Below are 140,491 nucleotides of genomic sequence, written 5' to 3'. Positions count from 1 at the left end.
TTTGTTACTTGGTGTCAGTGTGTGTCTGTGTTACTTGGTGTCAGTGTCTGTTTTTGTTACTGTTTATCAGTGTTTCTCTGTGTTACTGGGTGTCAGTGTGTGTTTGTTTGTGTTGCTGTGCGTCAGTGTGTATCTGTGACACTAGGTGTCAGTATTTAGTTTCGTTTAGAGATACAGCACTTAAACAGGCCATTCGGCCCACCGAGTCTGTGCCGACCATCAACCACACATTTTTGCTAATCCTCCGCTAATTCCGTATTCCGATCACATTCCCACCTGTCAGTATATATTTCCCCACCACCTACCTAAACTCGGGGCAATTTATGATGGCCAATTAACCTATCAACCTGCAAGTCTTTGGCATGTGGGAGGAAACCGGAGCACCCGGAGGAAACTCACGCAGACAAAGGGAGAACTAGCAAACTCCGCACAGGAAGTACCCAGAATCGAACCCGGGTCCCTGGAGCTGTGAGGCTGCGGTGCTAAACACTGCGCCAATGTCCCCCCCACACCTCCCCCCTCCCCAAGTGTGTGCCTGTGTTACTGGGTATCAGTGTATGTCTTTGTTACTGGGTGTCAGTGTAAGTCGTTGTTACTTGGTATAAGTGTGCGTCTGTGTTACTGGGTATCAGTGTATGTCTTTGTTACTTGGTGTAAGTGTGTGTCTGTGTTACTGGGTATCAGTGCATGTCTTTGTTACTTGGTGTCAGTGGATGTCTGTGTTACTTGGTGTAAGTCTGTGTTTGTGTTACTGGGTATCAGTGTATGTCTTTGTGACTTGGTGTCAGTGTATGTCTTTGTTACTGGGTGTCAGTGTGTGTCTTTGTGACTTGGTGTCAGTGTATGTCTTTGTTACTTGGTGTAAGTGTGTGTCTGTGTTTCTGGGTATCATTGTATGTCTTTGTTACTTGGTGTCAGTGTATGTCAAAATACTTGGTGTCAGTGTATGTCTTTGTTACTTGGTGTAATTGTCTGTTTTTGTTCCTTGGTGTCAGTGTATGTCTGTGTTACTTGGTGTAAGTATGTGTCTTTGTTACTTGGTGTAAGTGTATGTCTTTGTTACTTGGTGTCAGTGTATGTCTTTGTTACTTGGGGTAAGTGTGTGCCTGTTTTACTGGGTATCAGTGTATGTCTTTGTTACTTGGTGTCAGTGTATGTCTGTGTTATTTGGTGTAAGTGTGTGTCTGTGTTACTTGGTGTCAGTGTGTGTCTGTGTTACTTGGTGCAAGTGTGTGTCTTTGTTACTTGGTGTCCGTGTGTGTCTGTGTTACTGGGTGTCAGTGTATGTCTTTGTTACAGGGTGTCAGTGTATGTCTTTGCTACTTGGTGTAAGTTTGTGTCTGTGTTACTGGGTATCAGCGTATGTCTTTGTGACTTGGTGTCAGTGTATGTCTTTGTTACTGGGTGTCAGTGTGTGTCTTTGTTACTTGGTGTAAGTGTGTGTCTGTGTTACTGGGTATCAGTGCATGTCTTTGTTACTTGGTGTCAGTGTATGTCTGTGTTACTTGGTGTAAGTCTGTGTTTGTGTTACTGGGTATCAGTGTATGTCTTTGTGACTTGGTGTCAGTGTATGTCTTTGTTACTGGGTGTCAGTGTGTGTCTTTGTGACTTGGTGTCAGTGTATGTCTTTGTTACTTGGTGTAAGTGTGCGTCTGTGTTTCTGGGTATCAGTGTATGTCTTTGTTACTTGGTGTCAGTGTATGTCAAAATACTTGGTGTCAGTGTATGTCTTTGTTACTTGGTGTAATTGTCTGTCTTTGTTCCTTGGTGTCAGTGTATGTCTGTGTTACTTGGTGTAAGTATGTGTCTTTGTTACTTGGTGTAAGTGTATGTCTTTGTTACTTGGTGTCAGTGTATGTCTTTGTTACTTGGGGTAAGTGTGTGCCTGTTTTACTGGGTATCAGTGTATGTCTTTGTTACTTGGTGTCAGTGTATGTCTGTGTTATTTGGTGTAAGTGTGTGTCTGTGTTACTTGGTGTCAGTGTGTGTCTGTGTTACTTGGTGCAAGTGTGTGTCTTTGTTACTTGGTGTCCGTGTGTGTCTGTGTTACTGGGTGTCAGTGTATGTCTTTGTTACAGGGTGTCAGTGTATGTCTTTGCTACTTGGTGTAAGTTTGTGTCTGTGTTACTGGGTATCAGCGTATGTCTTTGTGACTTGGTGTCAGTGTATGTCTTTGTTATTGGGTGTCAGTGTGTGTCTTTGTGACTTGGTGTCAGTGTATGTCTTTGTTACTTGGTGTAAGTGTGTGTCTGTGTTTCTGGGTATCAGTGTATGTCTTTGTTACTTCGTGTCAGTGTATGTCAAAATACTTGGTGTAAGTGTATGTCTTTGTTACATGGTGTAATTGTTTGTCTTTGTTACTTGGTGTCAGTGTATGTCTTTGTTACTTGGTGTAAGTGTATGTCTTTGTTACTTGGTGTCAGTGTATGTCTTTGTTACTTGGGGTAAGTGTGTGCCTGTTTTACTGGGTATCAGTGTATGTCTTTGTTACTTGGTGTCAGTGTATGTCTGTGTTATTTGGTGTAAGTGTGTGTCTGTGTTACTTGGTGTCAGTGTGTGTCTGTGTTACTTGGTGCAAGTGTGTGTCTTTGTTACTTGGTGTCCGTGTGTGTCTGTGTTACTGGGTGTCAGTGTATGTCTTTGTTACAGGGTGTCAGTGTATGTCTTTGCTACTTGGTGTAAGTTTGTGTCTGTGTTACTGGGTATCAGTGTATGTCTTTGTGACTTGGTGTCAGTGTATGTCTTTGTGACTGGGTGTCAGTATGTGTCTTTGTGACTTGGTGTCAGTGTATGTCTTTGTTACTTGGTGTAAGTGTGTGTCTGTGTTTCTGGGTATCAGTGTATGTCTTTGTTACTTCGTGTCAGTGTATGTCAATATACTTGGTGGAAGTGCATGTCTTTGTTACTTGGTGTCAGTGTATGTCTTTGTTACTTGGTGTCACTGTATGTCTTTGTTACTTGGTGTCAGTGTGTGTGTGTGTTACCGGGTATCAGTGTATGTCTTTGTTACCTGGTGTTAGTGTATGTCAAAATACTTGGTGTAAGTGTATGTCTTTGTTACTTGGTGTCAGTGTATGTCTGTGTTACTTGGTGTAAGTATGTGTTTGTGTTACTGGGTATCAGTGTTTGTCTTTGTGACTTGGTGTCAGTGTATGTCTTTGTTACTGGGTGTCAGTGTGTCTCTTTGAGACATGGTGTCAGTGTATGTCTTTGTTACTTGGTGTAAGTGTGTGTCTGTGTTCCTGGGTATCAGTGTATGTCTTTGTTACTTGGTGTCAGTGTATGTCAAAATACTTGGTGTCAGTGTATGTCTTTGTTACTTGGTGTAATTGTCTGTCTTTGTTACTTGGTGTCAGTGTATGTCTGTGTTACTTGGTGTAAGTGTGTGTCTTTGTTACTTGGTGTAAGTGTATGTCTTTGTTACTTGGTGTCAGTGTATGTCTTTGTTACTTGGGGTAAGTGTGTGCCTGTGTTACTGGGTATCAGTGTATGTCTTTGTTACTTGGTGTCAGTGTATGTCTGTGTTATTTGGTGTAAGTGTGTGTCTGTGTTACTTGGTGCAAGTGTGTGTCTTTGTTACTTGGTGTCCGTGTGTGTCTTTGTTTCTTGGTGTCCGTGTGTGTCTGTGTTACTGGGTGTCAGTGTATGTCTTTGTTACTGGGTGTCAGTGTATGTATTTGTTACTTGGTGTAAGTTTGTGTCTGTGTTACTGGGTATCAGTGTATGTCTTTGTGAATTGGTGTCAGTGTATGTCTTTGTTACTGGGTGTCAGTGTGTGTCTTTGTGACTTGGTGTCAGTGTATGTCTTTGTTACTTGGAATAAGTGTGTGTCTGTGTTTCTGGGTATCAGTGTATGTCTTTGTTACTTCGTGTCAGTGTATGTCAAAATACTTGGTGTAAGTGTATGTCTTTGTCACATGGTGTAATTGTTTGTCTTTGTTACTTGGTGTCAGTGTATGTCTTTGTTACTTGGTGTCAGTGTATGTCTTTGTTACTTGGTGTCAGTGTTACCGGGTATCAGTGTATGTCTTTGTTACTTGGTGTTAGTGTATGTCAAAATACTTGGTGTAAGTGTATGTCTTTGTTACTTGGTGTCAGTGTATGTCTGTGTTACTTGGTGCAAGTGTGTGTCTTTGTTACTTGGTGTAAGTGGATGTCTTTGTGACTTGGTATCAGTGTATGTCTTTGTGACTTTGTGTCAGTGGATGTCTTTGTTCCTGGGTGTCAGTGTGTGTCTGTGTTACTTGGTGTCAGTGTATGTCTTTGTTACTGTTTATCAGTGTTTCTCTGTGTCACTGGGTGTCAGTGTGTGATTGTTTGTGTTACTGGGTGTCAGTGTGTATCTGTGACACTAGGTGTCAGTATTTAGTTTAGTTTCGAGATACAGCACTGAAACAGGCCCTTCGGCGCACCGAGTCTGTGCCGACCATCAACCACCCATTTATACTAATCCTACACTAATCCCGTATTCCTATCATATCCCCACCTATCCCTATATATTTCCCTACCACCTACCGATACAAGGGGCAATTTATGATGGCCAATTAACCTATCAACCTGCAAGTCTTTGGCATGTGGGAGGAAACCGGAGCACCCGGAGGAAACTCACGCAGACACAGGGAGAACTTGCAAACTCCGCACAGGCAGTACCCAGAATCGAACCCGGGTCCCTGGAGCTGTGAGGCTGCGGTGCTAAACACTGCGCCAATGTCCCCCGGCCCCCCCAGTGTGTGCCTGTGTTACTGGGTATCAGTGTATGTCTTTGTTACTTGGTGTCAGTGTATGCCTGTGTTACATGGTGTCAGTGTGTTTGTTTGTGTTACTGGGTGTCAGTGTGTGTCTGTGTTACTTGGTGTAAGTGTGTGTCTTTGTTACTTGGTGTCCGTGTGTGTCTGTGTTACTGGGTGTCAGTGTATTTCTTTGTTACTGGGTGTCAGTGCAAGTCTTTGTTACTTGGTGCAAGTGTGTGTCTGTGTTACTGGGTATCAGTATCTGTCTTTGTTACTTGGTGTAAGTGTGTGTCTGTGTTTCTGGGTATCAGTGTATGTCTTTGTTACTTGGTGTCAGTGTATGTCTGTGTTACTTGTTGTAAGTGTGTGTCTGTGTTACTGGGTATCAGTGTGTTTGTTTGTGTTACTGGGTGTCAGTGTGTGTCTGTGTTACTTGGTGTCAGTGTATGTCTTTGTTACTTGGTGTCAGTGTTTGTCTGTGTTGCCGGATATCAGTGTATGTCTTTGTTACTTGGTGTTAGTGTATGTCAAATTACTTGGTGTAAGTGTATGTCTTTGTTACTTGGTGTCAGTGTATGTCTGTGTTATATGGTGCAAGTGTGTGTCTTTGTTACTTGGTGTAAGTGGATGTCTTTGTGACATGGTATCAGTGTATGTCTTTGTGACTTGGTGTCAGTGGATGTCTTTGTTCCTGGGTGTCAGTGTGTGTCTGTGTTACTTGGTGTCAGTGCATGTCTTTGTTACTGTTTATCAGTGTTTCTCTGTGTCACTGGGTGTCAGTGTGTGATTGTTTGTGTTGCTGGGTGTCAGTGTGTATCTGTGACACTAGGTGTCAGTATTTAGTTTAGTTTCGAGATACAGCACTGAAACAGGCCCTTCGGCGCACCGAGTCTGTGCCGACCATCGACCACCCATTTATGATAATCCTACACTAATTCCACCCACAGCTGTTACAAAAATTTCTAAATTCACTTGTAACAGCCCTTCAAAACACTCCCACAGGGGATGCTGAGACCAAGTGGGCCCACATCAGAGACGCCATCTATGAGTCAGCTTCGACCACCTACGGCAAAAGTGCGAAGAGAAATGCAGACTGGTTTCAATCTCATAATGAAGAGCTGGAACCTGTCGTACCGCTAAGCGCATTGCACTTTTGAACTACAAGAAAGCCCCCAGCGATTTAACATCCGCAGCACTTAAAGCAGCCAGAAGTACTGCACAAAGAACAGCTAGGCGTTGCGCAAACGACTACTGGCAACACCTATGCAGCCATATTCAGCGGGCCTCAGACACCGGAAACATCAGAGGAATGTATGATGGCATGAAGAGAGCTCTTGGGCCAACCATCAAGAAGATCACCCCCCTCAAATCTAAATCGGGGGACATAATCACTGACCAACGCAAACAGATGGACCGCTGGGTTGAGCACTACCTAGAAATGTACTCCAGGGAGAATGCTGTCACTGAGACTGCCCTCAATGCAGCCCAGCCTCTACCAGTCATGGATGAGCTGGACATACAGCCAACCAAATCGGAACTCAGTGATGCCATTGATTCCCTAGCCAGCGGAAAAGCCCCTGGGAAGGACAGCATTACCCCTGAAATAATCAAGAGTGCCAAGCCTGCTATACTCTCAGCACTACATGAACTGCTATGCCTGTGCTGGGACGAGGGAGCAGTACCCCAGGACATGCGCGATGCCAACATCATCACCCTCTATAAAAACAAAGGTGACCGCGGTGACTGCAACAACTACCGTGGAATCTCCCTGCTCAGCATAGTGGGGAAAGTCTTTGCTCGAGTCGCTCTGAACAGGCTCCAGAAGCTGGCCGAGCGTGTCTACCCTGAGGCACAGTGTGGCTTTCGTGCAGAGAGATCGACTATTGACATGCTGTTCTCCCTTCGTCAGATACAGGAGAAATGCCGTGAACAACAGATGCCCCTCTACATTGCTTTCATTGATCTCACCAAAGCCTTTGACCTCGTCAGCAGACGTGGTCTCTTCAGACTACTAGAAAAGATCGGATGTCCACCAAAGCTACTAAGTATCATCACCTCATTCCATGACAATATGAAAGGCACAATTCAACATGGTGGCTCCTCATCAGAGCCCTTTCCTATCCTGAGTGGTGTGAAACAGGGCTGTGTTCTCGCACCCACACTTTTTGGGATTTTCTTCTCCCTGCTGCTTTCACATGCGTTCAAATCCTCTGAAGAAGGAATTTTCCTCCACACAAGATCAGGGGGCAGGTTGTTCAACCTTGCCCGTCTAAGAGCGAAGTCCAAAGTACGGAAAGTCCTCATCAGAGAACTCCTCTTTGCTGACGATGCTGCTTTAACATCTCACACTGAAGAATGCCTGCAGAGTCTCATCGACAGGTTTGCGTCTGCCTGCAATGAATTTGGCCTAACCATCAGCCTCAAGAAAACGAACATCATGGGGCAGGATGTCAGAAATGCTCCATCCATCAATATTGGCGACCACGCTCTGGAAGTGGTTCAAGAGTTCACCTACCTAGGCTCAACTATCACCAGTAACCTGTCTCTAGATGCAGAAATCAACAAGCGCATGGGTAAGGCTTCCACTGCTATGTCCAGACTGGCCAAGAGAGTGTGGGAAAATGGCGCACTGACACGGAACACAAAAGTCCGAGTGTATCAGGCCTGTGTCCTCAGTACCTTGCTCTACGGCAGCGAGGCCTGGACAACGTATGCCAGCCAAGAGCGACGTCTCAATTCATTCCATCTTCGCTGCCTTCGGAGAATACTTGGCATCAGGTGGCAGGACTATATCTCCAACACAGAAGTCCTTGAAGCGGCCAACACCCCCAGCTTATACACACTACTGAGTCAGCGGCGCTTGAGATGGCTTGGCCATGTGAGCCGCATGGAAGATGGCAGGATCCCCAAAGACACATTGTACAGCGAGCTCGCCACTGGTATCAGACCCACCGGCCGTCCATGTCTCCGTTATAAAGACGTCTGCAAACGCGACATGAAATCGTGTGACATTGATCACAAGTCGTGGGAGTCAGTTGCCAGCATTCGCCAGAGCTGGCGGGCAGCCATAAAGACAGGGCTAAATTGTGGCGAGTCGAAGAGACTTAGTAGTTGGCAGGAAAAAAGACAGAGGCGCAAGGGGAGAGCCAACTGTGCAACAGCCCCAACAAACAAATTTCTCTGCAGCACCTGTGGAAGAGCCTGTCACTCCAGAATTGGCCTTTATAGCCACTCCAGGCGCTGCTTCACAAACCACTGACCACCTCCAGGCGCATATCCATTGTCTCTCGAGATAAGGAGGCCCAAAAGAAGAAAGAAAGAAAGAAGACACTAATTCCGTATTCAGATCACATCCCCAAGTGTCCCTATATATTTCCCTACCACCGACCTATACAAGGGGCAATATATGATGGCCAATTAACCTATCAACCTGCAAGTCTTTGGCATGTGGGAGGAAACCGGAGCACCCGGAGGAAACTCACGCAGACACAGGGAGAACTTGCAAACTCCGCACAGACAGTACCCAGAATCGAACCCGGGTCCCTGGAGCTGTGCTGCTGCGGTGCTAAACACTTCGCCAATGTCCCCCGCCCCCCCCCCCCCCCAGTGTGTGCCTGTGTTACTGGGTATCCTTGTATGTCTTTGTTACTTGGTGTAAGTGTGTGTCTGTGATACTGTGTATCAGTGTATGTCTTTGTTACTTGGTGTCAGTGTGTGTCTGTGTATCAGTGTATGTCTTTGTGACTTGGTGTCAGTGTATGTCTTTGTTACTGGGTGTCAGTGTGTGTCTGTGTTCCTGGGTATCAGTGTATGTCTTTGTGACTTTGTGTCAGTGTGTGTCTTTGTGACTTGGTGTCAGTGTATGTCTTTGTTACTTGGTGTAAGTGTGTGTCTGTGATACTGGGTATCAGTGTATGTCTGTGTTACTTGGTGTAAGTGTGTGTCTGTGTATCAGAGTATGTCTTTGTGACTTGGTGTCAGTGTATGTCTTTGTTACTGGGTGCCAGTGTGTGTCTGTGTTCCTGGGTGTCAGTGTATGTCTTTGTGACTTGGTGTCAGTGTATGTCTTTGTTACTGGGTGTCAATGTGTGTCTGTGTTACTGGGTATCAGTGTATATCTTTGTTACTTGGTGTAAATGTATGTCTTTGTTACTGGGTGTCAGTGTATGTCTGTGTTACTCGGTGTTAGTGTATGTCTTTGTGACTTGGTGTCAGTGTGTGTCTGTGTTACTTGGTGTCAGTGTATGTCTGTGTTACTTGGTGTAAGTATGTGTCTTTGTTACTTGGTGTAAGTGTATGTCTATGTTACTGGGTGTCAGTGTGTGTCTGTGTTACTGGGTATCAGTGTCTGTCTTTGTTAGTGTGTATCAGTGCGTGTTACTGGGTGTCAATGACACTAGGTGTCAGTATTTAGTTTAGTTTCGAGATACAGCACTGAAACAGACCCTTCGGCCCACCGAGGCTGTGCCGAACACCAACCAACCATTTATACTAATCCTACACGAATCCCATATCCCCACCGGTCCCTATATATTTCCCTACCACCGAACTATACTAGGGGCAATTTATGATGGCCAATTAACCTATCAAACTGCAAGTCTTTGGCATGTGGGAGGAAACCGCAGCTCCCGGAGGAAACCCACGCAGACACAGGGAGAACTTGCAAACTCCGCACAGGCAGTACCCAGAATCTATCCCGGGTCCCTGGAGCTGTGAGGCTGCAGTGCTAACCAGTGCGCCACTGTGCCGCCCAGAGTGGATCTGTGTTACTGGGTGTCAGTGTATGTCTTTGTTACTTGGTGTCAATGTGTTTGTTTGTCTTACTGGCTGTCAGTGTGTGTCTGTGTTACTTGGTGTAAGTTTGTGTCTTTATTACTTGGTATAAGTGTATGTCTTTGTTCCTGGGTGTCAGTGTGTTTCTGTGTTCCTGGGTATCAGTGCATGTCTTTGTGACTTGGTGTCAGTGTCTGTCTTTGTTACTGGGTGTCCGTGTGTGTCTTTGTGACTTGGTGTAAGTGTGTGTCTGTGATACTGGGTATCAGTGTATGTCTTTGTTACTTTGTGTCAGTGTATGTCTGTGTTACTTGGTGTAAGTGTGATTCTGTGTATCAGTGTATGTCTTTGTGACTTGGTGTCATTGCATGTCTTTGTTACTGGGTGTCAGTGTATGTCTGTGTTACTTGGTGTAAGTGTGTGTCTGTGTTACTGGGAATCATTGTCTGTCTTTTTTACTTGGTGTCAGTGTATGTCTGTGTTACTTGGTGTAAGTGTATGTCTTTGTTACTTGGTGTATGTGTGTGTCTGTGTTCCTGGGTATCATTGTATGTCTTTGTTACTTGGTGTCAGTGTATGTCTGTGTTACTTGGTGTAAGTGTGTGTCTGTGTTACTGGGTGTCAGTGTGTGTCTGTGTTACTTGGTGTAAGTCTGTGTCTTTGTTACTTGGTGTCCGTGTTTGTCTGTGGTACTTGGTGTAAGTGTGTGTCTGTGTTACTGGGTATCAATGTATGTCTTTGTGACTTGGTGTCAGTGTATGTCTTTGTTACTGGGTGTCAATGTGTTTCTTTGTGACTTGGTGTCAGTGTATGTCAAAATACTTGGTGTAAGTGTATGTCTTTGTTACTTGGTGAAATTGTCTGTCTTTGTTACTTGGTTTCAGTGTATGTCTGGGTTACTTGGTGTCAGTGTATGTCTTTGTTACTTGGTGTCAGTGTATGTTAAGTTACTTGGTGTCAGTGTATGTCTGTGTTACTTGGTGTAAGTGTGTGCCTGTGTTACTGGGTATCAGTGTATGTCTTTGTAACTTGGTGTCAGTGTATGTCTGTGTTAAGTGGTGTAACTGTGTGTCTGTGTTAATGGGTGTCAGTGTGTGTCTGTGTTACTTGGTGTAAGTGTGTGTCTTTGTTACTTGGTGTCCGTGTGTGTCTGTGTTACTGGGTGTCAGTGGATGTCTTTGTTACTGGGTATCAGTGTATGTCTTTGTTACTTGGTGTCAGTGTATGTGTGTGTTACTTGGTGTAAGTTTATGTCTTTGTTGCTTTGTGTCAGTCCATGTCTGTGTTACTTGGTGTAAGTGTGTGTCTTTGTTACTTGGTGTCAGTGTATGTCTTTGTTACTTGGTGTAAGTGTGTGTTTGTGTTACTTGGTGTATGTGTGTGTCTGTGTTACTTGGTGTCAGTCTATGTCTTTGTTACAGTGTATCAGTGTTTCTCTGTGTTACTGGGTGTCAGTGTGTGTTGGTTTGTGGTACTGGGTGTCAGTGTGTGTCTGTGACACTAGGTGTCAGTATTTAGTGTGGTTTAGAGATACAGCACTTAAACAGGCCCTTCGGCCCACCGAGTCTGTGCCGACCATCAACAACCCATTTATATGCGCCAATGTGCCCCCCCCCACCCCCCAGTGTGTGCCTGAGTTACTGGGTATCAGTGTGTTTGTTTGTGTTACTGGGTTTCAGTGTGTATCTGTGTTACTTGGTGTAAGTGTCTGCCTTTGTTACTTGGTGTCCGTGTGTGTCTGTATTCCTGGGTGTCAGTGTATGTCTTTGTTACTGGGTGTCAGTGTATTTCTTTGTTACTTGGTGTAAGTGTGTGTCTGTGTTACTGGGTATCAGTGCCTGTCTTTTTTACTTGGTGTAAGTGTGTGTCTGTGTTACTGGGTATCAGTGCATGTCTTTGTTACTTGGTGTCAGTGTATGTCTGTGTTACTTGGTGTAAGTGTGTGTCTGTGTAACTGGGTATCAGTGTATGTCTTTGTTACTTGGTGTAAGTGTGTGTCTGTGTTACTGGGTATCAGTGTCTGTCTTTTTTACTTGGTGTCAGTGTATGTCTGTGTTACTTGGTGTAAGTGTATGTCTTTGTTACTTGGTGTAAGTGTGTGTCTGTGTTCCTGGGTATCATTGCATGTCTTTGTTACTTGGTGTCAGTGTATGTCTGTGTTACTTGGTGTATGTGTGTGTCTGCGTTACTGGGTGTCAGTGTGTGTCTGTGTTACTTGGTGTAAGTGTATGTCTGTGTAACTTGGTGTAAGTGTGTGTCTGTGTTACTGGGTATCAGTGTATGTCTTTGTTACTTGGTGTCAGTGTATGTCTGTGTTACTTGGTGTAAGTGTGTGTCTGTGTTACTGGGTGTCAGTGTATGTCTGTGTTACTTGGTGTAAGTGTGTGTCTGTCTTACTGGGTATCAATGTATGTCTTTGTGAGTTGGTGTCAGTGTATGTCTTTGTTACTGGGTGTCAGTGTGTTTCTTTGTGACTTGGTGTCAGTGTATGTCAAAATACTTGGTGTAAGTGTGTGCCTGTGTTACTGGGTATCAGTGTATGTCTTTGTTTCTTGGTGTCAGTGTATGTCTGTGTTACTTGGTGTAAGTGTGTGTCTGTGTTACTGGGTGTCAGTGTGTGGCTGTGTTACTTGGTGTTAGTGTGTGTCTTTGTTACTTGGTGTCCGTGCGTGTCTGTGTTACTGGGTGTCTGTGTATGTCTTTGTTACTGGGTATCAGTGGATGTCTTTGTTACTTGGTGTCAGTGTATGTCTGTGTTACTTGGTGTAAGTTTATGTCTTTGTTGCTTTGTGTCAATGTATGCCTTTGTTACTTGGTGTAAGTTTGTGTTTGTGTTACTTGGTGTATGTGTGTGTCTGTGTTACTTGCTGTCAGTGTATGTCTTTGTTACTGTGTATCAGTGTTTCTCTGTGTTACTGGGTGTCAGTGTGTGTTTGTTTGTGGTACTGGGTGTCAGTGTGTGTCTGTGACACTAGGTGTTTCTATTTAGTGTAGTTTAGAGATACAGCACTTAAAAAGGCCCTTCGGCCCACCGAGTCTGTGCCGACCATCAACCACCCATTTATATGCGCCAATGTGCCCCCCCCACCCCCCCCCCCCCCCCAGTGTGTGCCTGTGTTACTGGGTATCAGTGTATGTTTTTGTTACTTGGTGTCAGTGTATGTCTGTGTTACTTGGTGTCAGTGTGTTTGTTTGTGTTACTGGGTTTCAGTGTGTGTCTGTGTTACTTGGTGTAAGTGTCTGCCTTTGTTACTTGGTGTCCGTGTGTGTCTGTGGTACTGGGTGTCAGTGTATGTCTTTGTTACTGGGTGTCAGTGTATTTCTTTGTTACTTGGTGGAAGTGTGTGTCTGTGTTACTGGGTATCAGTGTCTGTCTTTTTTACTTGGTGTAAGTGTGTGTCTGTGTTACTGGGTATCAGTGCATGTCTTTGTTACTTGGTGTCAGTGTATGTCTGTTTTACTTGGTTTAAGTGTGTGTCTGTGTTACTGGGTATCAGTGTATGTCTTTGTTACTTGGTGTAAGTGTGTGTCTGTGTTACTGGGTATCAGTGTCTGTCTTTTTTACTTGGTGTCAGTGTTTGCTGTGTTACTTGGTGTAAGTGTCTGTCTTTGTTAATTGGTGTAAGTGTGTGTCTGTGTTCCTGGGTGTCATTGTATGTCTTTGTTACTTGGTGTAAGTGTCTGCCTTTGTTACTTGGTGTCCGTTGTGTCTGTGTTACTGGGTGTCAGTGTATGTCTTTGTTACTGGGTGTCAGTGTGTGTCTGTGTTACTTGGTGTAAGTCTGTGTCTTTGTTACTTGGTGTCCGTGTTTGTCTGTGGTACTTGGTGTAAGTGTGTGTCTGTGTTACTGGGTATCAGTGTATGTCTTTGTGACTTGGTGTCAGTGTATGTCTTTGTTAGTGTCAGTGTATGTCTTTGTTACTGTGTGTCAGTGTGTTTCTTTGTGACTTGGTGTAAGTGTATTTCTTTGTTACTTGGTGTAATTGTCTGTCTTTGTTACTTGGTGTCAGTGTATGTCTTTGTTACTTGGTGTCAGTGTATGTATTTGTTACTTGGTGTCAGTGTGTGTCTGTGTTACTGGGTATCAGTGTATGTCTTTGTGACGTGGTATCAGTGTATGTCTTTGTTACTGGGTGTCAGTGTGTGTCTGTTTTACTTGGTGTCAGTGTATGTATTTGTTACTGTTTATTAGTGTTTCTCTGTGTTGCTGGGTGTTAGTGTGTGTTTCTCTGTGTTACTGGGTGTCAGTGTATGTCTTTGTTACTTGGTGTAAGTGTGTGTCTGTGTTACTGGGTATCAGTGTCTGTCTTTGCTACTTGGTGCAAGTGTGTGTCTTTGTTACTTGGTGTAATTGTATGTCTTTGTTACTTGGTGTCAGTGTATGTCTGTGTTACTTAGTGTAAGTGTATGTCTTTGTTACTTGGTGTGTGTGTGTCTGTGTTCCTGGGTATCATTGTATGTCTTTGTTACTTGGTGTCAGTGTATGTCTGTGTTACTTGGTGTAAGTGTGTGTCTGTGTTACTGGGTATCAGTGTATGTCTTTGTTACTTGGTGTCAGTGTATGTCTGTGTTACTTGGTGTAAGTGTGTGTCTGTTTTAGTGTGTGTCAGTGTGTGTCTGTTTTGCTTGGTGTAAGTGTGTGTCTTTGTTACTTGGTGTCCGTGTGTGTCTGTGTTACTGAGTGTCAGTGCATGTCTTTGTTACTTGGTGTCAGTGTATATCTGTGTTACTTGGAGTAAGTGAGTGTCTTTGTTACTTGGTGTAATTGTATGTTTTTGTTACTTGGTGTCAGTGTATGTCTGTGTTACTTGGTGTAAGTGTATGTCTTTGTTACTTGGTTTAAGTGTGTGTCTGTGTTACTTGGTGGAAGTGTGTGTCTGTATTACTGTCTATCAGAGTATGTCTTTGTTACTTGGTGTCAGTGTATGTCTGTGTTACTTGGTGTAAGTGTGTGTCTGTGTTACTGGGTGTCAGTGTGTGTCTGTGTGACTTGGTGTAAGTGTGTGTCTTTGTTGCTTGTTGTCCGTGTGTGTCTGTGTTCCTGGGGGTCAGTGTATGTCTTTGTTACTGGGTGTCAGTGTATGTCTTTGTTACTTGGTGTAAGTGTGTGTCTGTGTTACTTGGTGTCCGTGTGTGTCTGTGTTACTGGGTGTCAGTGTATGTCTTTGTTACTGGTTGTCAGTGTCTGTCTTTGTAACCTGGTGTCAGTGTATGTCTGTGTTACTTGGTGTCAGTGTGTTTGTTTGTGTTACTGGGTGTCAGTGTGTGTCTGTGTTACTTGGTGTAAGTGTCTGCCTTTGTTACTTGGTTTCCGTGTGTGTCTGTGTTACTGGGTGTCAGTGTATGTCTTTGTTACTGGGTGTCTGTGTATTTCTTTGTTACTTGGTGTAAGTGTGTGTCTGTGTTACTGGGTATCAGTGTCTGTCTTTTTTACTAGTTGTAAGTGTGTGTCTGTGTTACTGGGTATCAGTGCATGTCTTTGTTACTTGGTGTCAGTGTATGTCTGTGTTACTTGGTGTAAGTGTGTGTCTGTGTTACTGGGTATCAGTGTATGTCTTTGTTACTTGGTGTAAGTGTGTGTCTGTGTTGCTGGGTATCAGTGTCTGTCTTTTTTACTTGGTGTCAGTGTATGTCTTTGTTACTTGGTGTCAGTGTATGTCTGTGTTACTTGGTGTAAGTGTGTGTCTGTGTTCCTGGGTGTCAGTGTGTGTCTGTGTTACTTGGTGTAAGTCTGTGTCTTTGTTACTTGGTGTCCGTGTTTGTCTGTGCTACTTGGTGTAATTGTGTGTCTGTGTTACTGGGTATCAGTGTATGTCTTTGTTAATTGGTGTCAGTGTATGTCTGTGTTACTTGGTGTAAGTGTGTGTCTGTGTTACTGGGTGTCAGTGTATGTCTGTGTTACTTGGTGTAAGTGTGTGTCTGTGTTACTGGTTATCAGTGTATGTCTTTGTGACTTGGTGTCAGTGTATGTCTTTGTTACTGGGTGTCAGTGTGTTTCTTTGTGACTTGGTGTCAGTGTATGTCAAAGTACTTGGTGTAAGTGTATGTCTTTGTTACTTGGTGTAATTGTCTGTCTTTGTTACTTGGTGTCAGTGTATGTCAAAATAATTGGTGTAAGTGTATGTCTTTGGTACTTGGTGTAATTGTCTGTCTTTGTTACTTGGTGTCAGTGTATGTCTTTGTTACTTGGTGTCAGTGTAAGTCTTTGTTACTTGGTGTCAGTGTGTGTCTGTGTTACTGGGTATCAGTGTATGTCTTTGTGACTTGGTATCAGTGTATGTCTTTGTTACTGGGTGTCAGTGTGTGTCTGTGTTACTTGGTGTCAGTGTATGTCTTTGTTACTCTTTATTAGTGTTTCTCTGTGTTGCTGGGTGTCAGTGTGTGTTTGTTTGTGTTACTGTTTGTCAGTGTATGTCTTTGTTACTTGGTGTAAGTGTGTGTCTGTGTTACTGGGTATCAGTGTCTGTCTTTGTTACTTGGTGTAAGTGTGTGTCTTTGTTACTTGGTGTAATTGTATGTCTTTGTTACTTGGTGTCAGTGTATGTCTGTGTTACTTGGTGTAAGTGTATGTCTTTGTTACTTGGTGTGTGTGTGTCTGTGTTCCTGGGTATCATTGTATGTCTTTGTTACATGGTGTCAGTGTATGTCTGTGTTACTTGGTGTAAGTGTGTGTCTGTTTTACTGGGTATCAGTGTATGTCTTTGTTACTTGGTGTCAGTGTATGTCTGTGTTACTTGGTGTAAGTGTGTGTCTGTTTTAGTGGGTGTCAGTGTGTGTCTGTTTTGCTTGGTGTAAGTGTGTGTCTTTGTTACTTGGTGTCCGTGTGTGTCTGTGTTACTGGGTGTCAGTGCATGTCTTTGTTACTTGGTGTCAGTGTATATCTGTGTTACTTGGAGTAAGTGTGTGTCTTTGTTACTTGGCGTAATTGTATGTCTTTGTTACTTGGTGTCAGTGTATGTCTGTGTTACTTGGTGTAAGTGTTTGTCTTTGTTACTTGGTGTAAGTGTGTGTCTGTGTTACTTGGTGTAAGTGTGTGTCTGTGTTCCTGGGTATCAGTGTATGTCTTTGTTACTTGGTGTAAGTGTTTGTCTTTGTTACTTGGTGTAAGTGTGTGTCTGTGTTACTTGGTGTAAGTGTGTGTCTGTGTTACTGGGTATCAGTGCATGTCTTTGTTACTTGCTGTAAGTGTGTGTCTTTGTTACTTGGTGTAAGTGCATGTCTTTGTTACTTGGTGTCAGTGTGTGTCTGTGTTACTTGGTGTCAGTGTATATCTGTGTTACTTGGAGTAAGTGTGTGTCTTTGTTACTTGGTGTAATTATATGTCTTTGTTACTTGGTGTCAGTGCATGTCTGTGTTACTTGGTGTAAGTGTATGTCTTTGTTACTTGGTGTAAGTGTGTGTCTGTGTTACTTGGTTTAAGTGCGTGTCTGTGTTCCTGGGTATCAGTGTATGTCTTTGTTACTTGGTGTCAGTGTATGTCTTTGTTACTTGGTGTCAGTGTATGTCTGTGTTACTTGGTGTAAGTGTGTGTCTTTGTTACTTGGTGTAAGTGTATGTCTTTGTTACTTGGTGTCAGTGTGTGTCTGTGTTACTGGTTATCAGTGTATGTCTTTGTTACTTGGTGTAAGTGTGTGTCTGCGTTACTGGGTATCAGTGTGTGTCTTTGTTACTTGGTGTAAGTGTATGTCTTTGTTACTTGGTGTGTGTGTGTCTGTGTTCCTGGGTATCATTGTACGTCTTTGTTACTTGGTGTCAGTGTATGTCTGTGTTACTTGGAGTAAATGTGTATCTTTGTTACTTGGTGTAATTGTATGTCTTTGTTACTTGGTGTCAGTGTATGTCTGTGTTACTTGGTGTAAGTGTATGTCTTTGTTACTTGGTGTAAGTGTGTGTCTGTGTTACTTGGTGTAAGTGTGTGTCTGTGTTCCTGGGTATCAGTGTATGTCTTTGTTACTTGGTGTCAGTGTATGTCTGTGTTACTTGGTGTAAGTGTGTGTCTGTATTACTGCCTATCAGAGTATGTCTTTGTTACTTGGTGTCAGTGTATGTCTGTGTTACTTGGTGTAAGTGTGTGTCTGTGTTACTGGGTGTCAGTGTATATCTGTGTTACTTGGAGTAAGTGTGTGTCTTTGTTACCTGGTGTAATTATATGTCTTTGTTACTTGGTGTCAGTGCATGTCTGTGTTACTTGGTGTAAGTGTATGTCTTTGTTACTTGGTGTAAGTGTGTGTCTGTGTTACTTGGTTTAAGTGTGTGTCTGTGTTCCTGGGTATCAGTGTATGTCTTTGTTACTTGGTGTCAGTGTATGTCTTTGTTACTTGGTGTCAGTGTATGTCTGTGTTACTTGGTGTAAGTGTGTGTCTTTGTTACTTGGTGTTAGTGTATGTCTTTGTTACTTGGTGTCAGTGTGTGTCTGTGTTACTGGGTATCAGTGTATGTCTTTGTTACTTGGTGTAAGTGTGTGTCTGCGTTACTGGGTATCAGTGTGTGTCTTTGTTACTTGGTGTAAGTGTATGTCTTTGTTACTTGGTGTGTGTGTGTCTGTGTTCCTGGGTATCATTGTACGTCTTTGTTACTTGGTGTCAGTGTATGTCTGTGTTACTTGGTGTAAGTGTATGTCTTTGTAACTTGGTGTAAGTGTGTGTCTGTGTTACTTGGTGTAAGTGTGTGTCTGTGTTCCTGGGTATCAGTGTATGTCTTTGTTACTTGGTGTCAGTGTATGTCTGTGTTACTTGGTGTAAGTGTGTGTCTGTATTACTGCCTATCAGAGTATGTCTTTGTTACTTGGTGTCAGTGTATGTCTGTGTTACTTGGTGTAAGTGTGTGTCTGTGTTACTGGGTGTCATTGTGTGTCTGTGTTACTTGGTGTAAGTGTGTGTCTTTGTTACTTGTTGTCCGTGTGTGTCTGTGTCACTGGGTGTCAGTGTATGTCTTTGTTACTGGGCGTCAGTGTATGTCTTTGTTACTTGGTGTAAGTGTGTGTGTGTTACTGGGTATCAGTGTCAGTCTTTGTTACTTGGTGTAAGTGTGTGTCAGTGTTACTGGGTATCAGTGCATGTCTTTGTTACTTGGTGTCAGTGTATGTCTGTGTTTCTTGGTGCAAGTATGTGTCTGCGTTACTGGGTATCAGTGTATGTCTTTGTGACTTGGTGTCAGTGTATGTCTTTGATACTGGGTGTCAGTGTGTGTCTTTGTGACTTGGTGTCAGTGTATGTCTTTGTTACTTGGTGTAAGTGTGTGTCTGCGTTACTGGGTATCAGTGTATGTCTTTGTTACTTGGTGTCAGTGTATGTCAAAATACTTGGTGTAAGTGTATGTCTTTGTTACTTGGTGTAATTGTCTGTCTTTGTTACTTGGTGTAAGTGTATGTCTTTGTTACTTGGTGTCAGTGTATATCAAAATACTTGGTGTAAGTGTATGTCTTTGTTACTTGGTGTAATTGTCTGTCTTTGTTACTTGGTGTAAGTGTATGTCTTTGTTACTTGGTGTCAGTGCATGTCTTTGTTACTTGGTGTCAGTGTATATCTGTGTTACTTGGAGTAAGTGTGTGTCTTTGTTACTTGGTGTAATTATATGTCTTTGTTACTTGGTGTCAGTGCATGTCTGTGTTACTTGGTGTAAGTGTATGTCTTTGTTACTTGGTGTAAGTGTGTGTCTGTGTTACTTGGTTTAAGTGTGTGTCTGTGTTCCTGGGTATCAGTGTATGTCTTTGTTACTGGGTGTCAGTGTATGTCTGTGTTACGTGGTGTAAGTGTGTGTCTGTATTACTGTCTATCAGATTATGTCTTAGTTACTTGGTGTCAGTGTATGTCTGTGTTACTTGGTGTAAGTGTGTGTCTGTGTTACTGGGTGTCAGTGTATGTCTGTGTTACTTGGTGTAAGTGTGTGTCTGTGTTACTGGGTATCAGTGTATGTCTTTGTTACTTGGTGTAAGTGTGTGTCTGTGTTACTGGGTATCAGTGTCTGTCTTTTTTACTTGGTGTCAGTGTATGTCTGTGTTACTTGGTGTAAGTGAATGTCTTTGTTACTTGGTGTAAGTGTGTGTCTGTGTTCCTGGGTATCATTGTATGTCTTTGTAACTTGGTGTAAGTGTCTGCCTTTGTTACTTGGTGTCCGTGTCTGTCTGTCTTACTGGGTGTCAGTGTATGTCTTTGTTACTGGGTGTCAGTGTATGTCTTTGTTACTGGGTGTCAGTGTGTGTCTGTGTTACTTGGTGTAAGTCTGTGTCTTTGTTACTTGGTGTCCGTGTTTGTCTGTGGTACTTGGTGTAAGTGTGTGTCTGTGTTACTGGGTATCAGTTTATGTCTTTGTTACTTGTTGTCAGTGTATGTCTTTGTTACTGGGTGTCAGTGTGTTTCTTTGTGACTTGGTGTCAGTATATGTCTTTGTTACTTGGTGTAAGTGTGTGTCTGTGTTACTGGGTATCAGTGTATGTCTTTGTTACTTGGTGTCAGTGTATGTCAAAATACTTGGTGTAAGTGTATGTCTTTGTTACTTGGTGTAATTGTCTGTCTTTGTTACTTGGTGTAAGTGTATGTCTTTGTTACTTGGTGTCAGTGTGTGTCTGTGTTACTGGGTATCAGTGTATGTCTTTGTGACTTGGTATCAGTGCATGTCTTTGTTACTGGGTGTCAGTGTGTATCTGTGTTACTTGGTGTCAGTGTATGTATTTGTTACTGTTTATTAGTGTTTCTCTGTGTTGCTGGGTGTTAGTGTGTGTTTGCTTGTGTTACTGGGTGTCAGTGTATGTCTTTGTTACTTGGTGTAAGTGTGTGTCTGTGTTACTGGGTATCAGTGTCTGTCTTTGTTACTTGGTGTAAGTGTGTGTCTTTGTTACTTGGTGTAAGTGTATGTCTTTGTTACTTGGTGTAAGTGTGTGTCTGTGTTACTGGGTATCAGTGCATGTCTTTGTTACTTGGTGTCAGTGTATGTCTGTGTTACTTGGTGTAAGTGTATGTCTGTGTTACTGGGTATCAGTGTATGTCTTTGTTACTTGGTGCAAGTGTGTGTCTGTGTTACTGGGTATCAGTGTCTGTCTTTTTTACTTGGTGTCAGTGTATGTCTTTGTTACTTTGTGTAAGTGTGTGTCTGTGTTACTGGGTGTCAGTGTGTGTCTGTGTTACTTGGTGTAAGTCTGTGTCTTTGTTACTTGGTGTCCGTGTTTGTCTGTGCTACTTGGTGGAATTGTTTGTCTGTGTTACTGGGTATCAGTGTATGTCTTTGTTAATTGGTGTCAGTGTATGTCTGTGTTCCTTGGTGTAAGTGTGTGTCTGTGTTACTGGGTGTCAGTGCATGTCTGTGTTACTTGGTGTAAGTGTGTGTCTGTGTTACTGGGTATCAGTGTATGTCTTTGTGACTTGGTTGTAGTGTATGTCTTTGTTACTGGGTGTCAGTGTGTTTCTTTGTGACTTGGTGTCAGTGTATGTCAAAATACTTGGTGTAAGTGCATGTCTTTGTTACTTGGTGTAATTGTCTGTCTTTGTTACTTGGTGTCAGTGTATGTCAGAATACTTGTTGTAAGTATATGTCTTTGTTACTTGGTGTAATTGTCTGTCTTTGTTACTTGGTGTAAGTGTATGTCTTTGTTACTTGGTGTCAGTGTAAGTCTTTGTTACTTGGTGTCAGTGTGTGTCTGTGTTACTGGGTATCAGTGTATGTCTTTGTGACTTGGTATCAGTGTATGTCTTTGTTACTGGGTGTCAGTGTGTGTCTGTGTTACTTGGTGTCAGTGTATGTCTTTGTTACTGTTTATTAGTGTTTCTCTGTGTTGCTGGGTGTCAGTGTGTGTTTGTTTGTGTTACTGTTTGTCAGTGTATGTCTTTGTTACTTGGTGTAAGTGTGTGTCTGTGTTACTGGGTATCAGTGTCTGTCTTTGTTACTTGGTGTAAGTGTGTGTCTTTGTTACTTGGTGTAATTGTATGTCTTTGTTACTTGGTGTCAGTGTATGTCTGTGTTACTTGGTGTAAGTGTATGTCTTTGTTACTTGGTGTGTGTGTGTCTGTGTTCCTGGGTATCATTGTATGTCTTTGTTACATGGTGTCAGTGTATGTCTGTGTTACTTGGTGTAAGTGTGTGTCTGTTTTACTGTGTATCAGTGTATGTCTTTGTTACTTGGTGTCAGTGTATGTCTGTGTTACTTGGTGTAAGTGTGTGTCTGTTTTAGTGGGTGTCAGTGTGTGTCTGTTTTGCTTGGTGTAAGTGTGTGTCTTTGTTACTTGGTGTCCGTGTGTGTCTGTGTTACTGGGTGTCAGTGCATGTCTTTGTTACTTGGTGTCAGTGTATATCTGTGTTACTTGGAGTAAGTGTGTGCCTTTGTTACTTGGCGTAATTGTATGTCTTTGTTACTTGGTGTCAGTGTATGTCTGTGTTACTTGGTGCAAGTGTATGTCTTTGTTACTTGGTGTAAGTGTGTGTCTGTGTTACTTGGTGTAAGTGTGTGTCTGTGTTCCTGGGTATCAGTGTATGTCTTTGCTACTTGGTGTCAGTGTATGTCTGTGTTACTTGGTGTAGGTGTGTGTCTGTATTACTGTCTATCAGAGTATGTCTTTGTTACTTGGTGTCAGTGTATGTCTGTGTTACTTGGTGTAAGTGTGTGTCTGTGTTACTGGGTGTCAGTGTATGTCTTTGTTACTGGGTGTCAGTGTATGTCTTTGTTACTTGGTGCAAGTGTGTGTGTGTTACTGGGTATCAGTGTCAGTCTTTGTTACTTGGTGTAAGTGTGTGTCTGTGTTACTGGGTATCAGTGCATGTCTTTGTTACTTGGTGTCAATGTATGTCTGTGTTACTTGGTGCAAGTATGTGTCTGTGTTACTGGGTATCAGTGTATGTCTTTGTGACTTGGTGTCAGTGTATGTCTTTGTTACTGGGTGTCAGTGTGTGTCTTTGTGACTTGGTGTCAGTGTATGTCTTTGTTACTTGGTGTAAGTGTGTGTCTGCGTTACTGGGTATCAGTGTATGTCTTTGTTACTTGGTGTCATTCTATGTCAAAATACTTGGTGTAAGTGTATGTCTTTGTTACTTGGTGTAATTGTCTGTCTTTGTTACTTGGTGTAAGTGTATGTCTTTGTTACTTGGTGTCAGTGTATGTCTTTGTTACTTGGTGTCAGTGTATGTCTGTGTTACTTGGTGTAAGTGTGTGTCTTTGTTACTTGGTGTAAGTGTATGTCTTTGTTACTTGGTGTCAGTGTGTGTCTGTGTTACTTGGTGTCTGTGTATATCTGTGTTACTTGGAGTAAGTGTGTGTCTTTGTTACTTGGTGTAATTATATGTCTTTGTTACTTGGTGTCAGTGCATGTCTGTGTTACTTGGTGTAAGTGTATGTCTTTGTTACTTGGTGTAAGTGTGTGTCTGTGTTACTTGGTTTAAGTGTGTGTCTGTGTTCCTGGGTATCAGTGTATGTCTTTGTTACTTGGTGTCAGTGTATGTCTTTGTTACTTGGTGTAAGTGTGTGTCTGCGTTACTGGGTATCAGTGTGTGTCTTTGTTACTTGGTGTAAGTGTATGTCTTTGTTACTTGGTGTGTGTGTGTCTGTGTTCCTGGGTATCATTGTACGTCTTTGTTACTTGGTGTCAGTGTATGTCTGTGTTACTTGGAGTAAATGTGTATCTTTGTTACTTGGTGTAATTGTGTGTCTGTGTTACTTGGTGTAAGTGTGTGTCTGTGTTCCTGGGTATCAGTGTATGTCTTTGTTACTTGGTGTCAGTGTATGTCTGTGTTACTTGGTGTAAGTGTGTGTCTGTATTACTGCCTATCAGAGTATGTGTTTGTTACTTGGTGTCAGTGTATGTCTGTGTTACTTGGTGTAAGTGTGTGTCTGTGTTACTGGGTGTCATTGTGTGTCTGTGTTACTTGGTGTAAGTGTGTGTCTTTGTTACTTGTTGTCCGTGTGTGTCTGTGTCACTGGGTGTCAGTGTATGTCTTTGTTACTGGGCGTCAGTGTATGTCTTTGTTACTTGGTGTAAGTGTGTGTGTGTTACTGGGTATCAGTGTCAGTCTTTGTTACTTGGTGTAAGTGTGTGTCAGTGTTACTGGGTATCAGTGCATGTCTTTGTTACTTGGTGTCAGTGTATGTCTGTGTTTCTTGGTGCAAGTATGTGTCTGCGTTACTGGTTATCAGTGTATGTCTTTGTGACTTGGTGTCAGTGTATGTCTTTGTTACTGGGTGTCAGTGTGTGTCTTTGTGACTTGGTGTCAGTGTATGTCTTTGTTACTTGGTGTAAGTGTGTGTCTGCGTTACTGGGTATCAGTGTATGTCTTTGTTACTTGGTGTCAGTGCATGTCAAAATACTTGGTGTAAGTGTATGTCTTTGTTACTTGGTGTAATTGTCTGTCTTTGTTACTTGGTGTAAGTGTATGTCTTTGTTACTTGGTGTCAGTGTATGTCTTTGTTACTTGGTGTCAGTGTTTGTCTGTGTTACTTGGTGTAAGTGTGTGTCTTTGTTACTTGGTGTAAGTGTATGTCTTTGTTACTTGGTGTCAGTGTGTGTCTGTGTTACTTGGTGTCAGTGTATATCTGTGTTACTTGGAGTAAGTGTGTGTCTTTGTTACTTGGTGTAATTATATGTCTTTGTTACTTGGTGTCAGTGCATGTCTGTGTTACTTGGTGTAAGTGTATGTCTTTGTTACTTGGTGTAAGTGTGTGTCTGTGTTACTTGGTTTAAGTGTGTGTCTGTGTTTCTGGGTATCAGTGTATGTCTTTGTTACTTGGTGTCAGTGTATGTCTTTGTTACTTGGTGTCAGTGTATGTCTGTGTTACTTGGTGTAAGTGTGTGTCTTTGTTACTTGGTGTAAGTGTATGTCTTTGTTACTTGGTGTCAGTGTGTGTCTGTGTTACTGGGTATCAGTGTATGTCTTTGTTACTTGGTGTAAGTGTGTGTCTGCGTTACTGGGTATCAGTGTGTGTCTTTGTTACTTGTTGTAAGTGTATGTCTTTGTTACTTGGTGTGTGTGTGTCTGTGTTCCTGGGTATCATTGTACGTCTTTGTTACTTGGTGTCAGTGTATGTCTGTGTTACTTGGAGTAAATGTGTATCTTTGTTACTTGGTGTAATTGTATGTCTTTGTTACTTGGTGTCAGTGTATGTCTGTGTTACTTGGTGTAAGTGTATGTCTTTGTTACTTGGTGTAAGTGTGTGTCTGTGTTACTTGGTGTAAGTGTGTGTCTGTGTTCCTGGGTATCAGTGTATGTCTTTGTTACTTGGTGTCAGTGTATGTCTGTGTTACTTGGTGTAAGTGTGTGTCTTTGTTACTTGGTGTAAGTGTATGTCTTTGTTACTTGGTGTCAGTGTGTGTCTGTGTTACTGGGTATCAGTGTATGTCTTTGTTACTTGGTGTAAGTGTGTGTCTGCGTTACTGGGTATCAGTGTGTGTCTTTGTTACTTGGTGTAAGTGTATGTCTTTGTTACTTGGTGTGTGTGTGTCTGTGTTCCTGGGTATCATTGTACGTCTTTGTTACTTGATGTCAGTGTATGTCTGTGTTACTTGGAGTAAATGTGTATCTTTGTTACTTGGTGTAATTGTATGTCTTTGATACTTGGTGTCAGTGTATGTCTGTGTTACTTGGTGTAAGTGTATGTCTTTGTTACTTGGTGTAAGTGTATGTCTTTGTTACTTGGTGTCAGTGTATGGCTTTGTTACTTGGTGTCAGTGTATGTCTGTGTTACTTGGTGTAAGTGTGTGTCTTTGTTACTTGGTGTAAGTGTATGTCTTTGTTACTTGGTGTCAGTGTGTGTCTGTGTTACTGGGTATCAGTGTATGTCTTTGTTACTTGGTGTAAGTGTGTGTCTGCGTTACTGGGTATCAGTGTGTGTCTTTGTTACTTGGTGTAAGTGTATGTCTTTGTTACTTGGTGTGTGTGTGTCTGTGTTCCTGGGTATCATTGTACGTCTTTGTTACTTGGTGTCAGTGTATGTCTGTGTTACTTGGAGTAAATGTGTATCTTTGTTACTTGGTGTAATTGTATGTCTTTGTTACTTGGTGTAAGTGTATGTCTTTGTTACTTGGTGTCAGTGTGTGTCTGTGTTACTGGGTATCAGTGTATGTCTTTGTTACTTGGTGTAAGTGTATGTCTTTGTTACTTGGTGTCAGTGTATGTCTGTGTTACTTGGTGTAAGTGTGTGTCTTTGTTACTTGGTGTAAGTGTATGTATTTGTTACTTGGTGTCAGTGTGTGTCTGTGTTACTGGGTATCAGTGTATGTCTTTGTTACTTGGTGTAAGTGTGTGTCTGTGTTACTGGGGGTCAGTGTGTGTCTGTGTTACTTGGTGTAAGTCTGTGTCTTTGTTACTTGGTGTCCGTGTTTGTCTGTGCTACTTGGTGTAATTGTGTGTCTGTGTTACTGGGTATCAGTGTATGTCTTTGTTAATTGGTGTCAGTGTATGTCTGTGTTACTTGGTGTAAGTGTGTGTCTCTGTTACTGGGTGTCAGTGTATGTCTGTGTTACTTGGTGTAAGTGTGTGTCTGTGTTACTGGGTATCAGTGTATGTCTTTGTGACTTGGTGTCAGTGTATGTCTTTGTTACTGGGTGTCAGTGTGTTTCTTTTGACTTGGTGTCAGTGTATGTCAAAATACTTGGTGTAAGTGTATGTCTTTGTTACTTGGTGTAATTGTCTGTCTTTGTTACTTGGTGTCAGTGTATGTCAGAATACTTGGTGTAAGTGTATGTCTTTGTTACTTGGTGTAATTGTCTGTCTTTGTTACTTGGTGTAAGTGTATCGCTTTGTTACTGGGTATCAGTGTATGTCTTTGTTACTTGGTGTCAGTGTATGTCTTTGTTACTGGGTGTCAGTGTGTGTCTGTGTTACTTGGTGTCAGTGTATGTCTTTGTTACTGTTTATTAGTGTTTCTCTGTGTTGCTTGGTGTCAGTGTGCGTTTGTTTGTGTTACTGGGTGTCAGTGTATGTCTTTGTTACTTGGTGTAAGTGTGTGTTGTGTTACTGGGTATCAGTTTCTGTCTTTGTTACTTGGTGAAAGTGTGTGTCTTTGTTACTTGGTGTAATTGTATGTCTTTGTTACTTGGTGTAAGTGTATGTCTGTGTTACTTGGTGTAAGTGTATGTCTTTGTTACTTGGTGTGAGTGTGTCTGTGTTCCTGGGTATCATTGTATGTCTTTGTTTCTTGGTGTCAGTGTATGTCTGTGTTACTTGGTGTAAGTGTGTGTTTGTTTTACTGGGTATCAGTGTATGTCTTTGTTACTTGGTGTCAGTGTATGTCTGTGTTACTTGGTGTAAGTGTGTGTCTGTTTTAGTGGGTGTCAGTGTGTGTCTGTTTTGCTTGGTGTAAGTGTGTGTCTTTGTTACTTGGTGTCCGTGTGTGTCTGTGTTACTGGGTGTCAGTGCATGTCTTTGTTCCTTGGTGTCAGTGTATATCTGTGTTACTTGGAGTAAGTGTGTGTCTTTGTTAATTGGTGTAATTGTATGTCTTTGTGACTTGGTGTCAGTGTATGTCTTTGTTACTGGGTGTCAGTGTGTGTATTTGTGACTTGGTGTCCTTGTATGTCTTTGTTACTTGGTGTAAGTGTGTGTCTGCGTTACTGGGTATCAGTGCATGTCTTTGTTACTTGGTGTCAGTGTATGTCAAAATACTTTTTGTAAGTGTATGTCTTTGTTACTTGGTGTAATTGTCTGTCTTTGTTACTTGGTGTAAGTGTATGTCTTTGTTACTTGGTGTCAGTGTATGTCTTTGTTACTTGGTGTCAGTGTATGTCTGTGTTACTTGGTGTAATTGTGTGTCTTTGTTACTTGGTGTAAGTGTATGTCTTTGTTGCTTGGTGTCAGTGCATGTCTTTGTTACTTGGTGTCAGTGTGTGTCTGTGTTACTGGGTATCAGTGTATGTCTTTGTTACTTGGTGTAAGTGTGTGTCTGCGTTACTGGGTATCAGTGTATGTCTTTGTTACTTGGTGTCAGTGTATGTCAAAATACTTGGTGTAAGTGTTTGTCTTTGTTACTTGGTGTAATTGTCTGTCTTTGTTACTTGGTGTAAGTGTATGTCTTTGTTACTTGGTGTCAGTGCATGTCTTTGTTACTTGGTGTCAGTGTATATCTGTGTTACTTGGAGTAAGTGTGTGTCTTTGTTACTTGGTGTAATTGTATGTCTTTGTTACTTGGTGTCAGTGTATGTCTGTGTTACTTGGTGGAAGTGTATGTCTTTGTTACTTGGTGTAAGTGTGTGTCTGTGTTACTTGGTGTAAGTGTGTGTCTGTGTTCCTGGGTATCAGTGTATGTCTTTGTTACTTGGTGTCAGTGTATGTCTGTGTTACTTGGTGTAAGTGTGTGTCTGTATTACTGTCTATCAGAGAATGTCATTGTTACTTGGTGTCAGTGTATGTCTGTGTTACTTGGTGTAAGTGTGTGTCTGTGTTACTGGGTGTCAGTGTGTGTCTGTGTTACTTGGTGTAAGTGTGTGTCTTTGTTACTTGTTGTCCGTGTGTGTCTGTGTTACTGGGTGTCAGTGCATGTCTTTGTTACTGGGTGTCAGTGTATATCTTTGTTACTTGGTGTAAGTGTGTGTCTGTGTTACTGGCTATCAGTGTCAGTCTTTGTTACATGTTGTAAGTGTGTGTCTGTGTTACTGGGTATCAGTGCATGTCTTTGTTACTTGGTGTCAGTGTATGTCTGTGTTACTTGGTGCAAGTGTGTGTCTGTGTTACTGGGTATCAGTGTATGTCTTTGTGACTTGGTGTCAGTGTATGTCTTTGTTACTGGGTGTCAGTGTGTGTCTTTGTGACTTGGTGTCAGTGTATGTCTTTGTTACTTGGTGTAAGTGTGTGTCTGCGTTACTGGGTATCAGTGTATGTCTTTGTTACTTGGTGTCAGTGTATGTCAAAATACTTGGTGTAAGTGTATGTCTTTGTTACATGCGGTAATTGTCTGTCTTTGTTACTTGGTGTAAGTGTATGTCTTTGTTACTTGGTGTCAGTGTATGTATTTGTTACTTGGTGTCAGTGTATGTCTGTGTTACTTGGTGTAAGTGTGTGTCTTTGTTACTTGGTGTAAGTGTATGTCTTTGTTACTTGGTGTCAGTGAATGTCTTTGTTACTTGGTATCAGTGAGTGTCTGTGTTACTGGGTATCAGTGTATGTCTTTGTGATTAGTATCAGTGTATATCTTTGTTACTGGGTGTCAGTGTGTGACTGTGTTACTGGGTATCAGTGTATGTCTTTGTGACTTGGTAGCAGTGTATGTCTTTGTTACTGGTTGTCAGTGTGTGTCTGTTTTACTGGGTATCAGTGTATGTCTTTGTGACTTGGTGTCAGTGTATGTCTTTGTTACTGGATGTCCGTGTGTGTCTGTGTTACTGGGTGTCAGTGTATGTCTTTGTTACTGGGTGTCAGTGTATTTCTTTGTTACTTGGTGTAAGTGTGTGTCTGTGTAACTGGGTATCAGTGTCTGTCTTTTTTACTTGGTGTAAGTGTGTATCTGTGTTCCTGGGTATCAGTGCATGTCTTTGTTACTTGGTGTCAGTGTATGTCTGTGTTACTTGGTGTAAGTGTGTGTCTGTGTTACTGGGTATCAGTGTATGTCTTTGTTACTTGGTGTAAGTGTGTGTCTGTGTTACTGGGTATCAGTGTCTGTCTTTTTTACTTGGTGTCAGTGTATGTCTGTGTTACTTGGTGTAAGTGTATGTCTTTGTTACTTGGTGTAAGTGTGTGTCTGTGTTCCTGGGTATCATTGTATGTCTTTGTTACTTGGTGTCAGTGTATTTCTGTGTTACTTGGTGTAAGTGTGTGTCTGTGTTACTGGGTGTCAGTGTGTGTCTGTGTTACTTGGTGTAAGTCTGTGTCTTTGTTACTTGGTGTCCGTGTTTGTCTGTGCTACTTGGTGTAATTGTGTGTCTGTGTTACTGGGTATCAGTGTATGTCTTTGTTAATTGGTGTAAGTGTGTGTCTGTATTACTGGGTATCAGTGTATGTCAAAATACTTGGTGTAAGTGTATGTCTTTGTTACTTGGTGTAATTGTCTGTCTTTGTTACTTGGTGTCAGTGTATGTCTTTGTTACTGGGCGTCAGTGTATGTCTTTGTTACTTGGTGTAAGTGTGTGTGTGTTACTGGGTATCAGTGTCAGTCTTTGTTACTTGGTGTAAGTGTGTGTCAGTGTTACTGGGTATCAGTGCATGTCTTTGTTACTTGGTGTCAGTGTATGTCTGTGTTTCTTGGTGCAAGTATGTGTCTGCGTTACTGGGTATCAGTGTATGTCTTTGTGACTTGGTGTCAGTGTATGTCTTTGTTACTGGGTGTCAGTGTGTGTCTTTGTGACTTGGTGTCAGTGTATGTCTTTGTTACTTGGTGTAAGTGTGTGTCTGCGTTACTGGGTATCAGTGTATGTCTTTGTTACTTGGTGTCAGTGCATGTCAAAATACTTGGTGTAAGTGTATGTCTTTGTTACTTGGTGTAATTGTCTGTCTTTGTTACTTGGTGTAAGTGTATGTCTTTGTTACTTGGTGTCAGTGTATGTCTTTGTTACTTGGTGTCAGTGTTTGTCTGTGTTACTTGGTGTAAGTGTGTGTCTTTGTTACTTGGTGTAAGTGTATGTCTTTGTTACTTGGTGTCAGTGTGTGTCTGTGTTACTTGGTGTCAGTGTATATCTGTGTTACTTGGAGTAAGTGTGTGTCATTGTTACTTGGTGTAATTATATGTCTTTGTTACTTGGTGTCAGTGCATGTCTGTGTTACTTGGTGTAAGTGTATGTCTTTGTTACTTGGTGTAAGTGTGTGTCTGTGTTACTTGGTTTAAGTGTGTGTCTGTGTTTCTGGGTATCAGTGTATGTCTTTGTTACTTGGTGTCAGTGTATGTCTTTGTTACTTGGTGTCAGTGTATGTCTGTGTTACTTGGTGTAAGTGTGTGTCTTTGTTACTTGGTGTAAGTGTATGTCTTTGTTACTTGGTGTCAGTGTGTGTCTGTGTTACTGGGTATCAGTGTATGTCTTTGTTACTTGGTGTAAGTGTGTGTCTGCGTTACTGGGTATCAGTGTGCGTCTTTGTTACTTGTTGTAAGTGTATGTCTTTGTTACTTGGTGTGTGTGTGTCTGTGTTCCTGGGTATCATTGTACGTCTTTGTTACTTGGTGTCAGTGTATGTCTGTGTTACTTGGAGTAAATGTGTATCTTTGTTACTTGGTGTAATTGTATGTCTTTGTTACTTGGTGTCAGTGTATGTCTGTGTTACTTGGTGTAAGTGTATGTCTTTGTTACTTGGTGTAAGTGTGTGTCTGTGTTACTTGGTGTAAGTGTGTGTCTGTGTTCCTGGGTATCAGTGTATGTCTTTGTTACTTGGTGTCAGTGTATGTCTGTGTTACTTGGTGTAAGTGTGTGTCTTTGTTACTTGGTGTAAGTGTATGTCTTTGTTACTTGGTGTCAGTGTGTGTCTGTGTTACTGGGTATCAGTGTATGTCTTTGTTACTTGGTGTAAGTGTGTGTCTGCGTTACTGGGTATCAGTGTGTGTCTTTGTTACTTGGTGTAAGTGTATGTCTTTGTTACTTGGTGTGTGTGTGTCTGTGTTCCTGGGTATCATTGTACGTCTTTGTTACTTGATGTCAGTGTATGTCTGTGTTACTTGGAGTAAATGTGTATCTTTGTTACTTGGTGTAATTGTATGTCTTTGATACTTGGTGTCAGTGTATGTCTGTGTTACTTGGTGTAAGTGTATGTCTTTGTTACTTGGTGTAAGTGTATGTCTTTGTTACTTGGTGTCAGTGTATGGCTTTGTTACTTGGTGTCAGTGTATGTCTGTGTTACTTGGTGTAAGTGTGTGTCTTTGTTACTTGGTGTAAGTGTATGTCTTTGTTACTTGGTGTCAGTGTGTGTCTGTGTTACTGGGTATCAGTGTATGTCTTTGTTACTTGGTGTAAGTGTGTGTCTGCGTTACTGGGTATCAGTGTGTGTCTTTGTTACTTGGTGTAAGTGTATGTCTTTGTTACTTGGTGTGTGTGTGTCTGTGTTCCTGGGTATCATTGTACGTCTTTGTTACTTGGTGTCAGTGTATGTCTGTGTTACTTGGAGTAAATGTGTATCTTTGTTACTTGGTGTAATTGTATGTCTTTGTTACTTGGTGTAAGTGTATGTCTTTGTTACTTGGTGTCAGTGTGTGTCTGTGTTACTGGGTATCAGTGTATGTCTTTGTTACTTGGTGTAAGTGTATGTCTTTGTTACTTGGTGTCAGTGTATGTCTGTGTTACTTGGTGTAAGTGTGTGTCTTTGTTACTTGGTGTAAGTGTATGTATTTGTTACTTGGTGTCAGTGTGTGTCTGTGTTACTGGGTATCAGTGTATGTCTTTGTTACTTGGTGTAAGTGTGTGTCTGTGTTACTGGGGGTCAGTGTGTGTCTGTGTTACTTGGTGTAAGTCTGTGTCTTTGTTACTTGGTGTCCGTGTTTGTCTGTGCTACTTGGTGTAATTGTGTGTCTGTGTTACTGGGTATCAGTGTATGTCTTTGTTAATTGGTGTCAGTGTATGTCTGTGTTACTTGGTGTAAGTGTGTGTCTCTGTTACTGGGTGTCAGTGTATGTCTGTGTTACTTGGTGTAAGTGTGTGTCTGTGTTACTGGGTATCAGTGTATGTCTTTGTGACTTGGTGTCAGTGTATGTCTTTGTTACTGGGTGTCAGTGTGTTTCTTTTGACTTGGTGTCAGTGTATGTCAAAATACTTGGTGTAAGTGTATGTCTTTGTTACTTGGTGTAATTGTCTGTCTTTGTTACTTGGTGTCAGTGTATGTCAAAATACTTGGTGTAAGTGTATGTCTTTGTTACTTGGTGTAATTGTCTGTCTTTGTTACTTGGTGTAAGTGTATCTCTTTGTTACTGGGTATCAGTGTATGTCTTTGTTACTTGGTGTCAGTGTATGTCTTTGTTACTGGGTGTCAGTGTGTGTCTGTGTTACTTGGTGTCAGTGTATGTCTTTGTTACTGTTTATTAGTGTTTCTCTGTGTTGCTGGGTGTCAGTGTGCGTTTGTTTGTGTTACTGGGTGTCAGTGTATGTCTTTGTTACTTGGTGTAAGTGTGTGTTGTGTTACTGGGTATCAGTTTCTGTCTTTGTTACTTGGTGTAAGTGTGTGTCTTTGTTACTTGGTGTAATTGTATGTCTTTGTTACTTGGTGTAAGTGTATGTCTGTGTTACTTGGTGTAAGTGTATGTCTTTGTTACTTGGTGTGAGTGTGTCTGTGTTCCTGGGTATCATTGTATGTCTTTGTTTCTTGGTGTCAGTGTATGTCTGTGTTACTTGGTGTAAGTGTGTGTTTGTTTTACTGGGTATCAGTGTATGTCTTTGTTACTTGGTGTCAGTGTATGTCTGTGTTACTTGGTGTAAGTGTGTGTCTGTTTTAGTGGGTGTCAGTGTGTGTCTGTTTTGCTTGGTGTAAGTGTGTGTCTTTGTTACTTGGTGTCCGTGTGTGTCTGTGTTACTGGGTGTCAGTGCATGTCTTTGTTCCTTGGTGTCAGTGTATATCTGTGTTACTTGGAGTAAGTGTGTGTCTTTGTTAATTGGTGTAATTGTATGTCTTTGTGACTTGGTGTCAGTGTATGTCTTTGTTACTGGGTGTCAGTGTGTGTATTTGTGACTTGGTGTCCTTGTATGTCTTTGTTACTTGGTGTAAGTGTGTGTCTGCGTTACTGGGTATCAGTGCATGTCTTTGTTACTTGGTGTCAGTGTATGTCAAAATACTTTTTGTAAGTGTATGTCTTTGTTACTTGGTGTAATTGTCTGTCTTTGTTACTTGGTGTAAGTGTATGTCTTTGTTACTTGGTGTCAGTGTATGTCTTTGTTACTTGGTGTCAGTGTATGTCTGTGTTACTTGGTGTAATTGTGTGTCTTTGTTACTTGGTGTAAGTGTATGTCTTTGTTGCTTGGTGTCAGTGCATGTCTTTGTTACTTGGTGTCAGTGTGTGTCTGTGTTACTGGGTATCAGTGTATGTCTTTGTTACTTGGTGTAAGTGTGTGTCTGCGTTACTGGGTATCAGTGTATGTCTTTGTTACTTGGTGTCAGTGTATGTCAAAATACTTGGTGTAAGTGTTTGTCTTTGTTACTTGGTGTAATTGTCTGTCTTTGTTACTTGGTGTAAGTGTATGTCTTTGTTACTTGGTGTCAGTGCATGTCTTTGTTACTTGGTGTCAGTGTATATCTGTGTTACTTGGAGTAAGTGTGTGTCTTTGTTACTTGGTGTAATTGTATGTCTTTGTTACTTGGTGTCAGTGTATGTCTGTGTTACTTGGTGGAAGTGTATGTCTTTGTTACTTGGTGTAAGTGTGTGTCTGTGTTACTTGGTGTAAGTGTGTGTCTGTATTACTGTCTATCAGAGAATGTCATTGTTACTTGGTGTCAGTGTATGTCTGTGTTACTTGGTGTAAGTGTGTGTCTGTGTTACTGGGTGTCAGTGTATGTCTTTGTTACTGGGTGTCAGTGTATATCTTTGTTACTTGGTGTAAGTGTGTGTCTGTGTTACTGGGTATCAGTGTCAGTCTTTGTTACATGTTGTAAGTGTGTGTCTGTGTTACTGGGTATCAGTGCATGTCTTTGTTACTTGGTGTCAGTGTATGTCTGTGTTACTTGGTGCAAGTGTGTGTCTGTGTTACTGGGTATCAGTGTATGTCTTTGTGACTTGGTGTCAGTGTATGTCTTTGTTACTGGGTGTCAGTGTGTGTCTTTGTGACTTGGTGTCAGTGTATGTCTTTGTTACTTGGTGTAAGTGTGTGTCTGCGTTACTGGGTATCAGTGTATGTCTTTGTTACTTGGTGTCAGTGTATGTCAAAATACTTGGTGTAAGTGTATGTCTTTGTTACATGCGGTAATTGTCTGTCTTTGTTACTTGGTGTAAGTGTATGTCTTTGTTACTTGGTGTCAGTGTATGTCTTTGTTACTTGGTGTCAGTGTATGTCTGTGTTACTTGGTGTAAGTGTGTGTCTTTGTTACTTGGTGTAAGTGTATGTCTTTGTTACTTGGTGTCAGTGAATGTCTTTGTTACTTGGTATCAGTGAGTGTCTGTGTTACTGGGTATCAGTGTATGTCTTTGTGATTAGTATCAGTGTATATCTTTGTTACTGGGTGTCAGTGTGTGACTGTGTTACTGGGTATCAGTGTATGTCTTTGTGACTTGGTAGCAGTGTATGTCTTTGTTACTGGTTGTCAGTGTGTGTCTGTTTTACTGGGTATCAGTGTATGTCTTTGTGACTTGGTGTCAGTGTATGTCTTTGTTACTGGATGTCCGTGTGTGTCTGTGTTACTGGGTGTCAGTGTATGTCTTTGTTACTGGGTGTCAGTGTATTTCTTTGTTACTTGGTGTAAGTGTGTGTCTGTGTAACTGGGTATCAGTGTCTGTCTTTTTTACTTGGTGTAAGTGTGTATCTGTGTTCCTGGGTATCAGTGCATGTCTTTGTTACTTGGTGTCAGTGTATGTCTGTGTTACTTGGTGTAAGTGTGTGTCTGTGTTACTGGGTATCAGTGTATGTCTTTGTTACTTGGTGTAAGTGTGTGTCTGTGTTACTGGGTATCAGTGTCTGTCTTTTTTACTTGGTGTCAGTGTATGTCTGTGTTACTTGGTGTAAGTGTATGTCTTTGTTACTTGGTGTAAGTGTGTGTCTGTGTTCCTGGGTATCATTGTATGTCTTTGTTACTTGGTGTCAGTGTATTTCTGTGTTACTTGGTGTAAGTGTGTGTCTGTGTTACTGGGTGTCAGTGTGTGTCTGTGTTACTTGGTGTAAGTCTGTGTCTTTGTTACTTGGTGTCCGTGTTTGTCTGTGCTACTTGGTGTAATTGTGTGTCTGTGTTACTGGGTATCAGTGTATGTCTTTGTTAATTGGTGTAAGTGTGTGTCTGTATTACTGGGTATCAGTGTATGTCAAAATACTTGGTGTAAGTGTATGTCTTTGTTACTTGGTGTAATTGTCTGTCTTTGTTACTTGGTGTCAGTGTATGTCAAAATACTTGGTGTAAGTGTATGTCTTTGTTACTTGGTGTCAGTGTAAGTCTTTGTTACTTTGTGTCAGTGTGTGTCTGTGTTACTGTGTATCAGTGTATGTCTTTGTGACTTGGTATCAGTGTATGTCTTTGTTACTGGGTGTCAGTGTGTGTCTGTGTTACTTGGTGTCCGTGTATGTCTTTGTTACTGTTTATTAGTGTTTCTCTGTGTTGCTGGGTGTCAGTGTGTGTTTGTTTGTGTTACTGGGTGTCAGTGTATGTCTTTGTTACTTGGTGTAAGTTTGTGTCTGTGTTACTGGGTATCAGTGTCTGTCTTTGTTACTTGGTGTAAGTGTGTGTCTTTGTTACTTGGTGTAATTGTATGTCTTTGTTACTTGGTGTGTGTGTGTCTGTGTTCCTGGGTATCATTGTATGTCTTTGTTACTTGGTGTCAGTGTATGTCTGTGTTACTTGGTGTAAGTGTGTGTCTGTTTTACTGGGTATCAGTGTATGTCTTTGTTACTTGGTGTCAGTGTATGTCTGTGTTACTTGGTGTAAGTGTGTGTCAGTTTTAGTGGGTGTCAGTGTGTGTCTGTTTTGCTTGGTGTAAGTGTGTGTGTGTTTGTTACTTGGTGTCCGTGTGTGTCTGTGTTCCTGGGTGTCAGTGCATGTCTTTGTTCCTTGGTGTCAGTGTATGTCTGTGTTACCTGGAGTAAGTGTGTGTCTTTGTAACTTGGTGTAATTGTATGTCTTTGTTACTTGGTGTCAGTGTATGTCTGTGTTACTTGGTGTAAGTGTGTGTCTGTATTACTGTCTATCAGAGTATGTCTTTGTTACTTGGTGTCAGTGTATGTCTGTGTTACTTGGTGTAAGTGTGTGTCTGTTACTGGGTGTCAGTGTGTGTCTGTGTTACTTGGTGTAAGTGTGTGTCTTTGTTACTTGTTGTCCGTGTGTGTCTGTGTTACTGGGTGTCAGTGTATGTCTTTGTTACTGGGTGTCAGTGTATGTCTTTGTTACTTGGTATAAGTGTGTGTCTGTGTTACTGGGTATCAGTGCATGTCTTTGTTACTTGGTGTCAGTGTATGTCTGTGTTACTTGGTGCAAGTATGTGTCTGTGTTACTGGGTATCAGTGTATGTCTTTGTGACTTGGTGTCGGTGTATCTCTTTGTTACTGGGTGTCAGTGTGTGTCTTTGTGACTTGGTGTCAGTGTATGTCTTTGTTACTTGGTGTAAGTGTGTGTCTGCGTTACTGGGTATCAGTGTATGTCTTTGTTACTTGGTGTCAGTGTATGTCAAAATACTTGGTGTAAGTGTATGTCTTTGTTACTTGGTGTAATTGTCTGTCTTTGTTACTTGGTGTAAGTGTATGTCTTTGTTACTTGGTGTAAGTGTATGTCTTTGTTACTTGGTGTCAGTGCATGTCATTGTTACTTGGTGTAAGTGTGTGTCTGTGTTACTGGGTATCAGTGTATGTCTTTGTCACTTGGTGTCAGTGCATGTCTTTGTTACTTGGTGTAAGTGTGTGCCTTTGTAACTTGGTGTCCGTGTGTGTCTGTGTTACTGGGTGTCAGTGCATGTCTTTGATACTTGGTGTCAGTGTATATCTGTGTTACTTGGAGTAAGTGTGTGTCTTTGTTACTTGGTGTAATTGTATGTCTTTGTTACTTGGTGTCAGTGTATGTCTGTGTTACTTGGTGTAAGTGTATGTCTTTGTTACTTGGTGTACGTGTGTGTCTGTGTTACTTGGTGTAAGTGTGTGTCTGTGTTCCTGGGTATCAGTGTATGTCTTTGTTACTTGGTGTCAGTGTATGTCTGTGTTACTTGGTGTAAGTGTGTGTCTGTATTACTGTCTATCAGAGTATGTCTTTGTTACTTGGTGTCAGTGTATATCTGTGTTACTTGGTGTAAGTGTGTGTCTGTGTTACTGGGTGTCAGTGTGTGTCTGTGTTACTTGGTGTAAGTGTGTGTATTTGTTACTTGTTGTCCGTGTGTGTCTGTGTTACTGGGTGTCATTGTATGTCTTTGTTACGGGGTGTCAGTGTATGTCTTTGTTACTTGGTGCAAGTGTGTGTCTGTGTTACTGGGTATCAGTGTCAGTCTTTGTTACTTGGTGTAAGTGTGTGTCTGTGTTACTGGGTATCAGTGCATGTCTTTGTTACTTGGTGTCAGTGTATGTCTGTGTTACTTGGTGTAAGTATGTGTCTTTGTTACTGGGTGTCAGTGTGTGTCTTTGTGACTTGGTGTAAGTGTATGTCTTTGTTACTTGGTGTAAGTGTGTGTCTGCGTTACTGGGTATCAGTGCATGTCTTTGTTACTTGGTGTCAGTGTATGTCAAAATACTTGGTGTAAGTGTATGTCTTTGTTACTTTGTGTAATTGTCTGTCTTTGTTACTTGGTGTAAGTGTGTGTCTTTGTTACTTGGTGTAAGTGTCTGTCTTTGTTACTTGGTGTCAGTGCATGTCTTTGTTACTTGGTGTCAGTGTGTGTCTGTGTTACTGGGTATCAGTGTATGTCTTTGTGATTAGTATCAGTGTAGATCTTTGTTACTGGGTGTCAGTGTGTGTCTGTGTTACTGGGTATCAGTGTATGTCTTTGTGACTTGGTATCATTGTATGTCTTTGTTCCTGGGTGTCAGTGTGTGCCTGTGTTACTGGGTATCAGTGCATGTCTTTGTGACTTGGTATCAGTATATGTCTTTGTTCCTGGTTGTCAGTGGGTGTCGGTTTTCCTGGGTATCAGTGTATGTCTTTGTGACTTGGTGTCAGTGTATGTCTTTGTTACTGGGTGTCAGTGTGTGTCTTTGTGACTTGGTGTCAGTGTATGTCTTTGTTACTTGGTGTAAGTGTGTGTCTGTGATACTGGGTATCAGTGTATGTCTTTGTTACTTGGTGTCAGTGTAAGTCTGTGTTACTTGGTGTAGTGTGTGTCTGTGTATCAGTGTATGTCTTTGTGACTTGGTGTCAGTGTATGTCTGTGTTACTGGGGGTCAGTGTGTGTCTGTGTTCCTGGGGGTCAGTGTGTGTTTGCAACTGGGTGTCAGTGTGTGTCTGTGTTACTGGGTATCAGTGTCTGTCTTTGTTACTTGGTGTAAGCGTATGTCTTTGTTACTTGGTGTCAGTGTATGTCTTTGTGACTTGGTGTCAGTGTGTGTCTTTGTTACTGTTTATTAGTGTTTCTCTGTGTTCCTGGGTGTCTGTGTGTGTCTGTTTGTGTTACTGGGTGTCAGTGTGTATCTGTGACACTAGGTGTCAGTATTTAGTTTAGTTGAGAGATACAGCACTTTAACAGGCCCTTCGGCCCACCGAGTCTGTGCCGACCGTGAACCACCCATTTATACTAATCCTACACTAATCCCGTATTCCTATCACATCCCCACCTTTCCCTATATTTTTCCCTGCCACCTACCTATACTAGGGACAATTTATGATGGCCAATTAACCTATCAACCTGCAAGTCTTTGGCATGTGGGAGGAAACCGGAGCACCTGGATGAAACCCACGCAGACACAGGGAGAACTTGCAAACTCCGCACAGGCAGTACCCAGAATCGAACCCGGGTCCCTGGAGCTGTGAGGCTGCGGTGCTAACCACTGCGCCAATGTGCCCCCCCCCCCCCCCAGTGTGTGCCTGTGTTACTGGGTATCAGTGTATGCCTTTGTTACAGGGTGTCAGTGTGTGTCTGTGTTCCTGGGTATCAGTGTATGTCTTTGTGACTTGGTGTCAGTGTATGTCTTTGTTACTGGGTGTCAGTGTGTGTCTTTGTGACTTGGTGCCAGTGTATGTCTGTGTTACTTGGTGTAAGTGTGTGTCTGTGTTACTGGGTATCAGTGTATGTCTTTGTTACTTGGTGTCAGTGTATGTCTGTGTTAGTTGGTTTAAGTGTGTGTCTGTGTTACTGGGTATCAGTGTCAGTCTTTGTTACTTGGTGTAAGTGTGTGTCTGTGTTACTGGGTATCAGTGTATGTCTTTGTTACTTGGTGTCAGTGTATGTCTTTGTTACTTGGTGTAAGTGTGTGTCTGTGTTACTGGGTATCAGTGTCAGTCTTTGTTACTTGGTGTAAGTGTGTGTCTGTGTTACTGGTTATCAGTGCATGTCTTTGTTACTTGGTGTCAGTGTATGTCTGTGTTACTTGGTGCAAGTATGTGTCTGTGTTACTGGGTATCAGTGTATGTCTTTGTGACTTGGTGTCGGTGTATGTCTTTGTTACTGGGTGTCAGTGTGTGTCTTTGTGACTTGGTGTCAGTGTATGTCTTTGTTACTTGGTGTAAGTGTGTGTCTGCGTTACTGGGTATCAGTGTATGTCTTTGTTACTTGGTGTCAGTGTATGTCAAAATACTTGGTGTAAGTGTATGTCTTTGTTACTTGGTGTAATTGTCTGTCTTTGTTACTTGGTGTAAGTGTATGTCTTTGTTACTTGGTGTAAGTGTATGTCTTTGTTACTTGGTGTCAGTGCATGTCTTTGTTACTTGGTGTAAGTGTGTGTCTGTGTTACTGGGTATCAGTGTATGTCTTTGTTACTTAGTGTCAGTGCATGTCTTTGTTACTTGGTGTAAGTGTGTGCCTTTGTTACTTGGTGTCCGTGTGTGTCTGTGTTACTGGGTGTCAGTGCATGTCTTTGTTACTTGGTGTCAGTGTATATCTGTGTTACTTGGAGTAAGTGTGTGTCTTTGTTACTTGGTGTAATTGTATGTCTTTGTTACTTGGTGTCAGTGTATGTCTGTTTTACTTGGTGTAAGTGTATGTCTTTGTTACTTGGTGTACGTGTGTGTCTGCGTTACTTGGTGTAAGTGTCTGTCTGTGTTCCTGGGTATCAGTGTATGTCTTTGTTACTTGGTGTCAGTGTATGTCTGTGTTACTTGGTGTAAGTGTGTGTCTGTATTACTGTCTATCAGAGTATGTCTTTGTTACTTGGTGTCAGTGTATGTCTGTGTTACTTGGTGTAAGTGTGTGTCTGTGTTACTGGGTGTCAGTGTGTGTCTTTGTTACATGGTGTAAGTGTGTGTCTTTGTTACTTGTTGCAAGTGTGTGTCTGTGTTACTGGGTATCAGTGTCAGTCTTTGTTACTTGGTGTAAGTGTGTGTCTGTGTTACTGGGTATCAGTGCATGTCTTTGTTACTTGGTGTCAGTGTATGTCTGTGTTACTTGGTGTAAGTATGTGTCTTTGTTACTGGGTGTCAGTGTGTGTCTTTGTGACTTGGTGTAAGTGTATGTCTTTGTTACCTGGTGTAAGTGTGTGTCTGCGTTACTTGGTGTCAGTGTATGTCTTTGTTACTTGGTGTCAGTGTATGTCAAAATACTTGGTGTAAGTGTATGTCTTTGTTACTTTGTGTAATTGTCTGTCTTTGTTACTTGGTGTAAGTGTGTGTCTTTGTTACTTGGTGTCAGTGCATGTCTTTGTTACTTGGTGTCAGTGTGTGTCTGTGTTACTGGGTATCAGTGTATGTCTTTGTGATTAGTATCAGTGTAGATCTTTGTTACTGGGTGTCAGTGTGTGTCTGTGTTACTGGGTATCAGTGTATGTCTTTGTGACTTGGTATCATTGTATGTCTTTGTTCCTGGGTGTCAGTGTGTGCCTGTGTTACTGGGTATCAGTGCATGTCTTTGTGACTTGGTATCAGTATATGTCTTTGTTCCTGGTTGTCAGTGGGTGTCGGTTTTCCTGGGTATCAGTGTATGTCTTTGTGACTTGGTGTCAGTGTATGTCTTTGTTACTGGGTGTCAGTGTGTGTCTTTGTGACTTGGTGTCAGTGTATGTCTTTGTTACTTGGTGTAAGTGTGTGTCTGTGATACTGGGTATCAGTGTATGTCTTTGTTACTTGGTGTCAGTGTATGTCTGTGTTACTTGGTGTAGTGTGTGTCTGTGTATCAGTGTATGTCTTTGTGACTTGGTGTCAGTGTATGTCTGTGTTACTGGGGGTCAGTGTGTGTCTGTGTTCCTGGGGGTCAGTGTGTGTTTGCAACTGGGTGTCAGTGTGTGTCTGTGTTACTGGGTATCAGTGTCTGTCTTTGTTACTTGGTGTAAGCGTATGTCTTTGTTACTTGGTGTCAGTGTATGTCTTTGTGACTTGGTGTCAGTGTGTGTCTTTGTTACTGTTTATTAGTGTTTCTCTGTGTTCCTGGGTGTCTGTGTGTGTCTGTTTGTGTTACTGGGTGTCAGTGTGTATCTGTGACACTAGGTGTCAGTATTTAGTTTAGTTGAGAGATACAGCACTTTAACAGGCCCTTCGGCCCACCGAGTCTGTGCCGACCGTGAACCACCCATTTATACTAATCCTACACTAATCCCGTATTCCTATCACATCCCCACCTGTCCCTATATTTTTCCCAACAACCTACCTATACTAGGGGCAATTTATGATGGCCAATTAACCTATCAACCTGCAAGTCTTTGGCATGTGGGAGGAAACCGGAGCACCTGGATGAAACCCACGCAGACACAGGGAGAACTTGCAAACTCCGCACAGGCAGTACCCAGAATCGAACCCGGGTCCCTGGAGCTGTGAGGCTGCGGTGCTAACCACTGCGCCAATGTGCCCCCCCCCCCCCCAGTGTGTGCCTGTGTTACTGGGTATCAGTGTATGCCTTTGTTACAGGGTGTCAGTGTGTGTCTGTGTTCCTGGGTATCAGTGTATGTCTTTGTGACTTGGTGTCAGTGTATGTCTTTGTTACTGGGTGTCAGTGTGTGTCTTTGTGACTTGGTGTCAGTGTATGTCTGTGTTACTTGGTGTAAGTGTGTGTCTGTGTTACTGGGTATCAGTGTATGTCTTTGTTACTTGGTGTCAGTGTATGTCTGTGTTAGTTGGTTTAAGTGTGTGTCTGTGTTACTGGGTATCAGTGTCAGTCTTTGTTACTTGGTGTAAGTGTGTGTCTGTGTTACTGGGTATCAGTGTATGTCTTTGTTACTTGGTGTCAGTGTATGTCTTTGTTACTTGGTGTAAGTGTGTGTCTGTGTTACTGGGTATCAGTGTCAGTCTTTGTTACTTGGTGTAAGTGTGTGTCTGTGTTACTGGTTATCAGTGCATGTCTTTGTTACTTGGTGTCAGTGTATGTCTGTGTTACTTGGTGCAAGTATGTGTCTGTGTTACTGGGTATCAGTGTATGTCTTTGTGACTTGGTGTCGGTGTATGTCTTTGTTACTGGGTGTCAGTGTGTGTCTTTGTGACTTGGTGTCAGTGTATGTCTTTGTTACTTGGTGTAAGTGTGTGTCTGCGTTACTGGGTATCAGTGTATGTCTTTGTTACTTGGTGTCAGTGTATGTCAAAATACTTGGTGTAAGTGTATGTCTTTGTTACTTGGTGTAATTGTCTGTCTTTGTTACTTGGTGTAAGTGTATGTCTTTGTTACTTGGTGTAAGTGTATGTCTTTGTTACTTGGTGTCAGTGCATGTCTTTGTTACTTGGTGTAAGTGTGTGTCTGTGTTACTGGGTATCAGTGTATGTCTTTGTTACTTGGTGTCAGTGCATGTCTTTGTTACTTGGTGTAAGTGTGTGCCTTTGTTACTTGGTGTCCGTGTGTGTCTGTGTTACTGGGTGTCAGTGCATGTCTTTGTTACTTGGTGTCAGTGTATATCTGTGTTACTTGGAGTAAGTGTGTGTCTTTGTTACTTGGTGTAATTGTATGTCTTTGTTACTTGGTGTCAGTGTATGTCTGTGTTACTTGGTGTAAGTGTATGTCTTTGTTACTTGGTGTACGTGTGTGTCTGCGTTACTTGGTGTAAGTGTCTGTCTGTGTTCCTGGGTATCAGTGTATGTCTTTGTTACTTGGTGTCAGTGTATGTCTGTGTTACTTGGTGTAAGTGTGTGTCTGTATTACTGTCTATCAGAGTATGTCTTTGTTACTTGGTGTCAGTGTATGTCTGTGTTACTTGGTGTAAGTGTGTGTCTGTGTTACTGGGTGTCAGTGTGTGTCTTTGTTACATGGTGTAAGTGTGTGTCTTTGTTACTTGTTGCAAGTGTGTGTCTGTGTTACTGGGTATCAGTGTCAGTCTTTGTTACTTGGTGTAAGTGTGTGTCTGTGTTACTGGGTATCAGTGCATGTCTTTGTTACTTGGTGTCAGTGTATGTCTGTGTTACTTGGTGTAAGTATGTGTCTTTGTTACTGGGTGTCAGTGTGTGTCTTTGTGACTTGGTGTAAGTGTATGTCTTTGTTACTTGGTGTAAGTGTGTGTCTGCGTTACTGGGTATCAGTGTATGTCTTTGTTACTTGGTGTCAGTGTATGTCAAAATACTTGGTGTAAGTGTATGTCTTTGTTACTTGGTGTAATTGTCTGTCTTTGTTACTTGGTGTAAGTGTGTGTCTTTGTTACTTGGTGTAAGTGTATGTCTTTGTTACTTGGTGTCAGTGCATGTCTTTGTTACTTGGTGTCAGTGTGTGTCTGTGTTACTGGGTATCAGTGTTTGTCTTTGTGATTAGTATCAGTGGAGATCTTTGTTACTGGGTGTCAGTGTGTGTCTGTGTTACTGGGTATCAGTGTATGTCTTTGTGACTTGGTACCATTGTATGTCTTTGTTCCTGGGTGTCTGTGTGTGTCGGTTTTCCTGGGTATCAGTGTATGTCTTTGTGACTTGGTGTCAGTGTATGTCTTTGTTACTGGGTGTCAGTGTGTGTCTTTGTGACTTGGTGTCAGTGTATGTCTTTGTTACTTGTTGTAAGTGTGTGTCTGTGAAACTGGGTATCAGTGTATGTCTTTGTTACTTGGTGTCAGTGTATGTCTGTGTTACTTGGTGTAAGTGTGTGTCTGTGTATCAGTGTATGTCTTTGTGACTTGGTGTCAGTGTATGTCTGTGTTACTGGGGGTCAGTGTGTGTCTGTATTACTTGGTGTAAGTGTGTGTTTGCAACTGGGTGTCAGTGTGCGTCTGTATTACTTGGTGTCAGTGTATGTCTGTGTTAGTTGGTGGAAGTGTGTGTCTGTGTTACTGGGTGTCAGTGTGTGTCTGTGTTACTTGGTGTAAGTCTGTGTCTTGTTTACTTGGTGTCCGTGTGTGTCTGTGTTACTGGGTGTCAGTGTATGTCTTTGTTACTGGGTGTCAGTGTATGTCTTTGTTACTTGGTGTAAGTGTGTTTCTGTGTTACTCGGTGTCAGTGTATGTCTGTGTTACTTGGTGTAAGTGTGTGTCTGTGTTACTGGGTGTCAGTGTATGTCTTTGTTACTTGGTGTAAGTGTGTGTCTGTGTTACTGGGTGTCAGTGTATGTCTTTGTTACTTGGTGTAAGTGTGTGTCTGTGTTACTGGTTATCAGTGTATGTCTTTGTTACTTTGTGTCAGTGAATGTCAAAATACTTGGTGTAAAAGTATGTCTTTGTTACTTGGTGTAATTGTCTGTCTTTGTTACTTGGTGTAAATGTATGTCTTTGTTACTTGGTGTCAGTGTGTGTCTGTGTTACTTGGTGTCAGTGTATGTCTTTGTTACTGTTTATCAGTGTTTCTCTGTGTTACTGGGTGTCAGTGTGTGTTTGTTTGTGTTACTGGGTGTCAGTGTATGTCTTTGTTACTTGGTGTCAGTGTATGTCTGTGTTACTTGGTGTAAGTGTGTGTCTGTGTTACTGGTTATCAGTGTATGTCTTTGTTACTTGGTGTCAGTGAATGTCAAAATACTTGGTGTAAAAGTATGTCTTTGTTACTTGGTGTCAATGTATGTCTGTGTTACTTGGTGTAAGAGTATGTCTTTGTTACTTGGTGTAAGTGTGTGTCTGTGTTACTTGGTGTAAGTGTGTGTCTGTGTTCCTGGGTATCATTGTATGTCTTTGTTACTTGGTGTCAGTGTATGTCTGTGTTACCTGGTGTAAGTGTGTGTCTGTGTTACTGGGTATCAGTGCATGTCTTTGTTACTTGGTGTCAGTGTATGTCTGTGTTACTTGGTGTAAGTGTGTGTCTCTGTATCAGTGTATGTCTTTGTGACTTGGTGTCAGTGTATGTCTGTGTTACTGGTTGTCAGTGTATGTCTTTGTGACTCGGTGTCAGTGTATGTCTTTGTTACTGGGTGTCAGTGTATGTCTTTGTTACTTGGTGTCAGTGTATGTCTGTGTTACTTGGTGTAATTGTGTGTCTTTGTTACTTGGTGCAAGTGTGTGTCTGTGTTACTGGGTATCAGTGTATGTCTTTGTTACTTGGTGTCAGTGTATGTTTTTGTTACTTGGTGTAAGTGTGTGTCTGTGTTACTGGGTGTCAGTAGATGTCTTTGTCACTTGGTGTCAGTGTTTGTCTTTGTTACTTTGTGGAAGTGTGTGTCCGTGTTACTGGGTATCAGTGTATGACTTTGTGACTTGGTGTCAGTGTATGTCTTTGTTACTGGGTGTCAGTGTATGTCTTTGTTACTTGGAGACAGTTTGTATCTGTGTGTCAGTGTATGTCTTTGTTGCTGTGTATCAGTGTTTCTCTATGTTACTGGGTGTCAGTGTATGTTTGTTTGTGTTACTGGGTGTCAGTATTTAGTTTAGTGATACAGCACTGAAACAGGCCTTTCGGCCAACCGAGCCTGTGCCGACCATCAACCACCCATTTATACTCATCCTACACTAATCCCGTATTCCTATCACATCCCCACCTTTCCCTATATATTTCCCGACAACCTACCTATACTAGGGTCAATTTATAATGGCCAATTAACCTATCAACCTGCAAGTCTTTGGCATGTGGGAGGAAAACGGAGCACCCGGAGGAAACTCACGCAGACACAGGGAGAACTTGCAAACTCCGCACAGGCAGTACCCTGAATCCAGCCCGGTCCCTGGAGCTGTGAGGCTGATAACCACTGTGCCAATGTGCCGCCCGTTGTGTGTCTGAGTTACTGGGTATCAGTGTATGTCTTTGTTACTTGGTGTAAGTGTGTGTCTTTGTTACGGGGTAACAGTGTATGTCTTTGTTACTTGGTGTCAGTGTATGTCTGTGTTACTTGGTGCAAATGTGTGTCTTTGTTACTTGGTGTAATTGTATGCCTTTGTTCCTTGGTGTCAGTGTATGTCTGCGTTACTTGGTGCAAGTGTATGTCTTTGTTACTTGGTTTCAGTGTATGTCTTTGTGACGTGGTGTCATTGTCTGTCTTTGTTACTGGGTGTCAGTGTCTGTCTTCGTTACTTGGTGTCAGTGTTTGTCTTTGTTACTGGGTGTCAGTGTCTGTCTTTTTGACTTCGTGTCAGTGTATGTCTTTGTTACTTGGTGTCAGTGTATGTCTTTGTTACTTGGTGTAAGTGTCTGTCTGTATTACGGGGTATCAATGTATATCTTTGTTACTTGGTGAAAGTGTGTGTCTGTGTTACTGGGTATCAGTGCATGTCTTTGCTACATGGTGACAGTGTATGTCTGTGTTACTTGGTGTAAGTGTGTGTCTTTGTTACATGGTGTAATTGTATGTCTTTGTTACTTGGTGTCAGTGTATGTCTGTGTTACTTGGTGTAAGTGTATGTCTTTGTTACTTGGTGTCAGTGTATGTCTTTGTTACTTGGTGAAAGTGTGTGTCTGTGTTACTTGGCGTAAGTGTGTGTCTGTGTTACTTGGTATCAGTGTATGTCTTTGCTACTTGGTGTCAGTGTGTGTCTTTGCTACTTTGTGGAAGTGAGTGTTTGTGTTATTGGGGTAAGTGTGTGTCTGTGTCACTTGGTATCAGTGTATGTCTTTGTTACTTGGTGTCAGTGTATGTCTGCGTTACTTGGTGCAAGTGTATGTCTTTGTTACTTGGTTTCAGTGTATGTCTTTGTGACGTGGTGTCATTGTCTGTCTTTGTTACTGGGTGTCAGTGTCTGTCTTCGTTACTTGGTGTCAGTGTTTGTCTTTGTTACTGGGTGTCAGTGTCTGTCTTTTTGACTTCGTGTCAGTGTATGTCTTTGTTACTTGGTGTCAGTGTATGTCTTTGTTACTTGGTGTAAGTGTCTGTCTGTATTACGGGGTATCAATGTATATCTTTGTTACTTGGTGAAAGTGTGTGTCTGTGTTACTGGGAATCAGTGCATGTCTTTGCTACATGGTGACAGTGTATGTCTGTGTTACTTGGTGTAAGTGTGTGTCTTTGTTACATGGTGTAATTGTATGTCTTTGTTACTTGGTGTCAGTGTATGTCTGTGTTACTTGGTGTAAGTGTATGTCTTTGTTACTTGGTGTCAGTGTATGTCTTTGTTACTTGGTGAAAGTGTGTGTCTGTGTTACTTGGCGTAAGTGTGTGTCTGTGTTACTTGGTATCAGTGTATGTCTTTGCGACTTGGTGTCAGTGTGTGTCTTTGCTACTTTGTGGAAGTGAGTGTTTGTGTTATTGGGGTAAGTGTGTGTCTGTGTCACTTGGTATCAGTGTATGTCTTTGTTACTTGGTGTAAGTGTGTGTCTGTGTTACTGGGTAACAGTGTATGTCTTTGTTACTTGGTGTCAGTGTATGGCTGTGTTATTTGGTGTAAGTGTGTGTCTTTGTTACTTGGTGTAATTGTATGTCTTTGTTACTTGGTGTCAGTGTATGTCTGTGTTATTTGGTGTAAGTGAATGTCTTTGTTACTTGGTGTAAGTGTGTGTCTGTGCTACTGGGTATCAGTGTATGTCTTTGTGACTTGGTGTAAGTCTGTGTCTGTGTTACTGGGTATCAGTGTATGTCTTTGTTACGTGGTGTCAGTGTATGTCTTTGTTACTGGGTGTCAGTTTATGTCTTTGTTACTTGGTGTCAGTGTATGTCTGTGTTACTTGGTGTAATTGTGTGTCTTTGTTACTTGGCGTTAGTGTGTGTCTGTGTTACTGGGTATCAGTGTATGTCTTTGTGACTTGGTGTAAGTCTGTGTCTGTGTTACTTGGTGTTAGTTTGTGTCTGTGTTACTTGGTATCAGTGTATGTCTTTGTTACTTGGTGTAAGTGTGTGTCTGTATTACCGGGTAACAGTGCATGTCTTTGTTACTTGGTGTCAGTGTATGTCTTTGTTACTTGGTGTAAGTGTGTGTCTTTGTTACTTGGTGTAATTGTATGTCTTTGCTACTTGGTGTCAGTGTATGTCTTTACTACTTTGTGTAAGTGAGTGTTTGTGTTACTTGGTGTAAGTGTGTTTCTGTGTCACTTGGTATCGGTGTATGTCTTTGTTACTTGGTGTAAGTGTGTGTCTGTGTTACTGGGTAACAGTGTATGTCTTTGTTACTTGGTGTAAGTGTGTGTCTGTGTTACTGGGTATCAGTGTATGTCTTTGTTACTTGGTGTCAGTGTATGGCTGTGTTATTTGGTGTAAGTGTGTGTCTTTGTTACTTGGTGTAATTGTATGTCTTTGTTACTTGGTGTCAGTATATGTCTGTATTACTTGGTGTAAGTGAATGTCTTTGTTACTTGGTGTCAGTGCATGTCTTTGTTACTTGGTGGAAGTGTGTGTCTGTGTTACTGGTTATCAGTGTATGTATTTGTTACTTGGTGTAAGTGTGTGTCTGTGTTACTGGGTATCAGTGTATGTCTTTGTTACTTGGTGTCAGTGCATGTCTGTGTTACTTGGTGTAAGTGTGTGTCTGTGTTACTGGGTATCAGTGTCTGTCTTTGTGACTTGGTGTCAGTGTATGTCTTTGTTACTGGGTGTCAGTGAGTGTCTTTGTTACTTGGTGTCAGTGTATGTCTTTGTTAAGTGGTGAAAGTGTGTGTCGGTGTTACTGGGTATCAGTGTATGTCTTTGTCACTTTGTGTCAGTGTATGTCAAAATAATTGCTGCAAGTGTATGTCTTTGTTACTTGGTGTAATTGTCTGTCTTTGTTACTTGGTGTCAATGTATGTCAGTGTGACCTGGTGTAAGTGTGTGTCTTTGTTACTTGGTGTAAGTGTATGCCTTTGTTACTTGGTGTCAGTGCATGTCTTTGTTACTTGGTGTCAGTGTGTGTCTGTTTTACTGGGTATCAGTGTATGTCTTTGTTACTTGGTGTAAGTGTATGTCTTTGTTACTTGGTGTCAGTGTATGTCGTTGTTACCTCTTGTAAGTGTGTGTCTGTGTTACTGGTTATCAGTGTATGTCTTTGTGACTCGGTGTTAGTGTCTGACTTTGTTCCTGTTTGTCAGTGTATGTCTTTGTTACTTGGTGACATTGTGTGTCTGTGTGTCAGTGTATGTCTTGGTTACTGTGTATCAGTGTTTCTCTATGTTACAGGGTGTCAGTGTGTGTTTGTTTGTGTTCCTGGGTGTCAGTATTTAGTTTAGTGACACAGCACTGAAACAGGCCCTTCGGCCAACCGAGTCTGTGCCGACTATCAACCACTCATTTATACTAATCCTACACTAATCCCGTATTCCTATCACATCCCCACCTGTCCCTATATATTTCCCTACCACCTACCTATACTTGTGTCAATTTATAAAGGCCGATTAACCTATCAACCTGCAAGTCTTTGGCATGTGGGAAGAAACCGGAGCACCCGGAGGAAACTCACGCAGACACAGGGAGAACTTGCAAACTCCGCACAGGCAGTACCCAGAATCGAGCCTGGGTCCCTGGAGCTGTGAGGCTGTTACCCACTGCGCCAATGTGCCGCCCAGTGTGTGTCTGTGCTACTGGGTATCTGTGTATGTCTTTGTTACCTGGTGTCAGTGTATGTCTGTGCTACTTGGTGTAAGTGTGTGTCTGTGTTACTTGGTATCAGTGCATGTCTTTGTTACTTGGTGTAAGTGTGTGTCTATGATACTGGGTAACAGTGTATGTCTTTGTTACTTGGTGTCAGTGTATGTCTGTGCAACTTGGTGCAAGTGTGTGTCTTTGTTACTTGGTGTAATTGTATGTCTTTGTTACTTGGTGTCTGTGTAAGTCTGTGTTACTTGGTGCAAGTGTATGTCTTTGTTACTTGGTCACAGTGTATGTCTTTGTGACGTGGTGTCATTGTCTGTCTTTGTTACTGGGTGTCAGTGTCTGTCTTCACTACTTGGTGTCAGTGTTTGTCTCTGTTACTGGGTGTCTGTGTCTGTCTTTGTGACTTGGTGTAATTGTATGTCTTTGTGACTTGGTGTCAGTGTTTGTCTTTGTTACTTGGTGTCAGTGTATGTCTTTGTTACTTGGTGTAAGTGTGTGTCTGTGTTACTGGGTATCAGTGTATGTCTTTGTTACTTGCTGTAAGTGTGTGTCTGCGTTACTGGGTAACAGTGTATGTCTTTGTTACTTGGTGTCAGTGAATGGCTGTGTTATTTGGTGTAAGTGTGTGTCTTTGTTACTTGGTGTAATTGTATGTCTTTGTTACTTGGTGTCTGTGTCTGTCTGTGTTACTTGGTGTAAGTGAATGTCTTTGTTACTTGGTGTCAGTGTATGTCTTTGTTACTTGGTGTAAGTGTGTGCCTGTGTTACTGGGTATCAGTGTATGTCTTTGTTACTTGTTGTCAGTGTATGTCTGTGTTACTTGGTGTAAGTATGTGTCTTTGTTACTTGGTGTAATTGTATGTCTTTGTTACTTGGTGTCAGTGTATGTCTTTGTGACTTAGTGTCAGTGTATGTCTTGGTTACTGGATGTCAGTGTATGTCTTTGTGACTTGGTGTCAGTGTATGTCTTTGTTACTGGGTGTCAGTTTATGTCTTTGTTCCTTGGTGTCAGTGTATGTCTTTGTTACTTGGTGTCAGTGTATGTCTGTGTTACTTGGTGTAATTGTGTGTCTTTGTTACTTGGTGTTAGTGTGTGTCTGTGTTACTGGGTATCAGCGTATGTCTTTGCTACTTGGTGTAAGTGTGTGTCTGTGTTCCTTGGTGTAAGTGTGTGTCTGTGTTACTTGGTATCAGTGTATGTCTTTGTTACTTGGTGTAAGTGTGTGTCTGTGTTACTGGGTAACAGTGTATGTCTTTGTTACTTGGTGTCAGTGTATGTCTGTGTTACTTGGTGTAAGTATGTGTCTTTGTTACTTGGTGTAATTGTATGTCTTTGCTACTTGGTGTCAGTGTATGTCTTTGCTACTTTGTGTAAGTGAGTGTTTGTGTTACTTGGTGTAAGTGTGTGTCTGTGTCACTTGGTATCAGTGTATGTCTTTGTTACTTGGTGTAAGTGTGTGTCTGTGTTACTGGGTAACAGTGTGTGTCTGTGTTACATGGTGTCAGTGTATGGCTGTGTTATTTAGTGTAAGTGTGTGTCTTTGTTACTTGGTGTAATTGTATGTCTTTGTTACTTGGTGTCAGTGTATGTCTGTGTTACTTGGTGTAAGTGAATGTCTTTGTTACTTGGTGTCAGTGTATGTCTTTGTTACTTGGTGTAAGTGCGTGTCTGTGTTACTGGGTATCAGTGTATGTCTTTGTTACTTGGTGTCAGTGTATGTCTTTGTGACTTGGTGTCAGTGTATGTCTTGGTTACTGGGTGTCAGTGTATGTCTTTGTGACTTGGTGTCAGTGTATGGCTGTGTTATTTGGTGTAAGTGAATGTCTTTGTTACTTGGTGTAATTGTATGTCTTTGTTACTTGGTGTCTGTGTCTGTCTGTGTTACTTGGTGTAAGTGAATGTCTTTGTTACTTGGTGTCAGTGACTGTCTTTGTTACTTGGTGTAAGTGTGTGCCTGTGTTACTGGGTATCAGTGGATGTCTTTGTTACTTGGTGTCAGTGTATGTCTTTGTGACTTAGTGTCAGTGTATGTCTTGGTTACTGGGTGTCAGTGTATGTCTTTGTGACTTGGTGTCAGTGTATGTCTTTGTTACTGGGTGTCAGTTTATGTCTTTGTTCCTTGGTGTCAGTGTATGTCTTTGTTACTTGGTGTCAGTGTATGTCTGTGTTACCTGGTGTAATTGTGTGTCTTTGTTACTTGGTGTTAGTGTGTGTCTGTGTTACTGGGTATCAGCGTATGTCTTTGCTACTTGGTGTAAGTGTGTGTCTGTGTTACTTGGTGGAAATGTGTGCCTGTGTTACTTGGTATCAGTGTATGTCTTTGTTACTAGGTGTAAGTGTGTGTCTGTGTTACTGGGTAACAGTGTATGTCTTTGTTACTTGGTGTCAGTGTATGTCTGTGTTACTTGGTGTAAGTATGTGTCTTTGTTACTTGGTGTAATTGTATGTCTTTGCTACTTGGTGTCAGTGTATGTCTTTGCTACTTTGTGTAAGTGAGTGTTTGTGTTACTTGGTGTAAGTGTGTGTCTGTGTCACTTGGATTCAGTGTATGTCTTTGTTACTTGGTGTAAGTGTGTGTCTGTGTTACTGGGTAACAGTGTGTGTCTGTGTTACTTGGTGTCAGTGTATGGCTGTGTTATTTAGTGTAAGTGTGTGTCTTTGTTACTTGGTGTAATTGTATGTCTTTGTTACTTGGTGTCAGTGTATGTCTGTGTTACTTGGTGTAAGTGAATGTCTTTGTTACTTGGTGTCAGTGTATGTCTTTGTTACTTGGTGTAAGTGCGTGTCTGTGTTACTGGGTATCAGTGTATGTCTTTGTTACTTGGTGTCAGTGTATGTCTTTGTGACTTGGTGTCAGTGTATGTCTTGGTTACTGGGTGTCAGTGTATGTCTTTGTGACTTGGTGTCAGTGTATGTCTGTGTAACTTGGTGTAAGTGAATGTCTTTGTTACTTGGTGTCAGTGTATGTCTTTGTTACTTGGTGTAAGTGTGTGTCTGTGTTACTGGGTATCAGTGTATGACTTTGTGACTTGGTGTCAGTGTATGTCTTTGTTACTGGGTGTCAGTGTATGTCTTTGTTACTTGGTGACAGTGTGTGTCTGTGTTAGTCTTTGTTACTTGGTGTCGGTGTGTATCTGTGTATGTCTTTGTTACTGTGTGTCAGTGTTTCTCTATGTTACTGGTTGTCAGTGTGTATTTGATTGTGTTGCTGGGCGTCAGTGTGTGTCTGTGTTACTTGGTGTAAGTGTATGTCTTTGTTTCTTGGTGTCAGTGGCTGTCTTTGTTACTTGGTGTCAGAGTTTGTCTTTGTTACTTGGTGTAAGTGTGTGTCTGTGTTACTGGGTATCAGTGCATGTCTTTGTGACTTGGTGGCAGTGTTTGTCTTTGTTATTGGGTGTCAGTGTGTGTCTTTGTGACTTGGTGTCAGTGTATGTCAAAATACTTGGTGTCGGTGTATGTCTTTGTTACTTGGTGTAATTGTCTGTCTTTGTTACTTGGTGTCAGTGTTTGTCTGTGTTACTTTGTGTAAGTGTGTGTCTTTTTTACTTGGTGTAAGTGTATGCCTTTGTTAATTGGTGTAAGTGTGTGTCTGTGTTACTGGGTATCAGTGTCTGTCTTTGTTAATTGGTGTAAGTGTGTGTCTGTGTTACTGGGTATCAGTGTCTGTCTTTGTTACTTGGTGTAAGTGTGTGTCTGTGTGACTGGGCATCAGTGTATGTCTTTGTTACTTGGTGTCAGTGTATGTCTGTGTTACTTGGTGTAAGTGTGTGTCTGTGTTACTGGGTATCAGTGTTTGTCTTTGTGACTTGGTGGCAGTGTATGTCTTTGTTATTGGGTGTCAGTGTGTGTCTTTGTGACTTGGTGTCAGTGTATGTCAAAATACTTGGTGTCGGTGTATGTCTTTGTTACTTGGTGTAATTGTCTGTCTTTGTTACTTGGTGTCACTGCATGTCTGTGTTACTTGGTGTCAGTGTGTGTCTGTGTTGCTGGGTATCAGTGTATGTCTTTGTGACTTGGTGTCAGTGTATGTCTTTGTTACTGGGTGTCAGTGTTTCTCTGTGTTACTGGGTGTCAGTGTGTGTTTGTTTGAGTTACTGGGTGTCAGTGTGTGTCTGTGACACTAGGTGTCAGTATTTAGTTTAGTTTCGAGATGCAGCACTCAAACAGGCCCTTCGGCCCACCGAGTCTGTGCCGACCATCAACCACCCATTTGTACTAATCCGACACAAATCCCCTATTCCTATCACACCCCCAACTGTCCCTATCTATTTCCGTACCCACTACCTATACAAGGGGCAATTTATGATGGCCAATTAACCTGTCAACCTGCAAGACTTTGGCATGTGGGAGGAAACCGGAGCACCCAGAAGAAACTCACGCAGACAGAGTGAGAACTTGCAAACTCCGCACAGGCAGTACCCAGAATCGAACCCGTGTCCCTGGAGCTGTGAGGCTGCGATGCTAACCACAGCGCCAATGTGCCCCCCCCCCCCCGCTCACCCACCAGTGTGTGCCTGCGTTACTGGTTATCAGTGTATGTCTTTGTTACTTGGTGTCAGTGTATGTCTTTGTTACTGGGTATCAGTGTATGTCTGTGTTACTGGGTGTAAGTGCGTGTCTTTGTTACTGGGTGTAATTGTATGTCTTTGTTACTTGGTGTCAGTGTAAGTCTTTGTTACTTGGTGTAAGTGTGTGTCTGTGTTACTGGGTATCAGTGTATGTCTTTGTTACTTGCTGTAAGTGTGTGTCTGCGTTACTGGGTAACAGTGTATGTCTTTGTTACTTGGTGTCAGTGAATGGCTGTGTTATTTGGTGTAAGTGTGTGTCTTTGTTACTTGGTGTAATTGTATGTCTTTGTTACTTGGTGTCTGTGTCTGTCTGTGTTACTTGGTGTAAGTGAATGTCTTTGTTACTTGGTGTCAGTGTATGTCTTTGTTACTTGGTGTAAGTGTGTGCCTGTGTTACTGGGTATCAGTGTATGTCTTTGTTACTTGTTGTCAGTGTATGTCTGTGTTACTTGGTGTAAGTATGTGTCTTTGTTACTTGGTGTAATTGTATGTCTTTGTTACTTGGTGTCAGTGTATGTCTTTGTGACTTAGTGTCAGTGTATGTCTTGGTTACTGGGTGTCAGTGTATGTCTTTGTGACTTGGTGTCAGTGTATGTCTTTGTTACTGGGTGTCAGTTTATGTCTTTGTTCCTTGGTGTCAGTGTATGTCTTTGTTACTTGGTGTCAGTGTATGTCTGTGTTACTTGGTGTAATTGTGTGTCTTTGTTACTTGGTGTTAGTGTGTGTCTGTGTTACTGGGTATCAGCGTATGTCTTTGCTACTTGGTGTAAGTGTGTGTCTGTGTTCCTTGGTGTAAGTGTGTGTCTGTGTTACTTGGTATCAGTGTATGTCTTTGTTACTTGGTGTAAGTGTGTGTCTGTGTTACTGGGTAACAGTGTATGTCTTTGTTACTTGGTGTCAGTGTCTGTCTGTGTTACTTGGTGTAAGTATGTGTCTTTGTTACTTGGTGCAATTGTATGTCTTTGCTACTTGGTGTCAGTGTATGTCTTTGCTACTTTGTGTAAGTGAGTGTTTGTGTTACTTGGTGTAAGTGTGTGTCTGTGTCACTTGGTATCAGTGTATGTCTTTGTTACTTGGTGTAAGTGTGTGTCTGTGTTACTGGGTAACAGTGTGTGTCTGTGTTACATGGTGTCAGTGTATGGCTGTGTTATTTAGTGTAAGTGTGTGTCTTTGTTACTTGGTGTAATTGTATGTCTTTGTTACTTGGTGTCAGTGTATGTCTGTGTTACTTGGTGTAAGTGAATGTCTTTGTTACTTGGTGGCAGTGTATGTCTTTGTTACTTGGTGTAAGTGCGTGTCTGTGTTACTGGGTATCAGTGTATGTCTTTGTTACTTGGTGTCAGTGTATGTCTTTGTGACTTGGTGTCAGTATATGTCTTGGTTACTGGGTGTCAGTGTATGTCTTTGTGACTTGGTGTCAGTGTATGGCTGTGTTATTTGGTGTAAGTGAATGTCTTTGTTACTTGGTGTAATTGTATGTCTTTGTTACTTGGTGTCTGTGTCTGTCTGTGTTACTTGGTGTAAGTGAATGTCTTTGTTACTTGGTGTCAGTGACTGTCTTTGTTACTTGGTGTAAGTGTGTGCCCGTGTTACTGGGTATCAGTGGATGTCTTTGTTACTTGGTGTCAGTGTATGTCTTTGTGACTTAGTGTCAGTGTATGTCTTGGTTACTGGGTGTCAGTGTATGTCTTTGTGACTTGGTGTCAGTGTATGTCTTTGTTACTGGGTGTCAGTTTATGTCTTTGTTCCTTGGTGTCAGTGTATGTCTTTGTTACTTGGTGTCAGTGTATGTCTGTGTTACTTGGTGTAATTGTGTGTCTTTGTTACTTGGTGTTAGTGTGTGTCTGTGTTACTGGGTATCAGCGTATGTCTTTGCTACTTGGTGTAAGTGTGTGTCTGTGTTACTTGGTGTAAATGTGTGCCTGTGTTACTTGGTATCAGTGTATGTCTTTGTTACTAGGTGTAAGTGTGTGTCTGTGTTACTGGGTAACAGTGTATGTCTTTGTTACTTGGTGTCAGTGTATGTCTGTGTTACTTGGTGTAAGTATGTGTCTTTGTTACTTGGTGTAATTGTATGTCTTTGCTACTTGGTGTCAGTGTATGTCTTTGCTACTTTGTGTAAGTGAGTGTTTGTGTTACTTGGTGTAAGTGTGTGTCTGTGTCACTTGGATTCAGTGTATGTCTTTGTTACTTGGTGTAAGTGTGTGTCTGTGTTACTGGGTAACAGTGTGTGTCTGTGTTACTTGGTGTCAGTGTATGGCTGTGTTATTTAGTGTAAGTGTGTGTCTTTGTTACTTGGTGTAATTGTATGTCTTTGTTACTTGGTGTCAGTGTATGTCTGTGTTACTTGGTGTAAGTGAATGTCTTTGTTACTTGGTGTCAGTGTATGTCTTTGTTACTTGGTGTAAGTGCGTGTCTGTGTTACTGGGTATCAGTGTATGTCTTTGTTACTTGGTGTCAGTGTATGTCTTTGTGACTTGGTGTCAGTGTATGTCTTGGTTACTGAGTGTCAGTGTATGTCTTTGTGACTTGGTGTCAGTGTATGTCTGTGTAACTTGGTGTAAGTGAATGTCTTTGTTACCTGGTGTCAGTGTATGTCTTTGTTACTTGGTGTAAGTGTGTGTCTGTGTTACTGGGTATCAGTGTATGTCTTTGTTACTTGGTGTCAGTGTATGTCTTTGTGACTTGGTGTCAGTGTATGTCTTGGTTACTGGGTGTCAGTGTATGTCTTTGTGACTTGGTGTCAGTGTATGTCTTTGTTACTGCGTGTCAGTTTATGTCTTTGTTACTTGGTGTCAGTGTATGTCTGTGTTACTTGGTGTAATTGTGTGTCTTTGTTACTTGGTGCAAGTGTGTGTCTGTGTTACAGGGTATCAGTGTATGTCTTTGTTACTTGGTGTCAGTGTATGTTTTTGTTACTTGGTGTAAGTGTGTGTCTGTGTTACTGGGTGTCAGTAGATGTCTTTGTCACTTGGTGTCAGTGTTTGTCTTTGTTACTTTGTGGAAGTGTGTGTCCGTGTTACTGGGTATCAGTGTATGACTTTGTGACTTGGTGTCAGTGTATGTCTTTGTTACTGGGTGTCAGTGTTTCTCTATGTTACTGGTTGTCAGTGTGTGTTTGATTGTGTTGCTGGGCGTCAGTGTGTGTCTGTGTTACTTGGAGTAAGTGTATGTCTTTGTTTCTTGGTGTCAGTGGCTGTCTTTGTTACTTGGTGTCAGTGTATGTCTTTGTTACTGGGTGTCAGTGTGTGTCTGTGTTACTGGGTATCAGTGTATGTCTTTGTTACTTGGTGTCAGTGTATGTCTTTGTGACTTGGTGTCAGTGTAAATCAAAATACTTGGTGTCGGTGTATGTCTTTGTTACTTGGTGTAATTGTCTGTCTTTGTTACTTGGTGTCAGTGTTTGTCTGTGTTACTTTGTGTAAGTGTGTGTCTTTTTTACTTGGTGTAAGTGTATGCCTTTGTTAATTGGTGTAAGTGTGTGTCTGTGTTACTGGGTATCAGTGTCTGTCTTTGTTAATTGGTGTAAGTGTGTGTCTGTGTTACTGGGTATCAGTGTCTGTCTTTGTTACTTGGTGTAAGTGTGTGTCTGTGTTACTGGGTATCAGTGTATGTCTTTGTTACTTGGTGTCAGTGTATGTCTGTGTTACTTGGTGTAAGTGTGTGTCTGTGTTACTGGGTATCAGTGTTTGTCTTTGTGACTTGGTGGCAGTGTATGTCTTTGTTATTGGGTGTCAGTGTGTGTCTTTGTGACTTGGTGTCAGTGTATGTCAAAATACTTGGTGTCGGTGTATGTCTTTGTTACTTGGTGTCACTGCATGTCTGTGTTACTTGGTGTCAGTGTGTGTCTGTGTTGCTGGGTATCAGTGTATGTCTTTGTGACTTGGTGTCAGTGTATGTCTTTGTTACTGGGTGTCAGTGTTTCTCTGTGTTACTGGGTGTCAGTGTGTGTTTGTTTGAGTTACTGGGTGTCAGTGTGTGTCTGTGACACTAGGTGTCAGTATTTAGTTTAGTTTCGAGATGCAGCACTCAAACAGGCCCTTCGGCCCACCGAGTCTGTGCCGACCATCAACCACCCATTTGTACTAATCCGACACAAATCCCCTATTCCTATCACACCCCCAACTGTCCCTATCTATTCCCGTACCCACTACCTATACAAGGGGCAATTTATGATGGCCAATTAACCTATCAACCTGCAAGACTTTGGCATGTGGGAGGAAACCGGAGCACCCAGAAGAAACTCACGCAGACAGAGTGAGAACTTGCAAACTCCGCACAGGCAGTACCCAGAATCGAACCCGTGTCCCTGGAGCTGTGAGGCTGCGATGCTAACCACTGCGCCAATGTGCCCCCCCCCCGCTCACCCACCAGTGTGTGCCTGCGTTACTGGTTATCAGTGTATGTCTTTGTTACTTGGTGTCAGTGTATGTCTTTGTTACTGGGTATCAGTGTATGTCTGTGTTACTGGGTGTAAGTGCGTGTCATTGTTACTGGGTGTAATTGTATGTCTTTGTTACTTGGTGTCAGTGTATGTCATTGTTACGTGGTGCAAGTGTATGTCTTTGTTACTTGGTGTCAGTGTAAGTCTTTGTTACTTGGTGTAAGTGTGTGTCTGTGTTACTGGGTATCAGTGTATGTCTTTGTTACTTGGTGTCAGTGTATGTCTTTGCGACTTGGTGTCAGTGTATGTATTTGTTACTGGATGTCAGCGTATGTCTTTGTGACTTGGTATCAGTGTATGTCTTTGTTACTGGGTGTCAGTTTATGTCTTTGTTACTGGGTGTCAGTGTATGTCTTTGTTACTTGGTGTCAGTGTATGTCTGTGTTACTTGGTGTAAGTGTGTGTCTTTGTTACTTGGTGTAATTGTATGTCAAAATACTTGGTGTCAGTGTATGTCTTTGTTACTGGGTGTCAATGTGTGTATTTGTGACTTGGTGTCAGTGTATGTCTTTGTTCCTTGGTGTAAGTGTGTGTCTTTGTTACTGGGTGTCAGTGTATGTCTTTGTTACTTGGTGTCAGTGTATGTCTGTGTTACTTGGTGTAAGTGTGTGTCTTTGTTACTTGGTGGCAGTGTATGTCAAAATAATTGGTGTAAGTGTATGTCTTTGTTACTTGGTGTCAGTGTGTGTCTGTGTTCCTGGGTGTCAGTGTATGTCTTTGTTACTTGTTTTAAGTGTGTGTCTGTGTTACTGGGGGTCAGTGTGTGTCTGTGTTACTGGGTATCAGTGCATGTCTTCCTAACTTGGTGTCAGTGTATGTCTTTGTTACTTGGTGTAAGTGTGTGTCTGTGTTACTGGGAGTCAGTGTGTGTCTGTGTTACTGGGGGTCATTGTGTGTTTCTACCTGGGTGTCAGTGTGTGTCTGTGTTACCGGGTATCAATGTATGTCTTTGTTCCTGGGTATCAGTGTATGTCTTTGTGACTTGGTGTCATTGTATGTCTTTGTTACTTGGTGTAAGTGTGTGTCTGTGTTACTGGGTATCAGTGTATGTCTTTGTTGCTTGGTGTCAGTGTATGTCTTTGTTACTTGGTGTAAGTGTGTGTCTGTGTTGCTGGGTATCAGTGTATGTCTGTGTTACTTGGTGTAAGTGTGTGTCTTTGTTACTTGCTGTCAGTGTGTGTCTGTGTTCCTGGGTGTCAGTGTATGTCTTTGTTACTTGGTGTGAGTGCGTGTCTGTGTTACTGGGTGTCAGTGTGTTTGTTTGTGTTACTGGGTGTCAGTGTGTGTCTGTGTTACTTGGTGTAAGTGTGTGTCTTTGTTACTTGGTGTCCGTGTGTGTCTGTGTTACTGGGTGTCAGTGTATGTCTTTGTTACTTGGTGTAAGTGTGTGTCTGTGTTACTGGGTGTCAGTGTTTGTCTTTGTTACTGTGTATCAGTTTGTGTCTGTGACACTAGGTGTCAGTATTTAGTTTAGTTTAGAGATACAGCACTGAAACAGGCCCTTCGGCCCACCGAGTCTGTGCCGACCATCATACACCCATTTATACTAATCCTACACTAATCCCGGAGTCCTATCAACAACTTTGCTTCCAATTTCCACCCTTCTCTCACCTTTACATGGTCCATCTCTGACACTTCCCTTCCCTTCCGCGACTTCTCTGTCTCCATCTCTGGGGATAGCTTGTCTACCAATATCCATTATAGGCCCACTGACTCCCACAGCTACCTCGACTACACTTCTTCACACCCTACCTCCTGTAAGGACTCCATTCCATTCTCCCAGACTCTCCGTCTCCGACGCATCTGCTCTGATGATGCCACCTTCCATGACGGTGCTTCTGATATGACCTCCTTTTTCCTCAACTGAGCATTTCCCCCCACTGTGGTTGACAGGGTCCTCAACCGTGTCCGACCCATTCCCCACACCTGTACGCTCACCCCTTCCCCTCCCTCCCAGAACCGTGACAGGGTTCCCCTTGTCCTCACTTTTCATCCCTCCAGCCTACATATCCAAAGGATCATCCTCCACCATTTTCGCCACCTCCAGCGTGATGCCACTACCAGTCGCATCTTCCCCTCCCTTCCCCTGTCAGCATTCCGAAGGGATCGTTCCCTCCGCGACACCCTGGTCCACTCCTCCATTACCCCCACCACCTCGTCCCCGTCCCAGGGCACCTTCCCTCGCAATCGCAGGAGGTGTAATACCTGCCCATTTACCTCCTCTCTCCTCACTATCCCAGGCCCCAAACACTCCTTTCAGGTGAAGCAGCGATTTACTTGTACTTCTTTCATTGTAGTTTACTGTATTCGATGCTCACATTGTGGTCTCCTCTACATTGGGGAGACCAAGCGCAGACTGGGTGACCGCTTTGCGGAACATCTCCGCTCAGTCCGCAAGCAGGACCCTGAGCTTCCGGTTGCTTGCCATTTCAACACTCCCCCCTGCTCTCATGCTCACATCTCTGTCCTGGGATTGCTGCAGTGTTCCAGTGAACATCAACGCAAGCTCGAGGAACAGCATCTCATCTACCGATTAGGCACACTACAGCCTGCCGGACTGATCAATGAGTTCAATAATTTCAGAGCATGACAGCCCCCCAGTTTACTTTCATTTTTAGTCATTTTTAGTTATTTTTTCTTCCTTTTTTTTGCATTCCTTTTTACATTTTTTACAATCTTTTTTTGCATTTATTTCATTTCATCTTAGTTTGTTCAGTTTGCTTACCCACTGTTTTTTTCAGGTTGTTCTACTTCAGGTTTGCACTTGCTGATGTTCAATATTCAGTATATTCACACCTAATCTTTTCTAATGCTTTGTCTCTCAACACACTATTAACATATTGTTTGTCTTTGCGCCGTGACCTTTTGGTCAGCTATGTGGCCTGGTCCAATCTGCACCTTCTCCTTTGTTATCTCTTGCCCAACCCCCACCTCACTTGTTTATAATCTGTGACTTTTCCAATATTTGTCAGTTCCGAAGAAGGGTCACTGACACGAAACGTTAACTCTGCTTCTCTTTCCACAGATGCTGCCAGACCTGCTGAGTGAATCCGGCATTTCTTGTTTTTGTTTCAGATTTCCAGCATCCGCAGTATTTTGCTTTTATTTTCGTGTTTAATTCACTGCCACTTCTCTTGCAGGAATGCCTACCTTGAAGAAGTTGTGCTCTTCTCTCCGACGGGATTTTCGTTTGTCTCTTTTACCTTGTTCACCTTCATTGCTTCCTATTTCCCTCCTGGTGTTTGATAAGGTATCTACCAAAACTCGTTTTCACAGCCACATCTCCTTCCACAGTGACTGTCTCCGGCTCCGACTGATTCCACGAGGATTCCAACTGCAGTTTCACCCATCATGCTTTGAAACCACCCAGGATCACAGGTATCTCCGAGAAATACAACGTTCCTCGGACTGCTACTCTCGCCGCATCCTGAGATCCACACTCAGTGCTATGCGCCGCCATATGCACACACTGGACCTCTCCCTCCAGCAGCACCGTCTCACCTTATCTCAAATCTGTTCTACTCCGCAGTTTCATCTCTTCTTACGTCTCATCCGACGCATTAACGAAAAACTTTTTTTCTTCCTTTCAGGTGTTAAGGAACGCAAGCTCCAGCAGCTGATGGGGACTAATGCCCCTCCAGATCCTCCTTCCGCTTCACTTCCCTCTGACCTCACCCATTCTGATCTGACCCCTTGCCGTGTATTCACTATCCCCTCTGACCTCCCCCTCTCTGATGCTGAGCGTTCTGTACTCAGTAAAGGTCTCAGTTTTATCCCCTTACGCCCCCACCTCAATGAATTTCGCGCTCGGCATGACGTTGAGCTCTTCTTCCGTCGCCTCCGCCTCCGGGCTCACTTCTTCGACCAGGAGTCCTCCCCTCGACCAGCAGACCCATTCACCCGCCTCCAGCATTCTCCCTCTACCTGGACCCCTCACCCTGGCCTCTTACCCGCTCTTGATCTCTTCATTGAAAACTGTCGGCGAGACATTGGTCGTCTCAATTTCTCTGCCCCCCTCACTCACTCTAACCTGTCCCCCTCTGAACTTGAGGCACTCCGTTCTCTCAGGTCTAACCCCTACATGGTCATCAAACCTGCAGACAAGGGTGGTGCTATTGTTGTAGGGCGTACCGACCTCTACCTTGCAGAAGCTCAACGCCAACTCACAGACACCTCTTCCTACCTCCCTCTGGACCATGACCCCACCACCGAACATCAAGCCACCGTCCAAAGGATTGTCACTGACCTCATCTCCTCTGGAGATCTTCCCTCTACAGCTTCCAAACTCATAGTCCCGCAACCCCGGACAGCCCGCTTCTACCTCCTTCCCAAAATCCACAAACGGGACTGTCCCGGCAGACCCATTGTGTCAGCCTGCTCCTGCCCAACTGAACTTATTTCTTCCTATCTAGACTCTATCTTTTCTCCGCTGGTCCAGTCTCTTCCCACCTACATCCGTGACTCTTCTGACGCCCGACGTCATTTTGACAATTTCCAGTTTCCTGGTCCCAACCGCCTCCTCTTCATCATGGACGTCCAATCGCTCTACACCTCCATCCCCCACCAGGATGGTTTGAGGGCTCTGCGCTTCTTCCTGGAACAGAGGCCCAACCAGTCCCCATCCACCAACACCCTCCTCCGCCTGGCTGAACTTGTTCTCACATTGAACAACTTCTCTTTCATCTCCATGCATTTCCTTCAAGTAAAAGGTGTCGCTATGGGTACCCGCATGGGTCCTAGTTATGCCTAACTTTTTGTGGGATATGTCGAGCATTCTTTGTTCCAGTCCTACTCAGGCCCCCTCCCCCAACTCTTTTTCCGGTACATTGATGACTGTATCGGTGCCGTTTCCTGCTCCCGCCCCGAACTAGAAAACTTTATCAACTTTGCTTCCAATTTCCACCCTTCTCTCACCTTTACATGGTCCATCTCTGACACTTCCCTTCCCTTCCTCGACTTCTCTGTCTCCATCTCTGGGGAGAGATTGTCTACCAATATCCATTATAAGCCCACTGACTCCCACAGCTACCTCGACTACACTTCTTCACACCCTACCTCCAGTAAGAACTCCATTCCATTCTCCCAGTTTCTCCGTCTCCGACGCATCTGCTCTGATGATGCTACCTTCCATGACGGTGCTTCTGATTTGACCTTTTTCCTCAACCGAGGATTTCCCCCACTGTGGTTGACAGGGCCCTCAACAGTGTCCGACCCATTCCCCGCACCTCTACGCTCACCCCTTCCCCTCCCTCCCAGAACCGTGACAGGGTTCCCCTGGTCCTCACTTTTCATCCCTCCAGCCTACATATGCAAAGGATCATCCTCCACAATTTTCGCCACCTCCAGCGTGATGCCACTACCAGTCGCATCTTCCCCTCCCTTCCCCTGTCAGCATTCCGAAGGGATCGTTCCCTCCGCGACACCCTGGTCCACTCCTCCATTACCCCCACCACCTGGTCCCCGTCCCAGGGCACCTTCCCTTGCAATCGCAGGAGGTGTAATACCTGCCCATTTACCTCCTCTCTCCTCACTATCCCAGGCCCCAAACACTCCTTTCAGGCGAAGCAGCGATTTACTTGTACTTCTTGCAATGTAGTATACTGTATTCGCTGCTCACAGTGTGGTCTCCTCTACATTGGGGAGACCAAGCGCAGACTGGGTGACCGCTTTGCGGAACATCTCCGCTCAGTCCGCAAGCAGGACCCTGAGCTTCCGGTTGCTTGCCATTTCAACACTCCCCCCTGCTCTAATGCTCACATCTCTGTCCTGGGATTGCTGCACTGTTCCAGTGAACATCAACGCAAGCTCGAGGAACAGCATCTCATCTACCGATTAGGCACACTACAGCCTGCCGGACTGAACATTGAGTTCAATAATTTCTGAGCATGACAGCCCCCCAATTTACTTTCATTTTGAGTTATTTTTTCTCCCTTTTATTTGCATTCCTTTTTACATTTTTTACAATCTTTTTTTGCATTTATTTCATTTCATCTTAGTTTGTTCAGTTTGCTTACCCACTGTTTTTTTCAGGTTGTTCTTCTTCAGGTTTGCACTTGCTGATGTTCAATATTCAGTATATTCACACCTAATCTGTACTAATGCTTTGTCTTTCAACACACCATTAACATATTGTTTGCCTTTGCTCCGTGACCATTTGGTCTGCTATGTGGTCTGGTCCAATCTGCACCTTCTCCTTTGTTATCTCTTGCACAACCCCCACCTCACTTGTTTATAATCTGTGACTTTTCTAATATTTGTCAGTTCCGAAGAAGGGTCATTTACCAGAAACGTTAACGCTGCTTCTCTTTCCACAGATGCTGCCAGACCTGCTGAGTGAATCCGGCATTTCTTGATTTTGTTTCAGATTTCCAGCATCCGCAGTATTTTGTTTTTATTACCGTATTCCGATCACATCCCTACCTGTCCCTATATATTTCCCTACCACCTACCTATACTAGGGGCAATTTATGATGGCCAATTAACATATCAACCTGCAAGTCTTTGGCATGTGGGAAGCAACCGGAGCACCCGGAGGAAACCCACGCAGACACAGGGAGAACTTGCAAACTCCGCACATGCAGTACCCGGAATCGAACCCGGGTCCCTGGAGCTGTGAGGCTGCCGTGCAACCACAGCGCCGATGTGCCCCCGCCCCCCCCCCCCCCCCCAGTGTGTGCCTGTGTTACTGGGTATCAGTGTGTGTCTTTGTTACTTGGTGTCAGTGTATGTCTTTGTTGCTTGGTGTAAGTGTGTGTCTTTGTTACTTGGTGTCAGTGTATGTCTTTGTTGCTTGGTGTAAGTGTGTGTCTGCGTTACTGGGTATCAGTGTATGTCTTTCTGACTAGGTATCAGTGTATGTCTTTGTTACTGGGTGTCAGTGTGTGTCTTTGTGACTTGGTGTCAGTGTATGTCTTTGTTACTTGGTGTAAGTGTGTGTCTGTGTTACTGGGTATCAGTGTATGTCTTTGTTACTTGGTGTCAGTGTATGTCTGTGTTACTTGGTGTAAGTGTGTGTCTTTGTGACTTGGTATCAGTGTATGTCTTTGTTACTGGGTGTCAGTGTGTGTCTGTGTTACTTGGTGTCAGTGCATGTCTTTGTGACTGTGTATCAGTGTTTCTGTGTGTTACTGGGTGTCAGTGTGTGTTTGTTTGTGTTACTATTTGTCAGTGACACCAGTTGTCAGTATTTAGTTTAGTTTAGAGATACAGCACTTAAACAGGCCCTTCGGCCCACCGCGTCTGTGCCGACCATCAACCACCCATCTACACTAATCCTACAGTAATCCCGTATTCCTATCACATCCCCACCTATCCCTATATATTTCCCCACCACCTACCTATACTAGGGGCAATTTACTATGGCCAATTAACCTATCAACCTGCAAGTCTTTGGCATGTGGGAGGAAACCGGATCACCGGGAGGAAACCCACGCAGACACAGGGAGAACTTGCAAACTCCGCACAGGCAGTACCCAGAATCGAACCCGGGTCCCTGGAGCTGTGAGGCTGCGTTGCTAACCACTGGGTATCAGTGTCTGTCTTTTTTACTTGGTGTAAGTGTGTGTCTGTGTGACTGGGTATCAGTGCATGTCTTTGTTACTTGGTGTCATTGTATGTCTGTGTTACTTGGTGTAAGTGTGTGTCTGTGTGACTGGGTATCAGTGTATGTCTTTGTTACTTGGTGTCAGTGCATGTCTGTGTTACTTGGTGTCAGTGCGTTTGTTTGTGTTACTGGGTGTCAGTGTGTGTCTTTGTTACTTGGTGTAAGTGTGTGTCTTTGTTACTTGGTGTCCGTGTGTGTCTGTGTTACTGGGTAGCAGTGTCTGTCTTTGTTACTTGGTGTAAGTGTGTGTCTGTGTTACTGGGTATCAGTGCATGTCTTTGTAACTTGGTGCAATTGTCTGTCTTTTTTACTTGGTGTCAGTGTATGTCTGTGTTACTTGGTGTAAGTGTGTGTCTTTGTTACTTGGTGTCAGTTTATGTCTTTGTTACTTGGTGTCAGTGTGTGTCTGTGTTACTGGGCATCAGTGTATGTATTTTTGACTTAGTGTCAGTGTATGTCTTTGTGACTTGGTGTCAGTGCATGTCTTTTTTACTGGGTGTCAGTGCGTGTCTGTGTTTCTTGGTGTCAGTGTATGTCTTTGTTACTGTGTATCAGTGTTTCTCTGTGTTACTGGGTGTCAGTGTGTGTTTGTTTGTGTTACTGGGTGTCAGTGTCAGTCTGTGTTACTTGGTGTCCGTGTGTGTCTTTGTTACTTGGTGTCCGTGTGTGTCTGTGTTAATGGGTAGCAGTGTCTGTCTTTTTTACTTGGTGTAAGTTTGTGTCTGTGCTACTGGGTATCAGTGCATGTCTTTGTTACTTGGTGTCAGTGTATGTCTGTGTTACTTTTTGTAAGTGTGTGTCTGTGTTACTGGGTGTCAGTGTGTGTCTTTGTGACTTGGTGTCAGTGTATGTCTTTGTTACTTTGTGTAAGTGTGTGTCTGTGTTACTGGGTATCAGTGTATGTCTTTGTTACTTGGTGTCAGTGTATGTCTGTGTTACTTGATGTAAGTGTGTGTCTTTGTTACTTGGTGTCAGTGTATGTCTTTGTTACTTGGTGTAAGTGTGTGGCTGTGTTTCTGGGTATCAGTGTATGTCTTTGTGACTTGGTATCAGTGTATGTCTTTGTTACTGTGTATCAGTGTTTCTGTGTGTTACTGGGTGTCAGTGTGTGTTTGTTTGTGTTACTGGGTGTCAGTGACACTAGTTGTCAGTATTTAGTTTAGTTTAGAGATACAGCACTTAAACAGGCCCTTCGGCCCACCGCGTCTGTGCCGACCATCAACCACCCATCTACACTAATCCTACAGTAATCCCGTATTCCTATCACATCCCCACCTATCCCTATATATTTCCCTACCACCTACCTATACTAGGGGCAATCTATGATGGCCAATTAACCGATCAACCTGCAAGTCTTTGGCATGTGGGAGGAAACCGGAGCACCCGGAGGAAACCCACGCAGACACAGGGAGAACTTGCAAACTCCGCACAGGCAGAACCCGGAAGAGAACCCGGGTCCCTGGAGATGTGTTGCTGCGGTGCTAACCACTGCGCCAATGTGCCCACCCCCCAGTGTGTGCCTGTGTTACTGGGTATCAGTGTATGTCTTTGTTACTTGGTGTCAGTGCATGTCTGTGTTACTTGGTGTCAGTGTCTGTCTTTGTTACTTGGTGTAAGTGTGTGTCTGTGTTACTGGGTATCAGTGCATGTCTTTGTTACTTGGTGCAATTGTCTGACTTTTTTACTTGGTGTCAGTGTATGTCTCTGTTACTTGGTGTAAGTGCGTGTCTTTGTTACTTGGTGTCAGTGCATGTCTGTGTTACTTGGTGTCAGTGTGTTTGTTTGTGTTACTGGGTGTCAGTGTGTGTCTGTGTTACTTGGTGTAAGTGTTTGTCTTTGTTACTTGGTGTCCGTGTGTGTCTGTGTTACTGGGTAGCAGTGTCTGTCTTTGTTACTTGGTGTTAGTGTGTGTCTGTGTTACTGGGTATCAGTGCATGTCTTTGTTACTTGGTGCAATTGTCTGTCTTTTTTACTTGGTGTCAGTGTATGTCTGTGTTACTTGGTGTAAGTGTGTGTCTTTGTTACTTGGTGTCAGTGTATGTCTTTGTTACTTGGTGTCAGTTTATGTCTTTGTTACTTGGTGTCAGTGTGTGTCTGTGTTACTGGGCATTAGTGTATGTATTTTTTACTTAGTGTCAGTGTATGTCTTTGTGACTTGGTGTCAGTGCATGTCTTTTTTACTGGGTGCCAGTGCGTGCCTGTGTTTCTTGGGGTCAGTGTCTGTCATTGTTACTGTGTATCAGTGTTTCTCTGTGTTACTGGGTGTCAGCGTGTGTTTGTGTGTGTTACTGGGTGTCAGTGTCAGTCTGTGTTACTTGGTGTCCGTTTGTGTCTTTGTTACTTGGTGTCCGTGTGTGTCTGTGTTACTGGGTAGCAGTGTCTGTCTTTTTTACTTGGTGTAAGTGTGTGTCTGTGTTACTGGGTATCAGTGCATGTCTTTGTGACTTGGTGTCAGTGTATGTCTTTGTTACTGGGTGTCAGTGTGTGTCTTTGTGACTTGGTGTCAGTGTATGTCTTTGTTACTTGGTGTAAGTGTGTGTCTATGTTACTGGGTATCAGTGCATGTCTTTGTTATTTGGTGTCAGTGTATGTCAAAATTCTTGGTGTAAGTGTATGTCTTTGTTACTTGGTGTCAGTGTGTGTCTGTGTTACTTGGTGTAAGTGTGTGTCTTTGTTAGTTGGTGGAAGTGTATGTCTTTGTTACTTGGTGTCAGTGTGTGTCTTTGTTACTTGGTGTCAGTGTGTGTCTGTGTTACTGGGTATCAGTGCATGTCTTTGTGACTTGGTGTCAGTGTATGTCTTTGTTACTGTGTGTCAGTGTGTGTCTTTGTGACTTGGTGTCAGTGCATGTCTTTGTTACTTGGTGTAAGTGTGTGTCTATGTTACTGGGTATCAGCGTATGTCTTTGTTACTTGGTGTCAGTGTATGTCACAATTCTTGGTGTAAGTGTATGTCTTTGTTACTTGGTGTCAGTGTATGTCTGTGTTACTTGGTGTAAATGTGTGTCTTTGTTACTTGGTGTCAGTGTATGTCTTTGTTACTTGGTGTCAGTTTATGTCTTTGTTACTTGGTGTCAGTGTGTGTCTGTGTTACTGGGCATCAGTGTATGTATTTTTGACTTAGTGTCAGTGTATGTCTTTGTGACTTGGTGTCAGTGTATGTCTTTTTTACTGGGTGTCAGTGCGTGTCTGTGTTTCTTGGTGTCAGTGTATGTCTTTGTTACTGTGTATCAGTATTTCTCTGTGTTACTGGGTGTCAGTGTGTGTTTGTTTGTGTTACTGGGTGTCAGTGTCATTCTGTGTTACTTGGTGTCCGTGTGTGTCTTTGTTACTTGGTGTCCGTGTGTGTCTGTGTTACTGGGTAGCAGTGTCTGTCTTTGTTACTTGGTGTAAGTGTGTGTCTGTGTTACTGGGTATCAGTGCATGTCTTTGTTACTTGGTGCAATTGTCTGACTTTTTTACTTGGTGTCAGTGTATGTCTGTGTTACTTGGTGTAAGTGTGTGTCTTTGTTACTTGGTGTCAGTGCATGTCTGTGTTACTTGGTGTCAGTGTGTTTGTTTGTGTTACTGGGTGTCAGTGTGTGTCTGTGTTACTTGGTGTAAGTGTTTGTCTTTGTTACTTGGTGTCCGTGTGTGTCTGTGTTACTGGGTAGCAGTGTCTGTCTTTGTTACTTGGTGTTAGTGTGTGTCTGTGTTACTGGGTATCAGTGCATGTCTTTGTTACTTCGTGCAATTGTCTGTCTTTTTTACTTGGTGTCAGTGTATGTCTGTGTTACTTGGTGTAAGTGTGTGTCTTTGTTACTTGGTGTCAGTGTATGTCTTTGTTACTTGGTGTCAGTTTATGTCTTTGTTACTTGGTGTCAGTGTGTGTCTGTGTTACTGGGCATTAGTGTATGTATTTTTTACTTAGTGTCAGTGTATGTCTTTGTGACCTGGTGTCAGTGCATGTCTTTTTTACTGGGTGCCAGTGCGTGCCTGTGTTTCTTGGGGTCAGTGTCTGTCATTGTTACTGTGTATCAGTGTTTCTCTGTGTTACTGGGTGTCAGCGTGTGTTTGTGTGTGTTACTGGGTGTCAGTGTCAGTCTGTGTTACTTGGTGTCCGTGTGTGTCTTTGTTACTTGGTGTCCGTGTGTGTCTGTGTTACTGGGTAGCAGTGTCTGTCTTTTTTACTTGGTGTAAGTGTGTATCTGTGTTACTGGGTATCAGTGTATGTCTTTGTTACTTGGTGTCAGTGCATGTCTGTGTTACTTGGTGTCAGTGTGTTTGTTTGTGTTACTGGGTGTCAGTGTGTGTCTGTGTTACTTGGTGTAAGTGTGTGTCTTTGTTACTTGGTGTCCGTGTGTGTCTGTGTTACTGGGTAGCAGTGTCTGTCTTTGTTACTTGGTGTAAGTGTGTGTCTGTGTTACTGGGTATCAGTGCATGTCTTTGTTACTTGGTGCAATTGTCTGACTTTTTTACTTGGTGTCAGTGTATGTCTCTGTTACTTGGTGTAAGTGCGTGTCTTTGTTACTTGGTGTCAGTGCATGTCTGTGTTACTTGGTGTCAGTGTGTTTGTTTGTGTTACTGGGTGTCAGTGTGTGTCTGTGTTACTTGGTGTAAGTGTTTGTCTTTGTTACTTGGTGTCCGTGTGTGTCTGTGTTACTGGGTAGCAGTGTCTGTCTTTGTTACTTGGTGTTAGTGTGTGTCTGTGTTACTGGGTATCAGTGCATGTCTTTGTTACTTGGTGCAATTGTCTGTCTTTTTTACTTGGTGTCAGTGTATGTCTGTGTTACTTGGTGTAAGTGTGTGTCTTTGTTACTTGGTGTCAGTGTATGTCTTTGTTACTTGGTGTCAGTTTATGTCTTTGTTACTTGGTGTCAGTGTGTGTCTGTGTTACTGGGCATTAGTGTATGTATTTTTTACTTAGTGTCAGTGTATGTCTTTGTGACTTGGTGTCAGTGCATGTCTTTTTTACTGGGTGCCAGTGCGTGCCTGTGTTTCTTGGGGTCAGTGTCTGTCATTGTTACTGTGTATCAGTGTTTCTCTGTGTTACTGGGTGTCAGCGTGTGTTTGTGTGTGTTACTGGGTGTCAGTGTCAGTCTGTGTTACTTGGTGTCCGTTTGTGTCTTTGTTACTTGGTGTCCGTGTGTGTCTGTGTTACTGGGTAGCAGTGTCTGTCTTTTTTACTTGGTGTAAGTGTGTGTCTGTGTTACTGGGTATCAGTGCATGTCTTTGTTACTTGGTGTCAGTGTATGTCTGTGTTACTTGGTATAAGTGTGTGTCTGTGTTACTGGGTATCAGTGTATGTCTTTGTGACTTGGTGTCAGTGTATGTCTTTGTTACTGGGTGTCAGTGTGTGTCTTTGTGACTTGGTGTCAGTGTATGTCTTTGTTACTTGGTGTAAGTGTGTGTCTATGTTACTGGGTATCAGTGCATGTCTTTGTTATTTGGTGTCAGTGTATGTCAAAATTCTTGGTGTAAGTGTATGTCTTTGTTACTTGGTGTCAGTGTGTGTCTGTGTTACTTGGTGTAAGTGTGTGTCTTTGTTAGTTGGTGGAAGTGTATGTCTTTGTTACTTGGTGTCAGTGTGTGTCTTTGTTACTTGGTGTCAGTGTGTGTCTGTGTTACTGGGTATCAGTGCATGTCTTTGTGACTTGGTGTCAGTGTATGTCTTTGTTACTGTGTGTCAGTGTGTGTCTTTGTGACTTGGTGTCAGTGCATGTCTTTGTTACTTGGTGTAAGTGTGTGTCTATGTTACTGGGTATCAGCGTATGTCTTTGTTACTTGGTGTCAGTGTATGTCACAATTCTTGGTGTAAGTGTATGTCTTTGTTACTTGGTGTCAGTGTATGTCTGTGTTACTTGGTGTAAATGTGTGTCTTTGTTACTTGGTGTCAGTGTATGTCTTTGTTACTTGGTGTCAGTTTATGTCTTTGTTACTTGGTGTCAGTGTGTGTCTGTGTTACTGGGCATCAGTGTATGTATTTTTGACTTAGTGTCAGTGTATGTCTTTGTGACTTGGTGTCAGTGTATGTCTTTTTTACTGGGTGTCAGTGCGTGTCTGTGTTTCTTGGTGTCAGTGTATGTCTTTGTTACTGTGTATCAGTATTTCTCTGTGTTACTGGGTGTCAGTGTGTGTTTGTTTGTGTTACTGGGTGTCAGTGTCATTCTGTGTTACTTGGTGTCCGTGTGTGTCTTTGTTACTTGGTGTCCGTGTGTGTCTGTGTTACTGGGTAGCAGTGTCTGTCTTTTTTACTTGGTGTAAGTGTGTGTCTCTGTTACTGGGTATCAGTGTATGTCTTTGTTACTTGGTGTCAGTTTATGTCTTTGTTACTTGGTGTCAGTGTATGTCAAAATACTTGGTGTCGATGTATGTCTTTGTTACTTGGTGTAATTGTCTGTCTTTGTGACTTGGTGTCAGTGTATGTCTGTGTTACTTGGTGTAAGTGTGTGTCTGTGTTAATTGGTCTAAGTGTGTGTCCGTGTTACTGGGTATCAGTTTTTGTCTTTGTTACTTGGTGTAAGTGTGTGTCTGTGTTACTGGGTATCAGTGTATGTCTTTGTTACTTGGTGTCAGTGTATGTCTTTGTTACTTGGTGTAAGTGTATGTCTTTGTTACTTGGTGTCAGTGTATGTCTTTGTGACTTGGTGTAAGTGTGTGTCTGTGTTACTGGGTGTAAATGTGTGTCTGTGTGACTGGGTATCAGTGTATGTCTTTGTTACTTGGTGTCAGTGTATCTCAAAATACTTGGTGTAAGTGTATGCCTTTGTTACTTGGTGTCAGTGTATGTCTTTGTTACTTGGTGTCAGTGTATGTCTTTGTTACTTGGTGTCAGTGTGTGTCTATGTTGCTGGGTGTCAGTGTGTTTGTTTGTGTTACTGGGTGTCAATGTGTGTCTGTGTTACTGGGTATCAGCGTATGTCTTTGTTACTTGGTGTCACTGTATGTCAAAATACTTGGTGTAATTGTCTGTCTTTGTTACTTGCTGTCAGTGTATGTCTTTGTTACTTGGTGTAAGTGTCTGTCTGTGTTACTGGGTATCAGTGTATGTCTGTGTTACTGGGGGTCAGTGTATGTCTGTGTTACTGGGTGTAAGTGTATGTCTTTGTTACTTGGTGTAAGTGTGTGTCTGTGTTACTGGGTATCAGTGTCTGTCTTTGTTACTTGGTGTAAGTGTGTGTCTGTGTTACTGGGGGTCAGTGTGTGTTTCTAACTGGGTGTCAGTGTGTGTCTGTGTTACTGGGTATCAGTGTATGTCTTTGTTACTTGGTGTAATTGTATGTCTTTGTTGCTTGGTGACCGTGTATGTGTTTGTGACTTGGTGTCAGTGTATGTCTTTGTTACTGGGTGTCAGTGTATGTCTTTGATACTTGGTGTCAGTGTCTGTCTTTGTTACTTGGTGTAAGTGTGTGTCTGAGTTACTGGGTGTAAATGTGTGTCTGTGTGACTGGGTATCAGTGTATGTCTTTGTTACTTCGTGTAATTGTATGTCTTTGTTACTTGGTGACCGTGTATGTGTTTGTGACTTGGTGTCAGTGTGTATCTGTGTTACTGGGTGTCAGTGTATGTCTTTGTTTCTTAGTGTCAGTGTGTGTCTGTGTTACTTGGTGTAAGTGTGTGTCTGTGTTACTGGGTATCAGTGTATTTCTTTGTTACTGGTTATCAGTATGTGTCTTAGTGACTTGGTGTCAGTGTATGCCTTTGTTACTGGGTGTCAGTGTGTGTCTTTGTGACTTGTTGTCAGTGTATGTCTTTGTTACTTGGTGTAAGTGTTACTGGGTATCAGTGTATGTCTTTGTTACTTGGTGTCAGTGCATGTCTTTGTTACTGGGTGTCAGTGTGTGTCTTTGTTACTTGGTGTAAGTGTCTGTCTGTGTTACTGGGTATCAGTGTATGTCTGTGTTACTGGGGGTCAGTGTATGTCTGTGTTACTGGGTGTAAGTGTATGTCTTTGTTACTTGGTGTAAGTGTGTGTCTGTGTTACTGGGTATCAGTGTCTGTCTTTGTTACTTGGTGTAAGTGTGTGTCTGTGTTACTGGGGGTCAGTGTGTGTTTCTAACTGGGTGTCAGTGTGTGTCTGTGTTACTGGGTATCAGTGTATGTCTGTGTTACTGGGGGTCAGTGTATGTCTGTGTTACTGGGTGTAAGTGTATGTCTTTGTTACTTGGTGTAAGTGTGTGTCTGTGTTACTGGGTATCAGTGTCTCTTTGTTACTTGGTGTAAGTGTGTGTCTGTGTTACTGGGGGTCAGTGTGTGTTTCTAACTGGGTGTCAGTGTGTGTCTGTGTTACTGGGTATCAGTGTATGTCTTTGTTACTTGGTGTAATTGTATGTCTTTGTTGCTTGGTGACCGTGTATGTGTTTGTGACTTGGTGTCAGTGTATGTCTTTGTTACTGGGTGTCAGTGTATGTCTTTGATACTTGGTGTCAGTGTCTGTCTTTGTTACTTGGTGTAAGTGTGTGTCTGAGTTACTGGGTGTAAATGTGTGTCTGTGTGACTGGGTATCAGTGTATGTCTTTGTTACTTGGTGTAATTGTATGTCTTTGTTACTTGGTGACCGTGTATGTGTTTGTGACTTGGTGTCAGTGTGTATCTGTGTTACTGGGTGTCAGTGTATGTCTTTGTTTCTTAGTGTCAGTGTGTGTCTGTGTTACTTGGTGTAAGTGTGTGTCTGTGTTACTGGGTATCAGTGTATTTCTTTGTTACTGGTTATCAGTATGTGTCTTAGTGACTTGGTGACAGTGTATGCCTTTGTTTCTGGGTGTCAGTGTGTGTCTTTGTGACTTGGTGTCAGTGTATGTCTTTGTTACTTGGTGTAAGTGTTACTGGGTATCAGTGTATGTCTTTGTTACTTGGTGTCAGTGCATGTCTTTGTTACTGGGTGTCAGTGTGTGTCTTTGTTACTTGGTGTCAGTGTGTGTCTGTGTTCCTGGGTGTCAGTGTATGTCTTTGTTCCTGTGTATCAGTGTGTGTTACTGGGTGTCAGTCTGTGTCTGTGACACTAGGTGTCTGTATTTAGTTTAGTTTCGAGATGCAGCACTTCAACAGTCCCTTCGGGCCACCGAGTCTGTGCCGACCATCAACAACCCATTTCTCCTAATCCTACAGTTATCCCGTATTTCTATCAATCCCCACCGGTCCCTATATATTTCCCTACCACCTACCTATACTAGGGGCAATTTATAATGGCCAATTAACCTATCAACCTGCAAGTCTTTGGCATGTGGGAGGAAACCGGAGCACCCGGAGGAAACCCACGCAGACACAGGGGGAAATTGCAAACTCGGCACAGGCAGTACCCAGAATCGACCCCGGGTCCCTGGAACTGTGAGGCTGCGGTGTCAGTGTATGTCTTTGTTACTTGGTGTAAGTGTGTGTCTGTGTTACTGGGTATCAGTGTATGTCTTTGTGACTGGGTGTCAGTGTATGTCTTTGTTACTGGGTGTCAGTGTGTGTCTTTGTTACTTGGTGTAAGTGTGTGTCTGTGTTACTGGGTATCAGTGTATGTCTTTGTTACTTGGTGTCAGTGTATGTCAAAATACTTAGTGTAAGTGTATGTCTTTGTTACTTGGTGTAATTGTCTGTCTTTGTTACTTGGTGTCAGTGTATGTCTGTGTTACTTGGTGTAAGTGTGTGTCTTTGTAACTTGGTGTAAGTGTTTGCCTTTGTTACTTGGTGTCAGTGTATGTCTTTGTTACTTGGTGTCCGTGTGTGTCTGTGTTACTGGGTATCAGTGTATGTCTTTGTGACTTGGTGTCAGTGTATGTCTTTGTTACTTGGTGTAAGTGTGTGTCTGTGTTACTGGGTATCAGTGTATGTCTTTGTTACTGGGTATCAGTGTGTGTCTTTGTGACATGGTGTCAGTGTATGTCTTTGTTACTGGGTGTCAGTGTGTGTCTTTGTGACTTCGTGTCAGTGTATGTCTTTGTTACTTGGTGTAAGTGTGTGTCTGTGTTACTGGGTATCAGTGTATGTCTTTGTTACTTGTTGTCAGTGTATGTCTTTGTTACATGGTGTCAGTGTGTGTCTGTGTTACTTGGTGCAAGTGTGTGTCTGTGTTCCTGGGTGTCAGTGTGTGTCTGTGTTACTTGGTGTAAGTGTGTGTCTTTGTTACTTGGTGTCCGTGTGTGTCTGTGTTACTTGGTGTCAGTGTATGTCTTTGTTACTTGGTGTCAGTGTGTATCTGTGTTACTGGGTATCAGTGTATGTCTTTGTGACTTTGTATCAATGTATGTCTTTGTTACTTGGTGTCAGTGTATGTCTTTGTTACTGGCTGTCAGTGTGTGTCTGTGTTACTTGGTGTCAGTGTGTGTCTTTGTTACTGTGTATCAGTGGTTCTCCGTGTTACTGGCTGTCAGTGTGTGTCTGTGACACTAGGTGTCAGTATTTAGTTTAGTTTCGAGATACAGCACTTAAACAGGCCCTTCGGCCCACCGAGTATGTGCCGACCATCAACCACCCATTTATGCTAATCGGACCATAATTCCGTATTCCGATCACATCCCCACCTGTCCCTATATATTTCCCTGCCACCTACCTAGACTGGGGGCAATTTATGATGGCCAATTAACCTATCAACCGGCAAGTCTTTGGCATGTGTGAGGAAACCGGAGCACCCGGAGGAAACTCACGCAGACACAGGGAGAACATGCAAACTCCGCACAGGCAGTACCCAGAATTGAACCCTGGTCCCTGGAGCTGTGAGGCTGCAGTGCTAACCACTGCGTCACTGTGCCGCCCAGTGTGTGGCTGTGTTACTGGGTGTCAGTGTATGTCTTTGTTTCTTAGTGTCAGTGTGTGTCTGTGTTACTTGGTGGAAGTGTGTGTCTGTGTTACTGGGTGCCTGTGTGTGTCTGTGTTACTTGGTGTAAGTGTGTGTCTTTGTTACTTGGTGTCCGTGTGTGTCTGTGTTACTGGGTGTCAGTGTATGTCCTTGTTGTTGCGTGTCAGTGTATGTCTTTGTTACTTGGTGTAAGTGTGTGTCTGTGTTACTGGGTATCAGTGTGTGTCTTTGTTACTTGGTGTAAGTGTGTGTCTGTGTTACTGGGTATCAGTGTATGTCTTTGTTACTGGGTATCAGTATGTGTCTTAGTGACTTGGTGTCAGTGTATGTCTTTGTTACTGGGTGTCAGTGTGTGTCTTTGTGACTTGGTGTCAGTGTATGTCTTTGTTACTTGGTGTAAGTGTGTGTCTGTGTTACTGGGTATCAGTGTATGTCTTTGTTACTTGGTGTCAGTGTGTGTCTGTGTTACTTGGTGTAAGTGTGTGTCTGTGTTACTGGGTGCCAGTGTGTCTCTGTGTTACTGGGTGTCAGTGTATGTCTTTGTTTCTTGGTGTAAGTGTGTGTCTTTGTTACTTGGTGTCCGTGTGTGTCTGTGTTATTGGGTGTCAGTGTATGTCCTTGTTGCTGCGCGTCACTGTATGTCTTTGTTACTTGGTGTAAGTGTGTGTCTGTGTTACTGGGTATCAGTGTGTGTCTTTGTTACTTGGTGTAAGTGTGTGTCTGTGTTACTGGGTATCAGTGTATGCCTTTGTTACTGGGTATCAGTATATGTCTTAGTGACTTGGTGTCAGTGTATGTCTTTGTTACTGGGTGTCAGTGTGTGTCTTTGTGACTTGGTGTCAGTGTATGTCTTTGTTACTTGGTGTAAGTGTGTGTCTGTGTTACTGGGTATCAGTGTATGTCTTTGTTACTTGGTGTCAGTGCATGTCTTTGTTACTGGGTGTCAGTGTGTGCCTTTGTGACTTGGTGTCAGTGTATGTCTTTGTTACTGGGTGTCAGTGTGTGTCTTTGTGACTTGGTGTCAGTGGATGTCATTGTTACTTGGTGTAAGTGTGTGTCTGTGTTACTGGGTATCAATGTATGTCTTTGCTACTTGGTGTCAGTGTGTGTCTTTGTTACTTGTTGTCAGTGTATGTCTTTGTTACATGGTGTCAGTGTGTGTCTGTGTTACTTGGTGCAAGTGTGTGTCTGTGTTCCTGGGTGTCAGTGTGTGTCTGTGTTACTTGGTGTAAGTGTGTGTCTTTGTTACTTGGTGTCCGTGTGTGTCTGTGTTACTTGGTGTCAGTGTATGTCTTTGTTACTTGGTGTCAGTGTGTATCTGTGTTACTGGGTATCAGTGTATGTCTTTGTGACTTTTTATCAATGTATGTCTTTGTTACTTGGTGTCAGTGTATGTCTTTGTTACTGGCTGTCAGTGTGTGTCTGTGTTACTTGTTGTCAGTGTGTGTCTTTGTTACTGTGTATCAGTGGTTCTCCGTGTTACTGGCTGTCACTGTGTGTCTGTGACACTAGGTGTCAGTATTTAGTTTAGTTTCGAGATACAGCACTTAAACAGGCCCTTCGGCCCACCGAGTATGTGCCGACCATCAACCACCCATTTATGCTAATCGGACAATAATTCCGTATTCCGATCACATCCCCACCTGTCCCTATATATTTCCCTGCCACCTACCTAGACTCGGGGCAATTTATGATGGCCAATTAACCTATCAAACGGCAAGTCTTTGGCATGTGTGAGGAAACCGGAGCACCCGGAGGAAACTCACGCAGACACAGGGAGAACATGCAAACTCCGCACAGGCAGTACCCAGAATTGAACCCTGGTCCCTGGAGCTGTGAGGCTGCAGTGCTAACCACTGCGCCACTGTGCCGCCCAGTGTGTGGCTGTGTTACTGGGTGTCAGTGTATGTCTTTGTTTCTTAGTGTCAGTGTGTGTCTGTGTTACTTGGTGTAAGTGTGTGTCTGTGTTACTGGGTGCCTGTGTGTGTCTGTGTGACTTGGTGTAAGTGTGTGTCTTTGTTACTTGGTGTCCGTGTGTGTCTGTGTTACTGGGTGTCAGTGTATGTCCTTGTTGTTGCGTGTCAGTGTATGTCTTTGTTACTTGGTGTAAGTGTGTGTCTGTGTTACTGGGTATCAGTGTGTGTCTTTGTTACTTGGTGTAAGTGTGTGTCTGTGTTACTGGGTATCAGTGTATGTCTTTGTTCCTGAGTATCAGTATGTGTCTCAGTGACTTGGTGTCAGTGTATGTCTTTGTAACTTGGTGTCAGTGTGTGTCTTTGTGACTTGGTGTCAGTGTATGTCTTTGTTACTTGGTGTAAGTGTGTGTCTGTGTTACTGGGTATCAGTGTATGTCTTTGTTACTTGGTGTCAGTGTGTGTCTGTGTTACTTGGTGTAAGTGTGTGTCTGTGTTACTGGGTGTCAGTGTATGTCATTGTTACTTGGTGGAAGTGTGTGTCTGTGTTACTGGGTGCCAGTGTGTGTCTGTGTTACTGGGTGTCAGTGCATGTCATTGATACTGGGTGTCAGCGTATGTCTTTGTTACTTGGTGTAAGTGTGTGTCTGTGTTCCTGGTTATCAGTGTGTGTCTTTGTTACTTGGTGTAAGTGTGTGTCTGTGTTACTTGGTATCAGTGTATGTCTTTGTTACTTGGTGTCAGTGTATGTCTTTGTTACTGGGAAACAGTGTGTGTCTTTGTGACCTGGTGTCAGTGGATGTCTTTGTTACTGGGTGTCAGTGTGTGTCTTTGTGACTTGGTGTCAGTGTATAACTTTGTTACTTGGTGTAAGTGTCTGTCTGTGTTACTGGGTATCAGTGGATGTCTTTGTTACTTGGTGTCAGTGTATGTCATTGTTACTTGGTGTCAGTGTATGTCAAAATACTGGGTGTAAGTGTATGCCTTTGTGACTGGGTGTAATTGTCTGTCTTTGTTACTTGGTGTCAGTGTTTGTCTGTGTTACTTGTTGTAAGTGTGTGTCTTTGTTACTTGGTGTCAGTGTATGTCTTTGTTACTTGGTGTCAGTGTGTGTCTGTGTTACTGGGTATCAGTGTATGTCTTTGTGACTTGGTGTCAGTGTATGTCTTTGTTACTTGGTGTAAGTGTGTGTCTGTGTTACTGGGTATCAGTGTATGTCTTTGTTACTTGGTGTCAGTGTATGCCTTTGTTATTGGGTGTCAGTGTGTGTATTTGTGACCTGGTGTCAGTGTATGTCTTTGTTACTGGGTGTCAGTGTGTGTCTTTGTGACTTGGTGTCAGTTTATATCTTTGTTACTTGGTGTAAGTGTGTGTCTGTGTTACTGGGTATCAGTGTATGTCTTTGTTACTTGGTGTCAGTGTATGTCTTTGTTACTTGGTGTCAGTGTTACTGGGTGTCAGTGTGTGTCTGTGTGACTTGGTGTAAGTGTGTGTCTTTGTTACTTGGTGTCCGTGTGTGTCTGTGTTACTTGGTGTCAGTGTATGTCTTTGTTACTTGGTGTCAGTGTGTGTCTGTGTTACTGGGTATCAGTGTATGTCTTTGTGACTTGGTATCAATGTATGTCTTTGTTACTTGGTGTCAGTGTATGTCTTTGTTACTGGGTGTCAGTGTGTGTCTGTGTTACTTGGTGTCAGTGTCTGTCTTTGTTACTGTGTATCAGTGGTTCTCTGTGTTACTGGGTGTCAGTGTGTGTTTGTTTATGTTACTGGCTGTCAGTGTGTGTCTGTGACACTAGGTGTCAGTATTTAGTTTAGTTTAGAGATACAGCACTTAAACAGGCCCTTCGGCCCACCGAGTCTGTGCCGACCATTACCCACCCATTTATGCTAATCCTACACTAATTCCGTATTCCGATCACATCCCCACCTCTCCCTATATATTTCCCTACCACCTACCTGGACTCGCGGCAATTTATGATGGCCAATTTCCCTATCAACCGGCAAGTCTTTGCCATGTGGGAGGAAACCGGAGCACCCGGAGGAAACTCACGCATACACAGGGAGAACTTGCAAACTCCGCACAGGCAGTACCCAGAATCGAACCCGGGTCCCTGGAGCTGTGAGGCTGCAGTGCTAACCACTGCGCCACTGTGCCGCCCAGTGTGTGTCTGTGTTACTGGGTGTCAGTGTATGTCATTGTTACTTGGTGGAAGTGTGTGTCTGTGTTACTGGTTGTCAGTGCATGTCTTTGATAATGGGTGTCAGCGTATGTCTTTGTTACTTGGTGGAAGTGTGTGTCTGTGTTCCTGGTTATCAGTGTGTGTCTTTGTTACTTGGTGTAAGTGTGTGTCTGTGTTACTGGGTATCAGTGTATGTCTTTGTTACTGGGTATCAGTGTATGTCTTTGTGACTTGGTGTCAGTGTGTGTCTGTGTCACTGGGTATCAGTGTATGTCTTTGTGACTTGGTGTCAGTGTATGTCTTTGTTACTTGGTGTAAGTGTGTGTCTGTGTTACTGGGTATCAGTGTATGTCTTTGTTACTTGGTGTCAGTGTATGTCTTTGTTACTGGGAATCAGTGTGTGTCTTTGTGACCTGGTGTCAGTGTATGTCTTTGTTACTGGGTGTCAGTGTTTGTCTTTGTGACTTGGTGTCAGTTTATATCTTTGTTACTTGGTGTAAGTGTGTGTCTGTGTTACTGGGTATCAGTGTATGTCTTTGTTACTTGGTGTCAGTGTATGTCTTTGTTACTTAGTGTCAGTGTATGTCAAAATACTTGGTGTAAGTGTATGTCTTTGTGACTTGGTGTAATTGTCTGTCTTTGTTACTTGGTGTCAGTGTTTGTCTGTGTTACTTGTTGTAAGTGTGTGTCTTTGTTACTTGGTGTCAGTGGATGTCTTTGTTACTTGGTGTCAGTGTGTGTCTGTGTTACTGGGTATCAGTGTATGTCTTTGTGACTTGGTGTCAGTGTATGTATTTGTTACTTGGTGTAAGTGTGTGTCTGTGTTACTGGGTATCAGTGTATGTCTTTGTTACTTGGTGTCAGTGTATGCCTTTGTTATTGGTTGTCAGTGTGTGTATTTGTGACCTGGTGTCAGTGTATGTCTTTGTTACTGGGTGTCAGTGTGTGTCTTTGTGACTTGGTGTCAGTTTATATCTTTGTTACTTGGTGTCAGTGTGTGTCTGTGTTACTGGGTATCAGTGTATGTCTTTGTTACTTGGTGTCAGTGTATGTCAAAATACTTGGTGTAAGTGTATGTCTTTGTGACTTGGTGTAATTGTCTGTCTTTGTTACTTGGTGTCAGTGTTTGTCTGTGTTACTTGTTGTATGTGTGTGTCTTTGTTACTTGGTGTCAGTGTATGTCTTTGTTACTTGGTGTCAGTGTGTGTCTGTGTTACTGGGTATCAGTGTATGTCTTTGTGACTTGGTGTCAGTGTATGTCTTTGTTACTTGGTGTAAGTGTGTGTCTGTGTTACTGGGTATCAGTGTATGTCTTTGTTACTTGGTGTCAGTGTATGTCTTTGTTACTTGGTGTCAGTGTATGTCAAAATACTTGGTGTAAGTGTATGTCTTTGTGACTGGGTGTAATTATCTGTCTTTGTTACTTGGTGTCAGTGTTTGTCTGTGTTACTTGTTGTAAGTGTGTGTCTTTGTTACTTGGTGTCAGTGTATGTCTTTGTTACTTGGTGTCAGTGTGTGTCTGTGTTACTGGGTATCAGTGTATGTCTTTGTGACTTGGTGTCAGTGTATGTCTTTGTTACTTGGTGCAAGTGTGTGTCTGTGTTACTGGGTATCAGTGTATGTCTTTGTTACTTGGTGTCAGTGTATGCCTTTGTTATTGGGTGTCAGTGTGTGTATTTGTGACCTGGTGTCAGTGTATGTCTTTGTTACTGGGTGTCAGTGTGTGTCTTTGTGACTTGTTGTCAGTTTATATCTTTGTTACTTGGTGTAAGTGTTTGTCTGTGTTACTGGGTATCATTGTATGTCTTTGTTACTTGGTGTCAGTGTATGTCTTTGTTACTTGGTGTCAGTGTGTGTCTGTGTTACTTTGTGCAAGTGTGTGTCCGTGTTACTGGGTGTCAGTGTGTGTCTGTGTGACTTGGTGTAAGTGTGTGTCTTTGTTACTTGGTGTCCGTGTGTGTCTGTGTTACTTGGTGTCAGTGTATGTCATTGTTACTTGGTGGAAGTGTGTGTCTGTGTTACTGGTTGTCAGTGCATGTCTTTGATAATGGGTGTCAGCGTATGTCTTTGTTACTTGGTGGAAGTGTGTGTCTGTGTTCCTGGTTATCAGTATGTGTCTTTGTTACTTGGTGTAAGTGTATGTCTGTGTTACTGGGTATCAGTGTATGTCTTTGTTACTGGGTATCAGTGTATGTCTTTGTGACTTGGTGTCAGTGTGTGTCTGTGTCACTGGGTATCAGTGTATGTCTTTGTGACTTGGTGTCAGTGTATGTCTTTGTTACTTGGTGTAGTGTGTGTCTGTGTTACTGGGTATCAGTGTATGTCTTTGTTACTTGGTGTCAGTGTATGTCTTTGTTACTGGGAATCAGTGTGTGTCTTTGTGACCTGGTGTCAGTGTATGTCTTTGTTACTGGGTGTCAGTGTTTGTCTTTGTGACTTGGTGTCAGTGTATATCTTTGTTACTTGGTGTAAGTGTGTGTCTGTGTTACTGGGTATCAGTGTATGTCTTTGTTACTTGGTGTCAGTGTATGTCTGTGTTACTTGGTGTCAGTGTATGTCAAAATACTTGGTGTAAGTGTATGTCTTTGTGACTTGGTGTAATTGTCTGTCTTTGTTACTTGGTGTCAGTGTATGTCTTTGTTACTTGGTGTCAGTGTGTGTCTGTGTTACTGGGTATCAGTGTATGTCTTTGTGACTTGGTGTCAGTGTATGTATTTGTTACTTGGTGTAAGTGTGTGTCTGTGTTACTGGGTATCAGTGTATGTCTTTGTTACTTGGTGTCAGTGTATGCCTTTGTTATTGGTTGTCAGTGTGTGTATTTGTGACCTGGTGTCAGTGTATGTCTTTGTTACTGGGTGTCAGTGTGTGTCTTTGTGACTTGGTGTCAGTTTATATCTTTGTTACTTGGTGTCAGTGTGTGTCTGTGTTACTGGGTATCAGTGTATGTCTTTGTTACTTGGTGTCAGTGTATGTCAAAATACTTGGTGTAAGTGTATGTCTTTGTGACTTGGTGTAATTGTCTGTCTTTGTTACTTGGTGTCAGTGTTTGTCTGTGTTACTTGTTGTATGTGTGTGTCTTTGTTACTTGGTGTCAGTGTATGTCTTTGTTACTTGGTGTCAGTGTATGTCTTTGTTACTTGGTGTCAGTGTGTGTCTGTGTTACTGGGTATCAGTGTATGTCTTTGTGACTTGGTGTCAGTGTATGTCTTTGTTACTTGGTGTAAGTGTGTGTCTGTGTTACTGGGTATCAGTGTATGTCTTTGTTACTTGGTGTCAGTGTATGTCTTTGTTACTTGGTGTCAGTGTATGTCAAAATACTTGGTGTAAGTGTATGTCTTTGTGACTGGGTGTAATTGTCTGTCTTTGTTACTTGGTGTCAGTGTTTGTCTGTGTTACTTGTTGTAAGTGTGTGTCTTTGTTACTTGGTGTCAGTGTATGTCTTTGTTACTTGGTGTCAGTGTGTGTCTGTGTTACTGGGTATCAGTGTATGTCTTTGTGACTTGGTGTCAGTGTATGTCTTTGTTACTTGGTGCAAGTGTGTGTCTGTGTTACTGGGTATCAGTGTATGTCTTTGTTACTTGGTGTCAGTGTATGCCTTTGTTATAGGGTGTCAGTGTGTGTATTTGTGACCTGGTGTCAGTGTATGTCTTTGTTACTGGGTGTCAGTGTGTGTCTTTGTGACTTGGTGTCAGTTTATATCTTTGTTACTTGGTGTAAGTGTGTGTCTGTGTTACTGGGTATCAGTGTATGTCTTTGTTACTTGGTGTCAGTGTATGTCTTTGTTACTTGGTGACAGTGTGTGTCTGTGTTACTTTGTGCAAGTGTGTGTCCGTGTTACTGGGTGTCAGTGTGTGTCTGTGTGACTTCGTGTAAGTGTGTGTCTTTGTTACTTGGTGTCCGTGTGTGTCTGTGTTACTTGGTGTCAGTGTATGTCTTTGTTACTTGGTGTCAGTGTGTGTCTGTGTTACTGGGTATCAGTGTATGTCTTTGTGACTTGGTATCAATGTATGTCTTTGTTACTTGGTGTCAGTGTGTGCCTGTGTTACTGGGTATCAGTGTATGTCTTTGTTACTTGGTGTCAGTGTCTGTCTTTGTTACTGTGTATCAGTGGTTCTCTGTGTTACTGGGTGTCAGTGCGTGTTTGCTTATGTTACTGGCTGTCAGTGTGTGTCTGTGACACTAGGTGTCAGTATTTAGTTTAGTTTCGAGATACAGCACTTAAACAGGCCCTTCGGCCCACCGAGTCTGTGCCGACCATCAACCACCCATTTATGCTAATCCTACACTAATTCCGTATTCCGATCACATCCCCACCTGTCCCTATATATTTCCCTACCACCTACCTGGACTCGCGGCAATTTATGATGGCCAATTAACCTATCAACCCGCAAGTCTTTGGCATGTGGGAGGAAACCGGAGCACCCGGAGGAAACTCACGCAGACACAGGGAGAACTTGAAAACTCCGCACAGGCAGTACCCAGAATCGAACCGGGTCCCTGGAGCTGTGAGGCTGCAGTGCTAACCACTTCGCCACAGTGCCGCCCAGTGTGTGTCTGTGTTACTGGGTGTCAGTGTATGTCTTTGTTACTTGGTGTAAGTGTCTGTCTGTGTTACTGGGTGCCAGTGTGTGTCTGTGTTACTGGGTGTCAGTGCATGTCTTTGATACTGGGTGTAAGTGTATGTCTTTGTTACTTGGTGTAAGTGTGTGTCTGTGTTACTGGGTATCAGTGTGTGTCTTTGTTACTTGGTGTAAGTGTGTGTCTGTGTTACTGGGTATCAGTGTATGTCTTTGTTACTGGGTATCAGTGTATGTCTTTTTGACTTGGTGTCAGTGTATGTCTTTGTTACTGGGTGTCAGTGTGTGTCTTTGTGACTTGGTGTCAGTGTATGTCTTTGTTATTTGGTGTAAGTGTGTGTCTGTGTTACTGGGTATCAGTGTATGTCTTTGTTACTTGGTGTCAGTGTATGTCAAAATACTTGGTGTAAGTGTATGTCTTTGTTACTTGGTGTAATTGTCTGTCTTTGTTTCTTGGTGTCATTGTATGTCTGTGTTGCTTGGTGTAAGTGTGTGTCTTTGTTACTTCTTGTCAGTGTATGTCTTTGTTACTTGGTGAAATTGTGTGTCGTTGTTACTTGGTGTCAGTGTGTGTCTGTGTTCCTGGGTGTCAGTGAATGTCTTTGTTACTTGGTGTAAGTCTATGTCTTTGTTACTTGGTGTCAGTGTTTGTGTTTGTGACTTGTTGTCAGTGGATGTCTTTGTTACTGGGTGTCAGTGTTTGTCTTTGTTACTTGGTGTAAGTGTATGTCAAAATACTTGGTGTAAGTGTATGTCTGTGTTACTTGGTGTAAGTGTATGTCTTTGATACTGGGTGTCAGTGTGTGTCTTTGTGACTTGGGGTCAGTGTATGTCTTTGTTACTTGGTGTAGGTGTGTGTCTGTGTTACTGGGTATCAGCGTATGTCTTTGTTACTTGGTGTCAGTGTATGTCTTTGTTACTTGGTGTCTGTGTATGTCAAAATACTTGGTGTAAGTGTATGTCTTTGTTACTTGGTGTAATTGTCTGTCTTTGTTACTTGGTGTCAGTGTATGTCTGTGTTATTTGGTGCAAGTGTGTGACTTTGTTACTTCTTGTCAGGGTATGTCTTTGTCACTTGGTGTAATTGTCTGTCTTTGTTACTTGGTGTCAGTGTATGACTGTGTTACTTGGTGTAAGTGTGTGTCTGTGTTACTGGGTGCCAGTGTGTGTCTGTGTTACTGGGTGTCATTGCATGTCTTTGTTACTTGGTGTAAGTGTGTGTCTGTGTTACTGGGTATCAGTGTGTGTCTTTGTTACTTGGTGTAAGTGTGTGTCTGTGTTACTGGGTGCCAGTGTGTGTCTGTGTTACTGGGTGTCAGTGCATGTCTTTGATACTGGGTGTCAGTGGATGTCTTTGTTACTTGGTGCAAGTGTGTGACTGTGTTACTGGGTATCAGTGTGTGTCTTTGTTACTTTGAGTAAGTGTGTGTCTGTATTACTGGGTATCAGTGTATGTCTTTGTTTTTGGGTATCAGTGTATGTCTTTGTGACTTGGTGTCAGTGTATGTCTTTGTTACTGGGTGTCAGTGTATGTCTTTGTTATTTGGTGTAAGTGTGTGTCTGTGTTACTGGGTATCAGTGTATGTCTTTGTTACTTGGTGTCAGTGTATGTCAAAATACTTGGTGTAAGTGTATGTCTTTGTTACTTGGTGTAATTGTCTGTCTTTGTTACTTGGTGTCAGTGTGTGTCTGTGTTACTGGGTATCAGTGTATGTCTTTGTGACTTGGTGTCAGTGTATGTCTTTGTTACTTGGTGTAAGTGTGTGTCTGTGTTACTGGGTATCAGTGTATGTCTTTGTTACTTGGTGTCAGTGTATGCCTTTGTAACTGGGTGTCAGTGTGTGTCTTTGTGACCTGGTGTCAGTGTATGTCTTTGTTACTGGGTGTCAGTGTGTGTCTTTGTGACTTGGTGTCAGTGTATATCTTTGTTACTTGGTGTAAGTGTGTGTCTGTGTTACTGGGTATCAGTGTATGTCTTTGTTACTTGGTGTCAGTGTATGTCTTTGTTACTTGGTGTCAGTGTGTGTCTGTGTTACTTTGTGTAAGTGTGTGTCCGTGTTACTGGGTGTCAGTGTGTGTCTGTGTGACATGGTGTAAGTGTGTGTCCGTGTTACTTGGTGTCCGTGTGTCTTGGTGTCAGTGTATGTCTTTGTTACTTGGTGTCAGTGTTACTGGGTATCAGTGTATGTCTTTGTGACTTGGTATCAATGTATGCCTTTGTTACTTGGTGTCAGTGTCTGTCTTTGTTCCTGTGTATCAGTGGTTCTCTGTGTTACTGGGTGTCAGTGTGTGTTTGTTTATGTTACTGGCTGTCAGTGTGTGTCTGTGACACTAGGTGTCAGTATTTAGTTTAGTTTCGAGATACAGCACTTAAACAGGCCCTTCGGTCCACCGAGTCTGTGCCGACCATCAACCACCCATTTATGCTAATGCTACACTAATTCCGTATTCCGATCACATCCCCACCTGTCCCTATATATTTCCCTACCACCTACCTGGACTCGCGGCAATTTATGATGGCCAATTAACCGATCTATCGGCAAGTCTTTGGCATGTGGGAGGAAACCGGAGCACCCGGAGGAAACTCACGCAGACACAGGGAGAACTTGCAAACTCCGCACAGGCAGTACCCAGAATCGAACCGGGTCTTTGGAGCTGTGAGGCTGCAGTGCTAACCACTGCGCCACTGTGCCGCCCAGTGCGTGTCTGTGTTACTGGGTGTCAGTGTATGTCTTTGTTACTTGGTGTAAGTGTGTGTCTGCGTTACTGGGTGCAAGTGTGTGTCTGTGTTACTGGGTGTCAGTGCATGTCTTTGATACTGGGTGTCAGTGTCTGTCTTTGTTACTTGGTGTAAGTGTGTGTCTGTGTTACTGGGTATCAGTGTGTGTCTTTGTTACTTGGTGTAAGTGTGTGTCTGTGTTACTGGGTATCAGTGTATGTCTTTGTTACTGGGTATCAGTGTATGTCTTTGTGACTTGGTGTCAGTGTATGTCCTTGTTACTGGGTGTCAGTGTGTGTCTTTGTGACTTGGTGTCAGTGTATGTCTTTGTTACTTGGTGTAAGTGTGTGTCTGTGTTACTGGGTATCAGTGTATGTCTTTGTTACTTGGTGTCAGTGTATGTCAAAATACTTGGTGCAAGTGTATGTCTTTGTTACTTGGTGTCAGTGTATGTCTGTGTTACTTGGTGTAAGTGCGTGTCTTTGTTACTTCTTGTCAGTGTATGTCTTTGTTACTTGGTGTAAGTGTGTGTCTTTGTTACTTGGTGTCAGTGTGTGTCTGTGTTCCTGGGTGTCAGTGTATGTCTTTGTTACTTGGTGTAAGTGTATGTCTTTGTTACTAGGTGTCACTGTATGTCTTTGTTACTTGGTGTAAGTGTGTGTCTGTGTTACTGGGTATCAGTGTGTGTCTTTGTTACTTGTTGGAAGTGTGTGTCTGTGTTACGGGGTGTCAGTGTATGTCTTTGTTACTTGGTTTAAGTGTATGTCAAAATACTTGGTGTCAGTGTATGTCTGTTTTACTTGGTGTAAGTGTATGTCTTTGTGACTTGGTGTAAGTGTGCGTCTGTGTTACTGGGTATCAGTGTATGTCTTTGTTACTGGGTGTCAGTGTATGTCTTTGTCACTTGGTGTAAGTGAGCGTCTGTGTTACTGGGTATCAGTGTATGTCTTTGTTACTTGGTGTCAGTGTGTGTCGGTGTTACTGGGTGTCAGTGTGTTTGTTTGTGTTACTTGGTGTCAGTGTGTGTCTTTGTTACTAGGTGTCACTGTATGTCTTTGTTACTTGGTGTAAGTGTGTGTCTGTGTTACTGGGTATCAGTGTATGTCTTTGTTACTTGGCGTCAGTGTATGTCTTTGTTACTGGGAGTCAGAGTGTGTCTTTGTGACCTGGTGTCAGTGTATGTCTTTGTTACTGGGTGTCAGTGTGTGTCTGTGTTACTGGGTATCAGTGTATGTCTTTGTTACTTGGTGTCAGTGTATGTCTTTGTTACTTGGTGTCAGTGTATGTCAAAATACTTGGTGTAAGTGTATGTCTTTGTGACTTGATGTAATTGTCTGTCTTTGTTACTTGGTGTCAGTGTCTGTCTGTGTTACCTGGTGTAATTGTGTGTCTTTGTTACTTGGTGCAATGCATGCCTTTGTTACTTGGTGTCAGTGTATGTCTGTATTACAGGGTATCAGTGTATGTCTTTGTTACTTGGTGTCAGTGTATGCCTTTGTTACTGGGTGTCAGTGTGTGTCTTTGTTACTGGGTGTCAGTGTGTGTCTTTGTGACTTGGTGTCAGTGTATATCTTTGTTACTTGGTGTAAGTGTGTGTCTGTGTTACTGGGTATCAGTGTATGTCTTTGTTACTTTGTGTAAGTGTGTGTCCGTGTTACTGAGTGTCAGTGTGTGTCTGTGTGACTTGGTGTAAGTGTGTGTCTTTGTTACTTGGTGTCCGTGTTACTTGGTGTCAGTGTATGTCTTTGTTACTTGGTGTCAGTGTTACTGGGTATCAGTGGATGTCTTTGTATCAATGTGTGTCTTTGTTACTTGGTGTCAGTGTGTGTCTGTGTCTGTCTTTGTTGCTGTGTATCAGTGGTTCTCTGTGTTACTGGGTGTCAGTGTGTGTTTGTTTATGTTACTGGCTGTCAGTGTGTGTCTGTGACACTAGGTGTCAGTATTTAGTTTAGTTTAGAGATACAGCACTTAAACAGGCCCTTCGGCCCACCAGGTCTGTGCCGACCATCGACCACCCATTTATGCTAATCCTACACTAATTCCGTATTCCGATCACATCCCCACCTGTCCTTATATATTTCCCTACCACCTACCTGGACTTGCGGCAATTTATGATGGCCAATTAACCTATCAACCGGCAAGTCTTTGGCATGTGGGAGGAAACCGGATCACCCGGAGGAAACTCACGCAAACACAGGGAGAACTTGCAAACTCCGCACAGGCAGTACCCAGAAGCGAACCCGGGTCCCTGGAGCTGTGAGGCTGCGGTGCTAACCACTGCGCCAATGTGCCGCCCAGTGCGTGTCTGTGTTACTGGGTGTCAGTGTATGTCTTTGTTATTTGTTGTAAGTGTGTGTCTGTGTTACTGGGTATCAGTGTATGTCTTTGTTACTTGGTGTCAGTGTATGTCAAAATACTTGGTGTAAGTGTATGTCTTTGTTACTTGGTGTAATTGTCTGTCTTTGTTACTTGGTGTCAGTGTGTGTCTGTGTTACTGGGTATCAGTGTATGTCTTTGTGACTTGGTGTCAGTGTATGTCTTTGTTACTTGGTGTACGTGTGTGTCTGTGTTACTGGGTATCAGTGTATGTCTTTGTTACTTGGTGTCAGTGTATGCCTTTGTAACTGGGTGTCAGTGTGTGTCTTTGTGACCTGGTGTCAGTGTATGTCTTTGTTACTGGGTGTCAGTGTGTGTCTTTGTGACTTGGTGTCAGTGTATATCTTTGTTACTTGGTGTAAGTGTGTGTCTGTGTTACTGGGTATCAGTGTATGTCTTTGTTACTTGGTGTCAGTGTATGTCAAAATACTTGGTGTAAGTGTATGTCTTTGTTACTTGGTGTAATTGTCTGTCTTTGTTACTTGGTGTCAGTGTGTGTCTGTGTTACTGGGTATCAGTGTATGTCTTTGTGACTTGGTGTCAGTGTATGTCTTTGTTACTTGGTGTAAGTGTGTGTCTGTGTTACTGGGTATCAGTGTATGTCTTTGTTACTTGGTGTCAGTGTATGCCTTTGTAACTGGGTGTCAGTGTGTGTCTTTGTGACCTGGTGTCAGTGTATGTCTTTGTTACTGGGTGTCAGTGTGTGTCTTTGTGACTTGGTGTCAGTGTATATCTTTGTTACTTGGTGTAAGTGTGTGTCTGTGTTACTGGGTATCAGTGTATGTCTTTGTTACTTGGTGTCAGTGTATGTCTTTGTTACTTGGTGTCAGTGTGTGTCTGTGTTACTTTGTGTAAGTGTGTGTCCGTGTTACTGGGTGTCAGTGTGTGTCTGTGTGACATGGTGTAAGTGTGTGTCCGTGTTACTTGGTGTCCGTGTGTCTTGGTGTCAGTGTATGTCTTTGTTACTTGGTGTCAGTGTTACTGGGTATCAGTGTATGTCTTTGTGACTTGGTATCAATGTATGCCTTTGTTACTTGGTGTCAGTGTATGTCTTTGTTACTGTGTGTCAGTGTGTGTCTGTCTTACTTTTTGTCAGTGTCTGTCTTTGTTCCTGTGTATCAGTGGTTCTCTGTGTTACTGGGTGTCAGTGTGTGTTTGTTTATGTTACTGGCTGTCAGTGTGTGTCTGTGACACTAGGTGTCAGTATTTAGTTTAGTTTCGAGATACAGCACTTAAACAGGCCCTTCGGTCCACCGAGTCTGTGCCGACCATCAACCACCCATTTATGCTAATGCTACACTAATTCCGTATTCCGATCACATCCCCACCTGTCCCTATATATTTCCCTACCACCTACCTGGACTCGCGGCAATTTATGATGGCCAATTAACCGATCTATCGGCAAGTCTTTGGCATGTGGGAGGAAACCGGAGCACCCGGAGGAAACTCACGCAGACACAGGGAGAACTTGCAAACTCCGCACAGGCAGTACCCAGAATCGAACCGGGTCTTTGGAGCTGTGAGGCTGCAGTGCTAACCACTGCGCCACTGTGCCGCCCAGTGCGTGTCTGTGTTACTGGGTGTCAGTGTATGTCTTTGTTACTTGGTGTAAGTGTGTGTCTGCGTTACTGGGTGCAAGTGTGTGTCTGTGTTACTGGGTGTCAGTGCATGTCTTTGATACTGGGTGTCAGTGTATATCTTTGTTACTTGGTGTAAGTGTGTGTCTGTGTTACTGGGTATCAGTGTATGTCTTTGTTACTTGGTGTCAGTGTATGTCTTTGTTACTTGGTGTCAGTGTGTGTCTGTGTTACTTTGTGTAAGTGTGTGTCCGTGTTACTGGGTGTCAGTGTGTGTCTGTGTGACATGGTGTAAGTGTGTGTCCGTGTTACTTGGTGTCCGTGTGTCTTGGTGTCAGTGTATGTCTTTGTTACTTGGTGTCAGTGTTACTGGGTATCAGTGTATGTCTTTGTGACTTGGTATCAATGTATGCCTTTGTTACTTGGTGTCAGTGTCTGTCTTTGTTCCTGTGTATCAGTGGTTCTCTGTGTTACTGGGTGTCAGTGTGTGTTTGTTTATGTTACTGGCTGTCAGTGTGTGTCTGTGACACTAGGTGTCAGTATTTAGTTTAGTTTCGAGATACAGCACTTAAACAGGCCCTTCGGTCCACCGAGTCTGTGCCGACCATCAACCACCCATTTATGCTAATGCTACACTAATTCCGTATTCCGATCACATCCCCACCTGTCCCTATATATTTCCCTACCACCTACCTGGACTCGCGGCAATTTATGATGGCCAATTAACCGATCTATCGGCAAGTCTTTGGCATGTGGGAGGAAACCGGAGCACCCGGAGGAAACTCACGCAGACACAGGGAGAACTTGCAAACTCCGCACAGGCAGTACCCAGAATCGAACCGGGTCTTTGGAGCTGTGAGGCTGCAGTGCTAACCACTGCGCCACTGTGCCGCCCAGTGCGTGTCTGTGTTACTGGGTGTCAGTGTATGTCTTTGTTACTTGGTGTAAGTGTGTGTCTGCGTTACTGGGTGCAAGTGTGTGTCTGTGTTACTGGGTGTCAGTGCATGTCTTTGATACTGGGTGTCAGTGTCTGTCTTTGTTACTTGGTGTAAGTGTGTGTCTGTGTTACTGGGTATCAGTGTGTGTCTTTGTTACTTGGTGTAAGTGTGTGTCTGTGTTACTGGGTATCAGTGTATGTCTTTGTTACTGGGTATCAGTGTATGTCTTTGTGACTTGGTGTCAGTGTATGTCCTTGTTACTGGGTGTCAGTGTGTGTCTTTGTGACTTGGTGTCAGTGTATGTCTTTGTTACTTGGTGTAAGTGTGTGTCTGTGTTACTGGGTATCAGTGTATGTCTTTGTTACTTGGTGTCAGTGTATGTCAAAATACTTGGTGCAAGTGTATGTCTTTGTTACTTGGTGTCAGTGTATGTCTGTGTTACTTGGTGTAAGTGCGTGTCTTTGTTACTTCTTGTCAGTGTATGTCTTTGTTACTTGGTGTAAGTGTGTGTCTTTGTTACTTGGTGTCAGTGTGTGTCTGTGTTCCTGGGTGTCAGTGTATGTCTTTGTTACTTGGTGTAAGTGTATGTCTTTGTTACTAGGTGTCACTGTATGTCTTTGTTACTTGGTGTAAGTGTGTGTCTGTGTTACTGGGTATCAGTGTGTGTCTTTGTTACTTGTTGGAAGTGTGTGTCTGTGTTACGGGGTGTCAGTGTATGTCTTTGTTACTTGGTTTAAGTGTATGTCAAAATACTTGGTGTCAGTGTATGTCTGTTTTACTTGGTGTAAGTGTATGTCTTTGTGACTTGGTGTAAGTGTGCGTCTGTGTTACTGGGTATCAGTGTATGTCTTTGTTACTGGGTGTCAGTGTATGTCTTTGTCACTTGGTGTAAGTGAGCGTCTGTGTTACTGGGTATCAGTGTATGTCTTTGTTACTTGGTGTCAGTGTGTGTCGGTGTTACTGGGTGTCAGTGTGTTTGTTTGTGTTACTTGGTGTCAGTGTGTGTCTTTGTTACTAGGTGTCACTGTATGTCTTTGTTACTTGGTGTAAGTGTGTGTCTGTGTTACTGGGTATCAGTGTATGTCTTTGTTACTTGGCGTCAGTGTATGTCTTTGTTACTGGGAGTCAGAGTGTGTCTTTGTGACCTGGTGTCAGTGTATGTCTTTGTTACTGGGTGTCAGTGTGTGTCTGTGTTACTGGGTATCAGTGTATGTCTTTGTTACTTGGTGTCAGTGTATGTCTTTGTTACTTGGTGTCAGTGTATGTCAAAATACTTGGTGTAAGTGTATGTCTTTGTGACTTGATGTAATTGTCTGTCTTTGTTACTTGGTGTCAGTGTCTGTCTGTGTTACCTGGTGTAATTGTGTGTCTTTGTTACTTGGTGCAATGCATGCCTTTGTTACTTGGTGTCAGTGTATGTCTGTATTACAGGGTATCAGTGTATGTCTTTGTTACTTGGTGTCAGTGTATGCCTTTGTTACTGGGTGTCAGTGTGTGTCTTTGTTACTGGGTGTCAGTGTGTGTCTTTGTGACTTGGTGTCAGTGTATATCTTTGTTACTTGGTGTAAGTGTGTGTCTGTGTTACTGGGTATCAGTGTATGTCTTTGTTACTTTGTGTAAGTGTGTGTCCGTGTTACTGAGTGTCAGTGTGTGTCTGTGTGACTTGGTGTAAGTGTGTGTCTTTGTTACTTGGTGTCCGTGTTACTTGGTGTCAGTGTATGTCTTTGTTACTTGGTGTCAGTGTTACTGGGTATCAGTGGATGTCTTTGTATCAATGTGTGTCTTTGTTACTTGGTGTCAGTGTGTGTCTGTGTCTGTCTTTGTTGCTGTGTATCAGTGGTTCTCTGTGTTACTGGGTGTCAGTGTGTGTTTGTTTATGTTACTGGCTGTCAGTGTGTGTCTGTGACACTAGGTGTCAGTATTTAGTTTAGTTTAGAGATACAGCACTTAAACAGGCCCTTCGGCCCACCAGGTCTGTGCCGACCATCGACCACCCATTTATGCTAATCCTACACTAATTCCGTATTCCGATCACATCCCCACCTGTCCTTATATATTTCCCTACCACCTACCTGGACTTGCGGCAATTTATGATGGCCAATTAACCTATCAACCGGCAAGTCTTTGGCATGTGGGAGGAAACCGGATCACCCGGAGGAAACTCACGCAAACACAGGGAGAACTTGCAAACTCCGCACAGGCAGTACCCAGAAGCGAACCCGGGTCCCTGGAGCTGTGAGGCTGCGGTGCTAACCACTGCGCCAATGTGCCGCCCAGTGCGTGTCTGTGTTACTGGGTGTCAGTGTATGTCTTTGTTATTTGTTGTAAGTGTGTGTCTGTGTTACTGGGTATCAGTGTATGTCTTTGTTACTTGGTGTCAGTGTATGTCAAAATACTTGGTGTAAGTGTATGTCTTTGTTACTTGGTGTAATTGTCTGTCTTTGTTACTTGGTGTCAGTGTGTGTCTGTGTTACTGGGTATCAGTGTATGTCTTTGTGACTTGGTGTCAGTGTATGTCTTTGTTACTTGGTGTACGTGTGTGTCTGTGTTACTGGGTATCAGTGTATGTCTTTGTTACTTGGTGTCAGTGTATGCCTTTGTAACTGGGTGTCAGTGTGTGTCTTTGTGACCTGGTGTCAGTGTATGTCTTTGTTACTGGGTGTCAGTGTGTGTCTTTGTGACTTGGTGTCAGTGTATATCTTTGTTACTTGGTGTAAGTGTGTGTCTGTGTTACTGGGTATCAGTGTATGTCTTTGTTACTTGGTGTCAGTGTATGTCAAAATACTTGGTGTAAGTGTATGTCTTTGTTACTTGGTGTAATTGTCTGTCTTTGTTACTTGGTGTCAGTGTGTGTCTGTGTTACTGGGTATCAGTGTATGTCTTTGTGACTTGGTGTCAGTGTATGTCTTTGTTACTTGGTGTAAGTGTGTGTCTGTGTTACTGGGTATCAGTGTATGTCTTTGTTACTTGGTGTCAGTGTATGCCTTTGTAACTGGGTGTCAGTGTGTGTCTTTGTGACCTGGTGTCAGTGTATGTCTTTGTTACTGGGTGTCAGTGTGTGTCTTTGTGACTTGGTGTCAGTGTATATCTTTGTTACTTGGTGTAAGTGTGTGTCTGTGTTACTGGGTATCAGTGTATGTCTTTGTTACTTGGTGTCAGTGTATGTCTTTGTTACTTGGTGTCAGTGTGTGTCTGTGTTACTTTGTGTAAGTGTGTGTCCGTGTTACTGGGTGTCAGTGTGTGTCTGTGTGACATGGTGTAAGTGTGTGTCCGTGTTACTTGGTGTCCGTGTGTCTTGGTGTCAGTGTATGTCTTTGTTACTTGGTGTCAGTGTTACTGGGTATCAGTGTATGTCTTTGTGACTTGGTATCAATGTATGCCTTTGTTACTTGGTGTCAGTGTATGTCTTTGTTACTGTGTGTCAGTGTGTGTCTGTCTTACTTTTTGTCAGTGTCTGTCTTTGTTCCTGTGTATCAGTGGTTCTCTGTGTTACTGGGTGTCAGTGTGTGTTTGTTTATGTTACTGGCTGTCAGTGTGTGTCTGTGACACTAGGTGTCAGTATTTAGTTTAGTTTCGAGATACAGCACTTAAACAGGCCCTTCGGTCCACCGAGTCTGTGCCGACCATCAACCACCCATTTATGCTAATGCTACACTAATTCCGTATTCCGATCACATCCCCACCTGTCCCTATATATTTCCCTACCACCTACCTGGACTCGCGGCAATTTATGATGGCCAATTAACCGATCTATCGGCAAGTCTTTGGCATGTGGGAGGAAACCGGAGCACCCGGAGGAAACTCACGCAGACACAGGGAGAACTTGCAAACTCCGCACAGGCAGTACCCAGAATCGAACCGGGTCTTTGGAGCTGTGAGGCTGCAGTGCTAACCACTGCGCCACTGTGCCGCCCAGTGCGTGTCTGTGTTACTGGGTGTCAGTGTATGTCTTTGTTACTTGGTGTAAGTGTGTGTCTGCGTTACTGGGTGCAAGTGTGTGTCTGTGTTACTGGGTGTCAGTGCATGTCTTTGATACTGGGTGTCAGTGTCTGTCTTTGTTACTTGGTGTAAGTGTGTGTCTGTGTTACTGGGTATCAGTGTGTGTCTTTGTTACTTGGTGTAAGTGTGTGTCTGTGTTACTGGGTATCAGTGTATGTCTTTGTTACTGGGTATCAGTGTATGTCTTTGTGACTTGGTGTCAGTGTATGTCCTTGTTACTGGGTGTCAGTGTGTGTCTTTGTGACTTGGTGTCAGTGTATGTCTTTGTTACTTGGTGTAAGTGTGTGTCTGTGTTACTGGGTATCAGTGTATGTCTTTGTTACTTGGTGTCAGTGTATGTCAAAATACTTGGTGCAAGTGTATGTCTTTGTTACTTGGTGTCAGTGTATGTCTGTGTTACTTGGTGTAAGTGCGTGTCTTTGTTACTTCTTGTCAGTGTATGTCTTTGTTACTTGGTGTAAGTGTGTGTCTTTGTTACTTGGTGTCAGTGTGTGTCTGTGTTCCTGGGTGTCAGTGTATGTCTTTGTTACTTGGTGTAAGTGTATGTCTTTGTTACTAGGTGTCACTGTATGTCTTTGTTACTTGGTGTAAGTGTGTGTCTGTGTTACTGGGTATCAGTGTGTGTCTTTGTTACTTGTTGTAAGTGTGTGTCTGTGTTACGGGGTGTCAGTGTATGTCTTTGTTACTTGGTTTAAGTGTATGTCAAAATACTTGGTGTCAGTGTATGTCTTTGTGACTTGGTGTAAGTGTGCGTCTGTGTTACTGGGTATCAGTGTATGTCTTTGTTACTGGGTGTCAGTGTATGTCTTTGTCACTTGGTGTAAGTGAGCGTCTGTGTTACTGGGTATCAGTGTATGTCTTTGTTACTTGGTGTCAGTGTGTGTCGGTGTTACTGGGTGTCAGTGTGTTTGTTTGTGTTACTTGGTGTCAGTGTGTGTCTGTGTTCCTGGGTGTCAGTGTATGTCTTTGTTACTTGGTGTAAGTGTATGTCTTTGTTACTAGGTGTCACTGTATGTCTTTGTTACTTGGTGTAAGTGTGTGTCTGTGTTACTGGGTATCAGTGTATGTCTTTGTTACTTGGCGTCAGTGTATGTCTTTGTTACTGGGAGTCAGTGTGTGTCTTTGTGACCTGGTGTCAGTGTATGTCTTTGTTACTGGGTGTCAGTGTGTGTCTGTGTTACTGGGTATCAGTGTACGTCTTTGTTACTTGGTGTCAGTGTATGTCTTTGTTACTTGGTGTCAGTGTATGTCAAAATACTTGGTGTAAGTGTATGTCTTTGTGACTTGATGTAATTGTCTGTCTTTGTTACTTGGTGTCAGTGTCTGTCTGTGTTACCTGGTGTAATTGTGTGTCTTTGTTACTTGGTGCAATGCATGCCTTTGTTACTTGGTGTCAGTGTATGTCTGTATTACAGGGTATCAGTGTATGTCTTTGTTACTTGGTGTCAGTGTATGCCTTTGTTACTGGGTGTCAGTGTGTGTCTTTGTTACTGGGTGTCAGTGTGTGTCTTTGTGTCAGTGTATATCTTTGTTACTTGGTGTAAGTGTGTGTCTGTGTTACTGGGTATCAGTGTATGTCTTTGTTACTTTGTGTAAGTGTGTGTCCGTGTTACTGAGTGTCAGTGTGTGTCTGTGTGACTTGGTGTAAGTGTGTGTCTTTGTTACTTGGTGTCCGTGTGTGTCTGTGTTACTTGGTGTCAGTGTATGTCTTTGTTACTTGGTGTCAGTGTTACTGGGTATCAGTGGATGTCTTTGTATCAATGTGTGTCTTTGTTACTTGGTGTCAGTGTGTGTCTGTGTCTGTCTTTGTTGCTGTGTATCAGTGGTTCTCTGTGTTACTGGGTGTCAGTGTGTGTTTGTTTATGTTACTGGCTGTCAGTGTGTGTCTGTGACACTAGGTGTCAGTATTTAGTTTAGTTTAGAGATACAGCACTTAAACAGGCCCTTCGGCCCACCAGGTCTGTGCCGACCATCGACCACCCATTTATGCTAATCCTACACTAATTCCGTATTCCGATCACATCCCCACCTGTCCTTATATATTTCCCTACCACCTACCTGGACTTGCGGCAATTTATGATGGCCAATTAACCTATCAACCGGCAAGTCTTTGGCATGTGGGAGGAAACCGGATCACCCGGAGGAAACTCACGCAAACACAGGGAGAACTTGCAAACTCCGCACAGGCAGTACCCAGAATCGAACCCGGGTCCCTGGAGCTGTGAGGCTGCGGTGCTAACCACTGCGCCAATGTGCCGCCCAGTGTGTGTCTGTGTTACTGGGTGTCAGTGTTTGTCTTTGTGACTTGGTGTCAGTGTATATCTTTGTTACTTGGTGTAACTGTGTGTCTGTGTTACTGGGTATCAGTGTATGTCTTTGTTACTTGGTGTCAGTGTATGTCTTTGTTACTTGGTGTCAGTGTATGTCAAAATACTTGGTGTAAGTGTATGTCTTTGTGACTTGGTGTAATTGTCTGTCTTTGTTACTTGGTGTCAGTGTTTGTCTGTGTTACTTGTTGTAAGTGTGTGTCTTTGTTACTTGGTGTCAGTGTATGTCTTTGTTACTTGGTGTCAGTGTGTGTCTGTGTTACTGGGTATCAGTGTATGTCTTTGTGACTTGGTGTCAGTGTATGTATTTGTTACTTGGTGTAAGTGTGTGTCTGTGTTACTGGGTATCAGTGTATGTCTTTGTTACTTGGTGTCAGTGTATGCCTTTGTTATTGGTTGTCAGTGTGTGTATTTGTGACCTGGTGTCAGTGTATGTCTTTGTTACTGGGTGTCAGTGTGTGTCTTTGTGACTTGGTGTCAGTTTATATCTTTGTTACTTGGTGTCAGTGTGTGTCTGTGTTACTGGGTATCAGTGTATGTCTTTGTTACTTGGTGTCAGTGTATGTCAAAATACTTGGTGTAAGTGTATGTCTTTGTGACTTGGTGTAATTGTCTGTCTTTGTTACTTGGTGTCAGTGTTGGTCTGTGTTACTTGTTGTATGTGTGTGTCTTTGTTACTTGGTGTCAGTGTATGTCTTTGTTACTTGGTGTCAGTGTGTGTCTGTGTTACTGGGTATCAGTGTATGTCTTTGTGACTTGGTGTCAGTGTATGTCTTTGTTACTTGGTGTAAGTGTGTGTCTGTGTTACTGGGTATCAGTGTATGTCTTTGTTACTTGGTGTCAGTGTATGTCTTTGTTACTTGGTGTCAGTGTATGTCAAAATACTTGGTGTAAGTGTATGTCTTTGTGACTGGGTGTAATTGTCTGTCTTTGTTACTTGGTGTCAGTGTTTGTCTGTGTTACTTGTTGTAAGTATGTGTCTTTGTTACTTGGTGTCAGTGTATGTCTTTGTTACTTGGTGTCAGTGTGTGTCTGTGTTACTGGGTATCAGTGTATGTCTTTGTGACTTGGTGTCAGTGTATGTCTTTGTTACTTGGTGCAAGTGTGTGTCTGTGTTACTGGGTATCAGTGTATGTCTTTGTTACTTGGTGTCAGTGTATGCCTTTGTTATAGGGTGTCAGTGTGTGTATTTGTGACCTGGTGTCAGTGTATGTCTTTGTTACTGGGTGTCTGTGTGTGTCTTTGTGACTTGGTGTCAGTTTATATCTTTGTCACTTGGTGTAAGTGTGTGTCTGTGTTACTGGGTATCAGTGTATGTCTTTGTTACTTGGTGTCAGTGTCTGTCTTTGTTACTTGGTGTCAGTGTGTGTCTGTGTTACTTTGTGCAAGTGTGTGTCCGTGTTACTGGGTGTCAGTGTGTATCTGTGTGACTTCGTGTAAGTGTGTGTCTTTGTTACTTGGTGTCCGTGTGTGTCTGTGTTACTTGGTGTCAGTGTATGTCTTTGTTACTTGGTGTCAGTGTGTGTCTGTGTTACTGGGTATCAGTGTATGTCTTTGTGACTTGGTATCAATGTATGTCTTTGTTACTTGGTGTCAGTGTGTGCCTGTGTTACTGGGTATCAGTGTATGTCTTTGTTACTTGGTGTCAGTGTCTGTCTTTGTTACTGTGTATCAGTGGTTCTCTGTGTTACTGGGTGTCAGTGCGTGTTTGCTTATGTTACTGGCTGTCAGTGTGTGTCTGTGACACTAGGTGTCAGTATTTAGTTTAGTTTCGAGATACAGCACTTAAACAGGCCCTTCGGCCCACCGAGTCTGTGCCGACCATCAACCACCCATTTATGCTAATCCTACACTAATTCCGTATTCCGATCACATCCCCACCTGTCCCTATATATTTCCCTACCACCTACCTGGACTCGCGGCAATTTATGATGGCCAATTAACCTATCAACCCGCAAGTCTTTGGCATGTGGGAGGAAACCGGAGCACCCGGAGGAAACTCACGCAGACACAGGGAGAACTTGAAAACTCCGCACAGGCAGTACCCAGAATCGAACCGGGTCCCTGCAGCTGTGAGGCTGCAGTGCTAACCACTTCGCCACTGTGCCGCCCAGTGTGTGTCTGTGTTACTGGGTGTCAGTGTATGTCTTTGTTACTTGGTGTAAGTGTCTGTCTGTGTTACTGGGTGCCAGTGTGTGTCTGTGTTACTGGGTGTCAGTGCATGCCTTTGATACTGGGTGTAAGTGTATGTCTTTGTTACTTGGTGTAAGTGTGTGTCTGTGTTACTGGGTATCAGTGTGTGTCTTTGTTACTTGGTGTAAGTGTGTGTCTGTGTTACTGGGTATCAGTGTATGTCTTTGTTACTGGGTATCAGTGTATGTCTTTTTGACTTGCTGTTAGTGTATGTCTTTGTTACTGGGTGTCAGTGTGTGTCTTTGTGACTTGGTGTCAGTGTATGTCTTTGTTATTTGGTGTAAGTGTGTGTCTGTGTTACTGGGTATCAGTGTATGTCTTTGTTACTTGGTGTCAGTGTATGTCAAAATACTTGGTGTAAGTGTATGTCTTTGTTACTTGGTGTAATTGTCTGTCTTTGTTTCTTGGTGTCATTGTATGTCTGTGTTGCTTGGTGTAAGTGTGTGTCTTTGTTACTTCTTGTCAGTGTATGTCTTTGTTACTTGGTGTAAGTGTGTGTCGTTGTTACTTGGTGTCAGTGTGTGTCTGTGTTCCTGGGTGTCAGTGAATGTCTTTGTTACTTGGTGTAAGTCTATGTCTTTGTTACTTGGTGTCAGTGTTTGTGTTTGTGACTTGTTGTCAGTGGATGTCTTTGTTACTGGGTGTCAGTGTTTGTCTTTGTTACTTGGTGTAAGTGTATGTCAAAATACTTGGTGTAAGTGTATGTCTGTGTTACTTGGTGTAATTGTATGGCTCTGTTAGTTGGTGCAAGTGTGTTTCTGTGTTACTGGGCATCAGTGTATGTCTTTGTTACTTGGTGTCAGTGTATGTCTTTGATACTGGGTGTCAGTGTGTGTATTTGTGACTTGGGGTCAGTGTATGTCTTTGTTACTTGGTGTAGGTGTGTGTCTGTGTTACTGGGTATCAGCGTATGTCTTTGTTACTTGGTGTCAGTGTATGTCTTTGTTACTGGGTGTCAGTGTGTGTCTTTGTGACTTGGTGTCAGTGTATGTCTTTGCTACTTGGTGTAAGTGTGTGGCTGTGTTACTGGGTATCAGTGTATGTCTTTGTTACTTGGTGTCTGTGTATGACAAAATACTTGGTGTAAGTGTATGTCTTTGTTACTTGGTGTAATTGTCTGTCTTTGTTACTTGGTGTCAGTGTATGTCTGTGTTATTTGGTGCAAGTGTGTGTCTTTGTTACTTCTTGTCAGGGTATGTCTTTGTCACTTGGTGTAATTGTCTGTCTTTGTTACTTGGTGTCAGTGTATGACTGTGTTACTTGGTGTAAGTGTGTGTCTGTGTTACTGGGTGCCAGTGTGTGTCTGTGTTACTGGGTGTCATTGCATGTCTTTGTTACTTGGTGTAAGTGTGTGTCTGTGTTACTGGGTATCAGTGTCTGTCTTTGTTACTTGGTGTAAGTGTGTGTCTGTGTTACTGGGTGCCAGTGTGTGTCTGTGTTACTGGGTGTCAGTGCATGTCTTTGATACTGGGTGTCAGTGTATGTCTTTGTTACTTGGTGTAAGTGTGTGACTGTGTTACTGGGTATCAGTGTGTGTTTGTTACTTTGTGTAAGTGTGTGTCTGTATTACTGGGTATCAGTGTATGTCTTTGTTTTTGGGTATCAGTGTATGTCTTTGTGACTTGGTGTCAGTGTATGTCTTTGTTACTGGGTGTCAGTGTATGTCTTTGTTATTTGGTGTAAGTGTGTGTCTGTGTTACTGGGTATCAGTGTATGTCTTTGTTACTTGGTGTCAGTGTATGTCAAAATACTTGGTGTAAGTGTATGTCTTTGTTACTTGGTGTAATTGTCTGTCTTTGTTACTTGGTGTCAGTGTGTGTCTGTGTTACTGGGTATCAGTGTATGTCTTTGTGACTTGGTGTCAGTGTATGTCTTTGTTACTTGGTGTAAGTGTGTGTCTGTGTTACTGGGTATCAGTGTATGTCTTTGTTACTTGGTGTCAGTGTATGCCTTTGTAACTGGGTGTCAGTGTGTGTCTTTGTGACCTGGTGTCAGTGTATGTCTTTGTTACTGGGTGTCAGTGTGTGTCTTTGTGACTTGGTGTCAGTGTATATCTTTGTTACTTGGTGTAAGTGTGTGTCTGTGTTACTGGGTATCAGTGTATGTCTTTGTTACTTGGTGTCAGTGTATGTCTTTGTTACTTGGTGTCAGTGTGTGTCTGTGTTACTTTGTGTAAGTGTGTGTCCGTGTTACTGGGTGTCAGTGTGTGTCTGTGTGACATGGTGTAAGTGTGTGTCCGTGTTACTTGGTGTCCGTGTGTCTTGGTGTCAGTGTATGTCTTTGTTACTTGGTGTCAGTGTTACTGGGTATCAGTGTATGTCTTTGTGACTTGGTATCAATGTATGCCTTTGTTACTTGGTGTCAGTGTATGTCTTTGTTACTGGGTGTCAGTGTGTGTCTGTGTTACTTGGTGTCAGTGTCTGTCTTTCTTACTGTGTATCAGTGGTTCTCTGTGTTACTGGGTGTCAGTGTGTGTTTGTTTATGTTACTGGCTGTCAGTGTGTGTCTGTGACACTAGGTGTCAGTATTTAGTTTAGTTTCGAGATACAGCACTTAAACAGGCCCTTCGGTCCACCGAGTCTGTGCCGACCATCAACCACCCATTTATGCTAATGCTACACTAATTCCGTATTCCGATCACATCCCCACCTGTCCCTATATATTTCCCTACCACCTACCTGGACTCGCGGCAATTTATGATGGCCAATTAACCGATCAATCGGCAAGTCTTTGGCATGTGGGAGGAAACCGGAGCACCCGGAGGAAACTCACGCAGACACAGGGAGAACTTGCAAACTCCGGACAGGCAGTACCCAGAATCGAACCGGGTCTTTGGAGCTGTGAGGCTGCAGTGCTAACCACTGCGCCACTGTGCCGCCCAGTGCGTGTCTGTGTTACTGGGTGTCAGTGTATGTCTTTGTTACTTGGTGTAAGTGTGTGTCTGCGTTACTGGGTGCAAGTGTGTGTCTGTGTTACTGGGTGTCAGTGCATGTCTTTGATACTGGGTGTCAGTGTCTGTCTTTGTTACTTGGTGTAAGTGTGTGTCTGTGTTACTGGGTATCAGTGTGTGTCTTTGTTACTTGGTGTAAGTGTGTGTCTGTGTTACTGGGTATCAGTGTATGTCTTTGTTACTGGGTATCAGTGTATGTCTTTGTGACTTGGTGTCAGTGTATGTCCTTGTTACTGGGTGTCAGTGTGTGTCTTTGTGACTTGGTGTCAGTGTATGTCTTTGTTACTTGGTGTAAGTGTGTGTCTGTGTTACTGGGTATCAGTGTATGTCTTTGTTACTTGGTGTCAGTGTATGTCAAAATACTTGGTGCAAGTGTATGTCTTTGTTACTTGGTGTCAGTGTATGTCTGTGTTACTTGGTGTAAGTGTGTGTCTTTGTTACTTCTTGTCAGTGTATGTCTTTGTTACTTGGTGTAAGTGTGTGTCTTTGTTACTTGGTGTCAGTGTGTGTCTGTGTTCCTGGGTGTCAGTGTATGTCTTTGATACTTGGTGTAAGTGTATGTCTTTGTTACTAAATGTCATAGTATGTCTTTGTTACTTGGTGTAAGTGTGTGTCTGTGTTACTGGGTATCAGTGTGTGTCTTTGTTACTTGTTGTAAGTGTGTGTCTGTGTTACGGGGTGTCAGTGTATGTCTTTGTTACTTGGTTTAAGTGTATGTCAAAATACTTGGTGTCAGTGTATGTCTGTTTTACTTGGTGTAAGTGTATGTCTTTGTGACTTGGTGTAAGTGTGCGTCTGTGTTACTGGGTATCAGTGTATGTCTTTGTTACTGGGTGTCAGTGTATGTCTTTGTCACTTGGTGTAAGTGAGCGTCTGTGTTACTGGGTATCAGTGTATGTCTTTGTTACTTGGTGTCAGTGTGTGTCGGTGTTACTGGGTGTCAGTGTGTTTGTTTGTGTTACTTGGTGTCAGTGTGTGTCTGTGTTCCTGGGTGTCAGTGTATGTCTTTGTGACTTGGTGTAAGTGTATGTCTTTGTTACTAGGTGTCACTGTATGTCTTTGTTACTTGGTGTAAGTGTGTGTCTGTGTTACTGGGTATCAGTGTATGTCTTTGTTACTTGGCGTCAGTGTATGTCTTTGTTACTGGGAGTCAGTGTGTGTCTTTGTGACCTGGTGTCAGTGTATGTCTTTGTTACTGGGTGTCAGTGTGTGTCTGTGTTACTGGGTATCAGTGTATGTCTTTGTTACTTGGTGTCAGTGTATGTCTTTGTTACTTGGTGTCAGTGTATGTCAAAATACTTGTTGTAAGTGTATGTCTTTGTGACTTGATGTAATTGTCTGTCTTTGTTACTTGGTGTCAGTGTCTGTCTGTGTTACCTGGTGTAATTGTGTGTCTTTGTTACTTGGTGTCAGTGTATGCCTTTGTTACTGGGTGTCAGTGTGTGTCTTTGTTACTGGGTGTCAGTGTGTGTCTTTGTGACTTGGTGTCAGTGTATATCTTTGTTACTTGGTGTAAATGTGTGTCTGTGTTACTGGGTATCAGTGTATGTCTTTGTTACTTGGTGTCAGTGTGTGTCTGTGTGACTTGGTGTAAGTGTGTGTCTTTGTTACTTGTTGTCCGTGTGTGTCTGTGTTACTTGGTGTCAGTGTATGTCTTTGTTACTTGGTGTCAGTGTTACTGGGTATCAGTGGATGTCTTTGTATCAATGTGTGTCTTTGTTACTTGGTGTCAATGTGTGTCTGTGTCTGTCTTTGTTGCTGTGTATCAGTGGTTCTCTGTGTTACTGGGTGTCAGTGTGTGTTTGTTTATGTTACTGGCTGTCAGTGTGTGTCTGTGACACTAGGTGTCAGTATTTAGTTTAGTTTAGAGATACAGCACTTAAACAGGCCCTTCGGCCCACCGAGTCTGTGCCGACCATCAACCACCCATTTATGCTAATCCTACACTAATTCCGTATTCCGATCACATCCCCACCTGTCCTTATATATTTCCCTACCACCTACCTGGACTTGCGGCAATTTATGATGGCCAATTAACCTATCAACCGGCAAGTCTTTGGCATGTGGGAGGAAACCGGATCACCCGGAGGAATCTCACGCAAACATAGGGAGAACTTGCAAACTCCGCACAGGCAGTACCCAGAATCGAACCCGGGTCCCTGGAGCTGTGAGGCTGCGGTGCTAACCACTGCGCCAATGTGCCGCCCAGTGTGTGTCTGTGTTACTGGGTGTCAGTGTATGTCTTTGTTACTTGGTGTAAGAGTGTGTCTGTGTTACTGGGTGCCAGTGTGTGTCTGTGTTACTGGGTGTCAGTGCATGTCTTTGATACTGGGGGTCAGTGTATGTCTTTGTTACTTGGTGTAAGTGTGTGTCTGTGTTACTGGGTATCAGTGTTTGTCTTTGTTACTTGGTGTAAGTGTGTGTCTGTGGTTCTGGGTATCAGTGTATGTCTTTGTGACTGGGTATCAGTGTATGTCTTTGTGACTTGCTGTCATTGTGTGTCTGTGTTACTGGGTATCACTGTATGTCTTTGTGACTTGGTGTCAGTGGTTGTCTTTGTTACTTGGTGTAAGTGTGTGTCTGTGTTACTGGGTATCAGTGTATGTCTTTGTTACTTGGTGTCAGTGTATGTCTTTGTTACTGGGTGTCAGTGTGTGTCTTTGTGACTTGGTGTCCGTGTATATCTTTGTTACTTGGTGTAAGTGTGTGTCTGTGTTGCTGGGTATCAGTGTATGTCTTTGTTACTTGGTGTCAGTGTATGTCTTTGTTACTTGGTGTCAGTGTATGTCAAAATACTTGGAGTAAGTGTATGTCTTTGTGACTTGGTGTAATTGTCTGTCTTTGTTACTTGGTGTCAGTGTATGTCTGTGTTACTTGGTGTAAGTGTGTGTCTTTGTTACTTGGTGTAAGTGCATGCCTTTGTTACTTGGTGTCAGTGTATGTCCTTGTTACTTGGTGTCAGTGTGTGTCTGTGTTACTGGGTATCAGTGTATGTCTTTGTGACTTGGTGTCAGTGTATGTCTTTGTTACTTGGTGTAAGTGTGTGTCTGTGTTACTGGGTATCAGTGCATGTCTTTGTTACTTGGTGTCAGTGTATGTCTTTGTTACTGGGTGTCAGTGTGTGTCTTTGTGACCTGGTGTCAGTGTATGTCTTTGTTACTGGGTGTCAGTGTGTGTCTTTGTGACTTGGTGTCAGTGTATATCTTTGTTACTTGGTGTAAGTGTGTGTCTGTGTTCCTGGGTATCAGTGCTTGTCTTTGTTACTTGGTGTTAGTCTATGTCTTTGTTACTTTGTGCAAGTGTGTGTCCGTGTTACTGGGTGTCAGTGTGTGTCTGTGTCACTTGGTGTAAGTGTGTGTCTTTGTTACTTGGTGTCCGTGTGTGTCTGTGTTAGTCTTTGTTACTTGGTGTCAGTGTGTGTCTGTGTTACTGGGTATCAGTGTATGTCTTTGTGACTTGGTATCAATGTATGTCTTTGTTACTTGGTGTCAGTGTCTGTCTTTGTTCCTGTGTATCAGTGGTTCTCTGTGTTACTGGGTGTCAGTGTGTGTTTGTTTATGTTACTGGCTGTCAGTGTGTGTCTGTGACACTAGGTGTCAGTATTTAGTTTAGTTTAGAGACACAGCACTTAAACAGGCCCTTCGGCCCACCGAGTCTGTGCCGACCATCAACCACCCATTTATGCTAATCCTACACTAATTCCGTATTCCGATCACATCCCCACCTGTCCCTATATATTTCCCTACCACCTCGCGGCAATTTATGATGGCCAATTAACCTATCAACCGGCAAGTCTTTGGCATGTGGGAGGAAACCGGAGCACCCGGAGGAAACTCACGCAGACACAGGGAGGACTTGCAAACTCCGCACAGGCAGTACCCAGAATCGAACCCGGGTCCCTGGAGCTGTGAAGCTGCAGTGCTAACCAGTGTGGCACTGTGCCGCCCAGTGTGTGTCTGTGTTACTGGGTGTCAGTGTATGTCTTTGTTACTTGGTGTAAGTGTGTGTCTGTGTTACTGGGTGCCAGTTTGTGTCTGTGTTACTGGGTGTCAGTGCATGTCTTTGATACTGGGTGTCAGTGTATGTCTTTGTTACTTGGTGTAAGTGTGTGTCTGTGTTCCTGGTTATCAGTGTGTGTCTTTGTTACTTGGTGTAAGTGTGTGTCTGTGTTACTGGGTATCACTGTATGTCTTTGTGACTTGGTGTCAGTGGTTGTCTTTGTTACTTGGTGTAAGTGTGTGTCTGTGTTACTGGGTATCAGTGTATGTCTTTGTTACTTGGTGTCAGTGTATGTCTTTGTTACTGGGTGTCAGTGTGTGTCTTTGTGACTTGGTGTCACTGTATATCTTTGTTACTTGGTGTAAGTGTGTGTCTGTGTTGCTGGGTATCAGTGTATGTCTTTGTTACTTGGTGTCAGTGTATGTCTTTGTTACTTGGTGTCAGTGTATGTCAAAATACTTGGAGTAAGTGTATGTCTTTGTGACTTGGTGTAATTGTCTGTCTTTGTTACTTGGTGTCAGTGTATGTCTGTGTTACTTGGTGTCAGTGTATGTCTTTGTTACTTGGTGTCAGTGTGTGTCTGTGTTACTGGGTATCAGTGTATGTCTTTGTGACTTGGTGTCTGTGTATGTCTTTGTTACTTGGTGTAAGTGTGTGTCTGTGTTACTGGGTATCAGTGCATGTCTTTGTTACTTGGTGTCAGTGTATGTCTTTGTTACTGGGTGTCAGTGTGTGTCTTTGTGACCTGGTGTCAGTGTATGTCTTTGTTACTGGGTGTCAGTGTGTGTCTTTGTGACTTGGTGTTAGTGTATATCTTTGTTACTTGGTGTAAGTGTGTGTCTGTGTTCCTGGGTATCAGTGCATGTCTTTGTTACTTGGTGTTAGTCTATGTCTTTGTTACTTTGTGCAAGTGTGTGTCCGTGTTACTGGGTGTCAGTGTGTGTCTGTGTCACTTGGTGTAAGTGTGTGTCTTTGTTACTTGGTGTCCGTGTGTGTCTGTGTTAGTCTTTGTTACTTGGTGTCAGTGTGTGTCTGTGTTACTGGGTATCAGTGTATGTCTTTGTGACTTGGTATCAATGTATGTCTTTGTTACTTGGTGTCAGTGTATGTCTTTGTTACTGGGTGTCAGTGTGTGTCTGTGTTACTGGGTATCAGTGTATGTCTTTGTGACTTGGTATCAATGTATGTCTTTGTTACTTGGTGTCAGTGTCTGTCTTTGTTACTGTGTATCAGTGGTTCTCTGTGTTACTGGGTGTCAGTGTGTGTTTGTTTATGTTACTGGCTGTCAGTGTGTGTCTGTGTTACTGGGTATCAGTGTATGTCTTTGTGACTTGGTATCAGTGTATGTTTTTGTTACTGGTTGTCAGTGTGTGTCTTTGTGACTTGGTGTCAGTGTATGTCTTTGTTACTTGGTGTAAGTGTGTGTCTGTGTTACTGGGTATCAGTGTATGTCTTTGTGACTTGGTATCACTGTATGTTTTTGTTCCTGGGTCTCAGTGTGTGTTTTTGTGTCTTGGTGTCAGTGTATGTCTTTGTTACTTGGTGTAAGTGTGTGTCTGTGTTACTGGGTATCAGTGTATGTCTTTGTTACTTCGTGTCAGTGTATGTCAAAATACTTGGTGTAAGTGTATGTCTTTGTTGCTTGGTGTAATTGTCTGTCTTTGTTACTTGGTGTAAGTGTATGTCTTTGTTACTTGTTGTAATTGTCTGTCTTTGTTACTGGTTGTAATTGTCTGTCTTTGTTACTTGGTGTAAGTGTATGTCTTTGTGACTTGGTGCCTGTGTATGTCTTTGTTACTTGGTGGAAGTGAGTGTCTGTGTTACTGGGTATCAGTGTATGTCTTTGTTACTTGGTGTCAGTGTATGTCAAAATACTTGGTGTAAGTGTATGTCTTTGTTACTTGGTGCAATTGTCTGTCTTTGTTACTTGGTGTAAGTGTATGTCTTTGTTACTTGTTGTAATTGTCTGTCTTTGTTACTTGGTGTAATTGTCTGTCTTTGTTACTTGGTGTAAGTGTATGTCTTTGTTACTTGGTGCCAGTGTATGTCTTTGTTACTTGGTGTCAGTGTATGTCTGTGTTACTTGGTGTAAGTGTGTGTCTTTGTTACTTGGTGTAAGTGTGTGTCTTTGGTACTTGATGTCAGTGTATGTCTTTGTTACTTGGTGTCACTGTGTGTCTGTATTACTGGGTATCAGTGTATGTCTTTGTGACTTGGTATCAGTGTATGTCTTTGTTACAGGGTGTCAGTGTGTGTCTGTGTTACTGGGTATCAGTGTATGTCTTTGTGACTTGGTATCAGTGTATGTCTTTGTTACTGGGTGTCAGTGTGTGTCTGTGTTACTGGGTATCATTGTATGTCTTTGTTACTGTGTGTCAATGTATGTCTTTGTTACTTGGTGTAAGTGTGTGTCTGTGTTACTGGGTATCAGTGTGTGTCTTTGTGACTTGGTATCAGTGTATGTCTTTGTTACTGGGTGTCAGTGTGTGTCTTTGTGACTTGGTGTCAGTGTATGTCTTTGTTACCTGGTGTAAATGTGTGTATGTGTTACTGGGAATCAGTGTATGTCTGTGTTACTTGGTGTCAGTGTATGTCAAAATAATTGGTGTAAGTGTATGTCTTTGTTACTTGGTGTAATTGTCTGTCTTTGTTACTTGGTGTCAGTGTATGTCTTTGTTACTTGGTGTCAGTGTATGTCTGTGTTACTTGGTGTAAGTGTGTGTCTTTGTTACTTGGTCTAAGTGTATGTCTTTGTTACTTGGTGTCAGTGTATGTCTTTTTAACTTGGTATCAGTGTATGTCTTTGTTACTGGGTGTCAGTGTGTGTCTGTGTTTCTGGGTATCAGTGTATGTCATTGTTACTTGGTATCAGTGTATGTCTTTGTTACTGGGTGTCAGTGTGTGTCTGTGTTCCTGGGTATCAGTGGATGTCTTTGTGACTTGGTGTCAGTGTATGTCTGTGTTACTGTTTATTCGTGTTTCTCTGTGTTACTGGGTGTCAGTGTTTGTTTGTTTGTGTTACTTGGTGTCAGTGTATGTCTGTGTTGCTTGGTGTAAGTGTGTGTCTGTGTTACTTGGTGTCAGTGTGTGTCTGTGTTACTGGGTATCAGTGTATGTATGTGTTACTTGGTGTCAGTGTATGTCCGTGTTGCTTGGTGTAAGTGTGTGTCTGTGTTACTGGGTGTCAGTGTGTGTCTGTGTTACTTGGTGTACGTGTGTGTCTTTGTTACTGGGTGTCAGTGTATGTCTTTGTTACATGGTGTAAGTGTTTGTCTGTGTTACCGGGTGTCAGTGTCTGTCTTTGTTACTTGGTTGTAAGTGTGTGTCTGTGTTACTGGGTATCAATGTATGTCTTTGTGACTTGGTATCAGTGTATGTTTTTGTTACTGGGTGTCAGTGTGTGTCTTTGTGACTTGGTGTCAGTGTATGTCTTTGTTACTTGGTGTAAGTTTGTGTCTGTGTTACTGGGTATCAGTGTATGTCTTTGTGACTTGGTATCAGTGTATGTTTTTGTTACTGGGTCTCAGTGTGTGTTTTTGTGACTTGGTGTCAGTGTATGTCTTTGTTACTTGGTGTAAGTGTGTGTCTGTGTTACTGGGTATCAGTGTATGTCTTTGTTACTTGGTGTCAGTGTATGTCAAAATACTTGGTGTAAGTGTATGTCTTTGTTACTTGGTGTAATTGTCTGTCTTTGTTACTTGGTGTAAGTGTATGTCTTTGTTACTTGTTGTAATTGTCTGTCTTTGTTACTTGGTGTAATTGTCTGTCTTTGTTATTTGGTGTAAGTGTATGTCTTTGTTACTTGGTGCCAGTGTATGTCTTTGTTACTTGGTGTCAGTGTATGTCTGTGTTACTTGGTGTAAGTGTGTGTCTTTGTTACTTGGTGTAAGTGTATGTCTTTGTTACTTGGTGTCAGTGTATGTCTTTGTTACTTGGTGTCAGTGTGTGCCTGTGATACTGGGTTTCAGTGTATGTCTTTGTGACTTGGTATCATTGCATGTCTTTGTTATAGGGTGTCAGTGTGTGTCTGTGTTACTGGGTATCAGTGTATGTCTTTGTGACTTGGTGTCAATGTATGTCTTTGTTTCTTGATGTAAGTGTGTGTCTGTGTTACTGGGTATCAGTGTATGTCTTTGTGACTTGGTGTCAATGTATGTCTTTGTTTCTTGATGTAAGTGTGTGTCTGTGTTACTGGGTGTCAGTGTCTGTCTTTGTTACTTGGTGTAAGTGTATGTCTGTGTTACTGGGTATCAGTGTCTGTCTTTGTTACTTGGTGACAGTGTTTGTCAGTGTTACTTGGTGTAAGAGTGTGTCTGTGTTACTGGGTATCAGTGTGTGTCTTTGTGACTTGGTATCAGTGTATGTCTTTGTTACTGGGTGTCAGTGTGTGTCTTTGTGACTTGGTGTCAGTGTATGTCTTTGTTACTTGGTGTAAGTGTGTGTCTGTGTTACTGGGTATCAGTGTATGTCTTTGTTACTTGGTGTCAGTGTAGTTCAAAATACTTGGTGGAATTGTATGTCTTTGTTACTTGGTGTAATTGTCTGTCTTTGTTACTTGGTGTAAGTGCATGTCTTTGTTACTTGGAGTCAGTGCATGTCTTTGTTACTTGGTGTCAGTGTATGTCTGTGTTGCTTGGTGTAAGTGTGTTTCTGTGTTACTGGGTGTCAGTGTGTGTCTGTGTTACTGGGTGTCAGTGTATGTCTTTGTTACTGGGTGTCAGTGTATGTCTGTGTTACTTGGTGTAACTGTGTGTCTGTGTTACTGGGTATCAGTGTACGTATTTGTTACTTGGTGTCAGTGTATGTCCGTGTTGCTTGGTGTAAGTATGTGTCTGTGTTACTGGGTGTCAGTGTGTGTCTGTGTTACTGGTGTACGTGTGTGTCTTTGTTACTGGGTGTCAGTGTATGTCTTTGTTACTTGATGTAAGTGTTTGTCTGTGTTACTGGGTATCAGTGTCTGTCTTTGTTTCTTGGTGTAAGTGTGTGTCTGTGTTACTGGGTATCAGTGTATGTCTTTGTGACTTGGTATCAGTGTATGTTTTTGTTACTGGGTGTCAGTGTGTGTCTTTGTGACTTGGTGTCAGTGTACGTCTTTGTTACTTGGTGTAAGTGTGTGTCTGTGTTACTGGGTATCAGTGTATGTCTTTGTGACTTGGTATCAGTGTATGTCTTTGTTACTGGGTGTCAGTGTGTGTCTGTGTTACTGGGTATCAGTGTATGTCTTTGTTACTGGGTGTCAATGTATCTCTTTGTTACTTGGTGTAAGTGTGTGTCTGTGTTACTGGGTATCAGTGTGTGTCTTTGTGACTTGGTATCAGTGTATGTCTTTGTTACTTGGTGTAAGTGTGTGTCTTTGTGACTTGGTGTCAGTGTATGTCTTTGTTACTTGGTGTAAGTGTGTGTCTGTGTTACTGGGTATCAGTGTATTTCTTTGTTACTTGGTGGCAGTGTATGTCAAAATGCTTGGTGTAATTGTATGTCTTTGTTACTTGGTGTAATTGTCTGTCTTTGTTACTTGGTGTAAGTGTATGTCTTTGTTACTTGGTGTCAGTGTATGTATTTGTTACTTGGTGTCAGTGTATGTCTGTCTTACTTGGTGTAAGTGTGTGTCTTTGTTACTTGGTCCAAGTGTATGTCTTTGTTACTTGGTGTCAGTGTATGTCTTTGTTATTTGGTGTCAGTATGTGTCTGTGTTACCGGGTATCAGTGTATGTCTTTGTGACTTGGTATCAGTGTATGTCTTTGTTACCGGGTGTCAGTGTGTGTCTGTGTTACTTGGTACCAGTGTATGTCTTTTTGACTTGGTATCAGTGTATGACTTTGTTACTGGGTGTCAGTGTGTTTCTGGGTATCAGTGTATGTCATTGTTACTTGGTATCAGTGTATGTCTTTGTTACTGGGTGTCAGTGTGTGTCTGTGTTACTGGGTATCAGTGTATGTCTTTGTGACTTGGTGTCAATGTATGTCTTTGTTTCTTGATGTAAGTGTGTGTCTGTGTTCCTGGGTATCAGTGTATGTCTTTGTGACTTGGTGTCAGTGTATGTCTGTGTTACTGTTTATTAGTGTTTCTCTGTTTTACTGGGTGTCAGTGTTTGTTTGTTTGTGTTACTTGGTGTCAGTGGATGTCTGTGTTGCTTGGTGTCAGTGTGTGTCTGTGTTACTGGGTGTCAGTGTGTGTCTGTGTTCCTGGGTGTCAGTGTATGTCTTTGCTACTGGGTGTCAGTGAATGCCTGTGTTACTTGGTGTAACTGTGTGTCTGTGTTACTGGGTATCAGTGTATGTATTAGTTACTTGGTGTCAGTGTATGTCCGTTTTGCTTGGTGTAAGTGTGTGTCTGTGTAACTGGGTGTCAGTGTGTGTCTGTGTTGCTTGGTTTACGTGTGTGTCTTTGTTACTGGGTGTCAGTGTATGTCTTTTTTACTTGGTGTAAGTGTTTGTCTGTGTTACTGGGTATCAGTGTCTGTCTTTGTTACTTGGTGTAAGTGTGTGTCTGTGTTACTGGGTATCAGTGTATGTCTTTGTGACTTGGTATCAGTGTATGTTTTTGTTACTGGGTGTCAGTGTGTGTCTTTGTGACTTGGCGTCAGTGTATGTTTTGTTACTTGGTGTAAGTGTTTGTCTGTGTTATTGGGTATCAGTGTATGTCTTTGTGACTTGGTATCAGTGTATGTTTTTGTTACTGGGTCTCAGTGTGTGTTTTTGTGACTTGGTGTCAGTGTATGTCTTTTTTACTTGGGGTAAGTGTGTGTCTGTGTTCCTGGGTATCAGTGTATGTCTTTGTTACTTGGTGTCAGTGTATGTCAAGATACTTGGTGTAAGTGTATGTCTTTGTTACTTGGTGTAATTGTCTGTCTTTGTTACTTGGTGTAAGTGTATGTCTTTGTTACTTGTTGTAATTGTCTGTCTTTGTTACTTGGTGTAATTGTCTGTCTTTGTTACTTGGTGTAAGTGTATGTCTTTGTAACTTGGTGCCAGTGTATGTCTTTGTTACTTGGTGTCAGTGTATGTCTGTGTTACTTGGTGTAAGTGTGTGTCTATGATACTTGGTGTAAGTGTATGTCTTTGTTACTTGGTGTCAGTGTGTGCCTGTGATACTGGGTATCAGTGTATGTCTTTGTGACTTGGTATCAGTGCATGTCTTTGTTATAGGGTGTCAGTGTGTGTCTGTGTTACTGCGTATCAGTGTATGTCTTTGTGACTTGGTATCAGTGTATGTCTTTGTTACTGGGTGTCAGTGTGTGTCTGTGTTACTGGGTATCAGTGTATGTCTTTGTTACTGGGTGTCAATGTACGTCTTTGTTACTTGATGTAAGTGTGTGTCTGTGTTACTGGTTATCAGTGTCTGTCTTTGTTACTTGGTGTAAGTGTATGTCTGTGTTACTGGGTATCAGTGTATGTCTTTGTTACTTGGTGACAGTGTTTGTCAGTGTTACTTGGTGTAAGAGTGTGTCTGTGTTACTGGGTATCAGTGTGTGTCTTTGTGACTTGGTATCAGTGTATGCCTTTGTTACTGGGTGTCAGTGTGTGTCTTTGTGACTTGGTGTCAGTGTATGTCTTTGTTACTTGGTGTACGTGTGTGTCTGTGTTATTGGGTATCAGTGTATGTCTTTGTTACTTGGTGTCAGTGTATGTCAAGTTACTTGGTGTAAGTGTATGTCTTTGTTACTTGGTGTAATTGTCTGTCTTTGTTACTTGGTGTAAGTGTATGTCTTTGTTACTTGGTGTCAGTGTGTGTCTTTGTTACTTGGTGTCAGTGTATGTTTGTGTTACTTGGTGTAACTGTGTGTGTCTTTGTTACTTGGTCTCAGAGTATGTCTTTGTTACTTGGTGTCAGTATGTGTCTGTGTTACTGGGTATCAGTGTATGTCTTTGTGACTTGGGATCAGTGTATGTCTTTGTTACCGGGTGTCAGTGTGTGTCTGTGTTACTTGGTATCAGTGTATGTCTTTTTGACTTGGTATCGGTGTATGTCTTTGTTACTGGGTGTCAGTGTGTGTCTGTGTTTCTGGGTATCAGTGTATGTCTTTGTTACTTGGTATCAGTGTATGTCTTTGTTACTGGGTGTCAGTATGTGTCTGTGTTACAGGGTATCAGTGTATGTCTTTGTGACTTGGTGTCAGTGTATGTCTGTGTTACTGTTTATTAGTGTTTCTCTGTGTTACTGGGTGTCAGTGTTTGTTTGCTTGTGTTACTGGGTGTCAGTGTATGTCTTTGTTACTTTGTGTAGGTGTGTGTCTGTGTTACTGGGTCTCAGTGTCTGTCTTTGTTACTTGGTGTAAGTGTGTGTCTTTGTTACTTGGTATAATAGTATGTCTTTCTTACTTGTAGTCAGTGTATGTCTGTGTTACTTGGTGTAAGTGTATGTCTTTGTCACTTGGTGTAAGTGTGTGTTAGTGTTACTTGTTGTAAGTGTGTGACTGTGTTCCTGGGTATCAGTGTATGTCTTTGTTACATGGTGTCAGTGTATGTCTGTGTTAGTTGGTGTAAGTGTGTGTCTGTGTTACTGGGGATCAATGTATGTCTTTGTTACTTGGTGTCAGTGTATGTCTGTGTTACTTGGTGTAAGTGTGTGTCTGTGTGACTGGGTGTCAGTGTGTGTCTGCGTTACTTGGTGTAAGTGTGTGTCTTTGTTACTCGGTGTCCGTGTGTGTCTGTGTTACTGGGTGTCCGTGCATGTCTTTGTTACTTGATGTCAGTGTATATCTGTGTTACTTGGTGTCAGTGTATGTTTTTGTTACTTGGTGTAAGTGTGTGTCTGTGTTACTTGGTGTAAGTGTGTGTCTGTGTTCCTGGGTATCAGTGTATGTCTTTGTTACTTGGTGTCAGTGTATGTCTGTGTTACTTGGTGTAAGTGTGTGTCTGTGTTACTGAGTATCAGTGTATGTCTTTGTTACTTGGTGTCAGTGTATGTCTGTGTTGCTTGGTGCAAGTGTGTGTCTTTGTTACTTGGTGTCCGTGTGTGCCTTTGTTACTTGGTGTAAGTGTGTGTCTTTGTTACTTGGTGTAAGTGTATGTCTTTGTTATGGGTGTCAGTGTGTGCCTGTGATACTGGGTATCAGTGTATGTCTTTGTGACTTGGTATCAGTGCATGTCTTTGTTATAGGGTGTCAGAGTGTGTCTGTGTTACTGGGTATCAGTGTATGTCTTTGTGACTTGGTATCAGTGTATGTCTTTGTTACTGGGTGTCAGTGTGTGTCTGTGTTAGTGGGTATCAGTGTATGTCTTTGTTACTGGGTGTCAATGTATGTCTTTGTTACTTGATGTAAGTGTGTGTCTGTGTTACTGGGTATCAGTGTCTGTCTTTGTTACTTGGTGTAAGTGTATGTCTGTGTAACTGGGTATCAGTGTATGTCTTTGTTACTTGGTGACAGTGTTTGTCAGTGTTACTTGGTGTAAGAGTGTGTCTGTGTTACTGGGTATCAGTGTGTGTCTTTGTGACTTGGTATCAGTGTATGCCTTTGTTCCTGGGTGTCAGTGTGTGTCTTTGTGACTTGGTGTCAGTGTATGTCTTTGTTACTTGGTGTAAGTGTGTGTCTGTGTTACTGGGTATCAGTGTATGTCTTTGTTACTTGGTGTAATTGTCTGTCTTTGTTACTTGGTGTAATTGTATGTCTTTGTTACTTGGTGTCAGTGTGTGTCTTTGTTACTTGGTGTCAGTGTATGTTTGTGTTACTTGGTGTAAGTGTGTGTCTTTGTTACTTGGTCTCAGAGTATGTCTTTGTTACTTGGTGTCAGTGTATGTCTTTGTTACTTGGTGTCAGTATGTGTCTGTGTTACTGGGTATCAGTGTATGTCTTTGTGACTTGGGATCAGTGTATGTCTTTGTTACCGGGTGTCAGTGTGTGTCTGTGTTACTTGGTATCAGTGTATGTCTTTTTGACGTGGTATCGGTGTATGTCTTTGTTACTGGGTGTCAGTGTGTGTCTGTGTTTCTGGGTATCAGTGTATGTCTTTGTTACTTGTTAGCAGTGTATGTCTTTGTTACTGGGTGTCAGTGTGTGTCTGTGTTACTGGGTATCAGTGTATGTCTTTGTGACTTGGTGTCATTGTATGTCTGTGTTACTGTTTATCAGTGTTTCTCTGTGTTACTGGGTGTCAGTGTTTGTTTGCTTGTGTTACTGGGTGTCAGTGTATGTCTTTGTTACTTTGTGTAGGTGTGTGTCTGTGTTACTGGGTCTCAGTGTTTGTCTTTGTTACTTGGTGTAAGTGTGTGTCTTTGTTACTTGGTGTAATAGTATGTCTTTGTTACTTGGTGTCAGTTTATGTCTGTGTTACTTGGTGTAAGTGTATGTCTTTGTCACTTGGTGTAAGTGTGTGTTAGTGTTACTTGGTGTAAGTGTGTGTCTGTGTTCCTGGGTATCAGTGTATGTCTTTGTTACATGGTGTCAGTGTATGTCTGTGTTAGTTGGTGTAATTGTGTGTCTGTGTTACTGGGGATCAGTGTATGTCTTTGTTACTTGGTGTCAGTGTATGTCTGTGTTACTTGGTGTAAGTGTGTGTCTGTGTTACTGGGTGTCAGTGTGTGTCTGCGTTACTTGGTGGAAGTGTGTGTCTTTGTCACTCGGTGTCCGTGTGTGTCTGTGTTACTGGGTGTCCGTGCATGTCTTTGTTACTTGGTGTCAGTGTATATCTGTGTTACTTGGTGTAAGTGTGTGTCTTTGTTACTTGGTGTAATTGTATGTCTTTGTTACTTGGTGTCAGTGTATGTCTGTGTTACTTGGTGTCAGTGTATGTTTTTGTTACTTGGTGTAAGTGTGTGTCTGTGTTACTTGGTGTATGTGTGTGTCTGTGTTCCTGGGTATCAGTGTATGTCGTTGTTACTTGGTGTCAGTGTATGTCTGTTTTACTTGGTGTAAGTGTGTGTCTGTGTTACTGGGGATCAGTGTATGTCTTTGTTACTTGGTGTCAGTGTATGTCTGTGTTACTTGGTGTAAGTGTGTGTCTGTGTTACTGGGTGTCAGTGTGTGTCTGCGTTACTTGGTGGAAGTGTGTGTCTTTGTTACTCGGTGTCCGTGTGTGTCTGTGTTACTGGGTGTCCGTGCATGTCTTTGTTACTTGGTGTCAGTGTATATCTGTGTTACTTGGTGTAAGTGTGTGTCTTTGTTACTTGGTGTAATTGTATGTCTTTGTTACTTGGTGTCAGTGTATGCCTGTGTTACTTGGTGTCAGTGTATGTTTTTGTTACTTGGTGTAAGTGTGTGTCTGTGTTACTTGGTGTATGTGTGTGTCTGTGTTCCTGGGTATCAGTGTATGTCTTTGTTACTTGGTGTCAGTGTATGTCTGTTTTACTTGGTGTCAGTGTGTGTCTGTGTTACTTGGTGTAAGTGCGTGTCTTTGTTACTTGGTGTCCGTGTGTGTGTTTGTTACTTGGTGTAATTGTCTCTCTTTGTTACTTGGTGTCAGTGTATGTCTTTGTGAATTTGAGTAAGCGTGTGTCTGTGTTTCTGGGTATCAGTGTCTGTCTTTGTTACTTGGTGTAAGTATGTGTCTGTGTTACTGGGTATCAGTGTATGTCTTTGTTACTTGGTGTCAGTGTATGTCAAAATACTTGGTGTAAGTGAATGTCTTTGTTACTTGGTGTAATTGTCTGTCTTTGTTACTTGGTGTAAGTGTATGTCTTTGTTACTTGGTGTCAGTGTTTGCCTTTGTTACTTGGTGTCAGTGTATGTCTGTGTTGCTTGGTGTAAGTGTGTGTCTGTGTTACTGGGTGTCAGTGTGTGTCTGTGTTACTGGGTGTCAGTGTATGTCTTTGTTACTGGGTGTCAGTGTATGTCTGTTTTACTTGGTGTAAGTGTGTGTCAGTGTCACTGGGTATCAGTGTATGTCTTTGTTACTTTGTGTCAGTGTATGTCCGTGTAGCTTGGTGTAAGTGTGTGTCTGTGTTACTGCGTGTCAGTGTGTTTCTGTGTTACTTGGTGTAAGTGTGTGTCTTTGTTACTGGGTGTCAGTGTATGTCTTTGTTACTTGGTGTGATTGTGTGTCTGTGTTACTGGGTATCAGTGTCTGTCTTTGTTACTTGGTGTAAGTGTGTGTCTGTGTTACTGGGTATCAGTTTCTGTCTTTGTTACTTGGTGTAAGTGTATGTCTGTGTTACTGGGTATCAGTGTGTGTCTTTGTGACTTGGTATCAGTGTATGTCTTTGTTACTGGGTGTCAGTGTGTGTCTTTGTGACTTGGTGTCAGTGTATGTCTTTGTTACTTGGTGTCAGTGTATGTCAACATAATTGGTGTAAGTGTATGTCTTTGTTACTTGGTGTAATTGTCTGTCTTTGTTACTTGTTGTAATTGTCTGTCTTTGTTACTTGGTGTAAGTGTATGTCTTTGTTACTTGGTGTCAGTGTATGTCTGTGTTACTTGGTGTAAGTGTGTGTCTTTGTTACTTGGTGTCAGTGTATGTCTTTGTTACTTGGTGTCAGTATGTGTCTGTGTTACTGGGTATCATGTATGTCTTTGTGACTTGGTATCAGTGTATGTCTTTGTTACCGGGTGTCAGTGTGTGTCTGTGTTACTTGGTATCAGTGTATGTCTTTTTGACTTGGTATCGGTGTATGTCTTTGTTACTGGGTGTCAGTGTGTGTCTGTGTTACTTGTTGGAAGGGAGTGTCTGTGTTACTGGGTTTCAGTGTATGTCTTTGTTACTTGGTGTCAGTGTATGTCAAAATACTTGGTGTCAGTGTATGTCTTTGTCACTTGGTGTAATTGTCTGTCTTTGTTACTTGGTGTAAGTGTATGTCTTTGTTACTTGTTGTAATTGTCTGTCTTTGTTACTTGGTGTAATTGTCTGTCTTTGTTACTTGGTGTAAGTGTATGTCTTTGTTACTTGGTGCCAGTGTATGGCTTTGTTATAGGGTGTCAGTGTGTGACTGTGATACTGGGTATCAGTGTATGTCTTTGTGACTTGGTATCAGTGTATGTCTTTGTTATAGGGTGTCAGTGTGTGTCTGTGTTACTGGGTATCAGTGTATGTCTTTGTGACTTGGTATCAGTGTATGTCTTTGTTCCTGGGTGTAAGTGTATGTCTTGGTTACTGGGTATCGTTGTATGTCTTCGTTACTTGTTGTAAGTATGTGTCTGTGTTACTGGGTATCAGTGTATGCCTTTGTTACTTGGTGTCAGTGTATGTCTTTGTTACTTGGTGTAAGTGTGTATCTGTGTTACTGGGTATCAGTGTATGTCTTTGTTACTTGGTGTCTGTGCATGTCTGTGTTACCTGGTGGAAGTGTGTGTCTGTGTTACAGGGTATCAGTGTATGTCTTTGTGACTTGGTGTCAGTGTATGTCTTTGTTACTGGGTGTCAGTGTGTGTCTTTGTGACTTGGTGTCAGTGTATGTCTTTGTTACTTGGTGTAAGTGTGTGTCTGTGTTACTGGGTATCAGTGTATGTCTTTGTTACTTGGTGTCAGCGTATGTCAAAATACTTGGTGTAAGTGTATGTCTTTTCTACTTGGTGTAATTGTCTGTCTTTGTTACTTGGTGTAAGTGTATGTCTTTGTTACTTGGTGTCAGTGTATGTCTGTGTTACGTGGTGTAAGTGTGTGTCTTTGTTACTTGGTGTAAGTGTATGTCTTTGTTACTTGGTGTCAGTGCATGTCTTTGTTACTAGGTGTCAGTGTGTGTCTGTGTTACTGGGTATCAGTGTATGTCTTTGTGATTAGTATCAGTGTTTGTCTTTGTTACTGGGTGTCAGTGCGTGTCTGTGTTAATGGGTATCAGTGTATGTCTTTGTGACTTGGTATCAGTGTATGTCTTTGTTCCTGGGTGTCAGTGTGTGTCTGTGTTACTTGGTATCAGTGTTTGTCTTTGTGACTTGGTATCAGTGTTTGTCTTTGTTACTGGTTGTCAGTGTATGTCTGTGTTACTTGGTGTCAGTGTAAGTTTTTGCGACTTGGTGTATGTGGATGTCTTTGTTACTGGGTGTCAGTGTGTGTCTGTGTTACTGGGTATCGGTGTATGTCTTTGTTACTTAGTGTCAGAGTATGTCTTTGTTACTTGGTGTAAGTGTATGTCTTTGTGACTTGGTGTCAGTGTGTGTCTTTGTTACTGGGTGTCAGTGCGTGTCTGTGTTACTGGGTATCAGTGTATGTCTTTGTTACTGGGTGTCAGTGTATGTCTTTGTGACTTGGTTTAATGGTGTGTCTGTGTTACTGGGTGTCAGTGTTTGTCTTTGTTACTTGTTGTCAGTGTCTATCTTTGTGACTTGGTGTCAGTGTATGTCTTTGTTACTTGGTGTAAGTTTGTGTCTTTGTTACTTGGTGTCAGTGTTTGTCTCTGTTCCTGGGTGTCAGTGTATGTCTTTGTTACTTGGTTTCAGTGTATGTCTGTGTTACTTGGTGTAAGTGTATGTCTTTGTAACTTGGAGTAAGTGTGTGTCTGTGTTACTGGAGATCAGTGTATGTCTTTGTTACTTGGTGTCAGTGTATGTCTTTGTTACTTGGTGTCAGTGTATGTCTTTGTTACTTGGTGTAAGTGTGTGTCTGTGTTACTGGGTATCAGTGTGTGTCTGTGTTACTGGGGTCAGTGTATGTCTTTTTTACTTGGTGTAAGTGTATGTCTCTGTTACTTGGTGTCAGTGCATGTGTTTTTGACTTGCTGTCAGTGTATGTCTTTGTTACTGGGTATCAGTGTCTGTCTTTGTTACCTGGTGTCAGTGTATGTGTTTGTGACTTGGTGTCAGTGTATGTCTTTGTTACTGGGTGTCAGTGCATGTCTTTGTTACTTGTTGTAAGTGTATGTCTTTGTTACTTGGAGTCAATGTATGTGTTTGTGACTTGGTGTCAGTGAATGTCTATGTTACTGGGTGTCAGAGTATGTCTTTGTTACTTGGTGTAAGTGTGTGTTTGTGTTACTGGGTATCAGTGTATGTCTTTGTTACTTGGTGTCAGTGTATGTCTGTGTTACTTGGTGGAAGTGTATGTCTTTGTTACTTGGTGTTGGTGTGTGCCTTTGTTACTTGGTGTCAGTGTATGTCTTTGTTACTTGGTTTAAGTGTGTGTCTTTGTTACTTGGTGTCAGTGTGTGTCTGTGTTCCTGGGTGTCAGTGTATGTCTTTGTTACTTGGTTTCAGAGTATGTCTGTGTTACTGGGTATCAGTGTATGTCTATGTTACTGGGTATCAGTGTATGTCTGTGTTACTGGGTGTCAGTGAATGTCTTTGTTACTTGGTGTAAGTGTGTGTTTGTGTTACTGGGTATCAGTGTATGTCTATGTTACTGGGTATCAGTGTGTGTCTGTGTTACTTGGTGTCAGTGTATGTTTTTGCGACTTGGTGTCAGTGTATGTCTTTGTTACTGGGTGTCAGTGTGTGTCTGTGTTACTGGGTATCGGTGTATTTCTTTGTTACTTAGTGTCAGAGTATGTCTTTGTTACTTGGTGTAAGTGTATGTCTTTGTTACTTTGTGTCAGTGTATGTCTTTATTACTTAGTGTAAGTGTGTGTCTGTGTTACTGAGTATCAGTGTATGTCTTTGTTACTTGGTGTAAGTGTATGTCTGTGTTACTTGGTGTCAGTATCTGTCTTTGTGACTTGCTATCAGTTTATGTCTTTGTTACTGGGTGTCAGTGTCTGTCTGTGTTACTGGGTATCAGTGTATGTCTTTGTTACTTGGTGTAAGTGTGTGTCTGTGTTACTGGGTATCAGTGTATGTCTTTGTTACTTGGTGTCAGTGTATGTCTTTGTGACTTGGTGTCAGTGCATGTCTTTGTTACTGGGTGTCAGTGCGTGTCTGTGTTACTGGGTATCAGTGTAAGTCTTTGTTACTGAGTGTCAGTGTATGTCTTTGTGACATGGTTTAACGGTGTGTCTGTGTTACTGGGTATCAGTGTCTGTCATTGTTGCTTGGTGTCAGTGTATGTCTTTGTGACTTGGTGTCAGTCTATGTCTTTGTTAATGGGTGTCAGTGCGTGTCTGTGTTACTGGGTATCAATGTATGTCTTTGTTACTGGGTATCAGTGTACGTCTTTGTTACTGGGTGTCAGTGCGTGTCTGTGTTACTGGGTATCAATGTATGTCTTTGTTACTGGGTGTCAATGTATGTCTTTGTTACTTGGTGTAAGTGGATCTCTTTGTCACTTGGTGTCAGCGTATGTCTGTGTTACTTGGTGTAAGTGTATGTCTTGGTTACTGGGTATCGTTGTATGTCTTCGTTACTTGTTGCAAGTATGTGTCTGTGTTACTGGGTATCAGTGTATGCCTTTGTTACTTGGTGTCAGTGTATGTCTTTGTTACTTGGTGTAAGTGTGTATCTGTGTTACTGGGTATCAGTGTATGTCTTTGTTACTTGGTGTCTGTGCATGTCTGTGTTACCTGGTGGAAGTGTGTGTCTGTGTTACAGGGTATCAGTGTATGTCTTTGTGACTTGGTGTCAGTGTATGTCTTTGTTACTGGGTGTCAGTGTGTGTCTTTGTGACTTGGTGTCAGTGTATGTCTTTGTTACTTGGTGTAAGTGTGTGTCTGTGTTACTGGGTATCAGTGTATCTCTTTGTTACTTGGTGTCAGCGTATGTCAAAATACTTGGTGTAAGTGTATGTCTTTTCTACTTGGTGTAATTGTCTGTCTTTGTTACTTGGTGTAAGTGTATGTCTTTGTTACTTGGTGTCAGTGTATGTCTGTGTTACGTGGTGTAAGTGTGTGTCTTTGTTACTTGGTGTAAGTGTATGTCTTTGTTACTTGGTGTCAGTGCATGTCTTTGTTACTAGGTGTCAGTGTGTGTCTGTGTTACTGGGTATCAGTGTATGTCTTTGTGATTAGTATCAGTGTTTGTCTTTGTTACTGGGTGTCAGTGCGTGTCTGTGTTAATGGGTATCAGTGTATGTCTTTGTGACTTGGTATCAGTGTATGTCTTTGTTCCTGGGTGTCAGTGTGTGTCTGTGTTACTTGGTATCAGTGTTTGTCTTTGTGACTTGGTATCAGTGTTTGTCTTTGTTACTGGTTGTCAGTGTATGTCTGTGTTACTTGGTGTCAGTGTAAGTTTTTGCGACTTGGTGTATGTGGATGTCTTTGTTACTGGGTGTCAGTGTGTGTCTGTGTTACTGGGTATCGGTGTATGTCTTTGTTACTTAGTGTCAGAGTATGTCTTTGTTACTTGGTGTAAGTGTATGTCTTTGTGACTTGGTGTCAGTGTGTGTCTTTGTTACTGGGTGTCAGTGCGTGTCTGTGTTACTGGGTATCAGTGTATGTCTTTGTTACTGGGTGTCAGTGTATGTCTTTGTGACTTGGTTTAATGGTGTGTCTGTGTTACTGGGTGTCAGTGTTTGTCTTTGTTACTTGGTGTCAGTGTCTGTCTTTGTGACTTGGTGTCAGTGTATGTCTTTGTTACTGGGTGTCAGTGCGTGTCTGTGTTACTCGGTATCAGTGTATGTCTTTGTTACTGGGTGTCAGTGTATGTCTTTGTGACTTGGTGTCAGGGTGTGTCTGTGTTACTGGGTATCAGTGTCTGTCTTTGTTACTTGGTGTAAGTGTGTGTCTGTGTTACTTGGTGTAAGTGTGTGTCAGTGTAACTGGGTATCAGTGTATGTCTGTGTTACTTGGTGTCAGTGTCTGTCTTTGTGACTTGCTATCAGTTTATGTCTTTGTTACTGGGTGTCAGTGTCTGTCTGTGTTACTGGGTATCAGTGTATGTCTTTGTTACTTGGTGTAAGTGTGTGTCTGTGTTACTGGGTATCAGTGTATGTCTTTGTTACTTGGTGTCAGTGTATGTCTTTGTTACTGGGTGTCAGTGCGTGTCTGTGTTACTGGGTATCAGTGTACGTCTTTGTTACTGGGTGTCAGTGTATGTCTTTGTGACTTGGTTTAATGGTGTGTCTGTGTTACTGGGTATCAGTGTCTGTCATTGTTGCTTAGTGTCAGTGTATGTCTTTGTGACTTGGTGTCAGTCTATGACTTTGTTAATGGGTGTCAGTGCGTGTCTGTGTTACTGGGTATCAATGTATGTCTTTGTTACTGGGTATCAATGTATGTCTTTGTTACTTGGTGTCAGTGCGTGTCTGTGTTACTGGGTATCAATGTATGTCTTTGTTACTTGGTGTCTGTGCGTGTCTGTGTTACTTGGTGTAAGTGTGTGTCAGTGTAACTGGGTATCAGTGTATGCCTTTGTTCCTTGGAGTCAGTCTATGTCTTTGTTAATGGCTGTCAGTGTGTGTCTGTGTTACTGGGTATCAGTGCATGTCTTTGTTAATTGGTGTCAGTGCGTGTCTGTGTTACTGGGTATCAATGTATGTCTTTGTTACTGGGTATCAATGTATGTCTTTGTTACTTGGTGTAAGTGGATGTCTTTGTTACTTGGTGTCAGCGTATGTCTGTGTTACTTGGTGTAAGTGTATGTCTTGGTTACTGGGTATCTTTGTCTGTCTTTGTTACTTGGTGTAAGCGTGTGTCTGTGTTACTGGGTATCAGTGTATGCCTTTGTTACTTGGTGTCAGTGTATGTCTTTGTTACTTGGTGTAAGTGTATGTCTTTGTTACTTGGTGTCAGTGTATGTCTTTGTTACTTGGTGTAAGTGTGTGTCTGTGTTACTGGGTATCAGTGTATGTCTTTGTTACTTGGTGTCAGTGTGTGTCTGTGTTACTTGGTGTAAGTGTGTGTCAGTGTAACTGGGTATCAGTGTATGCCTTTGTTACTTGCTGTCAGTGCGTGTCTGTGTTACTGGGTATCAGTGTATGTCTTTGGTACTGGGTGTCAGTGCGTGTCTGTGTTACTGGGTATCAATGTATGTCTTTGTTACTGGGTATCAATGTATGTCTTTGTTACTTGGTGTAAGTGGATGTCTTTGTTACTTGGTGTCAGCGTATGTCTATGTTACTTGGTGTCAGTGTATGTCTTGGTTCCTGGGTATCCTTGTATGTCTTTGTTACTTGGTGTAAGCGTGTGTCTGTGTTACTGGGTATCAGTGTATGCCTTTGTTACTTGGTGTCAGTGTATGTCTTTGTTACTTGGTGTAAGTGTATGTCTTTGTTACTTGGTGTCAGTGTATGTCTTTGTTACTTGGTGTAAGTGTGTGTCTGTGTTACTGGGTATCAGTGTATGTCTTTGTTAATTGGTGTCAGTGTTTGTCTTTGTTACTTGGTATCAGTGGTGTCAGTGTCCGTCTGTGTTACTTGGTGTAAGTGTGTATCTTTCTCACCTGGTGTAAGTGCATGTCTTTGTTACTTGGTGTCAGTGTATGTCTGTGTTACTTGGTGTAAGTGTGTGTCTTTGTTAGTTGGTGTAAGTGTATGTCTTTGTTACTTGGTGTCAGTGTATGTCTGTGTTATTTGGTGTCAGTGTCTGTGTTTGTTACTTGGTGTCAGTGTATGTCTTTGTTACTTGGTGTAAGTGTTTGTATGTGTTACTGGGTATCAGTGTATGTCTTTGTTAGTTGGTGTCTGTGTATGTCTGTGATACTTGGTGTAAGTGTGTGTCTGTGTTACTGGGTATCTGTGTATGTCTTTGTTACTTCGTGTAAGTGTGTGTCTGTGTTACTGGGTATCAGTGTATGTCTTTGTTACTTGGTGTCTGTGTCTGTCTTTGTTACTTGGTGTTAGTGTATGCATTTGTTACTTGGCGTAACTGTGTGTCTGTGTTACTGGGTATCAGTGGATGCCTTTGTTACTTGGTGTCAGTGTGTGTATTTGTTACTGGGTGTCAGTGTATGTCTTTGTGACTTGGTGTAAGTGTGTGTCTGTGTGACTGGGTATCAGTGTCTGTCTTTGTTACTTGGAGAAAGTGTGTTTCTGTGTTACTGGGTATCAGTGTATGTCTTTGTTACTTGGTGTAAGTGCATGTCTTTGTTACTTATTGTCAGTGTATGTCTTTGATACTTGGTGTAAGTGTGTGTCTGTGTTACTGGGTGTCAGTGTCTGTCTTTGTTACTTGGTGTAAGAGTGTGTCTGTGTTGCTGGGTATCAGTGTATGTCTTTGTTACTTGGTGTCAGTGTAGGTCTGTGTTACTTGGTGTAAGTGTGTATCTTTCTAACCTGGTGTAAGTGCATGTCTTTGTTACTTGGTGTCAGTGTATGTCTGTGTTACTTGGTGTAAGTGTGTGTCTTTGTTAGTTGGTGTAAGTGTATGTCTTTGTTACTTGGTGTCAGTGTATGTCTGTGTTATTTGGTGTAAGTGTCTGTGTTTGTTACTTGGTGTCAGTGTATGTCTTTGTTACTTGGTGTAAGTGTGTGTCTTTGTTAGTTGGTGTAAGTGTATGTCTTTGTTACTTGCTGTCAGTGTATGTCTGTGTTATTTGGTGTAAGTGTCTGTGTTTGTTACTTGGTGTCAGTGTATGTCTTTGTTACTTGGTGTAAGTGTTTGTCTGTGTTACTGGGTATCAGTGTATGTCTTTGTTAGTTGGTGTCTGTGTATGTCTGTGATACTTGGTGTCAGTGTATGTATTTGTTACTTGGTGTAAGTGTGTGTCTGTGTTACTGGGTTTCAGTGTATATCTTTGTTACTTGGTGTCAGTGTGTGTCTTTGTTACTGGGTGTCAGTGTATGTCTTTGTTACTGGGTGTCAGTGTATCTCTTTGTGACTTGGTGTAAGTGTGTGTCTGTGTTACTGAGTATCAGTGTCTGTCTTTGTTCCTTGGTGTAAGTGTCTGTCTGTGTTACTGGGTATCAGTGTGTGTCTTTGTTACTTGGTGTAAGTGTATGTCTTTGTTAAATTTGTGTCAGAGTATGTCTTTGTTACTTGGTGTAAGTGTATGTCTTTGTTACTGGGTATCAGTGTATGTCTTTGTTACTTGGTGTCAGTGTATGTCTTTGTTACTTGGTGTAAGTGTGTGTCTGTGTTACTGGGTATCAGTGTATGTCTTTGTTACTTGGTGTCTGTGTGTGTCTGTGTTAGTTGGTGTAAGTGTGTGTCTGTGTAACTGGGTATCAGTGTATGTCTTTGTTAGTTGGTGTAAGTGTGGGTCTGTGTTACTGGGTATCAGTGTATGTCTTTGTTACTTGGTGTCAGTGTATGTCTTTTTTACTTGGTGCAAGTGAATGTCTTTGTGACTTGGAATCAGTGTATGTCTGTGTTACTTGGTGTAAATGTGTGTCTGTGTTACTGGGTATCAGTGTATGTCTTTGTTACTTGGTGTAAGTCTATGTCTTTGTTACTTGGTGTAAGCATATGTCTTTGTTACTTGGTGTCAGTGTATGTCTTTGTTACTTGGTGTCAGTGTGTGTCTTTGCTACTTGGTGTCAGTGTATGTCTTTGATACTTGGTGTAAGTGTATGTCTGTGTTATTGGTTATCAGTGTACGTCTTTGTTACTTGGTGTCAGTGTATGTCTTTTTTACTTGGTGCAAGTGTATGTCTTTGTTACTTGGTGTCAGTGTATGTCTTTGTTACTTGGTGTCTGTGTGTGTCTGTGTTACTTGGTGTAAGTGTGTGTCTGTGTTACTGGGTATCAGTGTCTGTCTTTGTTACTTGCTGAAAGTGTGTGTCTGTGTTACTTGGTGTCAGTGTATGTCTTTGTTACTTGGTGTAAGTGTATGTCTTTGTTACTTGGTGTCAGTGTATGTCTGTGTTACTTGGTGTAAGTTTGTGTCTTTGTTACTTGGTGTCAGTGTATGTCTTTGCTACTGGGTATCAGTGTATGTCTTTGTTACTTGGTGTCAGTGTATGTCTTTTTAACTTGGTGTAAGTCTGTGTCTGTGTTACTGGGTATCAGTGTATGTATTTGTGACTTGGTGTAAGTGTGTGTCTGTGTTTCTGGGTATCAGTGTCTGTCTTTGTTACTGGGTGTCAGTGTTTGTCTTTGTGACCTGGTGTAAGTGTGTGTCTGTGTTTACTGGGTATCAGTGTCTGTCTTTGTTACTTGGTGTAAGTGCATGTCTTTGTTACTTGGTGTCAGTGCATGTCTTTGTTAGTTGGTGTCAGTGTATGTATTTTTTACTTGGTGAAAGTGTATGTCTTTGTTACTTGCTGTCAGTGTATGTCTATGTACTTGGTGTAAGTGTGAGTCTTTGTTACTTGGTGTCAGTGTATGTCTGTGTTACTTGGTGTAAGTGTACGTCTTTGTTACTTTTTGTCAGTGCATGTCTTTGTTACTTGGTGTAATTGTATGCCTTTGTTACTTGGTGTCAGTGTATGTCTCTGTTAATTGGTGTAAGTGTGTGTCTGTGTTACTGGGTATCAGTGTATGTCTTTGTTACTTGGTGTCATTGTCTGTCTTTGTTACTTGGTGTAAGTGTGTGTCTTTGTTCCTCGGTATCAGTGTATGTCTTTGTTACTTGGAGTCAGTGTATGTCTGTGTTACTTGGTGTAAGTGTGTGGCTGTGTTACTGGGTATCAGTGTCTGTCTTTGTTACTTGCTGTCAGTGTATGTCTTTGTTACTTGGTGTAAGTCTATGTCTTTGTTACTTGGTGTAAGCGTATGTCTTTGTTACTTGGTGTAAGCGTATGTCTTTGTTACTTGGTGTCAGTGTATGTCTTTGTTACTTGGTATCAGTGTATGTCTTTGTTACTTGGTGTAAGCGTATGTCTTTGTTACTTGGTGTAAGTGTATGTCTTTGCTACTTGGTGTCAGTGTATGTCTTTGATACTTGGTGTAAGTGTATGTCTGTGTTATCGGGTATCAGTGTACGTCTTTGTTACTTGGTGTCAGTGTATGTCTTTTTTACTTGGTGTAAGTGTATGTCTTTGTTACTTGGTGTCATTGTATGTCTTTGTTACTTGGTGACTGTGTGTGTCTGTGTTACTTGGTGTAAGTTCGTGTCTTTGTTACATGGTGACAGTGTCTGTCTTTGTTACTTGCTGAAAGTGTGTGTCTGTGTTACTTGGTGTCAGTGTATGTCTTTGTTACTTGGTGTAAGTGTATGTCTTTGTTACTTGGTGTCAGTGTATGTCTGTGTTACTTGGTGTAAGTGTGTGTCTTTGTTACTTGGTGTCAGTGTATGTCTTTGCTACTGGGTATCAGTGTATGTCTTTGTTACTTGGTGTCAGTGTATGTCTTTTTAACTTGGTGTAAGTGTGTGTCTGTGTTAGTGGGTATCAGTGTATGTATTTGTGACTTGGTGTAAGTGTGTGTCTGTGTTCCTGGGTATCAGTGTCGGTCTTTGTTACTGGGTGGCAGTGTTTGTCTTTGTGACCTGGTGTAAGTGTCTGTCTGTGTTTACTGGGTATCAGTGTCTGTCTTTGTTACTTGGTGTAAGTGCATGTCTTTGTTACTTGGTGTCAGTCTATGTCTTTGATACTTTGTGTCAGTGTATGTCTGTGTTACTTGGTGTAAGTTCGTGTCTTTGTTACTTGGTGTCAGTGTCTGTCTTTGTTACTTGGTGTCAGTGTATGTCTGTGTTACTTGGTGCAAGTGGATGTCTTTGTTACTTGGTTTCAGTGTATGTCTTTGTTACTGGGTATCAGTGTATGTCTTTGTTACTTGGTGTCAGTGTATGTCTTTGTTACTTGGTGTAAGTGTGTGTCTGTGTTACTTGTTGTAAGTGTGTGTCTGTGTTACTGGGTATCAGTGTATGTCTTTGTTACATGGTGTCTGTGTGTGTCTGTGTTACTTGGTGCAAGTGTGTGTCTGTGTAACTGGGTATCAGTGTATGTCTTTGTTACTTGGTGTCAGTGTATGTCTTTGTTACTTGGTGTAAGTGTGTGTCTGTGTTACTTGTTGTAAGTGTGTGTCTGTGTTACTGGGTATCAGTGTATGTCTTTGTTACATGGTGTCTGTGTGTGTCTGTGTTACTTGGTGTAAGTGTGTGTCTGTGTTACTGGGTATCAATGTATCTCTTTGTTACTTGGTGTCAGTGTATGTCTTTTTTACTTGGTGCAATTGTATGTCTTTAACTTGGTGTCAGTGTATGTCTTTGTTACTTGGTGTAAGTGTGTGTCTGTGTTACTGGGTATCAGTCTATGTCTTTGTTTACTCGTGTCAGTGTATGTCTCTGTTACTTGTTTTTCATGTGTGTCTGTGTTATTGGGTATCAGTGTATGTCTTTGTTACTTGGTATCAGTGTGTGTCTTTGTTACTGGGTGTCAGTGCATGTCTTTGTTACTGGGTGTCAGTGTATGTCATTGTTACTTGGTGTCAGTGGATGTCTTTGTTACTTGGTGTCAGTGTGTGTCTTTGTTACTGGGTGTCAGTGTATGTCTTTGTAACATTGTGTCAGTGTATGTCTGTGTTAGTTGGTGTAAGTGTGTGTCTGTGTTATTGCAATTCAGTGTCTGTCTTTGTTACTTGGTGTAAGAGTGTGTCTGTGTTACTGGGTATCAGTGTCTGTCTTTGTTACTTGGTGTCAGTGTATGTCTTTGTTACTAGGTGTCAGTGCGTGTCTGCGTTACTGGGTATAATTGTATGTCTTTGTTACTTGGTGTCAGTGTATGTCTTTTTTACTTAATGTAAGTGTATGTCTTTGTTACTTGCTGTCAGTGTATGTCTGTGTACTTGGTGTAAGTGTGTGTCTTTGTTACTTGGTGTCTGTGTATGTCTGTGTTACTTGGTGAAAGAGTATGTCTTTGTTACTTGGTGTAAGTGTACGTCTTTGTTACTTGGTGTCAGTGCATGTCTTTGTTACTTGGTGTAATTGTATGCCTTTGTTACTTGGTGTCATTGTCTGTCTTTGTTACTTGGTGTAAGTGTGTGTCTTTGTTACTCGGTATCAGTGTATGTCTTTGTTACTTGGAGTCAGTGTATGTCTGTGTTACTTGGTGTAAGTGTGTGTCTGTGTTACTGGGTATCAGTGTCTTTCTTTGTTACTTGGTGTCAGTGTATGTCTTTGTTACTTGGTGTAAGTCTATGTCTTTGTTACTTGGTGTAAGCGTATGTCTTTGTTACTTGGTGTCAGTGTATGTCTTTGTTACTTGGTGTCAGTGTATGTCTTTGTTACTTGGTGTAAGCGTATGTCTTTGTTACTTGGTGTAAGTGTATGTCTTTGCTACTTGGTGTCAGTGTATGTCTTTGATACTTGGTGTCTGTGTGTGTCTGTGTTACTTGGTGTAAGTTCGTGTCTTTGTTACTTGGTGACAGTGTCTGTCTTTGTTACTTGCTGAAAGTGTGTGTCTGTGTTACTTGGTGTCAGTGTATGTCTTTGTTACTTGGTGTAAGTGTATGTCTTTGTTACTTGGTGTCAGTGTATGTCTGTGTTACTTGGTGTAAGTGTGTGTCTTTGTTACTTGGTGTCAGTGTATGTCTTTGCTACTGGGTATCAGTGTATGTCTTTGTTACTTGGTGTCAGTGTATGTCTTTTTAACTTGGTGTAAGTGTGTGTCTGTGTTAGTGGGTATCAGTGTATGTATTTGTGACTTGGTGTAAGTGTGTGTCTGTGTTCCTGGGTATCAGTGTCGGTCTTTGTTACTGGGTGTCAGTGTTTGTCTTTGTGACCTGGTGTAAGTGTCTGTCTGTGTTTACTGGGTATCAGTGTCTGTCTTTGTTACTTGGTGTAAGTGCATGTCTTTGTTACTTGGTGTCAGTCTATGTCTTTGATACTTTGTGTCAGTGTATGTCTGTGTTACTTGGTGTAAGTTCGTGTCTTTGTTACTTGGTGTCAGTGTCTGTCTTTGTTACTTGGTGTCAGTGTATGTCTATGTTACTTGGTGTAAGTGGATGTCTTTGTTACTTGGTTTCAGTGTATGTCTTTGTTACTGGGTATCAGTGTATGTCTTTGTTACTTGGTGTCTGTGTATGTCTTTGTTACTTGGTGTAAGTGTGTGTCTGTGTTACTTGTTGTAAGTGTGTGTCTGTGTTACTGGGTATCAGTGTATGTCTTTGTTACATGGTGTCTGTGTGTGTCTGTGTTACTTGGTGCAAGTGTGTGTCTGTGTAACTGGGTATCAGTGTATGTCTTTGTTTCTTGGTGTAAGTGTGTGTCTGTGTTACTGGGTATCAATGTATGTCTGTGTTACATGGTGTCAGTGTATGTCTTTTTTACTTGGTGCAATTGTATGTCTTTAACTTGGTGTCAGTGTCTGTCTTTGTTACTTGGTGTAAGTGTGTGTCTGTGTTACTGGGTATCAGTCTATGTCTTTGTTTACTCGTGTCAGTGCATGTCTCTGTTACTTGGTGTTCATGTGTGTCTGTGTTACTGGGTATCAGTGTATGTCTTTGTTACTTGGTATCAGTGTGTGTCTTTGTTACTGGGTGTCAGTGCATGTCTTTGTTACTGGGTGTCAGTGTATGTCATTGTTACTTGGTGTCAGTGTGTGTCTTTGTTACTGGGTGTCAGTGTATGTCTTTGTAACATTGTGTCAGTGTATGTCTGTGTTAGTTGGTGTAAGTGTGTGTCTGTGTTATTGCAATTCAGTGTCTGTCTTTGTTACTTGGTGTAAGAGTGTGTCTGTGTTACTGGGTATCAGTGTCTGTCTTTGTTACTTGGTGTCAGTGTATGTCTTTGTTACTAGGTGTCAGTGCGTGTCTGCGTTACTGGATATAATTGTATGTCTTTGTTACTTGGTGTCAGTGTATGTCTTTTTTACTTGGTGTAAGTGTATGTCTTTGTTACTTGCTGTCAGTGTATGTCTGTGTACTTGGTGTAAGTGTGTGTCTTTGTTACTTGGTGTCAGTGTATGTCTGTGTTACTTGGTGAAAGAGTATGTCTTTGTTACTTGGTGTAAGTGTACGTCTTTGTTACTTGGTGTCAGTGCATGTCTTTGTTACTTGGTGTAATTGTATGCCTTTGTTACTTGGTGTCATTGTCTGTCTTTGTTACTTGGTGTAAGTGTGTGTCTTTGTTACTCGGTATCAGTGTATGTCTTTGTTACTTGGAGTCAGTGTATGTCTGTGTTACTTGGTGTAAGTGTGTGTCTGTGTTACTGGGTATCAGTGTCTTTCTTTGTTACTTGGTGTCAGTGTATGTCTTTGTTACTTGGTGTAAGTCTATGTCTTTGTTACTTGGTGTAAGCGTATGTCTTTGTTACTTGGTGTCAGTGTATGTCTTTGTTACTTGGTGTCAGTGTATGTCTTTGTTACTTGGTGTAAGTGTATGTCTTTGATACTTGGTGTAAGTGTATGTCTGTGTTATTGGGTATCAGTGTACGTCTTTGTTACTTGGTGTCAGTGTATGTCTTTTTTACTTGGTGTAAGTGTATGTCTTTGTTACTTGGTGTCAGTGTATGTCTTTGTTACTTGGTGTCTGTGTGTGTCTGTGTTACTTGGTGTAAGTTCGTGTCTTTGTTACTTGGTGTCAGTGTCTGTCTTTGTTACTTGCAGAAAGTGTGTGTCTGTGTTACTTGGTGTCAGTGTATGTCTTTGTTACTTGGTGTAAGTGTATGTCTTTGTTACTTGGTGTCAGTGTATGTCTGTGTTACTTGGTGTAAGTGAGTGTCTTTGTTACTTGGTGTCAGTGTATGTCTTTGCTACTGGGTATCAGTGTATGTCTTTGTTACTTGGTGTAAGTGTGTGTCTGTGTTCCTGGGTATCAGTGTCGGTCTTTGTTACTGGGTGTCTGTGTTTGTCTTTGTGACCTGGTGTAAGTGTGTGTCTGTGTTTACTGGGTATCAGTGTCTGTCTTTGTTACTTGGTGTAAGTGCATGTATTTGTTACTTGGTGTCAGTGTATGTCTTTGATACTTTGTGTCAGTGTATGTCTGTGTTACTTGGTGTAAGCTCGTGTCTTTGTTACTTGGTGTCAGTGTCTGTCTTTGTTACTTGGTGTCAGTGTATGTCTGTGTTACTTGGTGTAAGTGTATGTCTTTGTTACTTGGTTTCAGTGTATGTCTTTGTTACTGGGTATCAGTGTCTGTCTTTGTTACTTGGTGTCAGTGTAAGTCTTTGTTACTTGGTGTAAGTGTGTGTCTGTGTTACTTGTTGTAAGTGTGTGTCTGTGTTACTGGGTATCAGTGTATGTCTTTGTTACATGGTGTCTGTGTGTGTCTGTGTTACTTGGTGCAAGTGTGTGTCTGTGTAACTGGGTATCAGTGTATGTCTTTGTTTCTTGGTGTAAGTGTGTGTCTGTGTTACTGGGTATCAGTGTATGTCTTTGTTACTTGGTGTCAGTGTATGTCTTTTTTACTTGGTGCAATTGTATGTCTTTAACTTGGTGTCAGTGTATGTCTTTGTTACTTGGTGTAAGTGTGTGTCTGTGTTACTGGGTATCAGTCTATGTCTTTGTTTACTCGTGTCAGTGTATGTCTCTGTTACTTGGTGTTCATGTGTGTCTTTGTTACTGGGTATCAGTGTGTGTCTTTGTTACTGGGTGTCAGTGCATGTCTTTGTTACTGGGTGTCAGTGTGTGTCATTGTTACTTGGTGTCAGTGTATGTCTTTGTTACTTGGTGTCAGTGTATGTCTTTGTTACTGGGTGTCAGTGTATGTCTTTGTAACATTGTGTCAGTGTATGTCTGTGTTAGTTGGTGTAAGTGTGTGTCTGTGTTATTGGGGATCAGTGTCTGTCTTTGTTACTTGGTGTAAGAGTGTGTCTGTGTTACTGGGTCTCAGTGTCTGTCTTTGTTACTTGGTGTCAGTTTATGTCTTTGTTACTAGGTGTCAGTGCGTGTCTGCGTTACTGGGTATAATTGTATGTCTTTGTTCCTTGGTGTAAGTGTATGTCTTTGTTACTTGGTGTCAGTGTATGTCTTTGTTACTTGGCGTAAGTGTGTGTCTGTGTTACTGGGTATCAGTGTATGTCTTTGTTAATTGGTGTCAGTGTATGTCTTTGTTACTTGGTGTCAGTGTATGTCTTTGTTACTTCGTGTAAGTGTGTGTCTGTGTTACTCGGTATCAGTGTCTGTCTTTGTTACTGGGTGTCAGTGTGTGTCTTTGTGACTTGGTGTAAGTGTGTGTCTGTGTTACTGGGTATCAGTCTCTGTCTTTGTTACTTGGTGTAAGTGTTTGTCTGTGTTACTGGGTATCAGTGTCTGTCTTTGTTACTGGATGTCAGTGTGTGTCTTTGTGACCTGGTGTAGGTGTGTGTCTGTGTTACTGGGTATCAGTGTCTGTCTTTGTTACTTGGTGTAAGTGTGTGTCTGTGTTACTGGGTATCAGTGTATGTCTTTGTTACTTGGTGTCAGTGTATGTCTGTGTTACTTGGTGTAACTGTGTGTCTTTGTTACTTGGTGTAAGTGTAAGTCTGTGTTACTTCTTGTAAGTGTATGTCTTTGTTACTTTGTGTCAGAGTATGTCTTTGTTATATGGTGTAAGTGTATGTCTTTGTTACTTGGTGTCAGTGTATGTCTTTGTTACTTGGTGTAAGTGTATGTCTTTGTTACTTGGTTTCAGTTTATGTCTTTGCTACTTGGTGTAAGTGTATGTCTGTTCTCCTGGGTATCAGTGTCTGTCTTTGTTACTTGGTGTAAGAGTGTGTCTGTGTTGCTGGGTATCAGTGTATGTCTTTGTTACTTGGTGTCAGTGTAGGTCTGTGTTACTTGGTGTAAGTGTGTGTCTTTCTTACTTGGTGTAAGTGCATGTCTTTGTTACCTGGTGTCAGTGTATGTCTGTGTAACTTGGTGTAAGTGTGTGTCTTTGTTAGTTGGTGTAAGAGTATGTCTTTGTTACTTGGTGTCAGTGTATGTCTGTGTTATTTGGTGTAAGTGTATGTATTTGTTACATGGTGTCAGTGTATGTCTTTGTTACGTGGTGTAAGTGTTTGTCTGTGTTTCTGGGTATCAGTGTATGTCTTTGTTAGTTGGTGTCTGTGTATGTCTATGATACCTGGTGTAATTGTGTGTCTGTGTTACTGGGTATCAGTGTATGTGTTTGTTACTTGGTGTAAGTGTGTGTGTGTGTTACTGGGTATCAGTGATGTCTTTGTTACTTGGTGTCAGTGTATGTCTTTGTTACTTGGTGTAAGTGTATGCCTTTGTTACTTGGTGTCAGTGTATGTATTTGTTAATTGGTGTAAGTGTGTGTCTGTGTTACTGGGTTTCTGTGTATATCTTTGTTACTTGGTGTCAGTGTGTGTCTTTGTTACTGTGTGTCAGTGTATGTCTTTGTTACTGGGTGTCAGTGTATGTCTTTGTGACTTGGTGTAAGTGTGTGTCTGTGTTACTGAGTATCAGTGTCTGTCTTTGTTCCTTGGTGTAAGTGTGTGTCTGTGTTACTGGGTATCAGTGTGTGTCTTTGTTACTTGGTGTAAGTGTATGTCTTTGTTACTTGCTGTCAGTGTATGTCTGTGTACTTGGTGTAAGTGTGTGTCTTTGTTACTTGGTGTCAGTGTATGTCTGTGTTACTTGGTGTCAGTGTCTTTCTTTTTCTTTCTTTTGGGCCTCCTTATCTCGAGAGACAATGGATACGCGCCTGGAGGTGGTCAGTGGTTTGTGAAGCAGCGCCTGGAGTGGCTATAAAGGCCAATTCTGGAGTGACAGGCTCTTCCACAGGTGCTGCAGAGAAATTTGTTTGTTGGGGCTGTTGCAAAGTTGGCTCTCCCCTTGCGCCTCTGTCTTTTTTCCTGCCAACTACTAAGTCTCTTCGACTCGCCACAATTTAGCCCTGTCTTTATGGCTGCCCGCCAGCTCTGGCGAATGCTGGCAACTGACTCCCACGACTTGTGATCAATGTCACACGATTTCATGTCGCGTTTGCAGACGTCTTTATAACGGAGACATGGACGGCCGGTGGGTCTGATACCAGTGGCGAGCTCGCTGTACAATGTGTCTTTGGGGATCCTGCCATCTTCCATGCGGCTCACATGGCCAAGCCATCTCAAGCGCCGCTGACTCAGTAGTGTGTATAAGCTGGGGGTGTTGGCCGCTTCAAGGACTTCTGTGTTGGAGATATAGTCCTGCCACCTGATGCCAAGTATTCTCCGAAGGCAGCGAAGATGGAATGAATTGAGACGTCGCTCTTGGCTGGCATACGTTGTCCAGGCCTCGCTGCCGTAGAGCAAGGTACTGAGGACACAGGCCTGATACACTCGGACTTTTGTGTTCCGTGTCAGTGCGCCATTTTCCCACTCTCTCTTGGCCAGTCTGGACATAGCAGTGGAAGCCTTACCCATGCGCTTGTTGATTTCTGCATCTAGAGACAGGTGACTGGTGATAGTTGAGCCTCGGTAGGTGAACTCTTGAACCACTTCCAGAGCGTGGTCGCCAATATTGATGGATGGACCATTTCTGACATCCTGCCCCATGATGTTCGTTTTCTTGAGGCTGATGGTTAGGCCAAATTCATTGCAGGCAGACGCAAACCTGTCGATGAGACTCTGCAGGCATTCTTCAGTGTGAGATGTTAAAGCAGCATCGTCAGCAAAGAGGAGTTCTCTGATGAGGACTTTCCGCACTTTGGACTTCGCTCTTAGACGGGCAAGGTTGAACAACCTGCCCCCTGATCTTGCGTGGAGGAAAACTCCCCCCTCAGAGGATTTGAACGCATGTGAAAGCAGCAGGGAGAAGAAAATCCCAAAAAGTGCGGGTGCGAGAACACAGCCCTGTTTCACACCACTCAGGATAGGAAAGGGCTCTGATGAGGAGCCACCACGCTGAACCGTGCCTTTCATACTGTCATGGAATGAGGCGATGACACTCAGCAGCCCTGGTGGACATCCGATCCCCCCCAGCAGTCCGAAGAGACCACGTCCGCTGACGAGGTCAAAGGCCTTGGTGAGATCAATGAAAGCAACGCAGAGGGGCACCTGTTGTTCACGGCATTTCTCCTGTATCTGAC

The sequence above is a fragment of the Heterodontus francisci genome, unplaced genomic scaffold, assembly GCF_036365525.1.
Source record: "Heterodontus francisci isolate sHetFra1 unplaced genomic scaffold, sHetFra1.hap1 HAP1_SCAFFOLD_64, whole genome shotgun sequence".
Taxonomy (NCBI): Eukaryota; Metazoa; Chordata; class Chondrichthyes; order Heterodontiformes; family Heterodontidae; genus Heterodontus; species Heterodontus francisci.
This window is presented reverse-complemented; position numbering follows the sequence as displayed.